Genomic DNA, 143792 nt, shown 5'->3' on the forward strand with positions numbered 1-143792 from the left:
AAAAGATAAAATAAAATAAATAAATGGATTTTTAAAAATATTTTAACAAAACTTTTATGTAGTCAACTTTGTCCCGCAGAGGAGCTGGTCGCGTTATTTGTTTATTTTTACTTCTTTTAAAGTTTTGAGTTGAAAGGAAGCCCAACAAAACGCGACTCTGGTGGGACTCGAACCCACAACCTTTGAATGACTTCACCCAGTCATTAGTCTAGAAGTCCAATGCGCTATCCATTGCGCCACAGAGCCTGCTAGATAGCGAGGGATGATCCTGCCCGTCCTCTTTTTGCCCTCCCTCCCTCCCTCCACCAGTTGCGGCTCGGCTGAGCTCTTGATCTGATTACAGAGCCGTACTTTTTCCTGTCGCCAGTTGTCCCTTTGCAAAGGCGTCTTAAGGCCACCGACTTTGCAAGGCGCGCGCGGGGACACCGCGAGCCTCTTCGCTTCTCCTTTGAAACTTCTTTTGCAAACTCCCAGCTCTAGCTTTGCTGGGTGAAGCTTTTTCTCAAAAAAATAAAATAAATATGTGAAACTGCTTGAGATCGTTTTAACGTGGGGTGGGAGGGCCATTGCCATAGGACCAGGGGCTGGGACAGGAGGAAACCGAGCTAGGTAGTGGGAGAGAAAGAGAGAATGAAAAAGCAGCACAAAAGTAAAGAAAGGAGTAAAGTCTAAGCACACAGCCCTTCCCCACCCACGTGTAAGGCTGCGGAGCGCAAGAAAGACTACAAATCCCGCGGTGCATTGCGGCAGAGCGCTGCTCTCTCTCGCCCCCTGCAGGACGCCCTTTTGCCAGAGCGCCTGCAGCATCAGTGACTGGCTGCTGTTTGCTGCCGTTTGGTTTCTTCCTTTTCTCCTCCCGCTTGCAATTCTCATGCGGGAGGGAGGGCAGTGCAGGTGGAAAAGGGAGGAGGAAGGAAGTGCCAAAGCCAGGAGGAGCCGCAGCCGCTGGGCTGATCAGGAGAGCCTTTGCAAGAGGAGGAGGAGAAGGAGGAGGAGGAGGAGGAGGAGGCAGGAGAAGACAAGATCCTGCCCTTCTGACAGCTGCCGAACCAGCTGTTACTGCTGGACCCGCATGCTCTGCCCCGCGAGGAGGATGCGGTGTTGTGACACTCAGTAGCCACAGAGCTCCGTAGGATAGCAGAGAGAGGTGGGTTGCTGTGTCAGTGTCTATAGCGCTGCAGCATCACAGAGCGCTACATCGGGGGTGGGGGCTGGAAAGAGAGGGGAGCCTTTTGTCAGGGGGTACGTCCCAGGATGATGCTGCTGCTCATTCTAAAGCCGGGTGGATACAAACCCCCGCAACTTGTGTGTGTGTGTGTTAAGGAAAGGGGGCTATTGTGCAATGATGCCTATAAAAAAAGCTGCATCTCCCCCCACTTTCTGTTTGGGGAGTGGGTGTAGAAGCGGGGCCATTGACCTTATTTTCTCCTTTGTGTGTGCGTAATAATATATAATATCCTTCGTTTCCTAGCTGCCAGGCCCCAGCTATGCTTTCGTTTGGTTTAATACTGCGGACGCCCTAATTCAGCCTGCAGTCCTACCTCCACTTACCTGTGAGCAAGCGCCATTAGATTCAACGGGTCTTGCTTCTGAGTAGACCTTGCTAGGAGTGCATTCTTCACAGCCTCATCTTGTGTCTGGTTTATGTCTAACGAGGCTTATAATAGCAGGCTTGCCTATTATCGCTGCTCCCTTTCTTCCTTTCCCATTATTTTTCGTAATAGCATCAGTGGGCTGCTGTGAATCTGGGAGGACTTTAAGCTTGGCTCCTCCTGGGTGAAGCTAGTACTCTATTATTCCTTTGCAGATAGTGAGAGTGGAGTAAAATGGAGTAGAGGGGTGAGGGAGCTACCATTTGGGATGTTTAATTGTATGTTGGTTTGATATCACTGAAAAGGACTTCTCAGAATTTAAGGCTCATATTTCAGGAATGAGTGTGGTGGATATTTTTAAGTCTTAGGAGCTGGTGTTTTAATGTTTCTTTGGGTGGTGAGGGAATTAAGGCTGGCTCTAAACATAAGATGAATAGATAATACTAAGGCTTTGTCGTCTTCTTCTAAAAAAGATAATTTGATATATGTGAGAATCCTCCCCGATCCCAGAGTTCCCTGCTGCAATCACCTGTTTTCTCAAGCAACCAAGGCAGCATGTGTGTAATATTTCTTATTGAAAGGGGTGGGGAATAAATTGCAGTTTTTGCTTTGCTAACCTGCAGAGAGTTCCTCCAGGATACTATAGGATTCACTCTCCGCAGCATGACCACAAAACCTGCCAGAAATTGAAAGCCCAACAGTTTTACTGAGTGTGTCATGTGTGCTTCTCCTGTGGCACAGAAATTACCTTAAAGAGATCAGGACATTGCCTCATTCAGACCTAGGTCTGGGGGTGGGTGAAGATTTTGAGGAGGCCCCTCCACGTTCCTGACCCTGTTCTGATCTCTGAGGCCCAGATCTTCTACTCACCTGGCCTCCAGGTAAATGCTTTTTGAGCATTAAGGTGCCTTTTAAGCATCACCACACCTTTCCAAGCATAAGGTGTCCTTTTCACTCCAGTGTGTGTGTGTGTGTGTGTGTGTGTGTATTTCCTGGTTGGTGGTGGACTGGGAAAGATAAGTTTATCTGTGTTGTTGTTGTTATTTTCAAAGCCATGTACAGTGATGCCTTGGTACTCAAACGCCTTGGTTCCCAAATGCGGAAAACCCAGAAGTAAGTGTTCGGTTTTTTAATGTTTTTCGGAAGCCGAACGTCTGATGCGGCTGTCAGTTATTGTTTCTGGGGTACCAATCAGAAGCTGCACCTTGGTTTTCGAACATTTCGGAAGTCAAACTAACTTCTGGAACAGATTAAGTTTGGTGCTTTTGTTTTTACTATTTGTTTTTGTTTTTGAGGCTTTCTCGGTTAATTTGTTTTTATGACTGTGTGGAACCCAGTTCAGCTACTGATTGATTGATTGTGTGACTGCAGAAATGCATAAAAGCCCCCCCCCCCATCCAAACAATGACTATCATCAGTGTAGGTAAGAATTATTATTGTTATTTTAATTTTTATCATCTACAATACTGTCTTATTTATTTTATTGTACAGTACATTGATTATTGCTTTCACTTTATGGATCAATGGTCTTGTTAGATAGCAAAATTAATGTTAAATTGCTGTTTTAGGGGTTGCTTTTAGAAGTCTAGAATGGATTAATCCATTTTGCATTACTTTCTATGGGAAAGCGCACCTTGGTTTTGGAACGCTTTGGTTTTGGAATCGACTTCCAGAACAGATTATTAAGTTTGAAAAGCAAGGTACCACTGCAATACTGGAAGAAGAAGAATACTGGAAGAAGGAGAGTGCTTCTTAGCAAGCAGTGGTGAAATACCCCACCACCTCTGCTAGTCAGGGGAGACCAGTCTTCCCCAACGCAGTGCCCTGCAGAGGTTTTGTACTAGAACTGCTGTCAGCCCCAGTCAGCGGTGGCACCAATTTGGCTGGGTGAGGGCGCTGAACCCTCCTGGTCTGACTTGGCACAAAGCAGCTTTCTCTGCCCATATTTCACCCTGGCAACCAGTATCGGTTATTTAAATGATATACATGCATCAAAAGAACATACAGTATTTGAGGAAAAAAGGAAGCACAGCTAAAAGGCCAAAGGGAGGCTGTGTTTGTGAGTGACTGTTGTGCAAAGCTATTACACACACAGGAAGCTGCCTTATACAGAGCCAGGCCATTGGTCCATCTCTGTATCGCCTACACTGACTGGCAGTAGCTCTCCAAGGCTTTAGACAGGGTTCTCTCCCAGGCTCACCTGGAGATGCCAGGGACTGTGTGCAAAGCACATGATGGCCCTTTCCCATTTTGTTGGAATGTTCAGCCTACATATTTGTAAATAAACATTAATGTTACGAAATGGCACTAAGCCTCCAGCAACAACCTTCTGAGGGGAGCCAAGCCTGAAAAGTGCTGTGCCCCTGGAATTTTTCACTGCTTAGAAATGTGGAGTGAGCATAACATGCTAGTGTGGCAACAGGGCAGTGCTAGGACAGGGGTGGTGATTTTGTGGTCCAGCAATATCTGGAGAAGGGACGTGGGTGGCGCTGTGGGTTAAACCACAAAGCCTAGGACTTGCCGATCAGAAGGTTGGTGATTCAAATCCCCGTGACAGGGTAAGCTCCCGCTGCTCGGTCCCTGCTCCTGCCAACCTAGCATTTCGAAAGCACGTCAAAGTACAAGTAGATAAATAGGCACTGCTCCGGCAAGAAGGTAAACGGCGTTTCCGTGCGCTGCTCTGGTTTGCCACAAGCGGCTTAGTCATGCTGGCCACATGACCTGGAAGCTGTACGCCGGCTCCCTCGGCCAATAAAGCAAGATGAGCGTCGCAACCCCAGAGTCGGTCACGACTGGACCTAATGGTCAGGGGTCCCTTTACTTTTAACATCTGGAGGGCCACAGTTTCCAACTCTGCACTGGTGCAGACAACACTGGGAAGTTACCTGTGTTCATAGTGTGTCTCTCATTTACAAATGTACAAGTCTAACAGGTAGCAAAACCACTAAACCTGCCTCAGATGCTCAAAGCACGTGCACATTTCACACCACATGCCTTTCATCCAGCTTGACTCCTGATCAACAATTCCCAGAAATCCGTCTGTCTCCCAAATGAAACCTGATACTCTCCTGCTCTAAAGGAAAATATCATTTGGGGGGCATGAACATTCTTTTTGCCAAGTCCATGCTTGCTCATTGGTTGCTTGGTGACAGGTCCAGTCAAAGGAATCAAGACTGTCAGGTTTGTAACAGTGAGTAGGAAGCAGCCGTGTTACATCACAATAATAAGCCATGGTGAACTCAAATGTTGAGTAATAGGAGCTCTGCTTTCCAGTTCCTGGGTTCCCACTTTGACGGCTTAATAAACTTATTTCCCTTTATCAAATGGCTCAAAGGGTAGTTGAATAGCGGATTGAACCCTTCCTGTTGTGGAAGAGCCATAGCTCAGTGTAAGAGCACCTGCCTTCCGTGCAAACAGTCCCAAGTTCAATCCCTGGCACGTCCAGGTAGGGCTGGGAATTTTGACAGTCTGAAACCCTGGAGAGCCTCTGCTGGTCAGTGTGGACAATACGGAGATAGATGCATCCTCTGAGGCCAGAGGGGGAGAGTGCAACTGGTGTGCCGTTTACATGGCGAGGGAGAAGCTGCTGCACCTGTTTTGGGAGGTTTGATTGAAGCCCAGATAGCTGCTAAGCGTAGGTGGGGATGACTCTGCCCTCTGGGAGGGAGGGAAGGAAGGCTAGATAAGGGTGGAACTGTGAAGAGGTGGAGAAACAGAGACTGGAGGCTGGAGGAGAGGAAGGCAGGAGGGAGCTCAAGAACTGCTTAGAGTGACCTGGGGATGTAAGTGATTCATCTACAGTGCTGTATATTTTGGAAAGTAGTTTGTCCGTTGATTTATAGTGTATAGATGTAGATTTCGGCTGGCAAATTTCGGCTGATGAGCACAGGTTAAATCCTGATTGGTTGGATGGGATCTATGCAAACCTCTTCTTATTTCAGGAAGGTGTTTTGGACTGCGAAAACAGAGGTTTTCCCTATTGTATTAGCAGAAGTTTCCGAGTGAACCTGCATGGGAATCCCTGCTCAAAATGATGGGGAAAACCCTCCCCACTTTTAGTGAGGGATTCTGAAGAGCACACCCCTTCCTGCTCTTTACGCTGAATAAGCCACTCACACAACTGCAAATTGTGAAAGAAGCACCTAGCTTAATTTGGCCCAAAGTGTGATCAGCTTCTGAAGGAAATCAAACTAGATGCCTCTCCAAATTGTATAATTCTGAACAATTACAATAGCACTGCCAATGTACAAATTCTGTGGTCGTCTTTAAAAACACACACAGAATTTTTTGGCAGGATTTTAAAAATTGTTCTTTTTCTGAGCAAAATGGGGCTAATCGACTTGCCCACTGTGTTTCGAATCCCCAAGACACAATGAATGAACTCTGCAGGGTTCCCTTGAGTCCAGTCCAGTGGGCTGGATTTTTTGGGGGGTGGTCCCTGCTGCAGGATGGCATTAAGAACCCAACCAGGGAGTTGTATTTAACCTTCTGCCCAGGCTTCAGCAAAAACCAGGATCCATTTTGTTGACTTGCCACCCAAAAGCAACAAACGAAGAGCATAGGGGGTCAGATTCGTCTACCCCCATCCTCCTCATTGGCCAGCTTTTTAGCTGAATAACCCTTGGCTTGAGGACAGCCTGCAAACTGCAGTGTCATCTCAGGGCTTGCAAACCCCACCGGCATAGCTTATGCGTTTCCTGTTGCCTGCCTAACGTCCTGTTTCTCCCTGTCACATCAAAAGGGAGCGTGATGTGCACAAATAGGTTGAAGGCCAGGGAGGGTTTGTCTGGAGTTCAGGGTTGGAGCCTGTGCCTGCAGAGAAGAATCAAGTCCTTCAGAAGCTGAGGTGCTTTACGGACATCTATAAGAGTTGCTCCTGTTTCCTGTGGCGCCTCAGGCATGCCCTTCTAGATGCACACATGCAAAGGGGCATTGGACACTATCGGAGCTGAAAATAGGGGCATGCTTGTCATGCCAGAGGCATAGCTGTCAACTGTTCCATTTTTTTAAGGGAAATTCCCTTATTCTGAATAGGATTCCTCGCAAGAAAAGGGAAAAGTTGACAGCTATGACCAGAGGCAAATGTGGTTGGATGCGGAAAGGGGAAGAATATGTGATTATTTCAGTTACTCATACTTTCACTTAGTTAATACCACCTTGTTATAAGAGAACCACCTCCTTTATTTTCTGTAAGCCCTTCCCCAGAACTCACTTTTTGGCCAAGGTCATTGGATCATGGCCCTGACCGTAGGGCAGACTTCCCTATCCTTCCAGATGTTGTTGCAGTCACCAGTCCCACCAGCCCCAGCTAGCATGTCAGGGGCTGTGGGAGTCCAGAACACATGGAATACAGCTGTGGTACTGCCAGAATAATCTGTTCATTCAGCATTTGTTCAGAGCATAGAATCGTAGAATCTTGAATTTGGAAGGGGACCCTGAGGGTCATCTAGCCCAACCCCAACCCCCCACAATGCAGGAATTTTATTTATCTATTTATTAATCTGTAAACTAAACTAAAACGTCTGTGACAAATGGCCACCCAACTTCTGCTCAAAAACTTCCAATGAAGGAAAGCCCACCGCCTTCTGCGGGAGTCCGTTCCACTGTTGAACCGTGCTTATTTTCAGAAAGTTTAGTCGTAGTTAGTTAGTAGTTAGTTTAGTTAGTTCAGAAAGTCATGTAACTTGAAGCCATTGGTTTGGATATGTTGGTACTTATTATTTATTTATTTAATAAGATTTATACTCCGCTTGACGATTAAAATCAAAAACAAAAAACCCTTTCAAAGTGGTTTTTAAGAAGATAATAACATCAAGATAAATTCACAACCATACTTTAAAACATACAGAAGTTGAAATACTACACAATCACCCTCAACTTTCTAAGCACCTGGGTAGGTTTGTCTAAACAAAAATGTTTTTAGGAGGTGCCGAAAAGAGCACAGTGAAGGCGCCTGCTTGATCTCAGTAGGCAGGGGCGTGTAGACGGCACTGGCTGTTTAATGACATTTCATTCCAATTACACACTTTGGAAAGAATATAAAGGTAAAGGTAAAGGGACCCCTGACCATTAGGTCCAGTCGTGACCGACTCTGGGGTTGCAGCGCTCATCTCACTTTATTGGTCGAGGGAGCCAGCGTACAGCTTCCGGGTCATGTGGCCATCATGACTAAGCCTCTTCTGGCGAACCAGAGCAGCGCACGGAAACGCCGTTTACCTTCTGACTGGAGCGGTACCTACCATATTTATCTACTTGCACTTTGAAGTGCTTTCGAACTGCTAGGTTTGCAGAAGCAGGGACCGAGCAACGGGAGCTCACCCCATCGTGGGGATTCGAACCACCGACCTTCTGATCGGCAAGTCCTAGGCTCTGTGGTTTAACCCACAGCACCACCTGCATCCTTTGGAAAGAATATACAGTGTAGATACCGGTAAATGCCAAACTTTGCAGACTTGCAAAGTTAAGTACAACCTTCTTTAAACACTTGGCAGGAGTCATTGACATGATATATAAATAAAGAAAATCCAGAATATCAAGGTAAAATTCAGGATAACAGGATATAACCTCTCCAATAAGAAAAGTAAGCAGAAGTTTCTTCTGGTGGTGAATTAATGGAAGAAATGCAGGGAGACTAGTTATTTCTGGTAATGTTGCCTCTGACTACTTTGCAGTGTTGTGTTAGTTCACCTACAAGAGCAAACTTCCAAACACGTTTTGCAGAGTTAACTAACGATCATTTCTCCATCCAGGCTGCTACCAGGAAAAATCAATTATTATTGTTATCCTGCATTTTCCTGTCACTTACCTCACCTAAAAGAGGTCTAATCTTTTGGGAAAGTGGGTTTGTTGCAATTGCACTAAACCTCCCAATCAACTATAATTGCCCACACTGAATTTGTCGGCATGTTACAGAAGTCCCCCAGGTTAGGGAAACACTGTCCTTGTGGGCGGATGTCCAGATGCCAGATACCATAGTGGGCAGAGCCAAAACCAAAAGTTGGGAAAGCATCAGATGTAATTGTTACCCTTGTGAAGTAGGCTAGTTTCTGCACACACCCCTCTCTATCTTCCATCCAGCCATTATCAGAATTCAATGGCACGTTTAGCTCTACCTCTCTTTTAAATCAGAACCAGTGAAGGCGGTGAAGGTCCTGTGTGAGTGTCTGGAGGCGGTTGGAGGATGGATGGCCCCTAAGAGATTGAGGCTGAATCCTGACAAGACAGAAGTACTGTTTTTGGGGGACAGGAGGCGGGCAGGTGTGGAGGATTCCCTGGTCCTGAATGAGGTAACTGTGCCCCTGAAGGACCAGGTGCGCAGCCTGGGAGTCATTTTGGACTCACAGCTGTCCATGGAGGCACAGGTCAAATCTGTGTCTAGGGCAGCTGTCTACCAGCTCCATCTGGTTCGTAGGCTGAGACCCTACCTGCCCGCGGACTGTCTCGCCAGAGTGGTGCATGCTCTAGTTATCTCCCGCTTGGACTACTGCAATGTGCTCTACGTGGGGCTACCTTTGAAGGTGACTCGGAAACTACAACTAATCCAGAATGCGGCAGCTAGACTGGTGACTGGGGGCGGCCGCCGAGACCATATAACACCGGTCTTGAAAGACCTACATTGGCTCCCAGTACGTTTCTGAGCACAATTCAAAGTGTTGGTGCTGACCTTTAAAGCCCTAAACGGCCTCGGTCCAGTATACCTGAAGGAGCGTCTCCACCCCCATCGTTCTGCCCAGACGCTGAGGTCCAGCGCCGAGGGCCTTCTGGCGGTTCCCTCATTGCGAGAAGCAAAGCTACAGGGAACCAGGCAGAGGGCCTTCTTGGTAGTGGCGCCCGCCCTGTGGAACGCCCTCCCACGAGATGTCAAAGCAATAAACAACTACCTGACATTCAGAAGACATCTTAAGGCAGCCCTGTTCAGGGAAGTTTTTAACGTGTGATATTTTAGTGTATTTTTGGTTTCTATGGAAGCCGCCCAGAGTGGCTGAGGAGGCCCAGCCAGATGGGCGGGATATAAATAATAAATTATTATTATTATTATTATTATTAGTGAAGCAGATCCAGTCAAGGGGGTGGCCTGGGGAGAGGTTCTGGCATTGTAAATGTCCCAAGGGCCAGGTGGAGAGGTTTCAAGGGCCACATTTGGCCCCCAGACCTGAGGTTCCACACCCCTGAAGTATGCACTGCATGAAGAAGTGTTTTTTTCGGCTTGTCCTACACCTCCACCCATTCAATGTCACTGGATGATCTCCACGTTCTAGTTTTGTAAGAGAGGAAGCAGGACTGAGGTGGTTTTCAAACTTGTATGGTAGAACCGTCTCCTGAACAATCATACCAAATAGCTCAGCTTGGTGCCCTCTAGAGTTGTTTTGGAGTACTTCTCCCATCAGCCCCAGCCAGCATGGCCAGTTATCAGAAATGGCTGAAATGGTAGTCCAAACCATCTGGAGGGCATCCGGCTGGTAAAGGCTGCTGTTGGTGGATGTTTCAAAGAAATATCGTGGTACTTGTTAAGTTGTGGGTGAACATATCAGACGACACAGCGATTCTTCAAACAGCTCTTGTTTATTCACAGGCCAGCACAGAACTGAACTGAAGGGTTCAGTCAGCCTGCTTATATATAGAACTCCAGTACAACGTTACTGTAACAACTTTCTGTAACTATCCAATCACTGAACGTCACTTTCGATCCCTTATTTGCATAACTATCTACAGTATCCCCCTGCTGGCCCAGGGTGAGAACTTCAGTACATAACAGTACTGATGAACAGAGAATGCCAAGCAGGCAAGTTAAACCATGTTAAGTGACCTGAACTTGTACCTTTCACAATACCAGAGTCTCACCCTAACTGTGGCCAGAGTCAATAGCAGCATTGATCTCATTTGGGTGGAGGAGCGCTTACTTTGCAGAAGTTTGAGGGGAGCAACCAGGAAAGGCTTGCCGGAAACCTGACTTTTATAACGAATGAATGGATTTCTTTATCATCGTCACAGACCAGAAATTGACTTTTATGACATTCCCTTCCACGTTCCCAGGTCATTTGGTATAGATAAATCAGCAAAGCACAACAGGCCAGGAAAATAATCAATAACCTTGGACTTCTGTACATGTTTATCCTGTTGCTCATTAGGTTATGGTCCAAATAGCATTGTCTCTGTTGGGAGAAGGTGCAGAAAAGAGGCAGAGAGACGTCGCTGAAGCAAAAGGCTGCCTTGTGCAGGAGAAGAATTAGCTAGGATTGCAAGCCCAGATTTCCCTTGGTGAGTTGGGCCTCGACTTTTTAAAAATAAATGTTATTATTTAAAGTCTTTGTTCACAGTTTAGCAAAGGTAGACAGATGTGGCCATTTAGGGCGAGCTGTTTGGAAAGCAAGGGGTCATCCAAGTTAGGTGTTGGGTTGTTGTTGGTTTGGGGTGAGGAATAGTCTGCAAAATGTCATTGGTGCAATAATAGTGTATTAGTTAAAGAATTATATTGGACTGTCCAAACATCATTCCACTTTATTAGTTGTTCTGCAGTGCTTTCCCAAACATGATTACTATATTGCTGCCTGGAGGAGCCCTTTCGTTATAAAAACGGGACAACTCTGGAACATTTGCTGCGTGAAAAGTTGCAGGGTTTCAGCGGGGTTATGGGGCACACACTGATTGGAAGGGCAGCTGTAAGTCTACCCCACAGCGCTTGCTGCATTGAAAACATGATGTTACAGCCCTCTTATCATCATCACCATCATTTATTATTTGTACCCTAGCCATCTGGCTGGGTCTCCCCAGCCACTCTGGGCGGCTTCCAACCAAGATTAAAAATACATTAGAATGTCACACTTTAAAAACTTCCCTGATACCTTCAGGTGTCTTTAATAATAATAATAATAATAATAATAATAATAATAATAATTTATTGAGCACAAATAGTCCTGAATGTGCAATAAGAAGGGGGCCTGCAAGGGCTCTTCATCTCACCAAAGGGAATTTCCCTCTCTCCTCTCCCCAGGCCAGCATGTTACGTTCGGCGGCTCTGCTTCTCCTCTTTGTGGTCTTTCGGCTGTTCCTGGACCTGCCATGGATCCAGGTGGTCCCGGCTCTCTTAATATTCTACTTGGGATCTGGAGGATGGAATTTCCTTCGCATCGTCATCTTGACAGCCAGACGGGATATTTCGTAAGTTTTGCAAACTGGGGGACCTCCCCCTCCGAGCCTCCTTCGCGTGGCTTCATCTGAGTTATATGTTTCTTGCTAACATGCCTTTTACAGCAATCATTTTGATGTAGCCGTAGGTCCAGAATTTATGTGGGTTTCTCAGAAGCACATGAGAAATGCAAGCTTTGGCACTAGCACTCGGGATCTTGAAGCAAAGGGTATCTGTTGGTTACATGGAGGGCCCATTGCTCAGTGGAAGAGTACACAATGCTTGGTTTTAAGAAGGGCCCAGTTTCTATCCCTGGTAAATCCAGTTGGAAGGACCAGCAGGAAGTAATAGGCGCCCTGGAATGCCACTGCCCGTCAGAACAGATTAGGGGGATCCAGGCATGGTACCATGAAGATGTACTTGGACTACAATTCCCATCAGCCCCATCCAGCATGACCAGTGGTCAGGGCCCTGGGACAGATAATACAGGGTTAGATGAACACACAGTCACACAGCCTGTTAAGAGTGATGCTTCCTACTTTAAATGTGTGGTCGCAACAAAAACAGGCAACTGCTCAGCCAATTCTGCTCCCTCTTCGTGGTGTCCCAGGGCAACTTGCCTGTGTCTGAATGTCCCAGGCTTGTGCCTTTCCCTGCTCTCTGCCGTGGCATCAGCAGCTGCTTATGTAGGGCCCTCCAGATGTTGTGGGGCTTCAGCTCCTATAATCTCCAGCCATTCACCATTGGCTGAGGTTGATGCGAGTTGGAGTCAAACAGCATCTAGAAGACACCTGGTTAGGGAAGACTTTTTCAGCAGGGGGACAGTCCACTGTCCCTCAGACCTTGTGGGGGGCCGGACTATATTTTTTTTGGGGGGGGGGACGAATACATTCCTATGCCCCACAAATAACCCAGAGATGCATTTTAAATAAAAGGACACATTCTACTCATGTAAAAACATGCTGATTCCCGGACTGTCTGCGGGCCAGATTTAGAAGGTGATTGGGCCAGATCCGGCCCCCGGGCCTTAGGTTGCCTACCCATGATCCACACTGATGGGCCAATACACACTTTGGAATTAAGCTTCTCACACCCCTCGGAGCAGCAGAAGCAGTGGTGTCAGGGAGAAGGAGCGGGTGAAAGAGGTTTTCCCAGCACTGGTGAAACTGACAAGGCTCTCTAAGGTATTTTCAGATTCACTAAAAAGCAGAGACCTGTGTCACTTTCACAGAGAGCCTAGAAGGAACTGAAAAGGCTTTCTTTCACTCAAATGTGCCCACTGATGTGTTCCAGGGAGGGGGAGGGGGAGGGGGAGGGAATCATTAAGATCCATGCCTTGGATCAATACTATTGTGCTACTGGCAAGCACCAGATCTGTTATTATTTTTCTGTGCAGCCTACCACTGTAAGCCTTATTTGATGGTAGTTTGGCTGGGACCCAAAGCAAAAAGATGACAATTCAAGAGACTCCATTGTTTTAATCTTCTGGATGTAACTTTTACACAGACCCCATGGAAAGGCTGTGTGTGCATTCATGTGTGTGTGCGCGCCCTTCTTCTGTTTGTGCTGGGGCCAGGGATTGACCAAAGGGCAGGGGCAGTGTGCACAGCACTCTCAGAATTCCAAAGGTTCCCACAGGCCCCCCAAAATTGGCAGCCCTGGTGTAATGTGAGGAACGATGTTGAAAGATTCTCTGCTTGGAATAAAATGTTTCTGCTCGTTTGTGATAAAATTGCTAAATCTCCTTTGAAGTACTGTTCTATGTCAGACTGCACTTTGGACTTCAAACGTGCCTAAGAAATTACCAACAGCCAAGCTTTCTAGTCTATGACTTTGCCTGGTCTGATGCCAAGAAACTGCTTTTGTTCAGGCAAAACTGGTTTCTGAAGGGAACACACACACACACACACACACACACACACACACAGCATAATCAAGCATGGCTCCTTTCAGGGTGTGGCAGTGTTGCAATCATCTCTCACCATCCCTGGTCTAAGACACCCTACAAGAGAGCGGGGAAAGGTCCTTGAAACTCAATAAGAGAAAACCTCCTTTTTGTTAGATGAACATAAGAACATCAGAAGGGCCTACTGGGTCAGACCAGTGGACCTTCAAGTACAGCATCCTGTTCTCACAGACAGTGGACAACCAGATATCTGTGGGAAACCTGCAATCACAAGAGCACGCTTCCTTCCTGAGGTTTCCTTGACAGATGGTCATCCAGCCTCTGCTCAAATATCTCCATGAAAGGAGAGCCCACCACTTTCCAAGATAGCCATTTCCAAAGCCAAACAGCCCTTGTGTCAATAAGTTTCTCCTGAAGTTTAGCCAGAATCTGCTCCCTGCCATTTCCACCACAGGGTTCTTCTATTCCTGTCCTCTGAAGTAACACAGAGTGAGTCTGCTCCGTCATTTGCAGGACAGCCTTCAGGTATTATAAGATGGCTATCATGTCTCCACTGCGTATTTTCTTCTCTGGGCTAAACATTCCGAGCTTTTTCAACAGTAGGGCTTAGTTTCCGGACACCTCACCAGCTTGGTTGCTCACCTGTGGGAACACTCCAGTTTATCAATGTCCTTCTTAAAATGTGGCATCCAGAACTAGATGCAGAACTGCAGATAGTCTTCTAGTGCTGGTGGTATATTAGGGGTCCCACTCACCAGATCCTTGCTTAGAGCCAGTGTAGGGTAATTGTTAAAATGTTGGAATTTGACCTGGGAGACCAGGGTTCATATCCCCACTCAGCCATAAAACTCATTGGGTATCCTTGGGCCACCCACTGCATCTCAGGCTAACCTACCTCACAGGTTTGTTGAGAAGATAAAAATTGGAAGCTGAGAACCATGTACACCACCTTGAGCTCCTTGGAGGAAAAGGTGGTATACAAATATAGGTAAAGGGTAAAGGGACCCTGACTACTAGGTCCAGTCGTGACCGACTCTGGGGTTGCGGTGCTCATCTTGCTTTACTGGCCAAGGGAGCCGGCGTACAGCTTCCAGGTCGCTTCTGGCAAACTAAACCGCTTCTGGCAAACCAGAGCAGCACATGGAAACACCATTTACCTTCCCGCCAGAGTGGTACCTATTTATCTACTTGCACTTTGACGTGCTTTCGAACTGCTAGGTTGGCAGGAGCAGGGACTGAGCAACGGGAGCTCACCCCGTGGCGGGGATTCGAACCTCCGACCTTCTGATCGGCAAGTCCTAGGCTCTGTGGTTTAACCCACAGCGCCACCTGCATCCCTGGTATACAAATATAATATAAGATAAATAAAAAATACAAGCAGGCTGGCTTCATAGTATTGGCCGGCAGCTAGGGAGATAGAGTTCAATTTGCCAGTGGGGAGCACTAATATATTAATGGCAAGAGACCTTAGCTCTGTGGCAGAGCATCTGCTTTGCAAGTGGAATGTCCCAGGTTCAGTTCCCTGATGGCATTTCCACGTAGGCCTGGCAGAGAACCCTGCCTGAAACCTTGAAGAGCCACTGCCGGTCTGTGTAGACCATACTGAACTAGGTGGGCCAATATTTTGACTTGTACCTAGCAGTTTCCTGTGTTCCTGTTTAGGGAGGGCTGTAGCTCAGCAGTGGAGCACCTGCTTTGTGTGCAGAAGGTCCCAGGTTCAGTCCCCTGTGCCATCACCATGTCGCAGGTGATGAGAGAGCCCCCACCTCCAGCCCTGGAGCTCGGCTGGATGGTGTCACCTGGTATAAGGCATATTCCCTGTGCCTACAGTTAGCCCCATGTGAAAATTCTGTGACTGAGTGCTGAGGAGGCAGCAGGCTGGGTGTGTAGGTGGGGCTTTGCAATAAGGGCGAGTTTAGGAGGGTTTCTGAGCCTGGGATGCTTGCGAAACACTCTTCCATGAAATGTATCCTGGTTCTTGTTCAGCTGAACACACCTACAGGCTTGAAGGAGATGCAGCGGCATGAGATTGCCATACTGTTAAGAGTGTTTCAATGAAGATGAGTGGGTGGGTAGTTCCTTTCCATTCCCTTGGGATGAGCTGGCCAATTGGAATTATGGCATCTCTGCCCTGGCCAGGCCCCACCTGGAGTCCTATGTCCAGCTCTGGGCACCACAGTTGAAGAAGGATATTGACAAGCTGGAAGGTGTGCAGAGGACGGCAAACAAGATTACAGTGGTACCTCGGGTTAAGAACTTAATTCGTTCTGGAGGGACGTTCTTAACCTGAAACCGTTCTTAACCTGAGGTACCACTTTAGCTAATGGGGCCTCCTGCTGCCGCTGCCGCGTGATTTCTGTCCTCATCCTGAAGCAAAGTTCTTAACTCAAGGTACTATTTCTGGGTTAGCGGAGTTTGTAACCTGAAGCGTCTGTAACCTGAGGTACCACTGTATTGATAAACGGCTTGAAATCCTAGCCTTATGAGGAGCGGTTGAGGGAGCTGGGTATGTTTAGCTTGGAGGAGCCTGAAAGGAGATATGAAAGCCATCTTCAAATATATGAAAGGCTGCTTTTTGCTGCTCCAGAGGCTAGGGCCCAAACTAATGAATTCCAGTTACAAGGAAGGAGAACTTTCTGAGGGTGAGAGCCATTCAATTGTGGAACAGACTCCCTCAGAAGGTGATAGACTCTATTTCGTTGTATATTTTATAAAGCGTAGGTTGGATGGCCACCTGTCCGGGATTCTTTAGCTATGATTCCCATCCAACTCTACACCTCTATGATTCTGTCTCCTGGAGGGAACCTTACCTGTGCCTTCTTCTCCTTGCCAGGACTGGATACGTTGTCCTCTTGACTCGGTTGAAGGTTTGGTGGTACGTGAAGCACAAGTACACAGTCCCAAAGCTCTTCCAGCAGGCAGCACGCAAGTATCCAGAAAAAGCAGCCCTGATTTTCCAGGGGACAGGCGAGACGTGGACCTTCCAAGACCTGGATAACTATTCCAACCAGGTGGCCAACTTCCTGTATGAAAGAGGCTTCCGCTCTGGGGATGTCATCGCCCTGTTCATGGAATCCCGCAACCAGTATGTTGGTCTCTGGCTCGGCATGGCCAAGATCGGTGTGGAGGCTGCCCTCCTCAACTCTCACGTGCGGCAGGAGTCGCTCCTTCACTGCATCAACATCTCGCACTCAAAGGCCGTCGTGTTTGGAAGCGAGTTGGCTGATGGTGAGAGGCGGTGGGAGGGAATCCAGGGGTAAGAAGCAGAGCAGAAAGCAGGCAGAAGAGCAGGTGTATTTATTTGAAAAAGAGACTAAGGGCCTATGCCTCTCCAGCTTTTGTTGGACTCCAACACCCATCAGCCCCAGGCCAGCATTACCAGTGTTCAGGGATAATGGAGTCCAGCTCCTCTATTTCTGGTTCATGTCAAAGCCACATGTGTCTATTCATAAGCCCATTCTGTCCCGTTTCTGCATTAATCTTAGATATATTTTTTAAAGAGTCTGCACAGAAATATTCATTCTGTATTGATGTACACATTTCTAAACATAGCTATACAACCCACCAGTCATTTATTATATGGTCACAAACCTGGTAAAGGTAAAGGGACGCCTGACCATTAGGTCCAGTCATGACCAACTCTGGGGTTGCGGCGCTCATCTCGCATTACTGGCCGAGGGAGCTCGCATTTGTCCACAGACAGTTTTTCCGGGTCATGTGGCCAGCATGACTAAGCCGCTTCTGGCGAACCAGAGCAGCGCACGGAAACGCCGTTTACTTTCCCGCTGGAGCGGTACCTATTTATCTACTTGCACTTTGACGCGCTTTCTAACTGCTAGGTTGGCAGGAGCAGGGACGGAGCAATGGGAGCTCACCCCGTCGCGGGGATTCGAACCGCTGACCTTCTGATTGGCAAGCCCTAGGTTCTGTGGTTTAACCCACAGTGCCACACCTATAAAGGACAGATGAGGATTCAAACATATGATTGCACATACTTGAAATACTCTTTGATGCACTTATTTGTCCTAAAATATTCACACTGCAGATTTTTTTGAGCCAAGACCTCCAGATGTTGCTGGACTCATGCCTTCCACCAGCAACAACTGGAGGGCCACAGTTTCCCCATCCCTGGTGCAGAATATGAACCATTGTGAAGACCTGCAGCTGTAGATGTATGCGCCACTGTGACAGAGAAGGGATGTTCTCTGTGCTTTTGCTTCTAACACCTGTTCTCTCTTTCTAGCCTTGCGGGAAGTGCAGCCTTCTCTTGGGAAGTCCATCCACCTCTTCTGTTCTGGCGACTGGAAAGCGGAAAGCACGCTGCCAGGCTCAGAACATCTGGACCCTTTGATTGAAAAAGCATCTCGCCAGTCACCAACTCCCCCAGACAAGGGATTCCTAGGTAGGCACAGGCAGTGGGTAGGAACCGTTTTTCATTGCATGTTTCTATGAAATTGCTACCGCCTTTTCGTTCTCTTTTACTTACACTTTTGCCTTAACAGGCAGCCCTGTTTAGGGAAGTTTTTAATATTTAAAGCTGTATTGTGTTTTTAATATTCAGTTGGGAGCCACCCAGAGTGGATGGGGAAACCCAGCCAGATGGGTGTGGAATAAATTTATTATTATTATTATACTCAGGAGCTAACTCTGAAAAAGAAAGACCAATCCCCAAATCACTGTTGCAGGATGTGTCTGAAGTCACATGCGTGTTCAGCACTGTGTATTCATACTAACACACCAACAAGAAGTCTGGAATATTTTGCTAGAGTTATGGCATTTGCCCATTCATGAATATATGCTTGTCTCTATTCTTGCCCGGATAAAACTCCTGACACCCAATAATTTTATTCTGGACAAGCTATCCTAAAGACCAGATGGGCAGCCCAGTAATTCTTAGAGGCAAACAAACAGCTTTACATTAGGATTCTTGAGAGACACATTAACAAAGAAAGCTCGGTTTATTATAATAAATGAAAATGACGGAATGTATGAATTCTGATTCAGACAGTAAAATTACAATTTAAGCAGGCAGCAAATCCTACCATACACAAACACCTAAAGAGTGGAAGAATCTCTACCTACTCTCAAAAGCCTACAGAAGTGAGCACGGCAATTTTGCTAGCAGGGCTTACACTAATAACATAAGCAGCTAGATTTATTGTGCTTTTAAATTTATCCCAGGATTTCCTGCCTGCATCTCACCTCCCCATCTTGCAAAACGTGTTTGAATAAACCCTAGTGAGTTATGACTGAACTGGCTATCTTTTGTCTGCTGCCTGCCTTTCCATTACCAGGAGTTTGAGTAGACTTTGCTGGCAGCTAGATTTACATGTGTTGACCTTTGCAAGGTGTGAGGAAGTCAGGAAATGCCTGAATGGCATCAGGACACTTTTTGAATTGAGGCTAGTATCAGGCTTATAGTGAGGTCAAGCAAGGTTCATGATGGAGAATCTCATGTCATATTTAAGTTAGTATGTCACACTTGTGCTGTGATCTACAGAGATAATAAGTTCAGACTGACACACACAGCTGTTCACATCAGTGTTCAGTTTAAGTCGCCACACCAAAACAGCTTATTATTCATATGGGGAAACCCAACCAGACGGGTGGGGTATAAATAATAAATTATTATTATTATTATTAGGGTTGGTGAAGCAGGTTTCATCTCTATCACTTCCAGGCAGGGCTGGGGGAGGTAGTACTGAGTTGGATGGACCTATGTTTTGCAAATTTATAAACTGCTTTACAGCAGTTTATTTCATGAATGACAGTGTCACAACTCAGGGAAAGACTTCTTAAACAGAAACATCTTCAGTAGGCAGGCACCTAAAGATCATAACACTGAGTGCCTGTCTAATTTTGGCTAGCAATTAGGCTCTTTAAAAACAGGGCTGGGGAACGTGTAGCCTACAAATTTCATGTGGGTGGTGAGGAGAAGCAAATGGCGGGAAAGAGGATGGCAGAAATACAGTAAAGGGGTGCTCTGTCCACTTTATGGCTGGCCTGCCCATCACTGGCACCAGTCCTGCCCACAGCTGGCCTGCGGCCCCTGGCAGACCATCCCCAAGGGAATGTGGCCTCTGACAGGAAAAAGGGTTCCCTGCCAAGGAATAAAGTCAGGTGCTGGCACTGAAGTTCTGCTTTTTCACGGAACACCAATGCCACTAGATAGCAAAGGTGACCCTGAATTTTTCAACATCCTTTTGCCTTGCAGATAGATTGTTCTACATCTACACTTCAGGCACAACTGGGCTGCCCAAAGCTGCAATCATTGTCCATTGCAGGTGAGCAAAATCATGAGGGATCGCTCTATGTGGTGGGGGTGAGGAGGCTCCCAGTCAATTCTGTTTTGTGTTACTCCTCGAAAAAAACAAGACTAAGTTTATTATAAACCCAAATCCAAAACAGCAGGTTGAAAGCATAGAAGCCCCATACTGTGCATATTTACTCAGAAGTAAGCTTAGGGTGCACAGGGCAGGCTGTGTGGTGCCCATACCTCACGGTCCTACCCCCCAAAAGCTCCTGAAACCTGAGGCAATTGAAAGTAGCTATCCTATCTCCTCTTCTGCAGGCTAAACATACTCATCTCCCTTAGCTGTTCCTCATAAGGCTTGGTTTCCAGACAAATACTGATCTCTCTCTCTCTGGTCTCCCAATTCAGGTATTTCCGAATGGCAGCCCTGGTTTTCAACGGCTTCCGCATGCGGCAGGACGATGTGGTCTATGACTGCCTCCCCTTATACCATGCAGCAGGTAACACCAGCGCCTTTAACCTTTTGGTCTTTTCCAGTGACTTACCTTTGACCCATCTGCTTCACTTTTGTGATGGCTATGTTGTTGCTGAACTGTGAACAAAACGTCCGGCTGAAATGAAGGGAATTGATAGAAACACAGGATGCTGCGTCACACCGAGTCAAACTGTTGGTCCATCAAGAGCAGCAACAGCAGCATTTCAGATAAGAGCCTTTGCCAGCCCCACCCAAAGGTGCTGAGGACTGAACTTGGGACCTTCTGTGTCCTACCCACTATTCTGTACACTTGTTATTATTTAGAGGAAGGAAGTTCCAGGGTTCTGGAGGGACCCACTGAACATGATTCTCTGCGTGCCATTCCCAGGTGATTTCTCCCACCCAGGCACTGACTTGGCATGCTGGATTCTTCCCAAGATCATGCCCTGGGGTCTTGTGTAGATTGGGTCTGAGCCAAACCGGGAACAGCAAAGTCTTGCTTCTCATAAGCTAGTCACCATTTTTAGTTCCAGATTTCCTGCTGGCTAAAATGGGTTTCCCTCTCACTCTTCCCTTCTAGGTAACATTGTTGGGGTTGGCCAATGCGTCCTGCATGGGATGACGGTTGTGATCAGGAAGAAATTCTCAGCTTCTAACTTCTGGGAAGACTGTGTGAAATACAACTGTACGGTGAGGCAGGGCTGAGACCACAGCTGTGCGGGTGGGGCAAAGAGGAGATCCATAGTATTGTAGAGTTGGAAAGGACCCCGAAGGTCCTACCCCCTGCAATGCAGGTTTCACAACTGAAGAATGCCTGACAGATGTGTGTGTATTTTTATATAACAAACAACAAAGCACCAGACAAAGCAACAAATTCCTCCCAAAGGCAAACACATAGCAGCACATTTTCAAAGCATCTTAAGAGTCAGGGGGTTGGCTCAGTAGCTGGAACACCAAGAACCTGTAAGGTGGCTGTTGAGTTGGAGATTTTTCATCTCATGCAGACAAAGAATGCCAAGGCTGGAAGGTGGCAGCATGAGAACAGGGCCCTTTTTGTGGTGGCTTCCTGTTTGTGGAACACTCTCCCCAAGGAGGCTCCCCAGGCACCTTCATTACATATCTATAGGCTCCAGATGAAAACACTGCTCTTAAGCTAGGCTCTCTGCTGATTAAATGATCTATGGGCTTTTAAGGGGTTGCCTTCTCCAAGCCTTATTTCGAGAGCCGAATGCATTCCATTTAACATCCTGTGCCTAAAAAGGTGGGAGAGACATGAACTAAAACATTAACTCTTTGAGAGGAGGGGCAGGGTACAGATTTGTCAGGGGCCCATCATTTCAAAGGTAGAAGACTGCATAGCTGCCACATGTAGGTCACCTCGTGCCATTCATCTCATTTTGTCCCTGACTACTTCTTCCTCTGCTGCTGCCATCAGATCGTACAATACATTGGGGAGATATGTCGGTACCTGTTGAACCAGCCATCTCAAGAGGTGGAGAGGAAGCATCGGGTCCGGATGGCTTTGGGCAATGGCCTGCGGGCTTCCATCTGGAAGGAGTTCACTGAGCGCTTTGGCATCCCCCAGATAGCCGAGTTTTACGGAGCCACCGAGTGCAACTGCAGTGTGGGCAACTTTGACAACAAGGTAAGGGCTGCCTTCTTGCTGAAGGCATTGCTTGGTGTTTGCCCAGAGTGCCTGAGCCCTGGCTTTTGGCCCTGGGCCCCAGACCTCCTGCCCTTCATCCCTTTGCTTCCGTGGTGACCTCCAAAATTTTCTCCTCTGCAGCTGGGGGCTTGTGGCTTCAATAGCAGGATCCTTCCCAACATTTACCCCATCAACCTAGTCCGAGTGAATGAGGAAACTATGGAGCTGATCCGGGGACCTGACGGGCTCTGTATACGGTGCAAACCAGGTGAGGCTGGATGGGTGGAAAGCAGCTGGGTAATCCTTGAATGAGAATAGGAGGGAGAGAACAGTAGGGCTGGGGCACTGTGTTCCTGACTTCCATGTTGTAGTGTTCCCAAAGCAAGGAAGGATTGGACTCTGATTAATAGATTACACTTGAGGCTTGACCAGCAAGACTCTGGGTGCCAATAATAATCCTCTCCACCCCTCGGCCCAGGTCGTTTTATTCACAAAAGAACTTTTTACACAGTGTTCGTAAGAACCAATCAGATTTCCTCTGAGCATTTAAAAAAACCACACGTGGGACCAAGTCAGATCAGAAGAAATTCTTTTAACTACAAAGAAACTATTTCCTACTTGAGCATGCATATGTAGTTCAGAGTAAATAAAATAGGAAGCCAGGAGGAATGCTTTTAGGAAAACCCCGGAGGTCATAAACAGGAATATTATTATGGCTGGGGAGGGTGGGGTATAAATAAAATTTATTATTATTATTATTGTTAATTATTATTATTAATTGAAGACTAGTGTGGAAATTGGGGACGCGGGTGGCGCTGTGGGTAAAAGCCTCAGCGCCTAGGGCTTGCCGATCGAAAGGTCGGCGGTTCGAATCCCCGCGGTGGGGTGAGCTCCCGTCTTTCGGTCCCAGCGCCTGCCAACCTAGCAGTTCGAAAGCACCCCCGGGTGCAAGTAGATAAATAGGGACCGCTTACTGGCGGGAAGGTAAATGGTGTTTCCGTGTGCGGCTCTGGCTCACCAGATGAAGCCTTGTCACACCTGCCATGTGACGCGGAAGTATCTGCGGACAGCGCTGGCTCCCAGCCTCTAGAGTGAGATGAGCGCACAACCCTAGAGTCTGTCAAGACTGGCCCGTACGGGCAGGGTACCTTAAAGTGTGGAAATGTAGAGAACTGAACTTAAGTTTGGAAAAAAATAGAAACTGAGAAAAGCCCATCTTTAGGTCACAGTAGACCAGGGGTCAGCAACCTTTTTCAGCTGTGGGCCAGTCCACTGTCCCTCAGACCATGTGGGGAGCTGGACTATATATTTTTTTGGGGGGGGGGGATGAAGGAATTCCTATGCCCCACAAATAACCCAGAGATGTATTTTAAATAAAAGGACACATTCTACTCATGTAAAAACACATTGATTCCCGGACCATCCAGAGGCCAGATTGAGAAGGCGATTGGGCCACATCCGGCCCCTGGGCCTTAGGTTGCCTACCCTTGCAGTAGGCCCTCCAAGTGTCCCTATTTTCCAGGAACATTTTCATTGGTAAATGAATCCCTGAGCCACCTGTAGGAAATCCTGTATAGGGAAGTTATTTTCTTAATGTTTAGTTATGTTTTTATATATGTTGGAAGCTGCCCAGAGTGGCTGGGGCAACCCAGTAAGATGTGCAGGGTATAAATAGTAAAATTATCATTATGGAATGGAATATTCCTATTTTCATTGGAGAAATGTCACAGAGGGTTTTGATGAGTGGAGGTGGCAGGTGATTCATCCCTGAAGTGGAGCACATCAATCAACTTTTGGACTACTGTGGGTTCCTGCAGGTCTTTAGATGGAGCAGTGGCCCCCAGGAGCTAAGATAAGACTGAGGACAGATGGGACCCTGTCAGAGAGACAGAGATCTGTCCTCCTCTGTCCATTGTCCTCCTTCTGGGCTGATGACCATGATTCTTAAGCTACAGCCAACTCAAGCTCTCCCCTAAGAGAGAGAGCACCTTGAATGACACTTCACTTAAAATTCCTGGGATTCAGGGGCCTCGTTCACACACAATTAAGCTAAGCCTAGGTTTAGTATTACAATATGAGTGACCATGAGCATGGCCACAAAGAGAAGACTGGAAGCTTCTGCTTCTATTCGAGATTAACCACAGTTTAGTGATATATCCATTAATCTTAGCTATGGCCTACTGAAAAGCAGCCAGCTTCATAAATGTTACCGTCTTTTACTTTTCTGTGTATAAGACGAAGATTATTTACTGTAAAATAATGTTATAAAACGGGGTGTGTCTTATACACGGATAGTGCATGGGGGACGATGACGGGTGATTGGTTTCATCTGCGAGCAGGAGCTTGTCAGCAGCGATTTTGTTGGTGATTGGTGGCTGTGTCAAGTGCTGCTTTGGACTGGCTGCTGCGGAAATTGGGTGGGAGATCGGTTGCTGCGACAAGGATTGTTTAAGATTGGCTGCTGCTTCGGCAAGCGGGCGTGCAATTGCTGCCTGCTGTTTGTGAGAGGGCAGGTGCCTTTTGGCTTCGGTGACGCGAGTGATTGTCAGTATTCGTAATTCGTGCAATTCCCCCCCCCCACACACAAAAAGCTCAACAACTTTGGGCAATCCCCCCATTTTTTATACACAGGGGCGTGTTATACACAGGAAAATACAGTACAGTCATACCTCATGTTACGTTTGCTTCATGTTATGTTCCTTCAGGTTACATCCTGCAGCGACCTGGAAGTACTGGAAAGGGTTACTTCTGGGTTTCGCCACTCGCACATGCGCAGACGCACAAAATGACATCATGCGCATGCGCAGATACAGCGCTTCTGGTTGAGCTCTTTTCATGTTGGGAACGGGCCTCCGGAACGGATCCCGTTCGCAACCAGAGGTACCACTGTATATAGACAGACAATTTAGTCTGAGGTTTGTCGCTGTGGGTGAACCACAGAGCCTAGGACTTGCTGATCAGAAGGTCGGCGGTTCGAATCCCCGCGACGGGGTGAGCTCCCGTTGCTTGGTCCCTGCTCCTGCTAACCTAGCAGTTCGAAAGCACGTCAAAGTGCAAGTAGATAAATAGGTACAGCTTCGGCAGGAAGGTAAACGGCATTTCCGTGCGCTGCTCTGGTTTGCCAGAAGCGGCTCAGTCATGCTGACTACATGACCCAGAAGCTGTACGCCGGCTCCCTCGGCCAATAAAGCGAGATGAGCGTCGCAACCGCAGAGTCGGCCACGAAGGGACCTAATGGTCAGGGGTCCCTTTACCTTTACCGTTGTACACTTTTACACTAGAGGGCACTCTAGCACCACACAGGAAGAGGGAAACCTGTTTTTCTCCTGCCACATTAGCTCTTGAGTGCCTTGTGGTTAGCCAGGCACTGATAAACTTTATAAATGAAGATCCTACAATCTAGGCACTAGATTCTTTCTGGGGAACAACGAGTGATTATCAGCAAAGTACTTTTATCCTTAAGCAGCTGAAAGTTTAACAGCTTTATTATTATTTTTAAAGCGTTTATTAATTTTCCAATAAAAACATCCAATTAACATATCAAATCAGATCCAATAAAAATAAAAAAATAAAATAAAGAAAAGGTCCAATTGTCTTCCAAATTGTAATAATTTTGTTTTGACTTCCCACGGTCTGAATTTCGAAGCGCATTCAACATCATAGTCCTGCCTCTCATCATCCTCAGTGTTATTCATAATTCCATGTCCGATTTTTCCCTTCCACATTTTGACTCTGGTTCCACGATCCTCATTCATGTCAGAAAACCGATACTTTTTTTTTTTCTATGGAGTGCAGATTTGTCCTGTATATTGTACTCCTTCAGCTGTTTTTTCATCGCACCACTTCATTTAATTGCATCCAATTTCAAAGTTCTGTCCAGCTCTTTGAGAGTTGTTATTTTGGCAGCTCCCAGATCGTTAATCTTTCCCATCCAGGTGTTATCAAAGAAACAGAGAGATATTTCCTTCTGTACCCTCCTTGTTGATTTATCTTAAACAGACTGTTTGCAATGTAGTCATATATCAGACAGTTAGCAATTGGCCTTTGGAATCTTCCCTGTCCCCCCTCCGGGCCCTAGAGGGGGGCTGCCAGACATCCATTTAGCCCTCTCTCTCGCTCGTAATAAAAAAAACACATCTTTTTGCAAACAGTTGTATATGTAATATTGTTTCCAGTCTTTATAACCAACCATCCATTAGCTCCTGTTTCTCTTAATCAGGGAAGTATTTCAGATATTCAATAACGACGTGGTGGGAGACGCCATTTTGTCCTTTGTCCTTTGTTTTCGTCTTTAACAGACATTTCTGGTCTTAGAAGAGAAGTGGCTGCGATTAGATCCCAATTATATATGAAAGTCCATCTGATCTCACTTTTTGAAGAGCAATTTAAGTTCTTAATGAGACTTGGCATGCATTACGGATTGTTGATGTTAAGGATAAAAGAAAGTTTTTTTTACATACCAAGCCCCTCCATATTCCAAACGTCATGATGAGGATCTCTTTGAAGTTCGATCTTTTGCACCAGAGACTGTACATACTGCAGGTTTTTTCCAGCTTCTTCAATTCAGAGCGTGTCTGTTTGTTTTCCAAATCTTTATATTTTCCCAAACAGATGCGTCCGGCTATGGGGTGGCGTCACAGAAGTGTCAGCCGTCCATAGCTCCGTGACCCAGTGCCCCTGCCGTCTGCCACATCGGCAATCTGGGGCAGACCGCGGGTCATTGAGACAGTCCTCCCCTGCCCTGGGGAGGCTGCCAGGGCTAATTACCCCCATACCAGCCCTGAATTATTGGAACGGCTGAAGTCCAATTGTGTGGGATCAGCCATTTTCCACCGCTGGAAACAGCAAGTGAACTTTAGCAGCTTTAAGGCTGTTTTAATCCGTCATGATTTTATGTCTTAATTCTGAGTGAACATACAGAGGATTTTGCTGTTAGTTGAGTCATCTACTCATCAACTGATCTAATTCAAAGCTTGGAAATCCTTTTAAAGAAAGATGTTTCCAGCACTTCTGATGACTGTGTGTTTGTGTTTGTGTATGAGCACACATGCCCAGTTCAGATCTTTGTGGCTCTAATCGAAATAATGTTCTGTAGCCAGATAGGTTGTCCCTCTCTTCCCAGCTCCCAATGTGGTGATGTAATCATTTTAATTTGTACCAAAGTATGAGGGAAAGTATCAAATACAACCTCTTCCCCTTTCATAGAATCATAGAATTGTAGAGTTGGAAGGGAGAGCAAGGGTCATCTAGTCCAACCCCCCCCCCACCATGCAGTAATCTTTTTGCCCAATCTTAACCCTGAGATTAAGAGTCTCATGCTTTACCCACTGAGCTATGCCATGGTCTTTTATTTTTGCTGCATTTCCAGTTATGATTGCCTCCCTAATGCAATTTAGGGGTGGGGGTGGGAGAGAAAATAAATGGATATTAAAGCAACACTATACTAACTTGTAAAGGGTGAGGTTAAACTGATAAGAGTTGATTCCTAGAGAGTGGACGCAGACCATAGAGAAGGAAATGGCTAGAGTAATCTGTAGAAGTCAGGGGTCCCCAAACTAAGCCCTGCGGGCCAGATAAGGCCCAAGGGGCTCATACATCTGGCCTACGGCGACCCCCGCCTCCCACTGCCACCGCCTGCTCTTACCAGCACTGCACTGCGCAGCTTCCCACTTCCAGGTCGGAGGAGCACCAGAAATAGCTGGTGCGCATGCGCAAGCTTTATTTCTGGTGCACATCCGGGTTGGAGGAGGCCCATGCACATGCGCACAAGCTATTTCCAGGGCTCCTCTGACCCGGAAGTGCGTCGGAAATAGTGTGTGTGCATGCGTATGGGCATGCGCTCCCCCGCCTTCCGGTGCACCACGCAATTGGCGCTGGAGACACCAGCCCGAGGCGTGGTAAGTTTGCTGACCCCTGGCATAAGGCATAGCCAGCCCCAAAATCCACTGAACAGCAATGGGTCATCTGTACCTGGGGAAATTGCAGTTCATCAAGTTAAAAAGTAAAAGTTGGATTTTCTGAGCTGTGTGAAGGCAGAAGTTCTTCAGGGAAAATATGAGATGGGGATATTGTGCTCAGAGAGTTTTGCCAAGTGATGTTAATCCTTAATGCATGAAAACTTCTGTTAATCTTTAAGGTGAAACAAGACACTTAGTTGTCCTTATTATAAATGGAAGGAAAATCTATTTTTTCATGAGGCCACTACCAGCTGGGATCTGGTCAGTGCATGGATGGATGACTGCCTGGGATCCATGGGATCCAGAATGGAAGAAATGTTGGATATGGGAGCTTATTTTGCCTACACTTGCAGCTTAATCATTTGTCCCTGTCATCTGGGTCCAATGCTTTGGAGTGCAGTTGGGAGATACTGTGGAGCAAAAGAAGACCAAGTGTCAGGAGGCTCCTGGCCTGTACGTCCAGGTGGAGAGCAATTCTCCTTTTAACTCAGAGAACGCATGTGCCCTTTCCCATGACATTGCTGCTCTGCCAAATCCCTCTTCTGCCTCCTCTTGCATTGCTATTATGTGGTGGCCATGTAAAGTGTCCTTCTCTGCCCACAGGAGAGCCAGGCCAGCTGGTTGGGCGCATTGTCCAGAGCGATCCTTTGCAGCGCTTTGATGGCTACTTGAACAATGAGGCCAACAATAAGAAGGTTGCCCGTGATGTCTTCACCAAAGGCGACTGCGCCTATCTCACAGGTGAGGCCCTCCTTCTCCGATATATATCCTGCTGCCTCTGTGCAAAGCTGCCTTCTTCCAGGTAGCAAGGCCATTTGCCTGCCTAATGCCTAATGTCAAACCAGCGTGCCACATCGTGATGCAGTATGAAAGGACACTTTCTATTGTGGACCGGTAGAAGGAGATCATCAAATGTTGATTGACATCCTGGACTGGGGAAAAGCCAGGATATAAACAACTTCTTCTTCATATTATTATTATTATTATTATTATTATTATTATTATTATTATTATTTATTTGCTAGTCGCACAGGGCAACCCAAAGCGACTTACAACCAAATAATAACTGCTGGGTGCTGTAGTGATAAAGGCGTAGGTAGCGAAGGACCACACTTTCATCTTACTGTGAGTTCTTTCTCTCTCTCCCAAACCCCACCCCGCAATGTCTCCCTTTAGGTGATGTTCTGATCATGGACGAGTTGGGCTACATGTTCTTCCGAGACCGCACAGGAGACACTTTCCGCTGGAAGGGTGAGAACGTCTCCACGACGGAGGTGGAGGGGATGCTCAGTCGCATCCTAAACATGACAGATGTCGTGGTCTACGGGGTGGAAGTTCCAGGTAATAGGTGGCAAGAGTTTCTGGGTTGTCCCCCAATGTTGCCCTTCTCTTTTCCTGCAGGGCAGAAAGTTGATTACTATATATACTGGTAGTTCATTGGACTGTTTGAGGCAGCTCACCAAGAGTTTCTGACTCCAAACTGTTTAAAATAGCACCAAGTAAAAACTCCACACACTGGTCTTGGGGCTGTGAGGATCACAGTCCTGTTTGTTTCCAGGCACAGCTATTCAATGTGGTGTTTTGTTTATAATCTTTACAGCTCCAAACCAGGGACAAGGAACACGCAGCCCTCCCAGGTGCTGTTGGGCTCTCATCATCTCTGACCGGCATGGCTAATAGTCAAGGATGATGGGATTTGTAGTCTAACAACATCTGGAGAGCCAGAAGAGTTCCATCGCTCTGCTAAATGTTCTGGGCCCAATATACTTCAGGGAATGCCTTCAACCTCGTGAATTTCATGGGAATGTATTCAGCCTACCCCTGGCAAGTGGTAAAATAATTTGTGGATGAATCAAACTCCTGCAGTCACTTGTCAACTAGAAGATTTCATTCTGTGATATTTTGGCATGATGGCACAACACGGCTTAGGAAAAGGGGGAATGGCGGTGCGGTCCTTGCTCAAGTAGAGGTCTGTGGTCCCTACTTTTAAATTTATTTGGAAGTGCTGGTGCAAACCTTTAAAGCCCTTCCTAGCCTATGAGCAGACTACCTCAGGGATCACCTCTTCTCCATTTGCTCTGGCTTATAGATCGGCTTCTGAGTCTTCGGCTTTACATCCCATCACCATTTGCAGTACAATGGGCAGCTATGAGAGATGGAGCCTTTTCGCTGGTGGTGCTGTAGTTCAGCCCTTATGGTCCCTGGCCTAAAAAGGTCCTGATAGTCACTATGGACACATCCACACCATATATTTACAGCAGTATCATACCACTTTAAAGAGTTGTGGCTTTCCCCAAAGCTGGGGTGAAACTGGACTTTATTTCACCCAGGTCAAAGACCTAGCTTGGCATCCCCAAATATGCATTTGTACACACACACACACACACACACACACACACACAGGCTTGGAGGCCCAATGGTGTCCCTCTGGAAGCTTCACCCGGGGCAAAAGCCCTGACTAGTCTTCACCCCAACCCCATAGCTGCAAAAAAGTATCCTAGTGAAGCAACGAACGTAAGCTGGTACCCTCTTGGAGTCAATAAGGATCAGGCAGACTCAGCAAATGGAGAATTAGAAGGTGAAGTTTATTGCCAGGCAATAAGGACCCAGTTTGGAATCTCTTCCAAAAGAAACTGGGACCCCGATTGACAGAAATCCAGAGGTCTTTATACCTGAACAGATCACAGCAAATCATAGATCATGAGACAACCATGAGGCAGTCACGATATCGCCAGCGAAATTAGCCAATTAGCAAGCTCCTTGCCATGCTTCCAGCTCCTGGTCAAGCACAGAGTTCTAGTTCTGCTTTCCGTTGCTTGCAGTCATGCTCTGTCTAACCTTTCCCCTAGTTATGACAGGACAGGGAGTTTGGAGATTTTGTGGTTTTGCTCTTCCTGTTCTGTGGATTAATTTAGCCTGTATCTGCGGGGATTTTGTACCAGAATCTCTGATTCACGTCTCCCCCTTGTCCAGGGTACACGGATGTTTGTAGGGGAAAGGTCGGCTCCTAATTTTGCTGTTTCAAGCAGTTTGCAGTTAGCTAAGGCACAGCTTCCCTTTGATTCAAAATGGATTATAAAATACTGTAAGCCCTGATTATGTGTGACCATATATGAATATATTGATAACTGATAACTGATTATATGGATAGCATAGGGGTAGCCCTTCTTCCTTGCCTCACTGGGAACTCCTGAATGTTGTTAGGCAACCCCTATTCTCCTCTGTGTGGAATTTCTAGAGTGCTGTTACCATTGATCCCTCTTCCCAGGATGCTCTGGGAACTGTAGCAACGTGAAGGGGAATAAGGGTCTCTTAACAAACTATAGCTTCCAGGATTCTTTGGGAGAAGCCATGACTGTTTAAACTGGTGCGGTAGTGCTTTAATTAGATGGTGCAGGTGTAGTTGTTCAGAGTCATCTTCAAACAGTTGTGGAAAGAACCATTTTGAAGGAGTTGCTTTTATTTAGTGCCCAATATCGGAAGGTTGGCGGTTCTAATCCCTGCGACGGGGTGAGCTCCCGTTGTTTGGTCCCAGCTCCTGCCCACCTAGCAGTTTGAAAGTACGTCAAAGTGCAGGTTGATAAATAGTTACCACTCCAGCGGGAAGGCAAACAGCGTTTCCGTGCACTGCTCTGGTTCTCCAGAAGCGGCTTAGTCATGCTGGCTACATGACCTGGAAGCTGTCTGCGGACAAACGCCGGCTCCCTCGGCCTGTAGAGTGAGATGAGTGTGCAACCCTGGAGTCGTCCACGACTGGACCTAACAGTCAGGGGTACCTTTACCTTTATTGACAATTAAAATAGTTTTTTCCCCTTGTTCAGGACAGAATGGGGTAGCAGGCAGCAAGGTATGTGTGAGGAGAATTGAGGCAGATAGGGAACCAGTTGTGAGCTATGCCCGCCTTGATTCTTCTCACAAGAACTCCAGCAAAGTGGGGGGGGGGGCATGCATTACTACCATATTTTTTGCTCTATAAGACTCACTTTTTCCCTCCTAAAAAGTAAGGGGAAATGTGTGCGCATCTTATGGAGCGAATGCAGGCTGCGCAGCTATCCCAGAAGCCAGAACAGCAAGAGGGATCGCTGCTTTCACTGCGTAGCGATCCCTCTTGTTGTTCTGGCTTCTGGGATTCAGAATATTTTTTTCTTGTTTTCCTCCTCCAAAAACTAGGTGCGTCTTGTAGTCTGGTGCGTCTTATAGAGCGAAAAATACGGTACTCAAATTCTCACACCACCTTTACATTCTACTTGAATTGTTACCTTTATTGCATAAGCATGGATTTCAGAGTGTGCCTTCATGTTTTAACTGATTTATTACTTAAAATTAAAGTTCATGTTTTAACTGATTTATTACTTAAAATTAAAGTTATAAGCAATGGGGATGGGAAAGGGATTTAATGTTGTGCAAAGTATGAGATTTCAGCTTCTTCCTCTGCAAGCAGAATAATGCAGCGTGGAATGTGATTCCTCAGTAGACTTGTGTTCCTTGCAGCAATGCAGAATTTTGTATGCATTCAGTTTTCATGATGCCATTGCATTCAGGAGTCAACTATAAGGCAGAGCTTTGCAGTTCAGTTATGACAGAAGTTTATTTGCATACAGTACTTCTGCTGTGGTTACTGAGTTACTTTTGCCTTTTGCGCACTCAGGACAGATAAAGGATTTTGGATAACTTTTTATTTATTTCTTGTTTTAACTTTGTAAAAAATAAAATAAAAAAGCATATTAGATAAAATGGAAGGTGAAACATGAGCAGAGTACCAGGAATTAAATATATGTATCTGCTTCCATGCGAAATAGCTTTAAGCTGCGCTGGATTTAGGGTGGTGCAGGCAGTTACCCCACACAGGGTGCTGAGCCGAGGGAGCAAAAATTTTTGACCTCACTCAGGGTGCCATACTACCAAAGATTACCAAAGTCCACCTCTGGTATTAAGGTGTGTATCTGTGTGTGGCTGTGGCCCCAGCCTCTTTTGGCTGTGCCTCTGCCCACTAGTGGAACTCTAACAGTTTTCCCCAGGATAACAGCTAACAGCTTTCCAACGTGAACAGCCAATGAAGCTGAACACCAAAATATTGAGGGTGGATAAAAGAAAGTACTTCTTTACACAGCACAAAATTAAACTCTGGCACTTGCTCCCCAGGAGGCAGAGATGCCACCAACTTTGGTAGCTTTAGAAGAGATGAGGAGAGGGCTATCCATGGCAGCTAACCACAATGGCTCTGCTTTGCCTCCACGGTCAGAGGCAGCAATGGTTCTGAATACCAGTTGCTGGAAACCACAGGAGAGGAGAGGGCTGTAGAAACTGAAGGAGCGTCTCCACCCCCATCGTTCAGCCAGGACACTGAGGTCCAGTGCCAAGGGCCTTCTGGCGGTTCCCTCACTGCGAGAAGCAAAGCTACATTGAACCAGGCAGAGGGCCTTCTCGGTGGTGGCGCCCGCCCTGTGGAATGCCCTTCCACTAGATGCCAAAGAGAACAACAACTACCAGATTTTTAGAAGACATCTGAAGGCAGCCCTCTTTAGGGAAGCTTTTAATGTTTAATAGACTATTGTATTTTAATATTCTGTTGGAAGCCACCTAGAGTGGCTGGGGAAGCCCAGCAGAATAGCTCTAGAAACCTCAGAGTGTGTTTTTTGTGTTCTAGGAACTGAAGGGAAGGCTGGGATGGCAGCAGTTGTGGATCCAGACCATTCCTGTGACTTGGAGAGCTTTGCAGAGGAAATGAAGAAGGCGCTGCCTGCTTATGCCCGACCTGTTTTCCTGCGTCTGCTTTTGGAAGTGCACAAGACAAGTGAGTCTCCTTGACAGAGATACGCAAGACGCTTTAATCTGACTGCGAAACATGGAGGTTTTCTTGGAATGTTTTTCAGAAGCCACATGGGTGTAAAATCAGTCTGTAAACAAATGGCACCTACAGAAAAGGAGACTCTTGTCTGCTCCACATGTGAGCTGCTAATACTTTTCTGGAATGTAGTTCAGCACAAATGCATTTATTTAATACGATTTCTAACAAATAAGCCACAATATGGCTTGCGTCAGCTGAACCTGGGTCATGGTTTGAAGGAAGAAAATTGAACCTAGCAGTTTGAAAGCACCGCGGAGTGCAAGTAGATAAATAGGTACCGCTCCGGTGGGAAGGTAAACGGCATTTCCGTGCGCTGCTCTGGTTCACCAGAAGCGGCTTAGTCATGCTGGTCACATGACCCGGAAGCTGTATGCCGGCTCCCTCGGCCAGGAAAGCGAGATGAGCACCGCAACCCCAGAGTCGGCCACGACTGGACCTAATGGTCAGGGGTCCCTTTACCTTTACTTTAAGAACATAAGAACATTCTGCTGAGTCAGAACAAAGGTCCATGCAGTCCAGCATCCTGTTCTCACGGTGGCCACCCAAATGCCTGTGGGAAACCTGCAAGAATGATCCAGCCACAAGACACCTTCCCCACCCCATGGCTTCCTCCATGTGCTGCATATTATATAGTTTCTCCATGCCTTTGCTTCTGCAAAGAAAACCTCCACTGTCCTTTCCACTGCTGTTCTCAGTCAAATCCTATTTGCGTCTTGTTTACACTGTGTTTTAAAATCATCTATACACACTGTTTTAAAATAATCTATACACACTGGAGAGCCAGTGTGGTGTAGTGGTTAAGAGCAGTAGTCGCGTAATCTGGGTAACCGGGTTCGCTTCCCCGCTCCTCCGCATGCAGCTGCTGAGTCACACTTCTCTGAAGTCTCTCAGCCCCACTCACCTCACAGAGTGTTTGTTGTGGGGGAGGAAGGGAAAGGAGAATGTTAGCCCCTTTGAGACTCCTTCGGGTACTGATAAAGCGGGATATCAAATCCAAACTCTTCTCTTCTTCTTCTTCTTCTTCTTCTTCTTCTTCTTCTTCTTCTATAAACATGTTCCAATCCTCGTTAAAGTCAGTCTCTTTTTTATGTCTAATTTTACAAGTCAAACTAGCCAATTCTACGTATTCTGTCCATTTCAACTGCCATTCTTCTTTAGTAAGATACTGCTTCTTCATGGCATTTTTGTGTATATAATATTTACGTGGCTGTTGTTGCATAAAGAAATAGATTTACCTGTGTTTTTTTTGGGGGGGGGGGGACACCTGTTCCCATTATCCCTAATAAAAAGACTTCTGGTCTTATGGGGAGAGTTGCCTTAAATATCTTTTTTATCTCATTATAGATCATCTCCCAAAAGTCTTTAGCCACTTTACCCATTCACCACATGTGATAAAATGAACATTCTGCCTCTTAACATTTCCAACAGATGTTTGGTGCAAATTTATACATCTTTGCCAACTTACTTGGTATCAGATACCACCTGTGTATCATTTTCATAAACTTTCCCCTCAAAGTATAACACCAATGGATCATGGCAGATTTAACCATTTCATCTTTGGCTTCCCATTCTAACCATATCTTATCCATCCTCAAAATCAGTTTTTCTCTATTGCATCACAGAACAACTAATAAAGGGAAAGGATGTGTGGACACTACCACTAATAATACACTAGTATTCCCCCCCCCCCCGCAAAAGCACCAATCTGGAGGGGCACAGAATGTCCTTCAAAACTTCACACCTGCTCTCCACACACCTACACCCATCACCTCTACACCTAGAGATTGCTGTTTCAGCAGGGCTGGTCCTAATGTCAGATAATAATAATAATAATTTTTATTTATACCCTCCCCTCTCCATCCAGAGCCGGGCTTAAGGTGGCTAACACCAGTAAAATTACAATAAAAACATAAAAGGAAAAAAAAACACAATTTAAAATGCAGGTTAAAATGCAATTTAAAATGCAGCCTCATTTTAAAAGTAGCCCATAGGCTCAAAACCATAAGGGGAGGGAAACATAAGGGTCAGACTGAGTCCAAACCAAAGGCCAGGCGGAACAGCTCTGTCTTGCAGGCCCTGTGGAAAGATGTCAAGTCCTGCAGAGCCGTGGTCTCTTGTGACAGATCATTCCACCAAGTCGGGGCCAGTACTGAAAAGGCCCTGGCCCTAGTTGAGACCGATCTAACCACCTTGAGACTTGGAACCTCCAAAATGCTCTGTAACTGGTGAACATATAACATGGCAGCAAGTGTACTGATCCTGGCTCAGTGGCAGAGCATTTGCATCCCAGCCAGAAGCCCCAGAAAGCCACTGCGAATCAGTGTGGACAATGCTGAGCTGGTTCAGTAAAAGGCAGTTTCCTTCCTGCGCCCCTAGGCATACATTTCATTACCGTACTTTTCGCTTTCCCTTTACAATGAATAACTGAGGAGAAAACACAAGGACAGCATCCCGTAACCGCTTTTTCTTTTTCTTCTTCTTCTTCCCACCTCCCTTCATCTTCTCTGCTCTCAGGTACCTTCAAGTTCCAGAAAATGGACCTGCGTAAGGAGGGATATGATCCCAATGTGGTGAAGGACAAGCTTTATTTCCTTGAGCCCAGGCAGTGCCGCTACCTCCCGTTGAACGAGGACATCTTCAAGAGAATCCAGTCAGGACAAATGAAGCTGTGAAACAGCCCCTGATCTTCTCCGTGACTTCTGCCCCTCTGTCTAGGGTAGGGTGGTGGGACTGGAGCTTGCAAAGGAAAGGAAAAGCCAGTGATGGTTAGAGATTTAACAAAATGGCGGCGGGGGAGGGGGGAGGGAGGCGCAGCAAGTTGTCTTTTGGTTTAGTTTTTGATTTGACCTGTTTTTGTAGAAGATGATGGCCAATGGCAGCCTCCCCCGACCTGGTGCCCTCCAGGAGTTCTGGACTATAACTCCCATCGTGAGGGAAGCTTGCCATATGGTTTGCAGGGGGACAGCTGGGGACAGGGGGGCAGGTTGATGCATACCAAAGCATAGAAGCACTATGGCTTTATTTTCTACTTGGTTGGAACAGTGGCCATGCTGTTTCCTGTTCCTCTGGGTTGAGCATGCTAGGTCAGTGTGTCAGTTTCAAAGGCTCTGCCCTCCGGTTCCCTAGGCCCCATCCACCGCTCTACATTTAAAACAATACCACACCATTTTGAACAGCCATGGCCCCCCCCCCCAATAATTCTAGGAACTAAAGGTGCTGAGGTGTTTAGCTCCGTGAGGGGGTGGGCCTCCTAACAACTTTCGGGACCCTTAGCAAACTAGAACTCCCAGGATTCTTGGGAGGGGAAGCAATGACAGTTAAAAGTGGAACGGTACTGTTTTAAATCTATAGTGCGGACGAGGCCCTGATCTCCCTTTGCCCCTTTTCTGTGTTTCCCCATAGGACCCACAAGGGCTGCACTGCTTCATTACGCCTCTGGGTGGTGCCATTGTGCTTCGTTTCTCTGGGGTCCACCTTTGATCCTTCTCCCTTGCCATGGTTGTGATTATAACTTTTTATGGGGAGAGATTGTCTCTCTCTTGCGACTGCACTGTCCCAAGTTTGCGGAGCGGGCAGGAAGGGCACAGTGACTCAACTTATTCCAGGGATATGGGTGGTGTGTTTGGTTTGGTTTTATTTTCACAAATGGATGAGTGGGTTTTCATATTATTATTTTTTTGCAATTTATTGCAAGTTCCATTTTGTTTTTTAAGAAGCAGGAAAGGGTTAACGGCAAGCAATTCTGCCCACAGTGCAAGCTGGTTGGCTTTTCATCCCCCCCCCTTTCCCCCCCCTGTACAGTAGTTTGGCCAACAGCATCTCATTCTGTGTCTCATGTATGAACACAGATGTCTTCATTCCACTTCTCCTATAGGGGTGGGGGAGCTTTAAAAGGGTCAGAGGCAAAAATTCTCCTTTGGTCAGTTTCTTCATCTGTTTGCCCAGCAGTTGTGTCTCAGTGTGAATCCCACCTGTTTCTTAAGTTTTGCTAGGTGGCTTTTCCACCTCCTGCATTTTCAGAAAGGCGTGTGTGTGCGCGCGCGCTTGCGCTTCAAATTGCTCTTAAGTGATTTTCACGAACAAAGATACAGGGGCATGTTGGTTGCTTGGCTTCCTCAAACCCACCACTGACAATGGCATAGTGTACTGTCACGATGGCACTAGGGTGCATGTGCAAATAAGACCCCATGAATGCATCCCTGTTGCAGAGGAGCAGGTGCATGGCACTTGTGGGTTGTTCATTTTATATGCATGGGGACAAGGGGGCCTTGTGACAGCTGCCCAAGGCAGTCCAGAAGGCTCAGGGCCACCACAGGTTCCATTTAATTCCTTGCATCACAGAGTGGAGCCTTGCCTGAGATGAAGGCTGTTTGGGTGTGAGCCAGGTGGTCCCATTCATGCTATGATTCTGTCTCTCTACTTAGCCATAGAACTGAATGGCAGGACCCTTGCTGGGGAAAAGGAAGCCTGGCCTCATCTCACTAGCACCTATCGGAAGTGTCAGTCCAAACAATTGATGAGTGCTTCGATTCTTCTGCTATGTGCAATGTTTGCATACGTGCTGTGAGTTTACTGCGCACCTGTTTGGGAGAGCCCAGCTGTAGAGCATGTGCTTTTGCATATAGAGACAACGGTTGCTGCTTCAGTCTGTGGCAGGGCTGGGGAGAATCTCTGCCTGAGACCGTGGAGGAGTTTGCAGGCCACACTGGACTTGGATGGAGCAATGCTTTGACTTCACACAAGACAGCTCCTTGTCTCTTAGTACTTTGCACAAGGGTGTGCATTGGTGCCATCCAGCATAGCTGTCAACTTTCAGATCTGAAAATAAGGGATCAGCAGCCTCACCTGTCCCAGGGACAGTCTACGGGATATCTAACAATCCGGAATAGCGGCGGGAAACGGCGCTGGAATAAGGGAATTTCCCACAAAAAAAGGGAAGGTCGACAGCTATGGCCATCCAGGCAGGACTCTGGGGCAGGGATCTAAGGATCCGCTCAGCAGGGCTGGCTTACCATATTTTGAAGTAAGTCTAAAATGACCTAAATGTAGAAGGATGGGAGAATAATCTCAGAGTTTGTAGCAACCCGGGAGTTCTTGGATCTAGTGCTATCCTGCAAGGCATAAGGCGTCTGCTCAGCTTCCTTTCAGCAACCTCCAAGGCAGGGGGTGGGGAGCCTGTGGCCTGTCAGGTGTCTTCCACCTATGGCTCCCTTCACCCCTCGGCTATGTTGATGGAGCTGCGTTGCCACAGGACCCCTGACCCCACTCAGAGGAAGTCAGGGGCCCTTTGCTCTCTTGCTGCAGGCTGCTTTTGGGACTTCAGCTAGCCATTTGCCAGTTTTCATGCCAAAGTCCTTGCCCAGAATTTTTTTAGGTAGAAAAAAACACCTCTGTTGTTTGTGAGTAGGGTAATTGCCTTGGGAGTCGTAAATCAGAAAGGGGAGGGCTGTAACCAAAGGCATGCAGAAGGCATGCAACCCCGGCCATTGCCAGGTAGAGCTGGGAGAGACTCTTGTCCAAAAACCCTGAGGGCCACTGCCAGTCAGTGTCACCAATACTGAACTAGATGGACCAATTGTCCGAATCTGCATAAGGCAGCTTCTTGTGTTCCCACTGCCATCAGCCCAGGGTGGTATCCAAGTGGGTTCTACTCAGAGTAGTCCGATGGAAATTAATGAACCTGAGTTAGTCATGTCCATGAATTTCAGCAGGACTGCTTTCACAAGGGCAGAAATCCAGTTTCTCTTGAGATACCAGCGTCACTTCCAGCCAGGTGACCTGTTCATTCAGCACTCATTCTGATCTGTTTACAGAAAATCTGCACAAAAATGAGAGTGACTTTTTCCGATAGGCTTGGTCTGCACTTCTTTTCAGTGCATTTCCCCCTCAATTTCCTTATTGCAAAAGTTAGGGCAGGGGGTTAGGAGCGGACAGCAGATTTGTTGCACAAGGGCATGAATGAAATTTTAATTTGCTGCCTGAATTTGCCCACATGTGTTTGGCTCCCCCCTTAAGAATAGCAACAGCCTGGGAAGCACTGGCGGTTATTGAGGCAGACTAAACCTTGTCTGCTGGTCCTACAAAATAGGAACAATCAAGCATAGAGGGGCAGTGCTTGAATTACTGGACTAGCGAGCACCTATGTCAGAAGAACTTTAGGTGATTCAAAAGCAGTGTAACTACGCCAGCTGAAGATATTTGGGAGCTCCAGTAATGATGTTGCCCTTCTTTGCTTTGTGCTCATGAGAAGAAGACTTTGCTGCGGTTGCTTTGAGGGCTCTTTTGTGCCTCTAGATTCCTCTCTCTCTCTCTCTCTCTCTCTCTCTCTCTCTCTCTCTCTCTCTGTGTGTGTGTGTGTGTATGTAAACTCTAATGTATTGATATGGATTGGGAAGCAAATCACAGACCTACCTTCTGGATCTCCCCTGGTGTCAGGGCTTGACCTGAGATTTCAGGGTTTTAGCCTCCTTTATAGGGTCTTCACATGGGTGAAAGGAAAAAAATCAAGATGAGAAGGGCAGAAGAGCAAAGAGTAAGGTTACCACAACTTCCGTCATAGAGCTTCGGTATGCTGATGACAACGTAGTATGCGCATGTTCAGAGGATGACCTCCAAACCATCCTAAATGTCTTCGCAGAAGCTTACGAAAAGCTTGGCCTATCACCCAACATTAAAAAACCCAAAGTGCTGCACCAACAAGTACAAAACAACCCCTTTGCAGCGCCACAAATCCAACTCAATGGTGTAACGCTGGAAAATGTCAATCACTTCTCCTACCTGGGCAGTTACCTTCCCACAAGGGCTAACATTGATGCCGAAATCCAGCATCGCCTGAGCTCTGCGAGTGCGGCTTTCTCCCGATTGATGTGCAGAGTGTTTGAGGACCATGACAGTTGCAGGGAAACCAAAATGCTTGTTTACAAAGATATTGTACTAGCAACCTTGCTGTATGCTCGTGAAACATAGACCACATAAACTCCATCTCCAACTCCTCGAAAGATTCCATCAACAGTGTCTCTGAAAATTTTTACATGTCACTTGGGAAGACAGGCGAACTAATACCAGTGTACTGGAAGAAGCAAAGATCACCAGTGTTGAAGCAATGATTCTTCAACATCAACTTTGTTGGGCTGGTCATGTTGTGTGGATGTCTTCCAAAGCAACTACTCTATTCCGAACATAAAAATGGAAAGCGTAATGCTGGTGGTCAACAAAAGAGGTTTAAAGACTTTCTCAAGGCAAATCTAAAAAAATGTAGTATAAACACTAAAAATTGGAAAACACTTGGCTGCGAGTGCTCCAGTTGGACAACAGCCTTTACCAAAGTTGTCATGGGCTTTGAAGACTCTCGAACTCAGAACGCAAAGGAGAAATGTGCAAAGAGGAAGGCACACCTGGCAAATCCACACCGTGATCAGCTCCTGCCTGGGAACCAATGTCCCCACTGTGGAAGGACGTGTAGATCCAGAATTGGCCTCCACAGTCACTTACGGACTCATTGTTAAGACCGTGTTTATGGAAGACAGTCTTACTCAGCTATGAGTGACTGCCAGAGATGAAGAAGAAGAGGCAACTACTTTCCATGTACCTGAGAGCTTTTGCTCTTCACTCTGCTCCTCCCACCTCACCAGTCAGGGACTTGCTCTGCCCTTGCTCCCCAAGCTGCACCCCTTCATAGTTTAAGACTCAGGACACCTGATGGCTCTGCTCCATCCCCACTACTGACCACAGACACCTGAGTGCAGTTAGGTGGTGGTCCAAAATAAAGAGCACCTATATACTGAGTCCTGTGGCTCTAGGAGGTTTTTTTTTGGGGGGGGGGTTGCCCAGTATGGGCAAGATTCCCACAATGGGCATTTCACCTTCCCAGGGACCTACTGCTTACTCACTTTCCCACTCTGGGCCCAATACATGTAACTGCCGCAAAGAGGGCAAGCTAAGAGGCAGTTGTATTCATTCCACTTTGAGAAGCAGCTCCCACCACTTTGAGATGGGATGGTTGGGGGCTTCTTTTAAAACCACTGTGCATGATTCATTGGGAAAACTTCATGCACATGTTGCTTTCCCCCTCCCCTCCCCTCCTCCCCAATGTGCTGTGTTTTTAATGTGCTCAATCGGGTGGACTATTGAAGGCAGCAAAGAACAAGCTTTTCCTAGCCAACCTTGTGTCTTAACTGTAGCCCAAATACCAGATGATGCAGCCTGAGAGGTATGCTTGCATTCCTCTTTATTGCAGCCTCCCCCAACCTGGTGTCCTCTGTACATTTTGGAATCCAGTTCCTATCAGCCCCGGCCAGCATGACCCAATGGCCAATGGTGATGGAAGTGGTAGAGTGTTGGGTGGGGGAAAGGCTATTGTAGCGCATATGACTCTGGTGCAGGGAGGAAGACCCAAGAGTTCTGTGCTGGTGACATTGAAATCCAGGCTGTGTTCCTGAAGACAGAGTTAGTTCCGGGCATGTCTTACATGAGTGGGTCATACACATTTTTGAAGTAGGCATGGAGAACATTTGCGGTTCTCCAGATGTTGGTCTTCCCAACTCCTGCTGCAACCAGCATGGCCAATACTTAGGGGTGATAGGAGTTGTGTCTGGCAGGCTCCTGATGCTTACCATCTCTGTTTCTTAGAACAGGACTACATAAGGATATTCTCCCCATGCCTCTAGCGTACTGGTTAACTGAAGCTTCCTTTGCAATCATATGGTGCAAGTAGCCAAAATGCACCATGGTGGAACGAAGCATCCACAAGAGTGCTGTGAAGGTTCTTCTTGCCCCAGGTACTGAATGGGCTCCAGCTAGAGACATTTTGGTGGCGGGAGTACAGACAATTAAAATGGGTCTTTTTACTAATTATCATGGGGCACAGGGTCTGCCATGCTCTTTGGTGAACCTCAATCAGTTGGTCCCAATGGGAGCTTCTCTCTTTCTCTGGATTTAACAGCGGTTGTGAATTGTGTTTGACTGGGCGAGGGTTGCTTGTACTTTGGTGCAGGAGGAAAGAATACATGCTGTGATCCAGATAGCACTGGGCCCATTCCCGTACCTGATATCAACTTCTCTCTCTCTATTTTAAAGAAGGCACAACAGCAAGTTTAGTATCCGGCTTGGCCGGCCCTACCATTGGACACCCAAAACCTGATGCCTGAGGTGGCTGCTTCTGGAACTGCCCAAAGAACACAGTTGATTAGGCAGTACCAAAATGTCTAAATAACTAAATACATTGCCTCATAGTAGAGCCGATTCTGGAACAAATGGTGCAAGAGTTAACGGCAGCTCCCATCAGCCCCAGCCAGAGTGAGTAATGGCCAATGATGATGAGAGTTGGGGTCCAGCAACATCTGGAGGGCTGCAGGACCCCCAGTCCAGAGTCAGGCTGCTGTGCCTTCTTGCTGCTTCCTTGATTAAGCTGCTCCCTTCAGGTTGATCCACAAACAAGCAGTATTTCATGTGTGCGCACAGTTGTGCACATGACCATGTGGAGAACTTGTGGATGGACTGACTGTTTACAGAGGGGCAGCTGTTTAGAGCACACACTTTTTAGGCAGAATATTGGATCCTAGATGCTTCCAGTTGAAAGGATCTGGAAGCATTTCTGCCTTGCACCCTGGAGAGCTGCTGCTAATGACATAGATCCTCCAGGAATAAGAGAACACATAGCCTTGACCATGAATGAAGCAGCATCCTATGTTCTCTGAATGCTGCTTGTGTGTATGTGTGTAAACAGTAGAGGTGTGCAACTGTGCTCTGCTGGGACCAAATAAAAAGGTGAGCCGGTGGTTTTACCCAATCCTGAGTCAAACTGCAATATCAACAAAGTACCCTGAGTCAGGTCAGCGCCTGCCAAAGCTTTGGCATATTCTGCTGCTGTTTGTCTGGACTCTATACCTTTCCGCACGTTGTATCTCTATGTTTTCCTATGTCTCTATGTTTGTGTACTCTAGGTCCATGCCCTTGGGAGCGTGAGGAAGGCTCTGCTTCCTTTGCCAGGGTGGGGTGGAAACCCCGAAGAATCTGGCGGCTGGGGGCACCTGGTTGTGCCCCTTCAGAATTTTTTTTGGGGGGGGGGCGCTACGCTATTGGCACCGAAGAGTTGTGGACTTTCTTTTTATGAGTTGAAAACTTCATTAACTCTTTTTATAAGTCATCCAAGGAAAAGTCCTTACCACCTGCTTTTTGTTCAATATTTACAGAGAGAGGCTGGAACATAGTCTCTTGGAATAATTGCATTTTTCCAAGTGACCTACGGGTGGCACTGAGGGCCCTTTGCTTCTGAGTCCTTTTTTTTTTTATAAATAATTTTTATTCACTTTCCAATAAACATTTTTTCCAAATTTAACATTTGTTTTGACATATTGCTTCAAAAAAAATGTCAAAACAAATGTTAAATTTGAGTCCTTTGCTCAACTACTTTCAAGGCTCGCTAGGTTCTGGGAGAAGAGGGGTCTGGAATGCTTTCTAAAGACACTGTGTCCATCAGCTGTTGTCCCCCTTCCTCCTCTCCCATTATTTCCCCACTTTCCCCCTCATTTGCCTCTGAGCTATGATCTCCCTCAAACCCCTGTTGTAATTCTGAACAACTTCTTCTTCCCTGGAAGGGTTAGGCTGGAGAGGGGTCTCCACCATTCCTCCTCTGCCTAGTCCCTGACAGGTCTATATAGGCAAACCACAGTCATGACTCTATGCCATGAATGGCGAAAGCAAGCAAGCTAGACCATGGATTGCCCACCATATCTTTGGAAGCGCAAACCACGGTTTGCGTTCCAAACCATTATTTAGAAAGATATCTGAATTAAGCCGGTGTCTTCAAGACAAGGAGGTAAAATCATCTGATGTTGCAGCTGCTCCTGTTTCAGTGGTAGGGAAATGGAGACGCTTTAATTAAATTTCCCCCTCCTGTTTACAACTCTAAATTGCCTTCCACGTGAGAAGCTTTCCACATCAATGGGAAACTCCCTTCAATTCAGCACTGACTAAGCTCTGCAAAAGATAGTCCTGGGAAGGAGATACACAGGGAAGAGGGAGATATGTGCTCCATATTGAAGATGGTAAAAAAGAAATAAAGCAGAAGCCCTGCTCCTCACTTAGCTTGGTGGGTGTTTGGCTAGAATGGCTGTTCATGGCTGCCTCGCCTTGAAGCTTAGGAAGTTCAGCTTCCATTTTCTCACTGCTATCCATCACAGTTTACTAAGCTTCCTTGAAAATGTGCCCCCTTTCCTAAGGTGTCTCCGTGTGTAATTCCAGCAGCTGACATCCTTTGGGCACTTGTCTGCTGTGCGGACTCCCTTTGTTTTCCTCGTTTCGTTTTCTGACCTGGTACTCTGAGCATTACCAGGTGGTAAGTTCTCAGCTACCCACTTTTGATTTACCCTGGTGCCCCCAGGTTAGTGTCATTCCGGGGCAGCTTTCACCAGTGTTGTACCTTCTGGGTGTTTGGGCCTGCAACTCCTACCTGCAACATCTGGAGGGCAACAGATGCACAAAGGCTGTTCCTGGGGTATTGTGGGAAACTGAAAGAATAGCTAGACTTAACTGTCCTGTGCTTCTCAGAACGCTGCCAATGTAGCCAGGTCAATCTGCCAGGGCCCCCTGGCCATGGAGGGTGCCCTACAAGAGGACCATTTTCCCAGGCCTTCCTCAAAACTTTCTGACAGACATGTTCAGCAGTGGAGCACACTCCTTTGGGAGGTGGTTGACTTTTCTTCCTTGGAGGGTTTTAAGCAGAGGCTGGGTGGCCATTTGTCAGGGATGCTTGAGTTGAGATTTCTGCTTTGCAGCGGGTTGGACTAGATGACCGTTGGGGTCCCTTCCAACTCTATGATTCTGTTATCCTAAACCTGAATCTGAACTTGGGCATCTCATTTGTGGTTGCAGGAACAGGTCCTCCTAATGCCAGTTTGCATATTTTAAAATAAATCCATTGTTTTCTTTGTGGGGCTGTGTATTTGCTTTTATTGTTTTTTGGGGGTTTTGTTTTTTTTTAAATCAATGCTGTTTCAACATTTACTCAGGGAACATGGTGCAGCAAGAGGTGTCAATGTCTCTGTGTGTCTGTTTTGGGAGGCCGTGGAGAAGAAAGGGGGTACTTTACCTACCATATGTGTGTGTGTTTTTCCCTGAATTGTAAAGTAGGGAAAATTGTGTTTTACCTCTGATGCTTGCTCATGATCATCACACGACATCTTCTGCTATCTCGAGGCACCATGGCTTGTGATTCCTGCAGCGGAACTAGGGAAGAAAATGGAATCTTCATGTCTAATAAAAGAGGATTTCAAATTTACTTGCCATTGTTTTGTTGTTTCCTTCTTTTGCTATGGGTAGGGGATGATTTGCCCTTCAGCTAGATCCCAACTTTACAGGTGGTATTTTATTCAATGTGAAATATGTTTGCCTTGGCTTCCAACATGTACCCCTTCCAAGGCCACGTGCAAAGCAATTCGTAAGATCGCATAAAACCAAACAAACCACTTATTAAACATAAATATTTATAAATTACTTAATCAAAGAGCTCTCTAAGTGGTGTGCATAATAAAATGCAGATAAAACCCTGCTAAATTTCACAGAACTGGAGTGTGGGTGGGTGTATACACACATACACAGAGACACATATTAATATTACAAACAACAACAATTTTTAAGTTGGATTTCTCAAAGGCAGCCTAAGGCTGAAATATAAAACATAGATAGCTTCAAGCCGAAAACAACAATCAATCTCTATGGTACTAAAAGTATAGAACTGTGTCCCTAATAGAGCAATTGGTTAGATTGAAAAATGTTAAATAGATCGAAGAATTGCCTTCAATTTTATGTATACATCTTTTATTACAAGTGCATATTTTTAAAATGCCATTGATAAGGTGCTGTAGCTCAGTGAAAGAGCAGAAGGTACCAGATTCAGTCTCCAGTAAACGGCACTGAGCACGAAAGGCAAGCAGCAGTAGGAAGTGATGTCTCGTCTTCTTTAAAAGCCCACCAATGGAGTGTAATAACTATAGGCTGGTCACCAACACCCCTGTCTTGGCAAAGGTGGTGGAGAGGGTGGTTGTGAAGCAGCTGAAGGTATTCTTGGAGGAGGCTGATTATCTAGATCTGCTACAATCTAGGTTCAAACCCGACTTTGGAACTGAATCAGCCTTGGTGGCCCTGATGAGTGACCATTGCTGTGACCATTGCTCCATCTTTCAGCGGCTTCTGGTACTATTTGTTTACCATTGTATCCTTCTGGACTGACTCAGAGGGATGGGCATCATAGGCACTGCATTATGGTGGTTCTTTCCGTATCTTCAGGGTGAGTGCTCCTCAGCACCTTGGCACTTAACACTATGAGGCAGATAACTACTCTCTCTCCAGTGCTATTTAACATCTGTTGGGAGCGGCCGTTAGGCACTTTGGAACAAGCTGTCACTAGGATGCTGATGACAAGCAGCTCTGCTTCTCTAGATAGGTGTCTGAGCATAGTGGTGGACTGTATGAGGACCAATAAACTGCCTGAATCCTGGGGAGATTCTTTGGGGGAGTGGTTCCCATATCCAGGAAGGTGAGCTACCTGTTCTGCATGGGGTTGCACGCCCTCAGAAGAAACAAGTGTGTTGCTTATGGGTGCTCCTGGTTACACCTTTGTCACTTAGAGGCCCAGGGGTCCTCTGTGGCTAGGCTTTGTCTGGTTCGCCAGCTACAGCCATTCCTGGACAGGGATAGCCAGGCCACTGTAGTCCACGCATTGTAATGTGCTCTATATGGGACCACCTTTGGGCCGTGTTTGGAACCATTTTGATTTTTTAAAACTGAATTAGTTGTAGAGGCAACCCTCCATTTATGTGTTTTCAATATGTGTGCAACTCTGCGCATTGTGCCAAACCTGTAAGTGACCCCAAAACATCACAAAAAGGGGGCAGGGCAGGGATGAAAGTTTGCGGCTTTTTCAATGGTGTTTCAAATGTAAGCAATTTCACTTAAACGCGTGGTGCTTTGGAATGTAACCCGCGAGTAAGAGGGGGCGGGTTGCCTGTATATAAATATTTTAGTAAATAGGTAAAATAAGAGGCTGCCTCCCTTGCTTCAGCCACAGCAGTGTCTGTGTATTATCTTAAAAATGGGGGAGGGGCCTTAGCTCATGGACAGATCATTTACTCTACATGCAGAAGGTCTTAAGTTTGATCTCCAGCATCTGCAGATAGGACAGAGAGGGGGCCCTCTCTGGAATCATGGACAGCTGCTGCTAGTTGGTGGAGACCACCTTTGGTGGTGCCCTCCAGATGTGCTGACAGAAGTGGACCTTGGTAATCTTTCGTAATAAGGCACCATGGGTGAGGCCAAAAATTGGCGCCCCCAAATGGATCTCCTCAGTTATGGATTTTCTCAATCTTGTGCCCTGTGTGAGGGAACTGCCCACACTATGCTAAATCTGGGGCTGGGGCTCACTGCAGCCGATGGGAGCCATTGTCCAAAATGCCTGGAAAGTACGAGGTTGGCAAAGACTGGTATAGACAAAACCAAGCAAGAAGAGCCAATGGTCAGACTCAGTGTAAGACAGTCTCCCAGGTTCCTGTGTTCCTAAAACAAAATAAAGTCTGCTTCTTTCATCAGAAAATAAGATTTTACCCATGTAAATATGTAATTAATAATTAATAACCAACCCATCAACATAGGTAAAAACCCCAACAGTATTATTTATGTGTATCTAAATTTTAGGCACATGTAAATTCAGGAACGTATTATAAATGAGAGATGGCGGGGAGAGAGTCCTAGGTTGGCATCCACCTGTCTTGAGAGACAATGGAGTGAGCCTCCAGGGATGAAGTCAAGCTGCTGTGCTAGCAACACCAAAGTGACCTCCCTGGGGCGCAAGCCTGGGTAGTGTGTAGGGAGGTCCTGGGCTACCCAGATGGCAAGACCCCTCTCTCAGCCTCACTGATGTGGTCCAAAGGAAAGCAGAGCAAGATGTTTGGCACCAGTTGGCTGCAGAAGTTGCCAGAAGGAAGTATACAAGGCTCCACCCAACTGCCTTAGGGACTCTCCATTCCACACTTGTAGTGTTAGCCTTTTCTTCTCCCAAAGATATCCCACAAGGAAGTAGAAGTTTTAGATCAGAATTTCCCTTCTTCTAGATGGGTTGCCTTCCCTGGTTGATGAGCCCCATCTACTCCTTGCTTTCCCACAACAGCACATGCAAAACCTGCCTTCTTGACCACTGGACCTGCTGTTGGTCTCATCCATGATGGGGCTATTTTCCTCAACTTCTTCTTTTTTTTAATGTAAACTTCTGCAGAGGGCATGAAAAGCCAAAGTATATTGGTCTTCTGTGTTCATGCACACAAATTTACAGACTTGTGCACCAGAGTTAAGATGCAACTTCTAAAGCATTAGGGAGTGGTTAAATTTGTGGACACCCATTTGCCATGAGACAACTCTGCATCTCCACCAAACAAAGGCAATACAGTGGTACCTCGGGTTAAGTACTTAATTCGTACTTAACCCGAGGTCCGTACTTAACCTGAAACTGTTCTTAACCTGAAGCACCACTTTAGCTAATGGGGCCTCCTGCTGCCGCTGCACCGCCGGAGCACGATTTCTGTTCTCATCCTGAAGCAAAGTTCTTAACCTGAAGCACTATTTATGGGTTAGCGGAGTCTGTAACCTGAAGCGTCTGTAACCTGAAGCATATGTAACCTGAGGTACCACTGTAAAGGAAAGCAAAATAGGGATAGAGTTACCCAGGACAACTACCACCCTCCCTTGAGAAAGTTTGCATTTATAGAATCATAGAAATGTAGAGTTGGGAGGGGCCACGAGGGTCATGTAGTCAAACCCCCTGCAATGCAAGAATATTTCGCCCAAGGTGGGGCTCAAACCACACAACCCTTAGATTAAAAATCTCATGCACTCTGGCTGGCCTTGTTGAAGAAACCACGTTATTAGCAAGATAACCAAGGGATGCAGGGCCAAGGCGAGGGCAGCGAGCTGCCTGCTTCCTGGCGGAGGGGAACCTCCAAGTGGCCTCTGGTTCATCTATAAAAGGGGAGGGGATGGATGGCAAGCCGCTTTTGAGTATCACTTTCAGCCATTCTGAAGGTTAAATGGCTGTTTAGAGCCCCCTATTGAAGGGCGGAGGTGGGGTTTCTCCCATTGTTTGAACACCCTCCAAGCTTTGTTTAGCTGCTTTCAAGGAGCCTGTGAATTGGGGGGTGGGGTGGGGGAAATCGCAGCATCCACTCCCCAAGCGGCTCCCCCTGGGCTGGAATAGAAGGGCAGGAGAGGCTGGCTGTTTCCTGTGAGGCCTCAGTAGGCTGGGGCTGCCCTGCTTTCTTTGAGCAGCAGTTTAACCCAAGCTCAGAGGCCGGCCTCCACCTTACTGATCTCTGCTTGACACCCAATTACCACATGAATGAGACAGAAAAAGGTTTTAACTCCCCCTGACCTTCCTTCCCCCTCCCCCTCCCCGCCATATCATTTCTCCCTCCCATCCCCCTACCCCCAGACCCCTTTTCTCCGATGCAGAAGGGAGTTCAACACAGAGACTGGGAGAAACCAAACAAAAGCCCAGAGCCAGGAACCCTTCATTGTCATGGCCTGCAGCAGCGGCTCCAAGCGCTCTCGTCTGTTATTCAAAGGCTTCGAAGTTCGACTTGCTGCTGGCTGTTTGAGGGTTCCTCATAATGCTTCATTGAGAAATAACCGGCTCCTTTTGCAGGCGGAAAAACGTGGTCCATCAGCGTGGCCTGCTAAGTCACGCTGCATGAAATGTCACTGTCCTCCCTCTCTTAATTAAAAATGAAATATACGCCACTGTTATATTTGTTGCAGGTCGTCTGCTGGAAAGAACGGTGTTGGGTTAAAGGGGAGCCTAAACGCACCACAGTGCAGGGTCAGGCCCTAGCAGTGGGGCACTAGGTGGGGTTGCCAAGAACAGGCGCCCTGTGAGTTTCTACCAACAAAAATAGGGCCATAGAGTCATAGTCAAAGAATTGTATAGTTGGAAGGGACCCTATCTAGGCCAACCGCCTGCAATGCAGGAATTCATATACAGTGGTACCTTGGGTTACAGACGCTTCAGGTTACAGACGCTTCAGGTTACAGACTCCGCTAACCCAGAAATATTACCTTGGATTAAGAACTTTGCTTCAGGATGAGAACAGTGCGGCGGCAGCGGGAGGCCCCATTAGCTAAAGCGGTGCTTCAGGTTAAGAACAGTTTCAGTTTAAGAATTAAATTTCAGTTTCAGGTTCCAGAACAAATTATAACCACTGTATATTGTACCACTGTACAATATTCCTGACCAGCATTCTTCCATGCAAAGCAGTGCTGACGGCTTTGCCATTCTATGTTGCATTCCTGTGTTTGGCAGTGGCCTTTGTGGCACTACTTTCTGAAACGGAGTGCTACTGTCGGAGAACATTTCATCTCAAATTGGATATTGTTACAAACGTTGGGTGTCCCCCTCTCTCTGCCAAGCGGTAGCAAGAGTCCATGGACACTCCAGGCACTCTTGCAGGGTCTGCGTTCCTTTGGAGGACTGAGACATGGCAGAGACTGTCGTAGCTTTGAGAAATATGGTTTATTCACCTATTTGCACCTTCAGTCTGCATGGAGGGGGTCCAGATCATGGGTAGGCAAACTGAGGCCCAGGGATCGGATCCGGCCCAATCGCCTTCTAAATCCGGCCTGGTCCAGGAATCAGCGTGTTTTTACATGAGTAGAATGTGTTCTTTTATTTAAATGCTTCCATCTGCAGTACTGAAGGGTAGATACAACAATGTACCATACAGTGAACACTTATATACCCTTGTGAAGCAGAGAATGTAGAAATGGTGAGGCATTTTTTTTTTGTATTGTTCCTTTTACTGTGATATCCACTGTCAATTTATTAATCCAATTTTACAAAGTATACCAGGAAGATCTGAAGTGTTTTATACCGATTACCTCTTGGCTGACCAGTTTCCTGAGATTACTGCCAAGGCAGTTCATTTTTATGTGGCAGCAATAGCTTGTTGACACAGGATCTTAATTTTAAAATGATCAGCACTTTATGGCGCTTTTCATCATTTTAGTATATAATTTTATATTTTTCACTGTTTTATATTCTACATTGTTTTTAATTTTATATTTAATATTGTATTTAATTGTACATTATATTGTCTTTTATGTATGCATAATATTGCATTATATTGTGTCTTTTTTGTATTCTGTTTTCTTCCTACCTTCTTACTGGTCCTTGACCGAACCAAATATACTAGTACTACTATGCAATGCTCAAATAGATACAATAGAAACACAGGGCTGTTCTCTGAGCTCATTCAGCACCTGCAAAGTGGGAGAGAAAGTCTCCATCTCAAACCCCCAAAAGATACCTTCCATATTTCTTGCACTCCCAACTCAGTCAGCCTCAACCAGCATAGCCAATGAACACCTAGGAATTTGGGAGCTGCCGTTCAGCAACATCTGTAAGGTCACAAATTCCAATTCCCCAACCTATATTTTTTCAAAGCCTTTAATACAGTGGTGCCACACCATACTGGTGTGGCAGGAGAGGATGGCAAGTGTGGCGGGAAGATTCAAGGACAATCAAAAAAACATTTAAACATTACAGTGTAGTGTGGTATAGTAAAGTAAATAAGAAAGATCGGAAAAGAGAAAGGCTTGTGGTGATGAGTTTTTCTCAGATTAGACCTAATATAAATGGTATTGGTACAAAAGCAAGCCCATACCTCTCATTGAGTTTGTAGACATACATAAGGTACACACAGGAGGTTTGTTTATAATTACATCTTGGGAATGATTCATGTTCTCATGTAGCTGCCTTGTTTTTTTAAATTTCTGGGTGTCCCCATGATCATATTATAAAGCAGTTGTGCTCCATGCTACAAATCAAGCCCTGCTAGTTTTTGTTTCTGTTTGTTTTCCAATGTATTTCTTATCAATGAAAAAAATGGTGTGGCACAATAAAATTGTATTCTGAAAGTGTGGCCCATAGAAAAATGTCCCAGAACGACTGCTTTAATATGTAACAGGCAGCTAAGTAGGTGTAGGCTAGGGGGTTGAATTATGGTGCTGGAGGAGACTCTTGAGAGTCCCATGGACTGCAAGAAGATCAGACCTATCCATTCTGAAGGAAATCAGTCCTGAGTGCTCAGTTGGAAGGACAGATCCTGAAGCTGAGGCTCCAAGACTTTGGTTTCCTCATGAGAAGAGAAGACTCCCTGGAAAAGACCCTGATGTTGGGAAAGAAGAAGGGCACAAGGAGAAGGGGACGACAGAGGACGAGATGGTGGGACAGTGTTCTCAAAGCCACAAACATGAGTCTGACCAAACTGCGGGAGGCAGTGGAAGACAGGAGTGCCTGGTCCATGGGTCACAAAGAGTCGGACACAACTAAACAACAAGGTGGTTGTGGGAAGAATGAGAACTACCAGACATTTAGAAGCCATCTGAAGGCAGCCCTGTTTAGGGAAGCCTTTAATGTTTGATGCATTACTGTATTTTAATATTTTGTTGGAAGCTGCCCAGAATGGCTAGAGAAACCCAGCCAGATGGGCGGGGTATAAATAATAAATTATCATCATCATCATCATCATCATGGTCCAAGATAACAACCTGTGTTTGCAGCCATGATTTCCAGGGTATAGAAACTGCGGGACCTAAAACTGATCAGCAAGTCTGATACTTCTCAGTTACGGCTGGCCACCTTTTCGGACACCCTGGCTACCAGCCAGAGCAGGCAACACTGATCTGGCCGGGCCATCCAGGGCAGAAGGCGGCTGCTCCGAGCGTTTTCAAAACGGGCGGGCGGGGCCAGGCCTTTTCCGGCGCGCCGTTGCTCGGCAACCTCCGCCGCCCACGGAAGTAGACGCGGCTTCGCGCTTCCGCTGCGGGCAACGCCGTTCCCTCACAAAAGATGGCGGCGCCCTTGTCTCTTCAGCTGGAGTTCGGGTAAGGGAGGCGCCATCGGGGCGGCGGAGGGTTTCCTCGCCGAGATCCCGCGTGGGGAGCTCAGCCGGTGAAGGGGATGCTTGGTCTGGGGGTGGAGGGTCTGGGTTTGGGGTGAGAGTGTTCTTTTTGGGCGGGTGGAGGGAAACGGGGGTGCCATTGTTTCCCATTTGGTTTCTAAAGCTTCCTTTCTTCGCCCTCACAGGCTACTCTTCCCCCCCATAGGAATCTTTCTTTCCCTACCTCGCCCCGCCCCCCACGCCCCGCACTCCCCAACAGCAGGGACTCAGGACAGTCGCTTGTCCCCGCCTCCCACAGCAATGCAGGAATCGCATCTAAACACAGGGATCACACAATGACTCCTCTCAACAAGGGGAGGTGACAAATCATGGCTTTTAGCTTAGGAAAAAGGAAGCCAACGGGGAACACAGAGGAGGGGCGCAAAGTTATGCACGGTGCGGAGAAAATGGAGAGGCATACACTTTCCTCCCTCATAAATACATACAATATCTTCTCATTATTTGTTTAAAAGCAGCATAGATTAAAAGAGGGTCCTGTGTGTGTGTATACTTCTTGATTCCCAGTGGTTTGTGGGGGGTGGAGTTCATACTGGGGCAACCTGGTGGTGATGGGGACTAAGAATGGGGTGCCTGGAGACTTAACAGGCAAGGTAGATTTCCTCCAATCAACTTAAAGTTACTTGTGGACTTTAAAAGGGTTGGGAGGCAGAGAACTGAAAATGAGACTGACTGTCATTGGTGCTTGTGACTATGCCAAGGTGGCAGATTCACAGGTTTCATGAGAAGGAAAGCTTGCATGAAGATAGCCCTGTACAGTTTTGGCTCACAAATGAGGCTTCCTATTCTAGGAGTGAAGTGAAGTGGGTAAGAATTTGGTTATACTAAAGAAAGGTATATAAATAATAAAATTTGTGTCAGATTAAAGGAACTTGATGAAGAGAAAGGAAACTACAGGGCATCATATACCAGTATTGTGTCATTTAACTGTTCTCTGTACATTCAAAGAGTTGTTCCTTAAACTCCCCCTCCCCACAAAGAATCCATTTTCTTTTAAAGTCAACGCTGGTATGTGTGAAGTAACAATAAAGAATGATTTTGAGCATATGCAGAATGGCCATTTTCTCAGTAGGCATAGGCAGAACCAGTTCCTACATACGTGCCTTTAGGATGGGGACCTTGCAGCCCAGTGGTCTAATTAGGGCAGCCAAATGGCAAGGTCCTATCAGCCAAGTCATTCTCACCTCCCACTTACTTAATGTTAGGTGTGGGGCAGGTAAAGTAAACAGGAGGTTGCAGGCACCACCAATCAGTTGACTGCTGGGTCATGAGAAGCCCTTTTCAGAGCACTAGCTTGCAGTGGAAGGTATGAGTTCCAACACCTTTTGTTTTAGAAATGCAGAAATTTAGCACCTGAAGGAACATAGTCTGCCACTATCCTTTAAATCATGTTGCTAACCTGTAGCCCCCCCAGGTTTTTCTGGACTTCAATCTCCCATCAGCTGCTGCCAGCACAGCCAGTGGCCTGGAATGATGAGAGGTGTAGGGTAGCAAAATTTAGAGCAGTGTTTCCCAAACTTGGGACTCCAGCTGTTTTTGGACTACAACTCCCATCATCCCTTGCCAGCAAGACCAGTGGTCAGAGATGATGAGAACTGTAGTCCCAAAGCAGCTGGAGATCCAAGTTTGGAAAATACTGATCTAGTGGGTCACATGTTAGCCTCTCCTGATTTTAAATGGTTCATCAGGTTTGACCTGCGTATGGGATGGCTGCATATTCCTGCATTGCAGGGGGTTGAACTAGATGATCCTCAGTGTCCCTTCCAGTTCTATGTCTATGATTCTATTTGTTGAATAAAGAGCTAGACATTTTAAGGACCACAAAATAATTACATTGTAAACAACCCTGTGATCCTCAGACGAAGAACGGCAAAGAAAATGAATGAATGAATGAATGAATGCACAAAGTGGTATGAAACAATATTACGTCATTAGTGCCATGAGGTGGCTCAGTCTTGAATGTATTTCCTTGCTCGGTAATGTTGAAAGGGAGATAAAAATCCAGCTAGGCATCAGACATCAAGGTGCTTGATGTTTAGTTTTCAAATGCTGCTTTCTGCATTGAATAGTCTGAAGTCATTCTGTAGTTAAGTGTTTATTATAAGGTCCATGAAAATAGGTCTCAGAGGAAAGTGATGAATGAGTCTGTCAAGCAGTCTTCCTCGCCCTGGTGCTACAAATGTTGTAATCCAACTCCCAGTATTCCTGACCATTGGCCATGTTGACCAGGGCTGATGAGTTGTAGTCCAAAGCATTTGGAGATCACCAGACTGAGGACATCTGCTGTAAAAGTTTACAAAAAGGCACTCTTGTTAAAGAGGGGGTTTGAACATCACTTAGCCTGGCGTGCTCTGGTCCATGGGGTCACGAAGAGTCGGACACGACTAAACAACAACAATAGCAAAGCATACATGTGAAGTACAGGACTCCTTCCAGAAGGGGAATAGACTGGATTGCAACTTTTGACTGTAATCAAGAAAAGAAGGGAATCAAGCATGCAACATTGGCATCAAACAAAAGGGAAGCAACACAACTATGAAAAAGAGAAATGCCAGTATCTCTAGTCCCTAAAAGTTTGTGCTACAGTGAATATGTTGAGTTTTTGAAATATCACAGATATAGAAAGGAAACAAATGATCCTTCTTTAAACAAACAAGCCCACCTGTGACTTTGCAAATGTTTCCCTCAGTTTCTGATGGTGTCCCCTCTCTCCTGCAGTTGGCTATAACAGTCTCTGTCTAGGGGTAGTGCATTAACTAGAATGGTGGGTCTTGATGGGGGGAAACCGGGGGGAAATTGCATTCTCAGTGAGCTAGGATATGAATTCACACTTATCAGAACCAAACCTGCTATGATAATGTAGATGAAGTGCCTTAGATACTGTTTACATATGTTAATTTCCAGAGGGGCTGCCGTGTTTTTCATAACAAAAAGAGCAAAAGGGTTTGTAGCACATTGAAGACTGGCAAATTTATTATGGCATAAATGTTTGTGGCCTGCAATGGAGAAAGCTGTGGCCCTCCCAGTTGTTGCTGGACTTCCAGCTCCTATCAGCCACATCCAGCATGGTCAGTGGTTGGGGATGATGAGAGTTGTGTGTCCAGCAGCATCTGGAGGACCTTAGGGTCCACATCCCTGATTTACATCCTAGAGGGGTACACTATTAAACTTAAATTCAGCCTTCACCAACAAATGCTTTGCTTCAGAACTTCCATTGTGCTGCCTGGAGCCACTTACAGTCCAGAGCATCTGGAGAACATTAGGCTGGTGGAAGCTACTTCTGAAGAGATTTTAAGATGTGCCCCATTTTACTATGTAAACGTGTGGAGAACATTTAGTTGAAATATGGTATATAAACATTCTAAATAAACTCCCCATCAGTTCTGGTACATACCTTTCTCCAAACCTTGAAGGGTTTCTTCGACTTAAATAAATAATGTCCTTTCTCCATGCTCGCACCATCTAGTACATCATTTTGAGATAACTACTCCGCCCATGCTAGCCACTGTAGAACTGATTTCCAGAAAAGCAGTGCTTATTTGGTCCCCCCCACACTTTTCTTGGAAGTGCCTAAAAGAGTGCTCTATGTGTTCACATTGCAGCTGAGTTCTCCCCCCAGCTAGTATGCTACAGAAGGACCTTATCTCCCATCCCAGTATCTGCGATTAACACAAAGTGTGAGCTTGTTTTCACAGCAAGCAGAAAGATGCCTCTTTCCTATCATTGGTAGGGATTGTTCTCGCTCATGAATCTCCAGATTTGTCTAACATTAATAACTGCTACTTCAGTTTTCAGTTAACCGTTTTTCTTTTTTGTTGAGCCTAGATAGCACTAACAGAGCAATCCTTGGGGAGTGTGGCTTTGTATAAGTAATAGCATTGCAGTGAGCATTACAAAGGCACTGTTGTGCTGTTCCATAGTACAGCCAAAAATCTCCCTCCACGTAACTAGATTTAAAGGGACTGGGTCTAATGCTAATATTTCACCGTAAGTATTTCGATAATTCCTTTTCCATATCTCTCTGTTAACATGGCAATCATGAAGCATGTGGATGCCAAGAAGCCAGTACCAATTAACTGCTGGAGTAGATTTTGATGATGGCTCATTCCCTCATGGCTCCATGGTTAGATGTTGCCTGCTCTCCATCAATCTCAGCTGTGTGTCTTAAGTAGTATTCCTGTGCACCAGCCTTTCCCAACCTGGTGTCCTCTAGCTCTTGTTGGACTACGACTCATCATCAGTTCTAGCTAGCATGGCCAAGGTCAAGTATGATGGAAGTTATAGTTGAGCAACACCTGAAGGGTGCCAGGTTGGTATGTGCTTTTCTGGAACTAAGTGAGGTTTTTCCTTGAGCAGGTATACCCTATTTTTTGCTCTATAAGACTCACTTTTTCCCTCCTAAAAAGTAAGGGGAAATGTGTGTGCATCTTATGGTGCGAATGCAGGCTGCGCAGCTATCCCAGAAGCCAGAACAGCAAGAGGGATTGCTGCTTTCACTGCGTAGCGATCCCTCTTGCTGTTCTGGCTTCTGAGATTCAGAATTTTTTTCTTCTTGTTTTCCTCCTCCCAAAACTAGGTGTATCTTGTGGTCTGGTGCATCTTATAGAGCGAAAAATACGGTATATAGAATTGATGATGGTTCAGGCCTGTGCTGAACAGATTCCTCAATTGAAACTTTCTCTATATGTTTCTTCTCGTCCTTCAGAAACGCTAGAAGATGCTTTATTTACATTGTAGTTCTCTCTCCTGTGCCTCTTTCCCTAATACATCCTCTTCCCCTTATATATGTATTTTTCTTTTAATACTGATGTGGATTGGTTTTCAATGGGGCTATAAGATAAGTTGCAGAGCCAACTCTACTGGTAGGCAAAGTGAGGCAGCCAACCTGGATGGCAAATGGGGCAGCAGCTACAGAACAGTGGTGGCAGCCTCCTGCAGTTGATCTTTCTGAACCCCGTTAAGAAGACAGAGCTCGGTTTATCACACAGCCTGCCATGTGCCCCCTAGGCTGCCCCTTCTCCCCTCTGTTAAGAAGGAAGGAGGACAACCATTGAGGAATAAGATTCAGTTGCCAATTGAGTAGGCTTCTCTGTGTGAAATGAGAGGGTGTAGGTTGTATCTTGTCCTTTTCCTCAGGCATCTAATTGTCTTGGATCAACCCTGTATGCTAAGTCAATGAGTTAATTTATTGCATTTGCACATGAAGTAATGCACATGAAGTGAGGGATATGTAGAGGGGAAACACCTTAGTTTGTTCTTAATTATGCATGCACTATAAAAGGCTGGTGCCTCTATGATTTTTGTCTTTCAGAATGTTGCTGATTATGTGTTTCTTGTCTTAAATTTTCAGAGGTGGAGCAGAGCTCTTGTTTGATGGGATAAGAAAACATCAGGTGACTCTGCCCAGCCAGAAAAAACCTTGTGAGTATTTTGACTGTTCTGTCTTCTTCTGGCCCAGACTTGGTTCTTCTTGATGGACCAAGATGAAAATGAAAACCTGTTCTATTTGTGAAGCTTTTATACTCGAGGTCCAGTGGCACATGGGAAACTGCCTTATGGTAGATCAGACTATTTGTCCACTTCCTAGGCTTGATGTCTCCTTGATTTTGGGCAGAGAAAGCCCTCTCCAGTTGCCTGCAACTCAACATTGCTGTGATGTCAGGGGGTGATGCATTTTGAAGCCCTGATTGCTGGAACTTCAAAGCACAGCATGGTTTGTTTGAAACCGTTCCATTCTGTTACTTGAATCTCCAAAAACCAGAGGTTCAAGTAGCAGCGCTGGGAGGGAAAAGGAGAAGCCATGCCTTGGAAACAGCTTTTCTTTCATGGAGCAAGAAGTGATGATGGATGATGGGAACATGTTAAGGAACAATTGGGAGCTCCTTTCAAACCATTATTTGCTCCACATTGGACATTTTTATGTCGAGTGTAGGGTGGTGGGCATGATTTACCCAAAACAGCCTCATGGGCCAAATGGGGAGGTCTGGCAGGCCAAGTTTGGCCTAGAGGTTCCACACCCCTGCTTTAACTGGAGGAGCCAAGGACCTTCTTCAGGGAAATCAGGTGCTCAGCTGCTGCTTCATTGATCCAGGTAGCTTCTGGTCCCTATTCATGCATGTTTCTGGGCAAGAATATAGTGAAGTGCTTTTGGTCTGCAAAATGAAGGCTACTGCAAAGAACAAAGGGTGACTTCTCACACCAACCCCTGGGATTAGACAGCTTCCTAGAGGTTAGGTCTATCAGTGACTATTGCCTATTATAATAGGGCTTCCCAATACAGAGGCAGTATTCCTCTGAAACACCAGCTGTAGGGGACTGAAGGCAGGAAGTGCCATGGGAGTCTCTCAGAGATATTTAGTTGGCTGCTCTTAGAAACAGGCAGTGTTTGTTCTGACTCACCCAGCTAGTTCTGCTGCTCATCTGTAGGGGGATGGTGGTACCCTGAAATTCAGGTCCCAGAGAACAGTCTGAAGGCATGTGATGTATGCAACCTCTCTGCAACTAAGCCTAATCTGAGTCTAATCTGCACTTGGATGGCAGGAGGCTTAGGGATCCCCACCTTGTGTTCCACAATGGAAGAAATGCAGCAATAAATCATTGCATATGGGAGAAAATGAGAAATGAGATGCTGATGCTGCCCCCTATACCTTTGCAATAATGTATAAACAATAGTGCATCAAGAAGAAACTTGACACAACCAGGGTATGCTAGGGTCATGTAACAGCCATGTAAGGTAGGTTAGGCAGAGAAGTGGTGACTGGTCCAGGATCTCCTGTTTCTACTCATTCCTGTGAAGTGGGATTCCTTAACAGTGGGATTAACAGGGAGAAATGTAAAGTATTGCACTTGGGCAAAAAAAATGAGAGGCACAAATACAAGATGGGTGACACCTGGCTTGAGAGCAGTACATGTGAAAAGGATCTAGGAGTCTTGGTTGACCACAAACTTGACATGAGCCAACAGTGTGACGCGGCAGCTAAAAAAGCCAATGCAATTCTGGGCTGCATCAATAGGAGTATAGCATCTAGATCAAGGGAAGTTATAGTGCCACTGTATTCTGCTCTGGTCAGACCTCACCTGGAGTACTGTGTCCAGTTCTGGGCACCACAGTTCAAGAAGGACACTGACAAACTGGAACGTGTCCAGAGGAGGGCAACCAAAATGGTCAAAGGCCTGGAAACGATGCCTTATGAGGAACGGCTAAGGGAGCTGGGCATGTTTAGCCTGGAGAGGTTAAGGGGTGATATGATAGCCATGTTCAAATATATAAAAGGATGTCACATAGAGGAGGGAGAAAGGTTGTTTTCTTCTGCTCCAGAGAAGCAGACACAGAGCAATGGATCCAAACTACAAGAAAGAAGATTCCACCTAAACATTAGGAAGAATTTCCTGACAGTAAGAGCTGTTCGACAGTGGAATTTGCTGCCAAGGAGTGTGGTGGAGTCTCCTTCTTTGGAGGTCTTTAAGCAGAGGCTTGACAACCATATGTCAGGAGTGCTCTGATGGTGTTTCCTGCTTGGCAGGGGGTTGGACTCGATGGCCCTTGTGGTCTCTTCCAACTCTATGATTCTATGATTCTATGATTCCTGACTCAAGGAACAAGTGAATGGCAGAAGCAATCCGCCACTGTGCTTCCCATTTGCAGCTGAGGATGTTTTTTGCCTTTACCAAGTTATGTGCTTTTGAATATGTGTGAGAATATCTGGTCACCTGCCACAGTCTTGGGAGTAAGCATTAGATTCAAACATCTAGGGTCATTCAGTGAAGCTGAGTGGTGAGAGCTTCAAGACAGACTAAGGGAAATACTGCTTTGCACATCCCATGGTCAAACTATGGAAATTGCTGCCACAGGTACAGGTTGCCAACTTGAACTGGCCTGGATTACTGCAAACTCCTTATGGTTGCTGCATATTGCCTCCAGGGTCAGAAATGGTATATTTCTTAATATCAGTTCCTGGGGAGCAGTGATGGGAAATGGCCATCACACTTGTGTCCTGCTTTGCCAGTGGAAAACAAAACTGGACTGGGCATGATTTCGGACTGATCCAGTGAGGCTGTTCTTACATTCTTAATGCAAACTTAAAACTCGTATTACTGTAAATTGTTTTAGTTTTAGAATTTAATCAAAATTTGATTGAAGCCTAAACTAAGGAGATGCGAGCCTTTGACCAAAGTAACTCCCAGTCCCTAAAGCTGGCTCTGACAGATTCAGCAGGCACCTTCTGCTCCAGCTTTTAAACACCTTTCTGAAACTTTCCTTTGTGGATAATTAATACAACTTTCTGCAACAGTTACTCCAATCTCTGATTTTAACTTTATATAATTTTTTATTGTATGGTTTTACATTCAGTTGTTGTGAACTGCTTTAATTTTTTTTTTAATTGAATGGGGCACACAACTATTTGCTGTAAATAAATAAATAAGAATAAATCTTATGGGCATACTCAGCTGCCTCACACCAAGTCAGGCCGCTGGTCTATCAAGCTCAGTCTTGCTGCCAGTTCTTGGACAGAAGCCTCGTCAAGTCCTGCTCCACAGTGGGATTTCTTAATTAGTGGAGCCATCTGATTGAACAACTTAAGTAGACGTGGGGAACCACATATTTACCTGCCCCAAACCTGACATCCTATATATTGGGCATATGGACATGGCTTGGAAAGGTGGCCTTTCAGGCCAAATTGGGACCCCGAATTGGGGCCCATGAGCCAGAGGTGTCTTCTCACCTCACCTTGCTCCTGGCTGAACTGAGGTTTTCATTAGTTAAGGCTGCAGTCCTATACACACTTACCCGGGAACTCTGTTTAAACATAGTGGGGCTTTCTTCTGAGTAAACTTCCAAAGGATGTTTCCCAGTACCCACCCATATGCCCTTTTTTATTGGGACAAAATCCATACAACTGTCCAGAGACAGGGAGCACAAGGCAAGTGAAGGATGCTGGTCTGCTTCTGTGTATTATTTTTGTAATCAATGTAGAATAATAGAATTGTAGAGTTGGAAGGGAGCTTGAGGATCATATAGTCTAGCCCCTGCAATGAATCATGGCAATCTGTGAACTGAGATAGCTCTTTCCACTTTGACTTTTATTTTGTTCTCTTGACAACCCCATTTTACTGTACCTCCTGTCCCATATGGTTCTTTTATTGCCATTGTATTGTTGATGGTTTCTCCATTTGTTTGAAACCCAACAAAAACGTCTTTAAAGGGGGATGCTGCTGCCCTAGCTCCCTTGCTCCTGCATACCAGCTCAGGAAGGACAGGTGAACTGTCCTGGCTCAAGAGGGTGAGGCAGGCAGCAGTGCCCCCTTTGCAGAGGTGTCATGCTACCCTGCAGCGCCTACCTCTGGTGCAGACAATTGCAGACAATGGTGAATAAACTGGAAACCCTCAATCATGAAAGATAAGAATTCTATTTATTGGTGTCCTCCTGGATGTGAGTGCTGTGAACTCCACTAACACTCAGTAGTGAAGCGGGTCATTGTATGGCTGCAGCAACCAGAGATGTCGGAGCGACTGCCTCCTTCTCCTGTAGCCATACAGTGCAGCATTTGTCTGTCGTCAAAAGAAGCATCACTTTCTCCTCTGTGTGTGTGTCTAAACAACAATCCAGGAATAATTTTAACTCTTTCAATGGTGAGCTCTGATAGATGGCAGCTTCTAAGTCAGGCTTTGCTCTCCTTGTGACATCTATTTAGTCCCATGTGTGGGCTTGCTTAGCTGCTGCTGCTGCTGCTGTAACATCTAATAGCTTATAAATGGTGATACCTGCAGGGTAACTTCAATGTCATGTCAACAGCTTTCCTCTACCCAGATGGGTTATAGGGCCCCAAAAGGAGCAGATTTCGAAACAGTGGGAGAGCAAAGAAGTCTCATGTCAGTGCAGGTAAATATGTTCGGGAAAATGACATTCTATCCAACTATATTCCTGGTTTGGAGGACCTGAAAGAGGCACTCCAGATCCCATCACAATCTTTCTCGCTAAAATAATTAACATAGAAGAAAACTTGGATATTTGCCCTCCCTTGACAAATTCTCAAAGGGCTAAAAGGATGATAAGGCAAAGCTATCTTAGCGATTTGCCAAGATGAGTCATGGATGAAATAAGGTCTTGCCAAGTTCTTCAAAAGAACCAGATAATGCTGAGATTCACCGCAGGTGGATGAATCTTATCCCGGCTTTTGAACTGCCATTATTAAAAAGTAGATCTGGAAAATTTCCATTTCTTGCCCAGCACAAGAAATACCAAACATTTACTTATGACTTTTAGTAAACTGGCCTTCCCGTCTTGACTTAGGGAGATGAAAAGCATCCTATGGTGGTCTCTTTTTCTTCACCCGATAAGGGTTTTCAAAGATGAAACAGTGAGAAAGTTGGTCCCTGGCAGAAATCAAAGCAAATGCCGATAAGGGAAACTAAATTAAACAATAGAAACATTACGAGTCCGAAGGAGGAAGAGAAATCCGTGAGTTCAGAAATACAAGAACTGAAGAGGAGATTATTAAGTATAAAGTCTGAGATTTCAATTCAAAATATAAGGACACTAGAGCCTGGAACACAATATTTAAATATGCCCAACAGCTCTCCATCCTGAAGAAGGACATTGGTGCAACTCTCTGATCTCTTCCTAAGCGATAGCGATGAAGAGTAGGAGTCTGGCGACCCTGACATTCCTATTTTAATAACTCCCAAAGAACCTCAGGTCGCTGATAGACTCTTGAAACTAAGCACCCAGGTTATATCCGGACCTTTGCTTAACACTCCCAAAATCTACAAGGGCGACCGTTCTTCCCTATTGCATTACTGGCAAGATAGGACTGGTGGAGTTCCTGAGCATGAAGCTGGCTCTTTGCTGGCTAGTGATCCCCATTTTACAGCATATGCCTTTTTAATACTCCCAGAGGCTCAGAAAGAGTTAATAGCCCCATGGCCATCCCATGAAGGAGGGAGGGATTGACAGCTAGTGGGCCACTGTGGGGCCGCCCTCCTTGCTGGGGTGCGGCGGGATGGGCTACACCTATTGGGGATTTTGTCCTGCTGATTTTATATCTCAACATTATACCTTTCTGGTTCAGAAGACCTGGCCCAGGGACGACTTGTTAGTGGAGGGGATATCACTCCTTTATAGAGGAGGCCAACACGGGGTTTGGGATCACCACCACTGAAGGGCGAGGGAGGTTTGGCGATGGGGGTAGATATTATAGGCGAAGGGTTTTGAGATGTGGTGATGCCCAAACCCCTTCCAATCTACACCCCATCGCGAGCAGGGATTACCCACCTCCGTCACTGGTGTTGTCTATAGGCAATAAAACCACCACCATGTGATACTTTTTTATCTCGTTGCGGGTTGGCCTGGCTTGTGTGACGGAGACCAGGGTGCGTGAAGGGGAAGTAGTCACCCTGCATGAGATAGCACCCCCGGGTTTCTCCGTCCTCCACCAGTCACAGACTGTGGGTCGGGGGGGGGGGAGCAGTAGCGTTAATCCGGGAGGATTACTCTTTCAGTGCTCTGCCACCACCATCAGTCTCCAGCATTGAATGTGTTGGCCTAGTGTGGGGCACCAATGAGAGCTTGGCTGTCTGGCTGGTGTACCGACCACCTAGTGCACCAGCAGCCACCCTGTCAGGCCTGTTGGATGTGGTGGCAGGCTGGGCCTTGGAGTTCCCTAACCTACTGGTTTTGGGGGATTTCAACGTCCATTCTGATGCCACCCCCTCCTCACGGGCTGTGGACGTTGTGTCTTCCATGGCTACATTTGGGCTCTCCCAGTTTGTTTTGGGTCCCACACACCAAGCAGGCCACACGCTGGATTTGATTTTTGGTGCGGGTATAGATGTGATCATGTCCTCACTTGTGGAAGTGCCATGGTTTGATCACTACGCTCTGAAAGCCAGGATTCCTGCCTCCACCGCACTTGGGTGGTGAGCCTATTTGGGCTTGCCTGCGATGGATCCTGATGGATTTCGTCAGGGCTTGTGGGACCCTGCTCCCCCTGGTGGCTCACTAGATGAGCTTGTTGAGAACTGGGATAGCTGGTTCTTGGTGGCCATCAATGAGATCACACCTAAGCGCCCTCTGCGACCTCGCTGATACTGGGCCCCCTGGTTTACCGAGGAGCTCTGGAAAATGAAGTGGGACCTCAGATGGCTAGAGCGAGTATGGCGGCGTGCTCGCGACAGAGCCTCAAGAACATCTTATAAGACGCTTATGAAAGCCTATGAGATGGCAGTGAAAGCTGCAAAGAAGTTTTACTTCTCAGCTTCCATTGCATCCGCTAGCTCTCGCCCAGCGCAACTTTTTGAATAATTAGGTCTCTAACAACCCTAGAGGAACAGCTAAATTTAAATACGAATTTGACCCACAGCTGTGAGGCATTTGTGAGCTTTTTTGCGGAGAAAGTCTTGCTGCTCCGCCATGACCTCCCTGCCGGTTTGGAGACAGTAACAGAACTGGAGGCCCCTCAACTGTCCTCAGGTCTGGTATTGGACCACTTTGATTGGATACTCCCTGCTGATATAGACAGATTCCTCCGAGCTGGAAGGCCCACCACTTGCCCCCTTGACCCGTGCCCGTCTTGGCTGATTAGAGTGTGTCCAGGCAAGGTGCAGGCCCCCCTGGGTGAGATCATCAATCAGTCCCTTGGCACAAAGACTTTCCCAGGGGAGTTGAAGAAAGCAGTGGTGTGTCTGCTCTTAAAGAAAACATCTCTAGATCCTTTAGATCTATCCAATAACTGCCCGGTTTCGAATCTTCCGTACCTGGGTAAGGTAATTGAGAGAGCAGTTGCTGAACAGCTTGGTAGATTTCTGGATGAAACATCAGCTCTGGACCCATTTCAGTCCGGCTTCCGCCCTGGTTACGGGACTGAGACGGCTTTGGTCACCCTGACAGATGATATCTGTAGACAGCTGGATCGAGGCGGGTCGGGACTGCTGATTCTTTTAGATTTGTCAGCAGCCTTTGATATGGCCAATCATGAACTTTTGGACCACTGCTTTGCTGACGTGGGGATTCAGGGCATTCCGACAATGGTTGTGCTCCTTTATCTCAGGTTGGGGACAGAGGGTGGTGCTAGGGAGGGAGTTGTCACCACGACATTCCTTGGTGTGTGGAGTCCCACAGGGCGCAATCCTTTCCGCTATGGTTTTCAATATCTTTATGCACACCCTTGCCCAGATCGTCCGAAGCTTTGGGCTGGGTTGTCATCAATATGCTGATTACATCCAGCTTTATCTGTTGATGGACGGCCGCCCTGACTCGGCCCTGGACACACTGACCAGATGCTTGGAAGCTGTGGCTAGATGGCTGTGTGGGAGCCGGTTGAAGTTAAATCCTTTGAAGACAGAGGTCCTCTGGCTGGGTCAGGACAACATGGGGTTGGGGGCCAACTCCCATTTCTTGCAGGGTCTCAATTAGTGCCAGCGCCTTCTATCAAGAGCTTGGGTGTAACCTTCAATGCCTCCCTTTCCATGGAGGCGCAGGTTGCAGCCACAGCAAAGGTGGTATTTTTCCATCTCCGCCGTATCAAGCCATTGGTCCCTTACCTGTCTCGCCCCAATCTGGCCACCGTGATCCATGCAACGGTCACCTCCAGGCTTGATTATTGTAACTCGCTCTATGCGGGGCTGCCCTTGAAGCTGACCCAGAAAGTCCAGTGGGTGCAGAATGCCACGGCGAGGCTCCTTATGGGGTCCTTGCCATGGGATCACATTCATCCAGTGCTTTACCAGCTGCACTGGGTCCCAGTGGAGAACAGGGTCAGGTTTAAGGTGCTGGCTTTGACCTTTAAAGCCCTATGCGGCCTAGGACCCACGTACCTACGGGACCACCTCTCCTGGTACGCCCCACGAAGGACCTTAAGGTCCACAAATAACAACACTTTGGAGGTCCCAAGCAGCAAGGAGGTTAGATTGGGCTCAGCTAGGGCCAGGACCTTTTCAGTACTGGCCCTGACTTGGTGGAACGCTCTGTCACAAGAGACTAGGGCCCTGCGGGACTTGACATCTTTCCACAGGGCCTGCAAGACAGAGCTGTTCCGCCTGGCCTTTGGTTTGGACTCAGTCTGACCCTTATGTTTCCCACCCCTTATGGTTTTGATTTATGGGCTACTATTAAAATGAGGCAGCATTTTAAATTGTATTTTAACCCGTATTTTAATAAACTGGTCCCCCCCCCCCCAATTATGTTTTATTATAGTTTTATTGGTGTTAGTCACCCTGAGCCCGGCTCTGGCCAAGGAGGGCGGGGTTAAATAATAATAATAGTAATAATAATAATAATAATAATAATAATAATAATTTTTTATTTATACCCCACCCTCCCCAGCCAAGGCCGGGCTCAGAGCGGCTTACAAGCAATAATAAAAACAAGTTGAATGATTACAACTTAAAAACAAAATTAAAATACAACATCAAAATATTAAAATGTAGCCTCAACGCAGGAGGAGAAGGAAAGGAAAAAAGTAAGAGGGGGGGGAAATCAAATTGGCTCCAAGCCAAAGGCCAGGCGGAACAACTCTGTCTTACAGGCCCTGCGGAAAGAAATCAGATCCTGCAGGGCCCTGGTCTCATGAGGCAGAGCGTTCCACCAGGCCGGAGCCAGAGTTGAAAAGGCCCTGGCTCTGGTTGAAGCCAATCTAACTTCCTTAGGGCCCAGGACCGCTAGGGTGTTGCTATTTATGGACCTTGAGGCTCTCCGTGGGGCATACCGGGAGAGGCGGTCTCGTAGGTACGAGGGTCCTAGGCCGTGAAGGGCTTTAAAGGTCAAAAGCAGCACCTTAAATCTGACCCTGTACTTTACCGGGAGCCAGTGCAGTTTGAAAAGCACTGGGTGAATATGCTCCCATGGCAGAGACCCCGTGAGGAGCCTCGCTGCAGCATTCTGCACCCGCTGGAGTTTCTGGGACAGCTTCAAGGGCAGCCCTGCGTAGAGCGAATTACAGTAGTCAAGCCTGGAGATGACCGTTGCATGGATCACTGTTGCCAGGTCAGGGCGGGAAAGGTAAGGGACCAGCTGCTTGATGTGGCGAAGGTGGAAAAATGTCACCTTGGCTGTTGCTGTAACTTGCGCCTCCATGGAAAGGGAGGCGTCAAGGATTAAACCCAAACTCTTAACGGAAGGCAATGGCACTAATTGGGCCACCGCAAGAGAAGGGAGTTGGTCCCTCATCCCCATGCCATCCCGACCCAGCCATAGGACCTCTGTCTTCAAAGGATTTAGTTTCAATCGGCTCCCACGAAACCATCCAGCCACAGCTTCCAAGCATCTGGTCAGTGTGTTCAGGGCCGAGTCAGTGTGGCCATCCATCAGCAGATAGAGCTGAGTGTCATCAGCATATTGGTGACAGCCCAGCCCAAAGCTCCGGATAATCTGGGCAAGGGGACGCATAAAGATGTTAAAAAGCATCGGGGAGAGAATTGCGCTCTGCGGCACTCCACACACCAAGGAATGGCACGACGACATTTCCCTCCCTAGTGACACCCTCTGTCCCCGACCAGAGGTAAAAGAGCACAGCCAGTTACGGGCTATGCCCTGTATCCCCACGTCTGCGAGGCGGTGGTCCAGAAGATCATGATCGACCATGTCAAAGGCTGCTGACAAATCTAAAAGGATCAGCAGTCCTGACCCGCCTCGATCCAGTTGTCTACGGAGATCATCTGTTAGGGCAACCAGAGCCGTCTCGGTCCCAAAGCCAGGACGGAAACCGGACTGAAATGGATCGAAAGCCGATGTTTCCTTCAGAAACCTACCAAGCTGTTCAGCAACCGCTCTCTCAATTACCTTACTCAGATATGGAAGATTTGAAACTGGGCGGTAATTGGATAGGTCTAAGGGATCTAATGGAGTTTTCTTTAAGAGTGGACACACTACTGCTTCCTTCAGTTCCCCTGGGAATGTCCCTGTGTCAAGGGACAAATTGATAATTTCAACCAGGGGGGTCCGCGCAACATCTGGACACTCCCTAATCAGCCAAGTTGGGCACGGATCAAGGAGGCAGGTGGTGGGCCTACCAACTTGGAGGAATCTATCCACATCAGCAGGGAGTATCCAATCGAAATGGTCCAACACTGGACCTGAAGTCAGTCGAGGGGCCTCCAGTTCAGTCACTGTATCTAAATTGGCAGGGAGGTCACGGCGGAGCAACAGGACTTTCTCCGCAAAAAAGCTCGCGAATGCCTCACAGCTGTGGGTCGAATTTGTGCTTAAATTTGGTTGTCCTCCTAAGGACGTTATTGACCTAATTATTCTAAAAAGTTGTGCCGGGCGAGAGCTAGCAGATGCAATGGAAGCTGCAAAGTAAGATTTCTTAGCAGCTTTCAAAGCCATCTCATAGACTTTCATAAGCGTCCTATAAGATGTTCTTGAGGCTCCGTCACGAGTCCGTCACCATACTCGCTCCAGCCGTCTGAGATCCCGCTTCATTTTCCGGAGCTCCTCAGTAAACCAGGGGGCCTGGTTTCGACGGGGTCGCTGAGGGCGCTTAGGCGCGATCTCATCAATGGCTGCCAAGAGCCGGTTATTCCAGTCTTCAACAAGGTCATCTAATGAGTCGCCAGGAGGAGCAGGGTCCCGCAAGCCCTGTTGGAATCTATCAGGATCCATCTGTTTTCGCGAACGAGCCCAAATAGGTTCGCCACCCGAGCAGGGGAGGAGCGGGAAGTCAATCTTGGCTTTCAGAGCGTAGTGATCAGACCATGGCACTTCCACAGGGGGAAGCATGATCACATCTATGCCAGCCCCAAGGATCAGATCCAGCGTGTGGCCTGCTTGATGGGTGGGGCCCAAAACAAACTGGGAGAGCCCTAGTGTTGCCATGGAAGTCACTAGGTCCAGAGCCTGTGAGGAGGGAGCGGCATCGGCATGGACGTTAAAATCTCCCAAAATCTTGGTTAGGGAACTCCAAGGCCCAGCCCACCACCACCTCCAGCAGGTCTGACAGGATGGCTGCCGGTGTGCTGGGTGGTCGGTACACCAGCCAGACAGCCAAGCTCTCCTTGTTGCCCCACACGAGACCAACACATTCAATGCCGAAGATCGCCGGTGATGGCAGAGCTCTGAAAGAGCAATCCTCCCGGATTAACAACGCTACTCCTCCCCCCCCCCCGACCCACAGTCCGCAATTGATGGAGGACAGAGAAACCTGGGGGTGTTATCTCATGTAGGGAGACGACTTCGCCTTCCCGTACCCAGGTCTCCGTCACGCAAGCCAGGTCAATCCCCTGCGAGACAAAAAATTCACTCATGGTGACGGTTTTGTTGCCTATGGACCTGGCATTGCACAGCACCAATGACGGAGGTGGGTAATCCTTGCTCTCCCTACCCTCATCCCTTGGGATGGGGCGTAGATTGGAAGGGGTTCGAGGATCACTGCATCTCGAAACCCTTTGCCGATAGAGATATTTAGCTCCACCGCCATTCCTCCCTAGCCCTTCAATAGTGGAAATCCCAGACCCCATACTAGCCTCCCCAATAGAGGGATAACATCCCCTCAATAACAAGTCATCCTTGGGCTAGGACTCCTGGGTCAAAATGGTATGGGGAAGAGGTGGAGGTTTGATAGGGTAAGTATCCCTAGAAGATAAAACCCAACCATGAGGTATGCGCTATAAAATGTGGATCCCTGGTCAACAAAGAGCCAGCTTCGGAAGATCTGTCCATCCTGTCTCGCCAGGAGTACAGTAGAGAAGGTTGATCATTCTGATAGGTTTTTGGAACATTAGACAAAGGTCCAGATGTAGATTTGGTGCTGGATATCTCCAGATTGTCAGCAACATAGAGTTCTTTAGGTGTTGTTGCCATAGAAATGTTGGAGGTGCCAAATTCCTCTTCTAATTCGGTGTCGTTTTTAAAAGGAACAGGGAGTTGCACTGATGTCTTTCTACAGGATAAAGAGCTGTTGGACGTCTTTAAATAGTGTGCTCTAGGCTCTACTAGCCTTATATTTTGGGTAGAAATCTCAGTATTTATACTCATTAGCCTCTTCTTCAGGTCTTATAATTCTAGGCTTACAGAGTTCTTTTTTTCCTTTGGGCAATTAGTGTTTCTAGTGTTGAGCTTGGTTTTCCTTATCTGCATTAGCTTTGACTCTATGCAAGGGACCAATTGCCTCCTTGTTTTGTCCTTAAATACCCTCACTGGGCAGAGAGAATGGAACCACCATAGAGTATTCTTTATCTCCATGAGTCGAGATGGGATGGCTGATGACCTAAAGGTCATAAATAGGCGCGTGGTGTTTCTCACGGTAGGCAGGAAGTGGAAATTTTCTAGATCTACATTTCGGTAATGGTAATTCAGGAGCTGAGACAAAGCGTAGTAATTTGTCTGCGGTTCATCCACCTATGAGTGTATCGGTGAATCTCAAGCATTATCTGGTTCGTTTGCAAGACTTGACAGGACCTCACTTCATCTATAGATTGAGTTGGTGAGTTGGTAACAAAGTCATTTCTTATCATCCTTTTAAGCCCTTGGGCATTGAAAGGGGAGGAGCTAGTATCCAATTGTTTCTCAATGTTAACTATTTTAGTGAGGATTTCATCCAGTCTTTGGAGAACCAGAACCATAGTTTCTGCAGACAACATGCAAATCTCTTGGTAGGGGTGCGTATCCAGAATCGGTTGAAAGCAGGCGCCTCTGATATCTTGTTCTAGAGGCATGGGTGGGTCAGCATTAGGAGTGGGAGGAATCCCTCCTGCTCCTGCTCTTGCCCTCTTGGACGGATTAGCTTTTTCTGGGAGGAGGGGGGTCGAGTCATTGTCATCCTCCTTAAGGGGGGGTAAGGTTCCCCCAATTTATTTATTATTTATCATTGTTATTATTATTATTGTAATAATTTCACAAGCTTCCTTTGCATTTGTGGGCTCAAAGCCAAAGCACCTGTTTCAACATATGGCTCATATCATGTGTGGGGCTCCCTTTGTGTCTCAAGGGCGGGCTGCCTCCTTGCCCATTCAGGGAGACATAGATTTGGGTGTGCCCACCTGCTGATGTTAGGCAGGTGATCAGAGCTGGCCCTACCATGAGACAAGCTGCCTCAGGTGGCAAATATCGAAGGGCAGCAAGTGGAGAGAGCTGTGTGTGTGTGCTATGCAACCTACCTGCATCCACTAAATAAGCCACTCCCCTCAGGGTACAGTGAAGTATGTTGAAATAAGATCCAGCAGTCTGCCGAGCTTTCGTACATGGCATGGGACTGGGAGGAGGCAACTGCTTGCCATTTGCTTCAGGCAACAAAATGTCTTGGGCTTTCCATTCAGGTGATAACCATTGATTGTGCCTTCTCGGTAGCAGCTCCCTAGCACTGGACTTGGTACTCCATAGAAATTGTTTTATTCACACATGCCTTTGGAGAACAGCAGGTGGTGTAGTTTTACACTGCTGGCTGATTCAATTGCTTTGTTGCTCTTCTGTTCATTATTTATAATTATTATTTTCTTTCAGTTACTGGTATGTTTGATAGGAGCATATAGGAAGCTCTTTTATTCCACATTGGGCAGTTGGTCCATACTTCATGGGGCTAATGGGAACTGGAGTGCAGGCTTTTCCACTGGACTGTGGGCCTTCTGTGCTGTTGTTTAACAAGCTGCCTCAAAAGCCATGGGGGGAATGTATGTGGTGTTGGTTTTTAACATTTCCCCCTTCTGCATAGTTCCCTTCTGAATCTTAGAATTCCCCCGGATTTTCTTGTAGTAACAAATTCAGGTTTTAATGCTGAACTGCAACTGCCAGTGTGCAACTGGTTGAAGACAGAGAGATCATTCCAAGCATAAACTTGAAATGTAGGACAACTTTGCCCTTGGTGTCCCAAATAGGCTCACCTTTCCCTCTCCTCCTCTTCTCCCTCCATCGTGCCTGACAAGGAATGAGAGGGCTTTTCGTAGGTTCTTAATGGCTGTCTTAATGGCCTTCTTAATGATAGTGCCCTTCACTTCACCAGGGGACAGCAGGTTAGTTTAGGACTACATGGCAGGTTGTGTGGCATGTATAGATCCATCCTCCAAGAGAGGAGCAGCTGTTGAGTGCAAGGCTAAAAGAGGGTGGTGGCCAAGATGGGACATTATGCCAATGACCTTGCAGGGTTGATCTTACAGAAACCTCACATCCATAAGTGGAATGGCCTTCTCTAGGCCACACAAGGAATTTCCCCATTACCAGAGGGTGTCCCGCCCCACATGCACGCTTCGATTATTTGGTAATAATCAACTGACACTCTTTCTCAGCCTTTTCCTGCAAGGCCTTTTGGAGAACAGTAGTTGAACTATGACTCAGGGGCTCTTACAAGGCGTGTCAGCTATTCAAATCAAGCTTCTCTCTCTCTTCTGCACAAGAAAGAAAATGGCCTAAGACAGATTGTCTTGGCTGTCCCCTGCTCCCAGCCACATACTTGATGAGAGGGTGGGAGGCAAAGGGTGAGGCCATCAGGAGCCAATCCCTAGGAGGGCTTTGGCCAAGCTGTGAAAAGGGTAAGAAGAGGGTCAGGGAGGGGACACCCAGGGCCAACTCTAAGCTTCTTCTGGGGGCTACTGTGCAAGGTGCCTTCAGTGGGCCCACCCGCCTTCATCCAGCCTGCTTCCTCGCGGTCACTGTTGCCAGCTGCTGCTGCTCCTCTGCCACACAGTTGCTGCCACTGCTGAGCAAGCAGGTGGGCGGACAGCTCTTCTTTCTTCTCCTCACCTCTGGCACTTGTTTGCCAGCTTTCCCCATCTGGACCAGAGCAAGGGGCAGGTGGGCAAGCGGGTTGCCGTAGCAAGTAGGAGGAGCTGGTCCTGCTGGTGTGGTCCAACCATGCCATTCCTTGGAAGGGAGCTGTGTTGAATGAAGGCATCCTGGAAGAAAAAGCCACTGCCTTGAGCTCAGTACAGTAATCAATCAGGGTTACCTCTCTATCCCCACCATCCTGGTATGACACCTAAAGGTGGTAGGAGGGTGAATTGGTGGTGGTGCGAGTGGGATGGATGGAGGAGGGGATGGTGGTGTGTCTGTGTATTTGTGTGCAAGTTTGTAGGAGGTCCACAAGCCCTTTAAGTTGCTCGGGTTTAGTTCACACGGTTCGTGGTGCCAGCTGTTCCTCGCCCCCCTTCCCCTGCCCTCCCTCCCAGGGACTGTTTGCTGAGCTGGGGGCTCCTGTGCAAAATTGCTTTTCAAAAGAGCCACTTTCTGCTTAATTAAACAATGAGCCGCCCCTCCCCTGCACATCTGTAAAGCCCCTTCTGCAGTCTCTTTATCCCACAAACTGCTCCATTCTCAATCCCTTTCACTTGTAAATCTCCCTTGCTCCCCCCCACCCATCCCTCTCACTGGCTATCCGCAACCCACCCCAACTTTCCCCTTTCAAATGAAGCTGAGAAGTCTGATTTGGTGGGTCTTGTGGGGTGGAGAAGACCATCAGAGATGGCCACCACTTCCGTGCACAGGCCCAGTGGGTCAGCTAGTCAAGCTGCTTGCCCTTGAGGAGAATGTCCTAAAGGGAGTATTGGTAGATGCCTCTCCCCTGCCCACCTGCCAGAGCCTGTTGGGACTTTAAATTCAACTTGACTGTATGCCTCTTTCCCACCCACCAAGTTGGTTCAGCCCACAGCAGTGAATGAAGCACCAGAAATAAGCACATAACTAGCTTTACCATCAGTCCTAAGTAAAAGACCAACAACAACAACAATGTGGCAGTAAGCAAACAAAGAAAAAATTCAATTAAAGCAATGAACGCACTTCACTGCGAAGACCTAAGAATTCATAAATAAAAGTTCTCTTGAATGGGGGATAAACTATGCAGCTAGTTTAGGTTTATCACCCAAAATGTTAGTTAATAAACTGAAATATTTTGATTATAGTTGTAAAAGGGTGGCCCCAGCTGGGCAGCAGTTTTTAATTTTCATTTCAATTGAGTACTCACAAATCTATCCACGGAGGTTGCCATCTGAAGAGAAACACAAGGCATCCTCTTAAGAACCAAAGTTATTGAAACCCAAGATCACTTTTTAAAATTCATCTAGCCCACCAAGCCATGGAAAGTGGTGCACCAGCCTGATTGAGAAGTGATCTTCAGAGATGCTCTCTCCAAAGCCAAAAGAAGGACCATTTGTTTCCATGCCCTGCAGGCCCATAGCTCTTGGAGGGGCGTCTGATCCAGGGACTGAAAAAGCCAACCCTGGTGCAGTGGTTAGAGCAGCCCTCCTCATCCTGGTGCTCTCCAGATGTTTTGGACTGTAATACTCAAGTTCCCAGACTTTTAGACATCTGGAGGACATCTAGAGTTTAGGAAAAGCTGTGTAGGAATGTTTGTTTGTTTATATTTATTTTAGTAGGGTTTATATACTGCTTCCATCCAAATCAGTTTGCATATCATGTTGGAATAAGACCAGGGAGAGCCGGGTTCAAAACCCCACTCAGCCATGAAGCTTACTGGGGGACTATGGGCCAGTCATTGTCTCTTAACCATTCCTACCTCCCTGTTGTCATTTAAAGCTGAACCCTATGGTCCATGTGGAAAGAAAGCCCTGCATCATGTTTCTTCTGCTGGTCATGTGCACAAAGCAATGCAGGCCACTGAGCCCCCTTCCTGCCCCCCAGAAGTTCTGCCTGCTCCCAACTCCCAACAGCCAATTATTCCTCCTCTCAACAGGCCTTTCCTATGTATGCATATACAGTGGTGCCTCGCAAGACGAAAAGAATCCGTTCTGCGAGTCTCTTCGTCTAGCGGTTTTTTCGTCTTGCGAAGCAACCCTATTAGCGGATTAGCGCTATTAGCGGTTTAGCGGCTATTAGCGGCTATTAAAGGTTTAAGGGATTAGCGGATTAGCTGCTAAAAGGCTATTAGCGGTTTAGCAGCTTAGAAAAAGGGGGTGGGGAGCGGAAAAAAATCTCAAGACTCGCAAGACATTTTCGTCTTGCAAAGCAAGCCCATAGGGAAATTCGTCCTGCGAAGCGCATCAAAAAATGGAAAACCCTTTCGTCTAGCGGGTTTTCCGTCTTGCGAGGCATTCGTCTTGCGGGGTACCACTGTACTTCCCAATGTATCTTCTTAGCCTTAAAGACTAGGAACATTGGGGCCAGGAACAAAAGCCGAATAATCTTTCCGGATAGTAAATCTGTACATTGTATGAATCAGAAATCCACACACTTTTTAATGTGTTACAATTTGTTGTTATTGTAGCAGCATCTTACAGACTACAAGGGGACAGGTCCCTGCTTCAGGCGGTTTGCATCTTGAAATAGTGACCTTGGGTTTTTGAAAAGACTTTTGCCCTGTGTCACATGTTGCGATTTCCCCCCATTCTTGAAACAGCCCTTTGGAGGAGTCGGTCCCTCTTCCCATTTTACAGAACGGGGAATTAAAACTGGGAGAGAAGCCCTGACCAAGGTGGGGTTATAATTTGGGTTCGGATCAAACAGGCCACCCAATGAATCGCACCACTGAATGTAATATGTGGAGCTGGCAGTGTGAGAAACGAAGATAGATAAGCTAATTGCCAAATGGCACCTTAAACCTTGGTTATGGTCGCCACCACAGAATATCTAGGCGCCATACTTTTTTAAATAGAATTTATTGTTGTTATTATTGTTAATTCATTTCATTTCTATGCTGCTTTATCTTGGAAAATAATCTCAAAGTGGTTTAAAGGTAAAGGGACCCCTGACAATTAGGTCCAGTCATGTCCGACTCTAGGGTTGTGGCGCTCATTTTGCTTTATTGGCTGAGGGAGCCGGCGTACAGCTTCCGGGTCATGTGGCCAGCATGACTAAGCTGCTTCTGGCGAACCAGAGCAGCGCACGGAAACACCATTTACCTTCCCGCCAGAGAGGTACCTATTTATCTACTTGCACTTTGACGTGCTTTTGAACTGCTAGGTTGGCAGGAGCAGGGACCGAGCAACGGGAGCTCACCCCTTCGTGGGGATTCGAACCACCGACCTTCTGATTGGCAAGTCCTAGGCTCTGTGGTTTAGACCACAGTGCCACCCGTGTCCCTCAGAGTGGTTTGCAACACATTTAAAATTCCAACAAAACAATCCAGAAGTAAACAAATTCAAGCTTCAAGGAAAATGCTTCAGATCCTTCTCTAAGGGACATTCTGCTTTCCCCATATTTATTTAGCTGCTTAATTTATATAGCAGAAGTACTCTGGGAAGCCCATGTGGTGTGACTTAGGTGATCAGGGTTCGGATCCCCACTCAGCCATCAAGCACGCTGGGTGACCTTGGAGTGGATCACAGCCTCTTCACCTACCTCGGAGGGTCATTGTAGGGATTAACTGAAGGGGGGGGGGGACTCATGGACTCCTTGGAGAAAAAAGTGGGAAGCAAAGGCAAAAAATAAGTTCTTCTGCTTACCTGCTTAAGAAAGCTGGAGGGTCCAGCCAATTCACCAGAAGTGAATGATGATGGTCATCCCAAATGCAGAAGGTTCAGCTTAACATATTTTGAAGTAATATCATCTAAAGCAGTGGTTTTCAAAGGGTGTGGCAGGAGAGGGTGGCAAGTTGTCCTGATCCACTGACTCAAAGGTGGGCTCAAGGGAGCGGTTTGGTGCAGGTATATGAAAGAAGGATTCAAAGGGATTGCTAGAGTGATCAGTTCTAGTGCTGTATTAATTGAAAGACTTACCAGTAAATCAGCCTGCCAGGCCTTGCTGCTACTATGGATGTAGGATGGACACAGCAGCAGTGAGAGTTTGCCATGACTTGTCCACACCCAAGTAAGCGTTCATAAAGCCTCAGTGTATAAAGCAGCGCATATCAGTTTGCCCAGAACCTCCCATCATGCCTGGTTGCTGGGACCATAGGTGGCCAGTTCTCTAAAGCTTCTCTCCTTCCTGGGCCCAGAGCCCAGCATCCCACTGTCCACAGAATAAGCACAACATCAAGCGAGCCAATTAGCATACAGTGGTGCCTCGCAAGACGAAAATAATCCGTTCCGTGAGTCTCTTCATCTAGCAGTTTTTTTCGTCTTGCGAAGCAAGCCCATTAGCGTATTAGCGGTTTAGCGGCTATTGGCGGCTATTAAAGGCTTAAGGGATTAGCGGATTAGCTGCTAAAAGGCTATTAGCAGCTTAGTGCCTTAGATAAAGGGGGTGGGGAACGAAAAAAAACACCCCAGGAATCGCAAGACATTTTCGTCTTGCGAAGCAAGCCCATAGCAAATTCGTCCTGCGAAGCACCTCCAAAATGGAAAACCCTTTCGTCTAGCGGGTTTTCCGTCTTGCGAGGCATTCGTCTTGCGGGGCACCACTGTATATCAAAGCAAGGAAATATAAACATATGTGAGCTTATTCTCACAACAACCACAAATTATTTCTGCGGTTATCTTGACTATCAAGACAGTGTTTGCAGGCCTTTGGGAACATTTCACTTAGGTTCAACACTCAAGTGTAGCAGGAAGATTAAAGGACCATCATAGAAACATTTAAGCATTTCAGTGTATTATAGTACAATGATGCTTTTTTTTCTGTGGGGACGCAGGGGGACTCATACCCCTAAACATTTTGTGAATTGAACGGGAGAAGAAATTCACTGTACTTATTTTCCCCGATTTGAACTGTATATATTTCCCCCCGGTGGTGATTTTCTTGAGTCAAAATGAGAGTACCCCTAAACATTTTTTAAGAAAAAAAGCACTGAGTTATACCATAAAATTATATATCAATGGAAAGATAATTTAATGAAGAATGTAATACAATAACTTTTATGAAGGATTAATCATTACAACAGCAGTCATAAAGAAGAAACGTGAAACAATCCGAAAAAATGAGATATACAGGTTAAATTGCCATGTTGGCACTTTGCGATAAATAAGTGGGTTTTGGGTTGAAGTTTGGGCCCTCAGTCTCTAAAAGGTTCTCCATCACTAGTATAGTATAGTATAGTATAGTATAGTATAGTATAGTATAGTATAGTATAGTATCAAGATCAGAAGAGAGAAAGGCTTCTTTGTGTTTGTGAGGAGATGAGAGTGTGTTTAACTCAAATTAGACATAATATAAATGAGATTGCCTGGCCAAAGCCTCTTCACTGAGTTTGTAGACATACTTAAGGTACATACCGTATTTTTCGCTCTATAAGACGCACCAGACCACAAGACGCACCTAGTTTTTGGAGGAGGAAAACAAGAAAAAAAATATTCTGAATCTCAGAAGCCAAAACAGCAAGAGGGATCGCTGCGCAATGAAAGCAGCAATCCCTCTTGCTGTTCTGGCTTCTGGGACAGCTGCGCAGCCTGCATTCGCTCCATAAGACGCACACACATTTCCCCTTACTTTTTAGGAGGGAAAAGGTGAGTATTATAGAGCAAAAAATACGGTATTTAAGAGGCTTGTTTACTTTCTTTTGGGAATTATTCATGTTCTTATCTAGCTGCATTGTTTTATACTTTCTGGATATAGTATGATCTATGATCATATAAAGTAGTTGTGTTCTGTGTTATAAATCAGGCACTGCTAGGAGTTATTTCTTTTTGTTTCCCAATGAATTTCTTATCAAAAAATTTGGTGTGACATGAGTAAATTTTTATTCTGAAAGTGTGGCCCAGAGTAAACAGTTTGAGAACCACCGATCTAAAGAGTTCTATTTAAGTCCAGAGTCTAAAATTACTTAAGTCCACCCCTGGCCTGGCCTGCAATAAGGTGGCTTCTGATAGCATATCCACCCAGATAGCACCCCCCACCCAGAAAGCCCCAGCTCTGTTCTGCTTTGCTTATGGAACTCAACCATCTGGGTATTTTTTTCAGGGAGGAGGGAATCAAAATGTGAAGACGCACTGGATTATTTTGTGAGTAATCTGGTTTGGTAATGCTCCTGCCTTAATAGTGCCCTTAATTCAGCCTCTTGGGCAAAGGGCCCATCTCTTGCAGAGCAATGCATTGGTGTGGGGGTGGGGAGGTGCTTGGCTTCCTGTCCTCCCTGCCCCCTCCCTCGGTATTGAAAGAATAGTAAGTCATCTGTCAGTTGCTGGAGGTTGTAAGTGCTCTTCCCATCCATGCAACCCGGAATAAAGGAAGAGGCTCGCAGAGGCAAGTGGCGGGGGTGAGGGTGGGAGAGCTTTGTCATGACTACGGTGGCTGAGAATGCAGGCAAGGTGACGCTTGGCCGGAGTTAGTGACCTCAGCAAATTGGAGCTTGGCCGTGGTCACTATGATAAATGATCTCATTCTTACGAGTGGAGTGGGGAGCGGAGAGGGAGGAAAGGAAGAAGATAGGAGGGTGATGTCAGGGTGAAAGCGGTAGTCCATGGGGAGGGGGTCAGAGGAGGCAGTTGAAGGATAGGTGCAGCACCTGCTCAGCCACCTCCTTAGCGACCAGCTTGACCATCATGATGGTGCCTCTTTCATAGCATCATAGAGTTGGAAAGAGGCCACATGGGTCAACTGGTCCAGCCCCCTGTAATGGAAGAATCTTTTGCCCAACATAGTAATAACAACAACAACAACAACAACAACAACAACAATTTATTATTTATACCCCGCCCATCTGGCTGGGTTTCCCTAGCCACTCTGGGCGGCTTTTAACAAAACACTAAAATACAATAACCTATTAAACCCATTAAACCTATTAAAAAGCTTCCCTAAATAGGGCTGCCTTCAGGTGTCTTCTAAAAGTTCGGTAGTTATATTTCTCTTTGACATCTGATGGGAGGGCCTTCCACAGGGCCGGCGCCACTACCGAGAAAGCCCTCTGCCTGGTTCCCTGTAACTTGGCTTCTCGCAGTGAGGGAACTGCCAGAAGGCCCTCAGAGCTGGACCTCATGGGACTGAGATTAAGAGTCTCGTGCTCTTCTGACTGAGCTACCAAGACAGCAGTACTTCCATTTTGTCTTTACTTCTGTGGCTTTTGTCTGAATTGTCTCACCCTTCTTCTACACACTTCTTCCACCCACTTTGAAGACTTTGGCAGGTATCCGATCAGGTCCACTGGCTTTGTTGTTTTTCATTTGTTTAATAGCTGTACACAACTCTCCCAGATTTGGAGATACTGCAAGCTCATCTCTATATTTGTTTTTGTGGAATTTGTGAGAGGACCTTGGCAGCTACGGGGGAGTTGCGGTTAAGGAGATGCTCGTAATGTGGTACCGTCTGTTGAGCGTAGGGGGCATATGCCATGATTTTTTGGCGCAAAGAGGGTCTTTGTGGCTTTAAAGAAACCGTGCATCATGAGTGTCAGCTAAGTACTGGATCCCTTGAGCTTTTTTTATCCACCAGGTGTTCTTTAGTTCTCTGCTTCTTCTTCGAACCTCAACCTTAGCATTGGCATAGATTTTTTTCTTAGTGGCGTAGTTTATATCTTTTTGCCAGATCTGAAAGGCCTTCCTTTTCTTGTCAGTTGTTATTGGTTCAGTCTCTCTGTCATTCTCATCAAACCAGTCCTGGTGTTTCTTGGTTTGGTATCCAATAGTTTGTTCACAGGCTGCAGTAATGGATGAAAATGTGTGTGTGTGTGTGTGTGTGTGTGTGCGCGCACACACACACACACACACTTTAACTCTATCAATGTTTAATTATTTTTAATGGGGTTTTTTCTGTGTTTTTAGCTGTTCTTAGTTTTATCTGTAAACCTCCTTGACTCCCTGTCAGGGAAAAGGGTGGAGTATTAATATTAATAATAATATTTATACTCCGCCCATCCAGCTGGGTTTCCCCAGCCACTCTGGGCAGCTCCCAACAGCAACCCTTAGAGCGATGGGGGTGGAGACACTCCTTCACGTACACTTCAGGCATATAATAATAATAATAATAATAATAATAATAATAATAATAAAGGAACATTGTTGCTTGTGGATGAGCATCTTTAAAAACAGGGAAAGTTGTGAAAATATGAAGGCAAGACTCCAAGACAAAAAAACATTCCACATTGGCAACTTGTCACCTTCTTAAAATCCTTTTAACAAATTATTTTCTCTCTCTTTCTTCTGTTGCCTCTCACCTGTCCAGTAGGAAATGAACTGATGCTATCACCATCTAAAATAAATTGTTCTTTGGCTGTCTCAGTCAAATTGATAGTATGAAAAGAAAAACAGCCTGCCACCCATTTCTTCTCTCTTTCCCACCCTTAATGCTACCGCAACCCACAGTCCCCATCTTCCTTGTCAGCTTTCTAAATAGAAAGATAAAGGATGGATTTTAATAAGGAATGGGGCAAAGACAAAGGGCTGTTGTTGATTTTTCAAAGAATGAGAGAGGAAACTGGCTAAGTAGTCTTCCTTGCTGGAAATCCCCTCCTGTGGTTTCCAGCAGCATTCAGAAGCATTCAGAAGCGTGGCTGCCTTCAGGTGTGGATCATGGGTAGTAGCCCTGAAAGCCCTCTCCAGTGATGATGGTGGTCATCACTGCCTTCCCATGGGACCCAGTTCCATAGTTGTAACTATATGTTGCATGAAGAAGTACTTTCCTTTAAACTAGCAACTAAGAAGTCCCCCCCCCCCCCCGAAAAAATAGGTTATTTTTTAAAATGGGGAACAGGAGCGTATTTTGGGGGGAAAGGAATTGGTGAGCTTGGTTCTGGCATTGATCACAAATTCCTGGTTTGAGCCGTTCTCAGAGGCATGTAAAGTTCCTTAATTCTTAGTGTACAGTGGTGCCTCGCAAGATGAAATTAATTCGTTCTGCGAGTTTTTTCGTCTTGTGAATTTTTTCGTCTTGTAAAGCACCACTGTGTATTGACGGTTTCCCGTAGGAATGCATTGACAGCTTTAAAAAAAAGGCGCAAGACGTTTTCATCTTGCAAAGCAAGCCCATAGGGAAATTCGTCTTGCGAAGCAACTCAGAAAACGAAAAACTCTTTCGTCCTGCGAGTTTTTCGTCTTGCTTGCGAGGTACCACTGTATGTCCATTTGCCTGAGCTGCCATATTATATTTCAGGGGTTCTCGTAAGAATAAAGGGTGGTATTTCAACCATGTTTTACTCAAGAGGAGACCTCTTGAAATTAATGAGCATGAGAGTGGAGAACTTAAATTAAAAGAGTTTAAGGATTTATCAGGGATGTTAACAACATGGTTACAGTATCATCATTTGAATTAATTTTTTAAAAAAGGATATGAAGCTGGGGTTTGGGGAATCACAACTAGAGAGAGAGAGACCTGTTAAACTATAATGTTAAAGTGATGTCTAAAATGTATGAGATGTTATCGGAATAGGACACAAAAGATGAAAGAGTGAAATCTTCAATGATACAATGGGCAATTGATATTGGTCATAATATAGAAATGGAAGCATGGGAATGATTATGGAATATGGGTATAAAATTTACAGCATGTTATGGTTTAAGAGAAAATTATATGAAAATGTTATGTAGATGGTACCTAACATCCAGTAGATTGGCAAAAGTATAAATAAATAAATAAAAGTGTTGGAAATGTAAAGAAAAAGAAAGTACCTTTTTCCATATGTGGTGGTCTTGTAATAAGGTCAAAGCTTACTGGGAAATTATATATAATGAATTGGAAAAGATGTTTAAGATAACATTTGTTTTAAAAAAAACCTCAAAAGCTTTTCTTTTGGAAATTATGGGATCAGAACTGCCTAAACAGTATAGAAATTTATTTATGTATGTGACCACAAATAGAATGCCCAAAAATGGAAGGATGAAGAGGTCCTGATGAGAGAAGAATAGTTACAGAAACCATTCTTACTGGAAGAATAAGAAATCAAGATAACAAACTTTTTAGAAATGAATAGAAATGGTTTATTGAGTATTTAGAAACAAAGTGTAAACAGATTATAAAAACCTGCAGTTTCAAATATATATATATATGAGCTGTATGTCAGAATAGATAAATAAAAGAATAAGTTATGATAATTTGGAGCACGCAGGAAAGGTCAAAAATAAATGTAAAGAACCACAGAAAGAGGGGGAAGGGAGTTGGAGTCAAAAATGTTAAAAATTATGATTGTATAATTCTTGTAATGCATATAAATGAAAAATATTTTTTTTATTAAAAAAAAACAAATTAATGAACATGACTAAGTCAGTCCCATTGATTTCAGTGGGTCTACTCTGAAGAAAACTTCATTGAATACTGCCAAAAGTAGATCCCACAAACCTGAACCAAAAGCCACCCTGCCATTGCAACAGAATCCATCATTGAGAAGAATGAAACATGAACAAATGTTGTGTATACTATGCATGGTCAAAAGGCAGGACAACATGTCCATGGACTGCTTGCATTTGGAAATCCCAGCCGCTACCTTTCCCCCCAGGGATGCGGGTGGCGCTGTGGTCTAAACCACTGAGCCTCTTGGGCTTGCTGATCAGAAGGTCGGCGGTTCGAATCCCTGAGATGGGGTGAGCTCCCGTTGCTCGGTCCCTGCTCCTGCCAACCTTGCAGTTCGAAAGCATGTCAAAGTGCAAGTAGATAAACAGGTACCGCTCTGGCGGGAAGGTAAACGGCGTTTCCGTGTGCTGCTCTGGTTTGCCAGAAGCGGCTTGGTCATGCTGGCCACATGACCCGGAAGCTGTATGCCGGCTCCCTTGACCAGTAAAGCAAGATGAGCGTCGCAACCCCAGAGTCGTCTGCGACTGGACTTAACTGTCAGGGGTCCTTTATCGTTCCCCCACCCCCCACCGTGGCATTTGAGTAGTGTGCTTTGCAGAGGAGAAGTGGGTTGGAAGTGGGTGCTTTACCCCTTCCACAGCTGCCTCTTCACTTTCCCTTTCTATTTTTATTTCTAGTTCCCCTTCCCCACCTCCTCAGGCCAGGGTTCTGGATGTGTGCATGGGGTGCTTATAAAATGAGGCTGGAGTTGGTGTGAGATGATGGGGTGCCCCTGCAAATACTTGAAAGCAATGAGGGGGCATCAACCTGGTCGTCCAGCGTCCTTTTGCAGGTAGCTCCTTCCGCTCACTGGCATTACTGCAGTGACAACTTTCCTTTCTTAATCAGCTTTTATCTGGGTAGGAAGAAATGTTAGCAATACCGTGTTCTGATTTCATATGGGCAGAAAATGTTACTGGGCACTGCTGCTAAAGCACAATCCAAATTAATTCTTTCTTTTCTTTTTCTCCCCCACCCCACCCCTCAAAAAAAATTATTGCAGGGGATGTTCGAAACCTGCTGGTGTGGATTAAAGAGAACCTGTTGAAAGAGAGGCCGGAACTGTTTGTGCAGGGAGATTCTGTGTAAGTAGCTCTGATTGCCCAGATATCGCCCTGTTCTGGATGTCCCCAGGAAGGCCGGACATGAAGGCAGCTGTCCCCTCCACTTGTTTGCCTCTCCCACCTTAAAAATCAACCAGTATTTAGAGCAGGGACAGCCAGATGTTGTTGGACTACAATCCCCATAGCCCTTTACCATTGGCTGATGGGAGTTGGAGTCGCAGCAACTTCTGCAAGACACCATGTTGGCTGTTCCTGATTTAGAGGGATGCTGTGACTCCATTTAGCTGTTGGTGGATTCCTTGTGCTCCATGAAATTGCCTTACTCCATAGTCCTAGGCATGCCTACTCCCACGTAAGGCCCTCTGCATTCACTGGGGTTTGTTCTCATTTACAAGGGGGTACAGCAAGGGTGGGGAACCTCTAGCGCAGGGCCCAAATGGAGCCCCACAAGCTCCTACCCAGCCAACGCCAACCCCTCTCCCCAGGGTGCACACACTCCCAGAGTGTATTTTGCTTGGCTAAGATTTGTCCTTTAATTCTGAGGGTGCATTCTGCTTCCCTGGATAGAGAGGGGAGAGAGTGGTGAGGGTTGGGATATAGCCTACTGTACACAGCTGAAAAATGCATTTGTTTCTCCACCCACTTTTGCCTCTGGCCCCACCCACCACTGGCATATGGCCCTTGGAACATTGCTCTAAAGGGAATGCGGCCCTCGGACTAAAAAAAAAAAAAGCCCCCAACCCCTGGGATATCGCATTGCAGCATTTAGTCACCTTTTCTAAAGCCGTCTAGATGGGTGGCCTTTAGCAAATCCTGAGCCAGCAAATGCCTTGTGTGCAGGCTGTGGGATTTCTGCAGGTAGCCCTGCTCCCACAGCAGTTCTAGTACGGCAGAAAAAGGAAAATAAACCCCTCATATTATTCTTATGGGCTCGGTCAACCAGCACCCCACTTTAGCATCACATGACGTCCTGTGCTTTCTGCCACCTATGTTCACACAGGCGCCGCCTCTGTCTTTTCAAGACGGAAGCGCTGACTAGCAGAGCCTTCCTGGGAGTCCTCCCCCACCCCCTGCCATCCTCTAGGAGCAGGGAAGAGCCCTCCTCTGCAGCGAGTGGGGGCGGCTGCGTACTTAACATTCGTCACTGCTCTGTGGTGAGCTGGAGCGTGCGCCAAGTCCCCTGGCAGCGACAATTGTTGGCAGTCAGAAGAGGGGGAATCCCTCTGTCTCTGATCCAAGGCTTCACAGTTGATCCTGGCTGTTCACAGCCATTTAGCGAAGTGGCTGCAGTTGCTCACTCTAGCCGCATTAACCTGCCCCTGTGCTCGATTTGCAGGGAACAGATTTCAATTACGGGACTGGGCTGCGTGGTGTTGAGAAAAAGCTGCTGCTGGTTCACAGCCATCTTAGGGGCAATTTGCCTCTGCATTTGGTCTTCCTCTCCAAGTGCCCATCACCTCCATTTTGCAGTTTCTTCCATTTATTTTAATTCATTGCACCCCCCTCCCCTTCAGAACACTTTGTAGAACAGAAGGGATTATTTTGTGGGAGAGGGGAAAGTGCCATTTCAGTCAGCCCCCCCCCCCCCGCCTCACATCCACACAATCCCAAGAGGGTGTTGTAGAGCCAGCAAAAAGACCACTGAAATGGCAAAGAAGCTGGATCACCTTTCCTATGAAGCAATGCAGGGTTTTTTGGGGGGGGGGTTAATTTGTAGAGATTCAGTATTTTGTGGTGGATCATGAGTGTCTGTAAACTGCTTAGGGAACCTATCTTGGCTGAGAAGTGGTGGCATAAATAAATAAACCTTGAGCCATTTGATGAATTGGGGAAATGATGTATATTTAGCACACAAGCTATACACAAGCATAGGAGCAAGTAATGGACATTGTTGGATGTATTCTGTGATTACACCATGCCAGCGTGAAATTTGGTATTGAATGCAGATTTCAAGATCCGTAATCTCTGCAGTTGTTTTAAAGACGGAATAGAGCTAGTCTGTGGAACATATGATGTCAAAAAAGCAGGGCATTCTCTGTTTGTGTATCTCTCAAACATTTGTATTGTTATATGCATACTACTAGTAGTAGTGCTAATAATAATAATAATAATAATAATAATAATAATAATAATAGGGAGGTGAAGATAACCTAAGCTCGAAAAATGCTAAGGCAACATCTAGTGATATCTCATTTGCTGAGCAGGTACTGAGTTTTCAGCAGTAAGCAGATGAGTACATGGCAGAAGAAGGGGAAGGGCCACAGCTCAGTGGCCGAGCATCAACCTTGCATGTAGAAAGTCCCAACTTCAATCTCCAATGGTATCTCTATTTGACAGTAACAGATCATTCCCATCAGTAAGTAGAATTTGTCTTGATGGAGAAATAGTCTGACCAGGTGTAAGGCAGCTTTTCAGATGCTGTACATTTTCAGTCACAACTCTGCAAGCATGAGATCCAGAAACTTAAAAAATGAAAGCTTATACAGTGGTACCTCGGGTTACATAAGGTTCAGGTTACAGATGCTTCAGGTTACAGACACTTCAGGTTGCAGACTCCACTAACCCAGAAATAGTACCTCGGGTTAAGAACTTTGCTTCAGGATGAGAACAGAAATCGTGGAGCAGCAGCAGGAGGCCCCACTAGCTAAAGTGGTACCTCAGGTTAAGAACAGTTTCAGGTTAGGAACAGACCTCCAGAATGAATTAAGTTCTTAACCTGAGGTACCACTGTATAGTTCTCAGCTACTTAATTGCCTTTTTCTGCATTGCGTTTCAAATTTTGCTCAAAATAGTGCTTGCATTTTGGCAGGCAGCAGGCAGCATTCATTCTGTGATCATTCCACTCCCTAAGAATTGGCAGGTGTTAATCTGAAGTTTGGAGTTCTTTATCAATCAAAAGGCTTTTCATCATTTCTGGGAAGAGGGGAATGTATGAACCCAAGGTCTGAAAGTCTTTTGCTCAGAGAGCACAATGACCCAGAGCAAAATCTGGCTTAAATAATGAATATAATGGGAGATGTTTGGCTGTGGTACATGTGAAAATGATATCGTATCGGGATGGCTTGGTAGTGTTTTAGTTTACTGTTGTTAGCCATATTAAAGTCATTTTGAAGAAATGGAGGATATTTTTTTCTTTTTAAAATAAGCTTTAACTGCAGTAAATCACAAGCTGAACATGATGCTGAAAAAAGAAAAAGAAAAGTTGAATGTGATTTTAGGCTGCACAGGCAGCTCTCAAGTCACAAGAAGGTAACCAATCTGGTCCTCTCTTTTGGACGCCACACTTTAAGAGGGATCCTTTCAGGAGTTCCAGAGGACTGCAGCAATAGTCCAGTTGCATACTCAGAGTAGACTCAGAGTTGGATACGACCTGTATGAAAAACAAGTCCAGCAAGGAAATGAACTGGGCAGATTTAGCCTAGAGAAGACAAGACTGAGGAGAGATGTGGTGGTGTCATTTCGGCACAAGAGGACTGTTGTACAGAAGAAGGCAAAGACTAGCTCTAATAGACTTAAGTTACAGGGTGACTGATGTGGGCTGAGCATTAGGAGAAGCCTCTTAATTGCAAATTAAGAGTTCAACACTGGAACTAATTTCTTAGAGTTGGACTCTCCCTCACTGGATGTTTCCATGCAGACGCTGGACAGCTGATGACTAGGTCTGCTTTGAATGCTCTAGATCTCTGGATTTCCTGCCTCAAGGAAGGGACTTGACCTACAAGACACCCTCTAGATCAATGGTGTCCAAAGTCCATTTAGGGGGCCTAATCCAGCCCGCCAGTTGGTTTAATCCTGCCCCTGTGGCAATTTATTTACTGGAGTAAAATCCTTAAAAAAGCTGCTCAACAACTGGGGTAAAATCCTAATAAAAACTCAACAACTTTGGGGTAAAATCATAAAAAACTGCTCAACAACTTCAATCCTAAAAAAAAGGTTAACAACTTTGGTTCGCCTTTTGGTTGGCCCTCACAGCCCTTCACTTCATTAAATCTGGCCCTCTTTGAAAAATGTTTTGACACCACTGCTCTAGATCTATGATTAGTACCTTTCCTAATTGGCCCACCTAGCTCAGTGTAGTCTACATAACTGACTTGCCAGGGTTTCAGGTAGGGAGGTGTCAGGGATCGAACTTGGAGCCTTCTGCATGCAAAGCAGGTGCTCTCCCACTGAGCGACAGCCCTTCCTCTCCTCCTCCAGAGACTTATTCCCTGTTCTGTCAACAGCTTCTCTGTTTTGTTGCAGGCGGCCTGGAATCTTGGTGCTGATCAATGATGCAGATTGGGAGTTGATGGTTTGTATGGATTCTGCCATTTGGGGATCTTGTTTATTTGGAACTGTGTTGCAAATTCTTTTGCTGACCATTGCTAGAGTGACCGGCTCCCCCTCAACTTCAGGGTGGGAGGAAATGGTGCCTGGATTTCTGATCTTTTGTGTACGACTACCTCAGTTTTGTAATTGTAATGAGATGGTTTTTAGTAGTGTTTTTATGACCACAAACTTGACATGAGCCAACAGTGTGACGCGGCAGCTAAAAAAGCCAATGCAATTCTGGGCTGCATCAATAGGAGTATAGCATCTAGATCAAGGGAAGTAATAGTGCCACTGTATTCTGCTCTGGTCAGACCTCACCTGGAGTACTGTGTCCAGTTCTGGGCATCACAGTTCAAGAAGGACACTGACAAACTGGAACGTGTCCAGAGGAGGGCAACCAAAATGGTCAAAGGCCTGGAAACGATGCGTTATGAGGAACGGCTAAGGGAGCTGGGCATGTTTAGCCTGGAGAAGAGGAGGTTAAGGGGTGATATGATAGCCATGTTCAAATATATAAAAGGATGTCACATAGAGGAGGGAGAAAGGTTGTTTTCTGCTGCTCCAGAGAAGCGGACACGGAGCAATGGATCCAAACTACAAGAAAGAAGATTCCACCTAAACATTAGGAAGAACTTCCTGACAGTAAGAGCTGTTTGACAGTGGAATTTGCTGCCAAGGAGTGTGGTGGAGTCTCCTCCTTTGGAGGTCTTTAAGCAGAGGCTTGACAACCATATGTCAGGAGTGCTCTGATGGTGTTTTCTGCTTGGCAGGGGGTTGGACTAGATGTCCCTTGTGGTCTCTTCCAACTCTATGATTCTATGATTCTATTTTGTGTATGAATTGCCTCATGCCAAGAAATGTGGTGCATAGACACCAGAACTAAATAAAATATTTTGTGGGATTCCTAGAGGCATTCCTACTACTACTACTACTACTACTAATAATAATAACAATAATAATAATTAATAATAATTTATTAGTGCATCTTGTATTATTATTATTATTAACATTTAAAATTATTAGGACACCTTGAATTTGGCCTGAAAATGAACTGACATCTGACTGGCCGCAGTGCAAAAAAGGTTTCTGGTCTAGTTTTGGCTGCTCTTACTATAAAAGCAACAGAAGCTAAAGCATTAAGATGTCAACATATAGAGCAAGGATGGGGAACATATGTGGCTCTCCAGATCTTGCTAGACTCCAGCTCTCATCATCACTGACTGTTAGCCAGACAGGCTAATAGAGGTTAAAGTCCAACAACACCTGGAAATCTGAACACTTCCCATTTCTCATATAAAGTAAATGATACAGAAATCATTCTCATTTTGCTTTCTTTTTCTTCATTCAGGGGGAGCTGGACTATCTGCTCCAAGACCAAGATAACGTTGTTTTCATCTCCACCTTGCATGGTGGTTAGACTGCTGGGAGTATGAAAAAGAATACTTGTGCTGGTGTGCAAAAGGGATTCCTGGCCCAGGCATAAACATTCCTTGCTCTCTTGGCTGTCACCCCAGATCAGAGTCGGTTTCTCATTAGCTCCTTTTCTTTAATGAAGTCTGCCCTTTTGACACTTGGCTCCTCCCACCCAGTGGTTCAGCTCTCGCCTCTTTTGTCCAAGAAGATCGAAATAATTTCTGCACTTGGTCACCCTCTTCCCTGCTCCAGGAGGCACACACCATGGAACAAATGGCTGAAAATGAGCCGCTTTGCACGTGGAACGGCTGAGCTCACTGTGGCTGTCACACTTGTTTGCTGGCTTCTCCTTGGCAGCAGCAGGGGAAGGTCTGTGATCAAAGAGGGGATCTCCTTCTCCTTCCAATCCAAGCCTTGGATCAGGTTGCAGCCGTTAACAGTCATTAAGGGATATGGGGGGCATTCAAGGAAGATGGCAGATGCAAGACACCCTCAGCCTATCTGCTCTTGATTTACCATGCATGGATTTCAGTTCGGTTTTAAAAAGTTTTTAAAAGTACCCATCTAGAGCCAGCTCACAAATGGTTACTTTGAATTTTGATGCCTATGAAGTGCACTTTTGCCTGCCTTTTTTAAAGAAAAAGAAACTAGATGACCCTCAGAGTCCCTTCCAACTCTACAATTCTATGATGCTCTGGTTTTTTTTAATCTTCTGGGGCCACTGCCTGATCCTGTTCTGCATTAACAATAAACACACAAGACGTAACCGGGTGTGTTCTTAGATAAATAAGGTATATTATTCATGGTATCAATTTGTAAATTTCAACAGAAGTAACTCATAAAGTTCAACAAATGAACAAAGCAGAAGATCCAGTAGATCAGATCATTCTCTAGTCAGTTCATGCATAAGGTCCCTTTGATGTACAGTTGTTTATTGTTTGATACTATTTTTGCTGTAAAATGTGTGAGATCATGATATTGTATTTTTTTGCATTACTTAGTGCTTTAACTACTGATGAAGGCCAATATTCTGGACATCCTTGTCTAGACTCTGTGAAAAGATTTTGTGGAAGTGTAACCACCTTTCATGTGGATTGTTTGGACTTTATGAACGGACAGGTGGAATAGACACCATTACACAGATGGACCTTGTGGATGAACTGACTAGAGAATGATCTGATCCACTGGGTCTTCTGCTTTGTTCATTTGTTGAACTTTATGAGTTACTTCTGTTGAAATTTACAAATTGATACATTGAATAGTATACCATATTTATCTAAGAACACAGCCGGTTACGTCTCATGTGTTTATTGAGGATGCTTTATGTGACCATAGGTTTGTTTGTTGTTGTTTTGATCCTGTTCTGCAGCAGCAGCAGCTGCGTATGCATGCGATTGATTTCCCTTTTCAAATTGTCTGTTCTGCACTGTTCTGTCGCAAAGTTTTGCAATGTGTTTCAGAGACCTGAGTGCTTCATTTGAAGCTGGGTGTTCTGGACTCAGGTTCTGCCTCAGCCATGTACTTACTTCACTGGGTGGCCTTGAGCAAGTTGCTCTCTATGTTAACTTTAGTTCCACATGTGTAAAGTGAGATTTGAAATGATCTACTCTGCAGGATGGTTGTGACAATAAAAGTTGTGAAACGATTCTGAGTATAGGAGTAAATGGTACCAATGCTACAGTTCCTGTGATGATTCACAGTTTGCATTGTGTTGGTTGGCGTTGTCTCTGTTTTAATTCTGGGCCAAGGATCTCCTCTGATCTGCAATGTGCTTTGAGGTGGTCCTTGAGATTCTGTTGGAAACAGGAAAACACTTCAGTTTCTTTTGAGCTCTCTCTCACTGCAGAAGAAGCATGCCACTTTTCTGCTTTTAGAGTCTTAAATAAAAACGCTGCTTGCTTCGTCCACAATTCAAGCAACATCAAAAGGACTTGCAGGAAGACCCACGTTGTTCCTTTCTCCAGTTGGTTATGATCTGGGGAAATATGGCCTCTGAAGTACTAGGAAACCAGACTCTTCATCTCCAGTAAAACAATATGACAACGGTTGGCTTAGGTTTCAGCGTAACAGTTGGGATGACTTGTGTGGATGCTTCACTTGGGAAATAGTTGTCTTATTACCCTTGTCTTGTCCATCCTACAGGGACCCCCCAAGTATGGCACCCTCCAGATGTTAAGACTATTGCTCCCATCACCCATGGCCAGTGGTCAGGGATGATGTGAGTTGTCGTCCAAAACACCTGGAGGGCACTGTGTTGCAGAAAGATAGATTGAGCTGTCAGGGCACTTCTATAGTCCAATCATTCTCTGGGATGCTAGTACTAAATGAAACAACCTGGTTCATGTGTCAAAGTAAACCATAGGTAATGGTTTACCACTTACACCCCCTTTCCACCCACTTTGCCCCTCCACGGTGGCATATGAATGAAAGAAATCATGATGCATGGCTTAATGTTACATGTGAACTGGAGATTGTGGTTAGTTTCACTAAAACAAACCTCGGCTACAGATTGTGGTTTGGTTTGGTGTAAAAAACCACAATTCCCTGTTCAGATGTTACACTAAGCCAATGATTTTACCTTGTGCCCCCACCTGCTCGGGAGGGAGGGGAAGCTGAACAAACCATTTTGCCATGTCCCATATTTCTGTAAGGTACAAACTGGGCAGTTTTCCTTTACAGCACTCTGATGGGCATACACACTGCCCCTTCCCCAGTCATCAAATCCTTGTTTGGTGAGCAGGGAGGTAGCTGTTCTGTGCATGTCAGCTGAGTGCACCTGTGGGAGAGCATGTGCTATAGAGCAGAAGTGATGGCATGTAGGTTTGTGAGAGTGTGGGGTGGCCACTTCCACTGCTGGCATCCCTGGAGGGGAAAGGCTCTCAGCACCTCCTACTTTGACTAACAGATAGGGATTATTCTGCAAAGAAAACTACAGCTAGAATTCAATCTTGGAACCTGTTCTTAATGCCTGGTCTTAGCCCCGGGCCATGCGCAGGGTGCCTCTCTTGCTACTATGTAATCTTAATCAGTTTTGTATTTGAAATTTGAGGTATGAGCTTGCAAACCACTCAGCTGCCCTCTCTTCTCATGCCAAGAACAGCTTCCGTTAAATAGCCTCATGATGGAGCTTCAAATCCCTCTTCAAAACATACCTTTTCCGACGGTGCCTTTGACACAACCCCCTTGGTCCACAACTCCTGCTGGAGGTAACCCCATGGTATACGAAACTGAATGCAAATCCTGCCTCCACCTCCCTCTCCTGTGTGTGATTTGCTTCCCATTGTAAGCTGCTTGCGAGCAAAAGACACTTGTGTCATAAAGTTCCACACACATGGTAAATAAATAGTTCCAGTTGACCTCCGGCACCTCACCCCAAGTAAACAGCTAGCAGAGACATCAGCCTTGAGTTACACATGCTCGTAACAATGGAACAAATTCAGAAATGACAGGCGTTCGAGTGGTTACAGTTATTAATTCTCACTTTATTGTAGTTTTTATAAAGCATTATATACCTCCAGTACAGGGGGAAAAACCAAGCATTGTATTTGCCTAAGAGCAAGAGGGCGAGTTAATGGCACAGGATTTGCAGCCTGGATATTTGTTTTCTATGAGCAAAATAAATAAAACTAAGGATCTCCGTTGTCAAGCCGTTGTGCATAGAAAATTTTAAAGTAAAGGAAATGGCTTTGTATTTTTGGATTGTGGGAATTTTCCCCTCGAGTTGTAATTTTTGCACAGAAAGCAATTCAGTTTTTGCAAACCACTGGGTACGAAAGGGAGGCGTGCAGCTTTGTGGAAGAGCACCTGCTATGCATGCAGAAGGTCCGAGGCTCAATCCTCCAGGTCAGCCTTCCTCAGCCTTGGGTCCCCAGATGCTGGACTACAACTCCCATCATCTGTAGCTAGTGATATAAGAATTAAGAGACCCCAGGTGTATTTTATTTATTTATAATGTTTCAGTGTTTCACTTCAATTGCATTTAACCTTTTCGAATGTATTAGGCTTGATTTTTGTGAGATATGCGTTTGTGAGCCTCTCCTTCTGATGCCGCACTCCATCTCCTTATCCGACCTTGAAAGTGGCACAAATGGCAGAATGAGTTATACCAGGGTGCTAAGCAGAAATCCGTGGAAGTTTCCTGAAAGATAGATGGAGAAATGTCAATAAAGACTGGTCATAGACTAGATTGCCAGGGCAACGTGGGACATCAATACCTAAAATGGGCAAAAGGCCTAGACGCTTCTGGTCAACGCCAAGGGGATAGCAGGGGAAGTAGAGAACAGGAACACACCGTATGTGTTTTCTATCCCATTACCTGTAATATTTCCTGATGTATGTGAATAATATGTCTTGTGACTCTTTGTTAGCTGTGTTTGAACTACTAAACAAGCTTTTGTCCGGAAGTGCCTCAGGGCAGAACTTCTCAACTGGCACATTGAGTTGAACTCTGTCCTATTGAAATAGAATAGCTAAATAAAATAAATAAAAGTGCCAGGTCCCTAAATCTGGATGCTGGACTTGAAATAGTTTCCATGGTTCTGTTGTTTATTTAAAAGGTGGTCACTCACCTGGGTAACGGACAGAGGTAGTATAGAGGTAAATTCTTACCACACTAGCAGGACCAGTGGTCAGGGGTTATGGGAGTTGTAGTCCAGCAACATCTGGGGACCCAAGGCTGAGAAAGGCTGTTCCAGGTAGTACTAGGACTGCCCCATTTCTGATAGCCTGGAGAGCTGCTGCCAGCCAGTGTAGACAATAATGAGCTGGAAGAGCCAGTGGTCTGATGGCAGCTTATTATGGTCACAGGAAAGGAGGACAGTAGTGTTTAAAGGGGCTGGAGTAGCCCATGCAACAGCTAACCTCAGACTCGTGTGTTTTGCCGAAAAAGAGGTAAGGGGCTTAAAGTGTCTGGAATATGCAGCTGCTGTCATCTGTAGCCCTCTGACCGAAGGATGAGGAACCTGTGGCTTTCCAAATGATGCTGAACTATAACCTGCATCATCCCTGGCTCTTGCTGGGGGGTGTAGTCCCACCTTGGTTCAGCCTTGACTAGGGTTCAACAGTTGAGCTTGGGTCTCCTTTAAATGTTACATTCTCTACAAGCTTGTGATGGGTTGCTGCTGTTGAAGAAGAAGAAGAAGAAGAAGAAGAAGAAGAAGCACAAGAACAAGCACAAGCACAAGAACAAGAACAAGAACAAGAACAGCAAAATTCTGAATGGAAAACGGTTTAATGTTTAAGCATCTCAGCCTAGGAATGCTGATACCTGGCTTCAAATTGTGTATTATTTATTATTGAAGTGAGCTGCTGCTGTTGTGTGTGTTTTTTAAAAAAAGATGAGCCGTTTGATAATAAATGTGGGACAGTGGGATAAAAATATTTTAAATCAAAAAGCAACTGCCTACTTGCCCTTGAAGCTTTCTGGGTAACTTTCAACTAGTCACTGCATCTTTGAGCCAAGCCTAACACACAAGGTTATTGTGAAGACACAGAAGAGCACATCCTTCACCTAGAGCGCCATGGAAAATGGGGTGGGGGAACATGAATACACTGGTGCAGAACAAGACAAAACCAGATTAATTTTGTGGGTCTCTAGGAAACTTGTAAAGGTAAAGGACATTCCTCTCAATTACACCAAGCTGTCTATCACTTTTCAAGCAGAGAGAAACAGATTGTTTCAGCTTTTGCTTAGTTTTTGCTCTTCAGGGTGTACCTACCATCTGAAGAGTAATTTAGCTTGTGACAAAACACTCGAGTTATCTGGGGGAAGAGATAAGTTTAGCATATAAAACCAATTTCCCATGGGGTTATAATACAACCACCAAGGTCTCTATTCTATATGAGCCTTAGTCCGCATGTATTGCAGAATGAGACTGTGGATTTCTGAGTGTCAACTGTACCACAGCAGGTGGGCAGGTTCCCTATTTAAACATGTAAAAACAACAACACACACCTCTCACTGCAAGTAGAAGACTAGCATTTCCGGGAGCTGGATGGACCTCAAAGCTGTCTAAACCGTATATTGTGGCAGGGAGTTCCATAAATTAATAGGTGCTATGAAGGGTGAGGACGCAAATAAGATTAAGAAGTCCCGTATTTTTCACTCTATAAGACGCACCAGACCACAAGACGCACCTAGTTTTTGGAGGAGGAAAACAAGAAGGGAAAAAAATCTGAATCTCAGAAGCCAGAACAGCAAGAGGGATCGCTGCGCGGTGAAAGCAGCAATCCCTCTTGCTGTTCTGGCTTCTGGGATAGCTACACAGCCTACATTCGCTCCATAAGACGCACACACATTTCCCCTTACTTTTTAGGAGGGAAAAAGTGAGTCATATAGAGCAAAAAATACGGTAATTAAATTATTGCTGGGTTTGGACACAGAGTAAGAGAGGACTTCACTTCATTTAACATACAAAAGAAGAGATCCTGATGATAGTGAATTGTGTTACTGCACTTTTTTCAATGGGTGTGGTTTCCCGATAATACTCCCCCCCCCCCCAATGAACTGGATTCTTAAGAGCCATAAAACTGTTGTGGGTACAATGGGGATATCTGCAACTACTTATTGGCATAGAACTGTTTGTTTGCTGTGCTGCCCATGACATCGGGGGGAAGAGAGCATTTATAATCTGCCTACATGTACATGTTTGGAAATACATGAGCCACAGTTGTGGATGTGTGTTGGCAACTCTAACTCAGATAATTATAACACACACACACACACACACACACACGTGCATACAGACCCCAGGATCAAGCTTTACCCTGCACTGTGAGGCTTCAGTCAGCCCTGAGCAAGAATGTATATTTGTAAGTTTCAGGTACTGATTCTCTCTCTCTCTCTCTCTCTCTCTCTCTCTCTCTCACACACACACACACACACACACACAAACACATACACAAAGACACACACCATGTTCCTCTAGGGTGATTTAAATCAAGGTATGTGTGTCCATGTGTCACAGAGAAAAGATAAATCTAGGGTTTATGAGGCTTTTTTTAGTCCTGACAGAGCACAGGGGTAGCTACATTGGTTGGAAATTCCCACTTCTGAACTACATCAAAGGGACCAGAATATTGTGTGTGTGTCCTCCCAACATTGCAGCACAATATAATCACCCTAATTTTGTTAACTTCTCCCTTCTGCATCCTACCCCGGTTTTCACTGGTTGCAAAAGATGGCTAGATTGCAATGTTAAAAAAACAAAGGCATGTGCAACAAAGGGATTTGATGGGAGAGGGGACACGGACACACGGACGCGCGCGCACACACACACACACAGCATCTGTTCTGTGGCCTAGGACTGCTCCCCGTTCTCCTGTGGGGTTTTATGGGACTGTGAGGCAACCTGACTTTTCATAAGTGACACAGGCACAGGTACAGGACTAATGGTTATACTGGGTGACCTGCTCTATGGGCTCTTGGGTTTGGGGGAGATAAGTGTTGAATGGGGAGGGTTTGGGGGCAGAGGCTATAACAGAAATTCTATAATATATTTGTCCTGTGCTGCTCAGGTGATGGAGGTGCATGGTTTCTCATTTCTCCCTTTATTCCTGCTCTGAGACTTTGGCATGGCGGGAAAGGACTGATAAAAACTCCAAGTAACTTAAAGCAACAGGATGATAACAGAGGGCCCTAAAATCTGAGGGCTAAAGGAATGTTATGAGGCTAGGATGGCATGGGTTTATAAGGAGGCTAAGCCTCTCTTATGGGGTTCCAGGAGAGAATGGAGACTTTGTCCTATAAATTAAGTCACCCCACAAAACACCCTTAGGCTTCAGTCCTCTGCCCACTCACCTGGAAGTAAATCCCACTGATATACACATGGACAGGATTTCCCTGTTAGAGGCTGTATTGGTAGATGTTTTACTTCTTCTTGCACTGAAGCCTTGTCTGTTTCGTGGGTTTAGCAGCTGGAAGACTGATGTGTCTCATCTGTGAAATGGCTGCATCAAACCTGGAGGCAGTCTTCAGTAAAAGACTATTATCTTAAAAGCAGACACATTCTTGGACTTTTTCTAACTCACCACCACCTCCTTGCACAAATGCACGACACAAAATGTGTGTCTTAGGCTCCCACGCCAACACTACCCTCCACCTCCAACCTGGTTTTCATCACAGAATGACTCCCCAACCCTTCTCAGGGTCCCCAGCCCCATTTATTCACTGTGAGGTGAAGTCTGACTTCTACAAAACCTGCACAGTTAAAATGTAAGCAGTTAATAGCTCCGGGGAGAGAGGAGCATTTCTAGAAGCTGGACGCTCTAGAAAATGGAGACAAGGAGGAGGTTATATGGTGGGGAGATCCAGATGCGTTGCTTTCGGAAGGGCCAGGGACCGCTGCAAAGCCTTCCCCTCCCTTGTATGTGCGACTCTTTCTAGTTCCCAGAGTGTGGACCTTTTGAAACCACGTGGCGACACCTTCTTCCTCATCCCTTCCAGGTACTGCCAGCCAGCAACTGTCTCGGTTTTTCCCCTCAGTCATCACATCAACATTACATCACTAAGGGGAGAGGATCCGCGGGTCCTGGCTGGCCCCTAGCACCTTGGTGGCCGGCACCAGATAAAACTGCAACAGAACACCTAAATAGGCGCTCCAGAACAAAACAATTTCCAAAAGGCGTTCGTCCCTGGCAATGACGGAAGGAGACCTCATTTCGATTGCTGTCAGAATATTATCTCTCTCTCTCTCCACCTCTACACAGGAAGGAAGAATCAAAGATGGGAGAATTTGGGGGTATGGAGCGATGTTTTGTTCCTTCTAATCTACGTGGGGCGCCAACCACGTTCATGTTTATATTACATTTTTAAGCACCTCAAACTCATCTTCCAAAAAAAGATAAAATAAAATCGAAACAATCCGGGCGCTGCTCTCTGCTCCAATTTGCATGACTTCACACACGCGCTTAATCCGGGAGTTACTCAAATTCATCCACGGAGGGAAATTTCAAGATGCACCGTACTCAGCCTGGCTGCCGTTTCTCCTATCTGAACGTTGCGCCCAGTTCATTCTGCCCATCTCTTTCTTTCTTTCTTTCCTTCCTTCCCTTCTTAAAATAATAATAATTTTAAAATCCCATTGAGTTTCAAACCAATGGATTCATTTATTTTTTTAAATCGACTTTCAAAAAATCCGGTACCTTATTTCTTTTAACAGAGAAAAGAATAAAAAAAAATCAATGGGAAATTAGTCTAAATTCTTTATTCAGGTTCAGAACAATTAAATGAAAATTAAGCAAAGAATGAAAACATACGAATACACACACACGGAAACGATATCTAAATTCTGCTTCAATGTCTTTTTTTTCCCCAACAAGGGAAAATCTCTTGCTATAAAGCAGATATTTTAACCGCTCAAACTGTCGGGCTTTTCGGGGGCATCCTGTAGTCAGCTGAAGAACAAGCGATCATAAAATAACTCCACACCTATTTCATTGCGAAATCGCTGGCCCCAACTTTTGAGACATTCCAGTTCCACAGAAGAGAGCAGTTTAAGAGGCAAATATTACCTTGCTCGCCGTAGACCCGAAGGAGCTCAATCGGACGCCGTTCTGCCTCTCGGAAGGCCGACGCGAGCGAGTTGACGATGAAGTTGAAGACTCGGCCACAGATGTCCAGACACAATTCTTGGTTAGTATTCCTGAACAAGAATTGCGTTTGGACAATCAGAAGCAAAGGTTCCAGAATCTCTCCGTGTTTTGTGTTGGCATCTCTCTTGCGAGGGGAGAAATAAACCAACCCAAGCAGCAGCAACAAGCAAACCAAAATAGTTCTTTTCCTAAGGAAAAATGCAGTGTGCCCAAACTGCCCTCTCGGCCACAGCTGCTCTCCTCCTCGGTCGGTCCTCTCTCTTTATCTCCTTCTCTCCCTCCCTCCCTCTCCCACTTCTCTCCTCCTACTTTCTGCCTCTCGCGTCGTTTCCTCCTTTCTCACTTTTCATCTAATTCGCCAGATCGTTTTGCTGGGGGGGGGGGGGATGAAAACGCATTTTAGGGGATCCACCCCTTCTAAGCTTCTGCTGTTCTGCTGTTTAGCAGTAAAACCGACTAGGCTTTTAAAATAAGAACGCCCAAGTTGTGTGCTTAAGTGATAAAATAAAAGGGACTGCGTGTGAGTGGGGGAGTGGGTCTCGCACTCCCTTCCACACATAAACCCCACAGAAGATTTGAAGAGATCACTGTGGACCCCCTTCCTCGTGGGTGCAGTGAAAGATATCACCTTCGGGATAAAACTCTTTCTTTTTTTTAATGGGATCTCGGAACAGGTTGCCAGGCTCCGAGATGCCCAACATCCTCCGGAGAACACATTTTCCATCTCCAACCACCACCACCTTGTCACAATAATTCAAAATGATTGTTTTAAAAAAAGAAAATTCGTGTGTGTGAAATAAATATAGTGGCTCTGCATTTTGGACCATTTCATTCCCAGCTTGGTCTAACAGGACCAGAAATAAGGAAATGCAATTAGGATTCTCTTCCAGAATCCTCACTCTTTTTCCAAATCCAGTTTTTCTCCGTAAAAATTAGATGCAGTTTTCCTGCTTCTAGCAGCAAAGGCCAGGCATCCAATTTTCAGAATGAAACCCCCCTCCCTTCATAACATCGTCGTGCAGGCTCTCTTGCACTATCGAATCCTGACCACATTATTTCATTTCTCTGTTCCAACTGCATGATCAAAAATGGGATTCAAAAGATGAGCAGCAAATGGTCCATCACGTCGCCTGTCTCTTTCTCCCTCCTGGTACCAAGCCTAAAGGTTTATCTTTGCAGTGGTCCGGTGTTTTATTTTTTATTGCTGTAATAAACACCCTGGACTTGAATCTACCGGTATCCGAATTAGAAAAGCCTCACTTCTTTTGTAAAGAAGTAGCTAAGCGCTCATTTGCCTATCTTTCCCCTTGAAATAGTTAGACCTCTCATCTGAGACTCAGCTTGCCCTCTAGAAAACTGCAGAAAGGGTCCAAACGGAGATTGAAATTTCATCTCAGCTGATTCTAAGGAGACGGGCCACACAGAACTGGTCTAGTAAACCTAAAGTGGAGTCGCTAGCGGAGAGGAAAATATTACAAACCCCCCCTCCCCACGCAGGCACACATACGCACACACGTGTGAAAATTAAAATCTCACTAGTCAGATTATATAAGAGTCAATCCAGATGACAAAAGAAAGAGGGGAAGCCTTAATATTTTTGAAACCCTCACACACCACTGATGACGATTATAATGATAATTACTTGAAAGCAAAACAAAACACAGGCGCGGCAGTTTGAAGCAGGAGCGACTGGATCCCAACAGACACAGCTGTTGATCCGTTAGTTTGGTATGCGCACTCAATTACTCTCTATCTATCTCTCTCCCTTAACCCCCTGGAATGCCTTAGATTTTTTCATCCAGATACCGGTGAGACTATCAATCGCCTACCGATAGGAAAGGAAGTGGGGGGCAAGTATCAAGAAACAAAACACTAAAACAAGAACGAGAGCAGCATAATAGATAGTAACAACAACAACAACAATAATAATAATAATAATAGTATACAGTATTTCTTAACACTGGTCTACAAAAGTTACTGCCGAAGCAATATCTAAGCACGATTCCATTCCCCCGCATTGCCAATCCATGCAACGTGGAGAACCCGCAATTGCCAGCCGAGTTCCTTCCATCCTTACACCTGTTACCCCTTTCCTTCCGAGCCAGGCAGCGTGCACGTGGATCTTGGCCAAGACCTTTCTGCAGCAGCTCGCAGACATCCCCAAGTGACTTTTTCTTTTTTGAGCGGGGCGCGAGGGGGGAAGCGAGCCGGAATATCAAGACGCTGGGTGTTTTCCTTCCAAATTTCCCCCTTCCCAAATCTCCTGCGCGGGTTGTTTTGCCTCTGGATAGGTTTCTATTTTATTTATTTTACCCGCTCCTCCCCTCTGCTCCCTTCGCTTCCCCCCCATCGTTTCCCTCCCTCCTTCTCTGCCTTGTATCCTTTGATGCTTCCCGCAAATCCGTCCGAGCGAGCAGCATCCACTGCCGGCTTCCCATTCGCTGCCGGGGATGCAGGAGACGAGCGCGCGCCGGCGAGGCAGAGCATCCTCTGGCTTGGTCCAGAAAAGGCCTCCGGAGCTGCGATGCACGAAGTCGCTCAGGAAGCAGCTAACTGGAGGCTGGGTCTGGCTGGAGCAGGGTTTTTACTGGAGCCCGGCAACAATAAGTGTGTTGCAGAGGAGGGCTAGCAAAGAATGGGGATGGTCTGCAATTGGTACTGGATTTGAATAACACCACAGGGTGATAAATGTCCATTGTGTTTTAGGGGGTAATGAATCTCCCGCTCTCTTCAGAGCTCAGAAACAGCAGCTGCAACCTGGAGCCGGCCATCTCTTAAAGACACAGCAACCCAAAGCCTGGGCCCAAAGTTAAGGAAGCCAAGCTGTTTAGTCAGCTAATGATGGGTGTGTGTAAGAGAGAAAGAGAGAGAGAGAGAGATAATATTTCTATTCATTCTTTAAAAATAAAAATAAAAGTTGGACAAGGATATTATCCTAAACAATCAGGCATCCATTCTCTCTGTCTTTTAAAAATGAAGGAGCCTTGATGAAGCACACAATTTTAAAGGTTTGTTTGTTGTGAACTGTATTTTACAAAGCACCTATCATCCTTGTGTTTCTTTTCTTGCTATAAGATTTTGTGAAAGTGAACAGAGAGAAAGTGTTAGGAAGGGATACCGATTTCTGCAGGTCTGATATACAATATTTCACAGATCATATGGTGCCTTTTTAATTATGTCCGCATATTTAAAGGAGTAATTGATTCCCAGCATGCAGGAAACATATGCTCACATAGAATCCAAGTAAATCCGTAGCTGAAGTTGATTAAAACACACACACCCCAACACACACACCTCACATGTCTACTCAGCAGTAAGCCCCAAAAAGGATAACATTTTTACTTCAAATTGCAGCCGTAGCTTTTTAAAACATGCACACACTCTGCACTGCAGGCCTTCAAAGCAGAGGCATATGTTATATGTTTGGAACCATTTTACAACTTTTAAAATACAACCTTTGAGGGGTGTATACACAGCCGCTCCAAAGATGGTTGGAGTAGTGGTGCTAGGTGGTAACAGATGAAGACTTGCGTCTTTGTATAGGGACGCTGCAGGAAAATGTTGCTACTTAAATTCACTTTAAATAGCAGGTGCACACACAAACATAGCCTTTCAACAGTAGGGGCCTTGGCTTCTTAAAGTGGTTGTTTAAGAGCCCAACATCTTGGGCCTTTGCCTTCCGCTGCAAGCAGAAATGGGAGCCACAAAATAATACTCATTGTTTTCCACTCATGAATACTATAGTACTTGACACCCATTGGATTGCAGCTGCAGCAGATGAATCCTAGATCAGCAGTGCTCACTTAGATGCTGGGTGCTGGGAGGCAGAGAGCCTATCAAAGGAGGGAGGACAGAAAGTGTGTGTGGGGGGGGGGGGGAAGAGTGCAGAGACTGAGGTCGCAGCCTGTAAATACATAAATAAATGAAACCAGCAAACAAAACAGCCAGATGAGCAAAGGGTCCAGATTAACCTCTTGGAATGCAGAAAGGCCAATGAATGGGGATGGAGAATGGGGAACTCTTGACTATTGCAATGATGGGTGGCCAGGGAAGTGAACTTCCCCTCCAAGAAGGTGATGAAGAGCTGTTGAGGATCCCCCCCCCCTTTAAAAAAAGAACTCTGCAAAGGAGCAGGATCAGATCTTGCTCATTCCCCCATCCCCAATGCAAGATGCTCTTTAGGTAAACCGGTAACTTAGGCTAGCTTAGGTGGTGGTGCCCAGGAGTCAAATCTGCCTGAAAGCTGGTCAGGATGTCCATCTCTTTGTCCCAAGGTTGTGAGATGTGGGCTGTGTTTGCTCTAGTGTTGAAGGAGAGGCACTCTGTGTGTGCTCCAAGGCACTGTTGCCATTAAAATGGCTTCAAATAGTCTGAGGCCTCACATCCAAAAGAGGTTGAAGGGCCACATTCCAATGGCTAAGGTATCAGATGTGCAAAATTTTAGGGTTATGGATAAAAAGGAGACATAGATTGACCACAAGCAAATTTAGAGCCCTGAAGTATTGTGCTGACATGTGATAGGGGATATAACAAATGTTTTATACCCTCCCCTTTTGTTCCACTCTCCCCCACATCTGTCCACCACACTGGCCTTTGGAGCGGGTAGCTGACTCCATTTGCAAACAGTGTAAAATCCCATAGTAAACAGGCCAGGAAAAACCCACACAGCCTAAAACCATATAAGCATCTAAAACGGCTCAGCTAGGCAACCATTAAAAATAAAAAGCTGGTTGATGTGTTTGATCATCAGAGAAGTTTGACAGAAGAAGACTGTTTTTTTCAACATGTTACCAAAAGGGCAGCAGTGTTGGTGGCAGGCTAATGCATCTCGGGAGGGAGTTCCTGAGATCGGGGCACCCAGAGCGGAGCTCCAAACAGTTATTTCTAGTCTTTTTTATTAAAAAGATATTGTGGAGTGGTTTTTAACAGCAGTGAATATAACCCAATAAGCCATGCAATAACAGCAAAGCAATAAATAAGAATAAATTAGCAGGAAAAGAGCATTAACAGAACAGCACCAGAGATTAAAATAGCTGATCAGTGATCTGCAATGCTCTGGGGAAAGAGAAAGGCCTTTTCCTGGTGTCCCAAACAAGGGCCAGGCAAGCTTCCTAGGAGAGCATGATGAAGAGCCAGGATGCAACAACAGAAAACAATTCTCTCCACATGCTTCAACTCCAGAGGTGATGGAGGTACCTGCCTGAAGATCACAGTGGATTAGGCAACTTGAACTTTAATGAGCGTTGCAACCAAAGTTTGTTCTGAATTGACAAGGAGTCATTGCTTTGTGTGGCAATACCTATGCTGTGCTTTTTTCCCTGGGGGGACGTAAGGGTATGCACAGTGGCGTAGCGTGGGTTGTCAGCACCCAGGGCAAGGCAAGTAATTTGCGCCCCCTAACCCGGGGCAAGGCAAGTAATTTGCGCCCTCCCCCGCTGCGCTGTCCCTCCCCCAAATAGTCCCTCGCTCTCTCTACACACTGCGCCGCACGCCTGGCACCCTCCCCTCCACAGTGGGCGGCGACCCGGCGGCTCGGATCGGATTAACACAGCCAGCACTGCAGTGAGAGAGAGTGAGTGAGCCAGGTAGGGGCAGAGAGCTGCGAGTGCGAGCGCCCCCCCAGATGTTGCGCCCGGTGCGGCCGGCCCCCACTGCACCCCCCACGCTACGCCACTGGGTATGCATACCCCTAAACATTTTGTGAATCTAAGTTTGGCCTCATTGAGGGGCAGTATTTCAATATGAGTAGGGAAATGAGAGTACCCCTACACATTTTCTTTTTTAAGGGGGAAAAAAAAACTGTGCGGAACTCCCTGTCTATTGACACGAGGGAGGCACCTCCATCGTACTCTTTTAGGTGCTTGCTGAAAACTCTTCTGTTTCAGCAAATCTACCCAGGCACATAATCTAAGTTACAGCTGCTTTAAATGTTTTACTGATTATTTTTATCCTTGTTTCTAATAATTTTCTTGATTTATTTCATAAAATATATATACCACTTGATTGCAAAAAACAAACACAAAACAAACAAACAAACCTTAAAGTGATTTACAAAGAGAAAACAACAGTTAAAAACAACTGTTTAAAATATTTTATAAAATTAAAACCAGCAGTAAACTAAAAGCAGATTACAACACAGCTGAATCACGATTTGAACATGCTGAAGATAACATGGAATCTCCCCCATGAGAGACAGAAGGGAGCTTGAGAAAAGAATTTGCTCAACAACAACAACAACAGGCTGAACAACATTAGGTTTTAAAAACTTATTAAAACATGGAACTCTGTATAGCAAGAGAAATACCATTTGAATGCAGGTGCCCACCAGGAAGATCAGTCACACATAGAGAACAGCTGTGGCTCTTTGTTGCAAGTGTGGATGCTGAGGCTTGGAAAAGGGAGGTGGGCAAGTCCATCTTCTCCAACAGTCCGGGCCCCATGCCCAACACCTGCAGCCTGAAAGGGCTCTTCAAGCTCAAGGAGCAGCAGCATGAGAGCCTTTCCACTTTCTATCCAAGGGACAAGTTCAATCTCCCCAGCCAGCCTGACGTTGTCCTGAACTAGGCACTGCCCAAGGATATACCTTGCACAAAGAATTGTGAGACAAGCTGGCTGTGTATCTGGAGGTGCTGGAAAAAGTGCACCAGTTTTGATGGGGTTGTGAAAGGCTGAGGTTCAAATAAGAACCAGAGTACCAAAGACTACCTGGTGGATTAAAAAAGCTCAAGAAATCCAGCACTTAGCCAACACTCATGATGCACAGAGTTTCTTTACAGCCACAAAGACCCTCTTTGGGCCAATAAATCATGGCATATGCCCCCTATACTCGACAGTACCACACTTTTAAATGGTAAAGAAGCTATTGCACTGCGCTGGAAAGAACATTGTGAGCATCTCCCTAATTGCAACTCCCCTGTACTGCCAAGGTCCTTTCACAAATTCCACAAAAACAAATTAGAAATGCGCTTGCAGTATCTCCAGATTTGGTTAACCAAATAAAAAAACAAACAAAGCCAGCGGACCTGATGGGATACCTGCCAAAGTCACCAAAGTGGGCAGAATTGAACACAACAACTTCACAAGCTCATCGAAAAAATCTGGGAGAGGACTTCCTATTTCCTGCTGGGGAAAATGACTGCCTCCCACATGAACGGACCCCAGCCATGCCAGTAATTCAGGGTTGATATGGGGGTAATGGAGGACTGCCTCACAAACCCGCAGATCGTCCATGATCTGACAGCTCGCATCAAGGTGTGAGCGGTAGGGACGCTGGGTCTAAGAGCACAGCACGGCTGGCACTCTCCAGAGCCACTCCTACACGCAGGAGACACCTGTTTTTTAAAATAACAAGATTTTGACAAAAAATAGGCATGTTCCAGATGGAGGAGAAAAAAGAAGAAAACTACCAAATTATACAGTCGTTGGATGCTGAATTTTGGACTTTAAATTGACTCTCATCTTGAAACGTGGATTAAGGAGGTGAGCAACCACTATCTTTCCATACTTGTTATATTACATCATGATTTGGCGAAGCTCAGCCAGAAACAATTTAATTACTTAAACAAAACACAAGAGGCGAAAATTATAATTGAATGTATGATACACAGCCCTCAAAGGAGAACTTTAATGAGAATTAGAGCTGGCAAAACAAGATCAGATATGGCAGCTTGGGCTGAAGACGGAAACAAAATGGCGATCATTATTGAACAGTTACAAAAAGAAAGGAATTCTTATGGGAAAGAACTCCTTTGGACTTGGGGTGTACTTTGTTCTAAAATACATCTGCTTGTATGGATTATTTTATACATGATTGTGGACAGAAATTGTGTACAGAAGGACAGAGAGTGCTGGATCCCTCTTCTAGGGCCTGGAGGAGCTGGGGGGGGGTCCTTTTATTCTTGGAGGAATTTAAATAATTCTCACATAATATACAGCTGGGAAACATGCCCCACAATACAGCATTATATACAGACATATACGGACATCAACTCATTAAGAGACATCAGAGAGAACTTGTTGACTTGCCATTTATAAACTCTATTTTTGGAACGAAGCCCAGTGTCTTTAATGAGAACTTGACGAACAAAGGAGATATAAGAGAACTGAACACCAATATAATTGGACAGAGAATAAGATGGGGGGAATGCCTCCTGTGTGTTAACATTGTAAAAACTTTGCTACAGAATATGTGAGCCACAGAAATGACAACTGATCAGACTGAGAATAAGGATGGATAATATTAGTTTTGAATTTGAAAAATACCCGAAAATGCAGAGACATGAATGAGGACGATTATCTCTAGACATCTGGAACATGGGAAGTCCTGCCCAAAATCTTTATAATTGGAATATATAATTGGTGGTATTACTGTAATTTGGACTGATTTGATTTAATTTGTCATTAATTGGAAGATTGTTATTGAAAATGAATAAAATTTTAACAACAAAAACAAAATCTGGGAGAGAGAGGAGATTCCAGCAGACTTTAGGGGTGCCAAAAACATCAATCTTTTTTAAAAAAGATGACAGAATGGACTGCGGAAATTATCAAAGAATCTTTTTATTAGCTGCAACCAGCAAAATTATTTGTAAGGATCTTGGCAAACCATCTCCTAACTATATCCAAGGATACACTTCCTGAATCCCAAAATAGTTTTCAACCTTCTAGGGGGACAGCAGATATGATTTTCACTGCTTGACAGCTTCAAGAAAAATGCAGAGAGCAAAACCAATATCTGTATATGGCATTTATTGACCTGACTAAGGCCTTTGACACTGTAAATTGCACTCCCCTATGGATTGTGCTTCTGAAAATCAGCTGCCCAGATAAATTTGTGAACATCCTTTAGCTCCTCCATAATGATATGATGGTGGGTGATCCTTCACATTGTTGAAGGGAAACTCCCCACCAGGGTAGAAATCATATATTGAACAGATGGAAAGCTATTTAATCTGAGCAGGCTGAAAGCAAAGAGTAAGGTTACCGCAACTTCCGTCATAGAGCTTCAGTATGCTGATGACAACGTAGTGTGTGCACGCTCAGAGGATGACCTTCAAACCATTCTAAATATCTTCACAGAAGCTACCAAAAAGCTTGGCATGTCGCTCAACATCCAAAAAACCAAAGTGCTGCACCAACAAGCACAAAACAACCCCTCTGCAGTGCCAGAAATCGAACTTAATAGTGTAACATTGGAAAATATCAATCATTTCTCCTACCTAGGCAGTTATCTTTCCACAAGGGCCAACATTGATGCCGGAAATCCAGCATCACCTGAGCTCTGCAAGTGCAGGTTTCTCCTGATTGAAGAGTGTTTGAGGTTTCTCCTGATTGAAGAGTGTTTGAGGACCACGACATTCGCAGGAAAACCAAAATGCTTGTTTACATAAACTCCATCTCCAACTCCTAAAAGATTCCATCAACGGTGGTTCTAAACAATTTTACACATCACTTGAGAAGACAAAGTGAACTAATATCACTGTGCTGGAAGAAGCAAAGATCACCATTGTCAAAGCAATGATTCTTCAATGATTCTTCGTTGGACTGGTCATGTTGTTTGGATGCCTAATTATCATTTTCCAAAGCAACTTAAGAATTGAAAGTGAAATACCAGTGAATAATAAGAGGTTTAAAGATGCTCTCAAGGCAAATAAAAAAAAAAATTTAGTATTGAAGGGGACAGGTTAGGTTACCCAAAAACCTGTGTAGTCACCCCCCAACCAGGCCTCAAGACTTTTAAATTACAGCAAAGCTAATGCTAGCTAATGCTTTTTTAGCTACTGAATCCTCAGAGAAAGTAATTTAAAAGTCTTGAGACCTGGGGGGGGGGGTGACTACACAGGTTTTTGGGTAACCTAACCTGTCCGCTTCAGTATAAGCACTGATAATTGGGAAACACTGGCCTGTGAGTGTCATGTGACAAAGACACACGAGAGCAGAAGCAGCAAAGCAGGCTGGGAAGTGCTGGGACTGCACAATCATTTGGGCCTACTAAAGTTATTCAGGCCTAACTGCTAACTGCTGAGTCACTCTGACATGTGACTCATAAGCGGCGGCCATTTTCTCTCTGTGTTCTCAGTAAGATATCAGTCAGAGTCAGTATGTAATCTCAGTCAAACGGTTTGGAACCATGTTGTTTATGAAGAAGCTTACTTTAACTCAATAAAGCTCTTATTCTTTCACTTTAAAACTCTGCATTATTAATTTACGCTGCGCGTCAGTGAGTGCTCCAATTGGAGAACAGCCTTTTTACCAATGGTGCTGTGGACTTTGAAGAAGCATGAACTCAGGGGGGAAAGGAGAAATAAGCTAAGAGGAAGGCATGCTTGGCAAACCCTCACCTTGATCAACTCCCACACGGAAACCTATGTCCCCACTGTGGAAGGAAGTGTGGCTCCAGAATTGGCCTCCACAGTCACTTACAGTTAAGGCCATGTTAATGGAAGACAATATTACAGTGGTACCTCTGGTTACAAACTTAATTCGTTCTGGAGGTCCGTTCTTCACCTGAAACCGTTCTTAACCTGAGGCACCACTTTAGCTAATGGGGCCTCCTGCTGCCACTTCATCCTGAAGCAAAGTTCTTAACCCAAGATACTACTTCCAAGTTAGCAGAGTCTGTTACCGAAAGTGTTTGTAACCCGAGGTACCACTGTGATCGCCAAAGAAGAATAAATTGTTTTATTTTTATTTTTCTATTTTTAATAGTTTAACTATGTAATCTGTTTTTAAGGGAAGAGGGGCAGGGCTGTCCCAGGAGTGAGTCCTAGCCAATACAACGACTGGTAAACAGAAATGGTAGGAGTGGTAAGTCACTATCAATGATCACTAAAATGGAGGCAGAATGCCTTTCCACAGTCAATATCCTCCAAATGTGAGATAATGGGTACTCTGAACATTGCAATAGGGTGCTCCAAGCACAGCAGCAGACAGAACAGTTCTTCCAGGATAATGAACTGTTTCAATGATAATTCTTCACCAGCTAGCAATAATATACAATGAAATCCATTACATTCCAATACAAAACAGAAATTGAAAAGACAGGCCTGCAATAAACAACCAATAATAAATACATACCAAATAAACTGTCCCCAAAGGTACATCAAATGGCTATGGATCAGCAATCACTTAAAAGTGTAGCAAGCTGATACTGTTGGCAAACCCCTAGTAGCATTATAAAGGCTACCCACAGGTGCAATCAATCACATCAAATTTCAGGAAATTTAAAGATACAGTATCCAAAATCTAGCAAAGAGAATACAAACAGTACCCACCTTGTCAGAAAACTTAAATAAAACGATTGAAATCTAATTCAGTATTCAACCCCCCCTCCCCGGGTGCAAGGATTTAAATAGGTATATCTGTCTGGTTTCTTGTTGGTGCAGTAATTTGACATGGTCTCCCCTCACCTCAAATTTTCTCTGATTAACCCATCGGACCGTGTAAAGTAGGTCTGTATCTGCATGATGGTGTTTGTGACTCCATGCACATATTATATGTCTTCTGTTTATGAATTTTGAAATAGTATAATGTCATAAAAACATTGTCAGTATTTTATTAGCCGATGTGTTGTTTGTTGTTTAGAGTGTTCTGTTTTGGAACATGGGATTTTCTTTGGTGTATAACACAATGTCTGGGGGAAGTTCCACAGGGGGGATGCATTGGAATACCCAGTCTCAGTGATTGGGGCAGGAGGAGGAGTTACTCAAGGGCCAGACCATGTCATTACCAAGGAGGCAGGTTTAGTCATTGCCTGAAGGTCTGGTCCTGACCAGAAGGATGCAGGTATCAACCAGGGTGTCCCACATGACCTTAAGGTGCTGCTGTGCAATGCCAGGTCAAAGATTCATAAGACCACTGCCATCCATAATTTGAACATGGATGGAGGAGTTGACCCGGCATGTGTAACAGAAAATTGGTTAGACATGGCAGATGTTCTTGCTCCTGCTTGTCTACCAGGTTTCTCTTATGCACAGCAACCCAGGGCATGTGAGTGGGAAGGGGGGTGGCAGTGATTTTTAGGAAGTTATTAGTTATCACCAGGTGTCCCATTAGGGAGAGAGACCCAGTTTTCTGAGTGCATGTTCTAGAACTTGGGCAATAGGAGCAGTACAGCATTCCTGTTGTGGACCTATCTTCTTGCTGCCCCAAGGATTCCCTGCCAGAGCTGCTTCGGGTCATGACACATGTTCTCCTGGAGACGCCTAGTTTGGTTGTCCTGGGGGATTTTAACATCCATGTCGACATAACCTTACAAGGAGCCTCTTGGGACTTCGTGTAAAGCATGACCTCCATGGGGATGTTCCTGAATAAGTTTGGCCTGACTCATAGCCATGGACATGAATTAGATCAGGTGTTTTTACTTCTGTGGATGTGGGTGATCTGACACTAAGTTCCAGTGGAACCAAAGAAGTGCCATGGTATATGTGATACAACAGGTAACTTTTATAAGAAATTTTCTGAAACACTGATCCACCATATCAGCAGGTTGTTTAACAGCACTCTAACGGGGGCAAGGCTCCCAAGATCCTGGAAAGAGTTTAGAATAATGGTAATATTGAAATGAGGCAAAGATGAAGAGACTCCAGAATCATATATGGACCCATTTCATTCATTGGGCAGGATCCTAAAATATTCACTGGCACTTTAACTAATAGATTGGTAAATGCAGATGAAGTAGGTTTTGCTAAACATAGATATATAGCAGAACCCATACATAGGTGCCAAATGCAGTATATTGTGGAAAACTGTCGAGGAATCAAGGTGTGATTTCTTCGTTAGATGCACTTTCGAATTATTTGTATCTACTCCTCTCTGAAATGAACTTTGATTATAGTTTCATATCAGCATTACATTATCTGTATACTAACAGCAAGGCAGCAGTTAAGAGTTAATGGGCAGAACTCCTTCCACATTTGATGCACCTAAAGGTAATCAAGTCTGCCCTCCATCACTGTTCCTTTTATTGCTAGCACCTGAACCACTTGCAAACACTATTCAAAATAAGAACAAAATCAGCTGCATTTTTATTTTACAGAATGACTCAGATTTACTAGAAAAGTAGAGGCAAGTTCCACCAGCATACTGATAACACTGTGGCCCAGTCCTCCTGATCATTGCTCCCAGCAGTTTCATTTAGGTGTTAAATAGCATTGGGGACAAAGCAGTGCCTTGTGGCACCCCTAAGATATTTAGTGGTCTTCCAATGCTTTTCTCTTCTACCATTCATGCGGGTAGCAGTGGAACTACTGTAAAACAATGCCTCCAGCTCGCAGCTCATGGAGATGGTCCTGGAAGTTGCCAAGTTGCTAAGAGATTCAAAGTCAGGATGCACCCCTTCTGTCTCTTGCAAGGAGGCCAACTGCCAAGTATAAGGTTGCCAGGTCAGGAGCATCCTAGACCCTGATGTTTTTGTCATGAGACAAAGGTTATTGAGAGCGGAAGAAGCAGTAAGGCCTGGAAGGCCTACACAGTCATTCAAGCCTAGGCCTGCTAACTGTTAACTTTTAACAGCAAACTGCTAAGTCACTGTGACTCGTGACTCATCTTGGGTGCTGAGTCATTATCCCTATAAAAAGTAGCCAGCCTCTCTATGGGTTTCAGTCCTTCTTCAGTTCGGTTCATAGTGTCAGTATGTGTCTGTGTATAATTATTGCAGACAAGAGTGGCTCCAGGACTCCAGTTAATCACTAACTAAGACTGTGCCTCTGTGAAGAGTCAGATAGCTGCTATGAGCACTCTGTGTATGCTCTTTGACTATGCTGTTTCTGAACAACTTTATTTTCTTCAGTAAAGTTTTATTCTGTTTATGAAGAGGACTCTGCGTGATTAATTTACCGCTGAAAGACAGTTTTCAGGGTCCAGACCCGAGACCTAGGGGAGCCCCCTGGTGATGTTTTAGGGTGGAGGCCTTGGGGACAGAGATTAATTGGAAGAGGGGAGCGGAGGAGAGCAGTGCTCTCACCCACTTTGAAGATTCAGGCCCTCCACCTACCACCAGAAGGAAGCTAGGCAAATATGGAGACTTCAGGACAGATCTGCGGTTCTGGCAACCGTAGTCAGGATGACTGGCACCAATTCAGTGCCAAAACCCAGCCTGAACCCAGACTGGCATGAGTCCAGATAATCTGCTTTTTGGAAATGTGCTTGTAACTGAGAGACTGTCACCCTCTCAAGTGCCGTAAGCAAAAAGCAGTTATTAGGGACTGGGTGGTAGTTGTCAAACACCTCAGAACCTATGGGCACTCAGTGTTTTAATTGAGAGAGGGAATGGAGCAGATGACTTTGCCCAAATGACTTTGCCCAATTTTAGCCAAATTGTGCCCTACCATAGCTTTCTAAACACAACGGCTTGGGGGGTCAGAGCAAAAGGCTGCCCTCAGCCAGGCCTCTCTGTAAATCCAGATCTAGCAAGCTCTTACTACAAAGAAAACAGATATCATATTTTGGCTGAAACAACTTTGCAAAATCTCTTCTGGTATATATATTTGTTATTATTCCGACGGATATCTTATTTATCTGAGAGTTACTTATCTCAAGGCTTAGCAGGTAGGATCATGAAAAATACAATTTTATAAAGCTAATTAAAAATACTCCCACAATTTCCTGAACCCACCATGATGCCTTATAAAACAGAAGGGCTCTTTAAAAATATTTTGTATATTATATATATGATGGCATTCTATTCAAGGAGCTGAGCACAGCTCAAGCTGAAGCTCTGGTGAACCTTTGCGGGAAGCATGCTCCATCAACGTGGAGGAGCAAATTCACAGGTAACAGGAGATTCTGTGAAAGGTTGTAGGAAAGGTTGTGGACCCTCTAACCCATAGGCAAAATGTGGCATCACTCACTTACTGTCCTGGCTCTTTTACCCAGCTGGAGTGTTGCTGAGCTGGGGTAATGCCTCCTGTTTGCCTAGACAGGAGTGTATATGTGAATAAATCTCTGGCTTTGCATGGCTACAATGTACCCTACCAGGGCCTGCCCAAGACATTTTGGCACCTGAGGTGGTCCACAAAAGGTGTGCCCCTCCCCACCTGAGAAGAAGGGGTGCGTGAAGATCAGGTGAAGTCAGGAACAGGTATGCAAACGGGTCAGGAGGTCAGGCAGGAAAGCAGGACAGGGTTCAGGCAGGAACTAGCAACCAACAATGTTGCTCCCGCAACTTGGGACTGGGGCTGGCCGGCTTTTATCTGCCCCAAGGCATAGGGCAGCCCCGATCCTCTGGTGACTCGCCTCTCCTGGCCTGGAGGCGAGCACTCCTCCTGCGGGAACTTAGTTCCCTCTGCCTCTCTGCCCTGAGCCTCTGCAGCTCAGGAGAGGCTGAAGGGTTACTGGACCCAGAGGCAACCTCAGCCTCCCCTGACGGGGCTGGGAGTGGAGCACCTGCAGGCAATGGGTCCTCCATCACCTCAGGAGCCAGAGCAATTTGCTAATGCCTGCAGCTGAGGATCCAACACAGGTGAGGACCCTTCAGGCTCATGCCCCAGCCCTAGCTCAGCTGGTTCTAGAGATGGGGAATCCTGTGCAGGCTGGGATCCCTCAGGTTCAGCATCCAAGCCCGAATCCCAGGTCATCACACCATGTATGGTGTGTGTTATTAACTTGGTCACCTTTGTCATGAATGGCTACTATGGTTGTGCTATATATGTGTAAAGCTTTTAATATTTATTTATTTACTTATTTACACTTACCTACCACCTTTTTCTCTAAGGAGCTCTAAGTGGCATCCATCGTTCTCCCTTCCAACATTTTATCCTCACAACAACCCTGTGAGGTAGGTTAGGCTGAGTGAGGGTGACGGGCCCAAGGTCACCAGGTGAGCTTCATGACGGAGTGGGGATTTGAACCGAGGCCATGATTCTGACGGATTCAAGTTGGGTACACAATGGACAGCTTGGTCTGATTCTGTGGGATCATTTCCAGCTTTAGTGACCTGTGTGTGTGTGTGTGTGTGTGTGTGTGCAGTTGTTTGCCCAACCACATGCCTTCTTAGCTGAAGGAGCTGACCAGGTGGGTTGTGGGTATGGTGCCTGCCTCCCTTAAAAGAAAATCCAACTTGGATCATTTCCCTTCTCAGTAAGTCAATTGGCAAGGGCCTCCTTTTCTTCCTACCTTTGAAAAGAAAGCACACCAGAAGATGTGGAAACAACTTAAAATTCTCCTTTCTGTCACTGGCTACTTCTGTGGTGCTGGGAACATGATTGTGATATCTTTTCAATCAGAGCAGAGGGGTAAGCCATCAAGCCATGGCTTGCAGCAGAAACAAAACAATAGTCATGCATCCCATTGGAAGCTAGGAGATACATCATGAAAGCTTGCAGAATAATGTATCTGTAAAAATGATGTATCTGATGAAGGAGACTTTAACACACATACACCACCACCCTGATTTGGGTCTTCCTGAGTAAACTTGCACATAATTGGGCTGTAAATTAACCAATGTAATGCTAAAGGGAAATGAATGTTCATCTGTGACTTTTTAAATGCTGCTTGTGTAACATCTGGGGAAAGCCTTTGCTTCTGATTTTTTTCCTTATTGTCCATTTTAAGCAACAACAAGGAACAAACACACAAAAATCTATCAAGAAATACTCTTGTACAATCTACACTGCAATGACTAACCAAGCTTTTGCACACTTCTTCCTCGCTTCACTTGGGCCATGAGTTGGGATGGGGATACAGTCTGAGAATAAATTTTGTTTCAGTTCATGCTTAAGGACAAACTTGGCTAATTTACACTTTTGGAAGCAGCATGCAGACTGAAACACAGCCATCCTTCAAAATTTGCACTTCTTTGAATTCTGCAGTTCTCCAGCCAAGTAATGTGTACAAATATGCACATACTAGGATAAAGTATAAATAATAATAATAATAATAATAATAAATTTTATTTATACCCCGCCCTCCCCAGCCAAAGCCGGGCTCAGGGCGGCTAACAACAATAAAATGCATATATTAGCAAAAATAACATACAGAAATGCATTATATTTAGGAAGAATGTGCTCCAAAAACATGTATATTTGTAGAAACCCACACTAAAATGCTGGTGATTTTTTTGAGGACTTTTTTTTAAAAAAAGAAGAAGAAGATGCAAACTGATGTGGAAATGAGAATTGAACTTAATATTGGAAACATGAGAAACTGAGAGAAATTGAAAGTGATATATTTGCCCATGCGTAAAGCTGAGCTTCTAAAGTAGTAAAAATAGTAGTAGTAGTAATAATAATAATAATAATAGGTGATGCTAGTTGATGACAACTTTTTAAAGGTCATGGGGGAAATATCTCTGTGTCCCTCTATGAACTTTATTTCTTAATGGTTGTCATCTTCTCTTTTTCCAGATTTTCTGCTTCCCTCAAAATCAGTGTCAGAATTAATTAAGTTATGTGATCTTATACATATTAATTGTCTAAAATGTCTCTTCCTTTAAAAAAGCAGCAGCAGCAGAAGCAGCAGCAGAAGCTGTCCTTTCCTTGATGCTTTTCTGCTTCACTTGTAATAAAGAAAATATCTTAGCTAGTCTTTTCTAGTTGCTTGGCAACCCCGATTGAAACACACACATACATACGCGCGCGCACACACAGTCTGGACAAAATGTAACCAATTCAAAGACAAAGCTAAAGATTTTGGTGACATGTGACCCTTGTATGAAAAAGGGCAGTCTTAAAAACGTCCCTTCTGTCTTTTGCTCCTGACCAGTGTGGGGTGAGAGGGCCCCCCCCCCTTCACTCTCTTACACCAATAAATATGGATTAGTGAAATACTTTTTTCCCACAGTGCTGAAAAGATTGGATTGATCTTTGCACCCCATTTATGTACCATCCTGACAAGCGGCTAAACAAAATTAACAGGGAAAAGTCAAAAGGAGGGAACCTGAAGATTCTGGAGCCCCTTGCCAGGACAGGAGGAACAGGGAGAAATTTCGCTTGACTAAATTTGAACCTCCCATTTGAACCTTTGGGGACGGTAGAAAGGGGAGGAGGAAAATGCCTCCGGTAAGGAGAAACTTTTGGATTCCACATTATTTCATCCAAATCAGGGTAGTGGGAAGGTTGCTAAGAATCTCAATGTCATTGTTCCATGGGAGAATCTATAACTCTGGGCACAAATTCCAGAGGATAAGATGTTTTCCTTCCATTATAGTAAAGCCCACGTAGAATCATCGAGTAAGTCGAAACTTCTGCAGGTGCCAAAGAGTTGATTAGGCCATGATCCAGCTAAAGTGAGCTGCAAAGCCTTCTTGAAGATTTTGGAGCAGCCTTGGAAAACAACATTAAATGCTTTCATCCATTCATCCAAAAGAGATCACGGAGAATTTGGTGAGTATTACTTAGGAATGTTCCCCTAGAGGCCTCTGTGGCCTTTCTGGTTGCCTTCATACTGCCAGTATTAGGCAGGAGGGATGCAAGTGCACACCAGAAACCAATACAAGCTGATTAAAGCACTCTGTTGCCCAGGTGCCGTAAATCCACTTTAAAGCCATCACCACCTCCCCAAAGAAAAAAGCAGACTTTTGCGGTTAGGAATGTGGTGGGGAAAGGCATGGGAAAGCATGGAGTGAAGAAGTGATTAATGGGAAGACCTATAAGTGATCAGTGAGAACAGGACAAATGATCATTGTCATATAACACTGCCCCACGAACAAATCAGGACGGATGCTCTGTGAAGACTGACCTCTGTGCAGGCTTTGTGCAAGCATGTCAGAGCACCTGGAGGAGGCCTGTGTCACACACTAGCTTGCTCTTAGCTAGTTCCAGACTCAACACTCCTTTCATGCAGGCCCTGAAACTCCTCAGGCTTCCCTGTTCTTCCAATCCATCAGAGTTGCTTTCTTCCTGCTCACACCCTCCTGCTTTTCATCTTTCTTTTTTTTTAAAGTGTTGTTTCCCTTCTTTCTAATGTAGTTTTAGCATAATTGTAAGGGGCAGTATTTTATTATATATGTTATTCCAGAAAACATTCTCAGCACCCTGAACAAACTACAGCTTCCAGAATTCTTTGAGGGAAGCCATGGGTGCTGAAAGTGGTGTCATGAGGCTTTAAATGTGTGTTGTGAATGTGGCCCAAGTCCAGGAGGACACATGGATGAGAAATGTGAACATATTGGGGACAGTTTTTGACCAGAATAGCCCCATAACATGAACTCTCTCCACTTCCCCAATCAGGGCAATATTTGGTTGGCTTGTGAATATTTGGTTTGGGGAATAGGAGGAGGGGTCTTGTAAGAACTCTCAGCACCCTGAACAAACTACAGCACCCAGGATTCTTTGGGGGGGGGGAACCACGACTGTTTAAAGTGGTATCATGTATGGTAAGAACGCCCTCCAAGTCTCCCGATTTTCCAAGGACAGTTCTGGAATCACAAAGCCATCCCATCTTCTGATTTCTTCCTGGAATGTCCCTATTGCCCCTGCCTGTGCCACCTCTGCTGAGCTCGGGGAAGAGGGTGAGCTGCCACTTGTCCTGAGCGATGTCGATGGCGGTCCCATTGCCTCACCATGGCTGCTGCCACTGCTCTCCTCCCTTGGGCAGCTCGTGGCAGCTGCTGGGGAGCAGGTGAGGAGGAGAAGGGGCTGCTGCCACCGAGGCCCCGCCCTGTGGGACACACCAGCTCTGAGGGGCTGGCAGAGGGCAGGGCCGCCCTGGCGGGAAGAAAGGGGGAAAAGAGAGTCGCACAAGGAGTCTTGATTGTTTTAAAAAATGCTTTGTGCGTCCACATCTAATCTTGCCCCTTTCTAAAAATTTATTTTCAGTGGTACCTCGGGTTAAGTAATTTGTTCCAGAGGTCCGTTCTTAACCTGAAACTGTTCTTCACCTGAGGTACCACTTTAGCTAATGGGGCCTCCCGCTGCTGCTGCACCACCTCATCCTGAGGTAAAGTTCTTAACCAGAGGTACTATTTCTGGGTTAGCGGAGTCTGTAACCTGAAGCGTCTGTAGCCCGAGGTACCACTGTATTGGTGGGGATTTTTCTTTTAGTAAATCTACCAAAGAATAAACATAAATTTGGGATTAAAGGGTTTTCTCAAGACTTTGAAGGGCATGCGTTCTGTGTCCTCTTGGTGTCGTGGTGGGGGCACTTGCCCTTCTTCTGAAAGGAAATGCTCGGGGGAGGGGACATACAAAAAAAAATGGGGGTTTATAGGATGGTCACTTGTGGGGAGAGTGAGAAATGTCCCTGTGTTCATCTGAGGAACATTGGAAGGTAAGTGAGAATGTCGCCTAGATGGGCCTTTGGTCTGATCCAGCAGGTTCTTTTTATATTTCCTTTGCAGCCTGAAGCATAAAGGCATCCTTTCTGCAGATGTAATTTCTGCAAATGAAATTTCAACCTGGAAAAAACCATATATGACATATGAGAGCAAAGTAAATAGAGTGCTGTAACCCGCCCTTCCACCTGCCTTTTAGGTTCCAAGTTGCTGGTGTGGCAGGAGAGGAAACCAAAATACTGGTCACCTGGGCCCCTGGCACCCAAACCACTTTCTTTAGCCGTTGGTTGCTGTTGTCTTTTAAATCATTTCTCTTCTGGCACAAGTCTCATTTTGGAGATCCACTGAAAACAATAATCAGTTTATTCCAAAATCCCCAAACAGAGGCAAATTCTTTTGGCAAGGTAAATAAAATAAATCCCACATGTGCCAACTTTCCCGCTTTCCTTCCTGACTTTGCCAGGAAAGAAAATAGGTCAAGAGGGAGGGGCCAGTCTGAAAACGCAACACAGTGAAGTTATTTCCAGTCCCGTCCCCCCCTTCTACTGATCCTTCCAAAAAAGCAGGACAAATATTTCTGCTCTAGAAGCAAATAACTGTTTTAGCAGAATGCCTTCAGTGCTGGCGTAATGGGGATGGCAGCAGAGACCAGTGAAAACCCTGTAAGTTGGAGATTTTTTTCAAACTGCTTTTCTATATTTGCAGACATGTTAGAAGTTCAATTTTTCTCCATTTATTATCGGGGGTATCAAGAAGGGTTTCCTCAAGAGTACAGATATCGTTTGCATCTTTCACGAAGGAGAGTAGAAGGGCTGGAAGGGAAAGTGGTGGTCGGAGTTAATTTAATAAGGATCAAAGGAACATAAGAAGACCCCTCTCAATCAGGCCAATGGCTTATCTAGTCCAGCAACCCTTTCTCACAGGGTCCACCTGGAAACTCTCAGGTAGGAACCAAGCACAAGAGCACTCTCCTCTCATGTGGCTTCCGGCAACTGGTATTCATAAATTTTCCCAATCCTCTTCTAAAGCCATCCAAGTTGATGGCCATCCCTGGAGGGAGTTCCATGGTTTAACTACGCCACGTGTGAATCTTTCAGCATTCTGCTCATGGGATGTCTATGAGTTCTGGGGTTGTGAGAGAGGGAGGAAACTTTCCTGTATACGGCTTTCTCCCTGCCATGCTTCATTTTATCTTCTATCATGCCACCTCGTTTTTAGTTGACAAGAAATAAGCAGAGCTTGAAATATATAGCAGAACAGCCACAAAGCCAGGTTTTGTGAGGTTGTGGAAATAGCGACAGACTGAACTTTCAATTCAGGTCCCTGCTTGTATGTGAATCTTTAACCAATCACTCTGTCTATGAACCTGACCTACCCCACAGATGATGATGATGATTTGTTTGTTTGTTTGTTTGTTTGTAAACTCATCCCCCCAGCTGGGTTTCCCCAGCCACTCTGGGCGGCTTCCAACAAAGATTAAAAATACATTAAAATGTCACACGTTATAAACTTCCCTAAACAGGGCTGCCTTCAGATGCCTTCTAAATGTCTTTGACATCTGATGGGAGGATGTTCCACAGGGCGGGCGCCACTACCGAGAAGGCCCTCTTCCTGGTTCCCTGTAACTTCGCTTCTCACAGTGAGAGCTGATTGCAGGGTGGGGACCAAAGGGGGATGAACTACCCCAGAAGGAGCACTGCATGCCCCCCACCAGAGATACTACCCCTCCCATAACACCCTATGCACTCCAGAATATGCATAATTAATTAATTAATAATATTATTTAGGCCATGTGACATAATTCTTATTTACGTTTTTCTTCTGGTGTAGAAAGAAAGACACATTGTGGCTTGAATCAAAGTCAAACTGTTTTGTCTGCTCATTGGAACAATTTCACTTGAAATGGCTTGGTGGGATTGATATGTACTTTGGTTGTGTGCAGCCATGTTCTACTTGGAAATGAATAGAGCCACCTTTGAGTAAAGTTTACTTGAATACCACCTTTCTTGTGTCCTTTCTGCCTCTCTCTTCATCAGTAATCTCAGTCTCTGTTGTGCTATAAGTCCGGTGGTGCAGCGGAGAGAGACCCAGTGTCGCTGGTGTGTCTGGTGGTGCAGATTACAAACATCTCCAAGGCTTGCCAAAGGGTTAAGGGCCTTAACAAAGGACTTTTGACTGAGCCTTAAGATGAATTATCCATTCTCTTCCTAGGCCAGTGGACTTCCTCGTACTGTGCGTGTGCGTACCGTATATGTCACTTTTGTCTCCCCTGCAATCTCTCTCTCTCTCTCTCTCTCTCTCTCTCTCTCTCTCTCTCTCACACACACACACACACACACGGAAGAGAACTCTTGGGTCTTTCATCTCCTCTTCTGTCCCATGAAAGAAAAAGAGTGTGGAACAAATAAAGTTACGGGCTGTGGACCAGAAGTGGGTTAGTTAGATGTTTTTTAGTGGGGTTGCTATGTCAGAAGCTATGTTATTGAAATTGGTTTAGGCAGCTACTTTTAACTCTCCACTTCTTTCAGAAAAATGCTGTTTCCTCTTAGTTTTTACATCTTGTTGTTTCAATTTGATCGTTGTTAGCTGTCCTGAGATGTACGGACATAGGAGTCGGACTTCTGGCTCACAATGACTAGCCGCAGCTCTGCAGGGCTTCGGACTGATGTTCCTCCAAGCACTGATGTGGAGATGCCAGGGACTGAACCGGGGGAGTTCCTGTATTGCAGGGGGTTGGACTAGATGGCCCTCGGGGCCCCTTCCAACTCCACAATTCTACGATTCTATGGAAAATGTGATGTTGGCGCTCCACCGCTGAGCTGCTGTCCTTCACCTAAAAATAAGGGTGGGTCCAGTTAAAAAGCACAGGAAGTGGCCATATGGTATGTTGGAATGCTGGTGTATCCACCCTAATACCGTCTACACTGGCAGAGGCTCTTCTGGGTTTTGGGCAGAGGCTCTCCCAACCCCACCTGGAGATGACAGGGATTGAATAAGGATTTAGGGCAGATGGATTTAAGGCAGATGCTCTGCTATGGATCTAGATTCAGGTAGGTAGCTGTGTTGGTCTGACGCACTCAAATATATATAAAAAAATAAAAATTGTCCAGTAGCACCTTAGAGATAGGGACGTGGGTGGCGCTGTGGATTAAATCACAGAGCCTAGGACTTGCCGATCAGAAGGTTGGCGGTTCGAATCCTCGTGACAGGGTGAGCGCCCGTTGTTCTGTCCCAGCTCCTGCCTACCTAGCAGTTCAAAAGCACATCAAAGTGCAAGTAGATAAATAGGTACCGCTCTGGTGGGAAGGTAAACGGCATTTCCGTGTGCTGCTCTGGTTCACCAGAAGTGGCTTAGTCATGCTGGCCACATGACCTGGAAGCTGTACGCCGGCTCCCTCGGCCAATAAAGCAAGATGAGCGCCGCAACCCCAGAGTCAGTCACGACTGGACCTAATGGTCAGGGGTCCTTTTACCTTTACCTTACCTTAGAGACCAACTAAGTTGGTTCTTGGTATAAGCTTTTGTGAGCATCTGAAGAAGTGTGCATGCGCACGAAAGCTTATACCAAGAAAAAACTTTAGTTGGCTCTGCTATGGAGTTGCAGCTCTTTCCAATAGCTCTGCTGCAGAAAGCAGGCACTGCAAATGTTTTAAATAAACATATTTAAAAAGTATTTAAGTTAGTGCAAGGTTTTGAGAGGGTGAAGTCATGCAAGGGGTGGATGTGTGCTTTCCTCTGATGAAGGCCCTACATTTCTTGCAAAATCTTCTCCACCCGTTTTTCCCTTTTTCATCTCTCTCCCCCCTGCCCCAGCTCCCATTAGGCCACTTTTAAAGCACTATGATGCCACTTAGGATAATCGTGGTCTCCCCCAAAGAATTCTGGGAGCTACAGTTTAGCAGGGAACTCTGTGAAAGGAATAGAAGTAGGGAGTCTCTGAAGTATTGTCAAAAGAGAATAGAAAGGGAAAGGATTAAAGAATGACAATACAAACTTAAGGAATGTGTAACTTAAATAAAGACTATGGATGATTTACGGAAAAGCTGAAGGAAGTCCAGAAAAGAAACATTTTGTGAAAAATTGGATGTGAAACTGTTGTATGTTTTTGTTGTAAATTAATAAAAATTATACTTTAAAAAAAATTAAAAAAGAAGACGTAGGGAGTCTCCTAACTAATTCTCAGCACCCTGAACAAACTACAGCTTCCAGAATTCTTTGAGGGAAGCAATGGCTGCTAAAAGTGGTGATGCATTTTGCTTGCCTGGATGGAGGAGGGTGGGGGTGGGGTGTAGAAACCAGACTACAAGTGAAATTTACATTTGTTGCTCTGCCCCATTTTTTTGTTCTCCGGCCACGCCCACCCAATATGTGGCCCTTGGAAGCTTGTTCAGAACAGAACGTGGCCCTCAGGCTAAGAAAGGTTTCCCACCCCTGGACCAAGTTACTGGGCACCAATGTTAACACATGGTCTCTGGGAAGCATCTCTGCCCTGAGTTTATAATTCTGCAACTCCATTTGCGTACATTGCTGGATTGAAGCTGCCTTATACAGCCCAGACTGTTTTTTCACTTAGCCCAGCAAGTGGCTCCCAAGCATCTCGCCAGATCTTCTTGCTGGAGATGGCAGAGGTTGAACCTGGTACTTTATCCTTATAAAGCAAATGTTCCATCACTGAGCTATGGCATTAACTGGGCCCTTGATTGGCTGTCTCTTTTTCATTAGTTTAAGACATCTGGTGCTGTTAGAATTTCCAGCTGAGCATCTACGGGTATGGTTGACTCAGAAAGCTCAGAAATGATATTGTAGTGTACCTTTGTACCTAAGCATTACTTGCATGAGTCCTTGCTTTCAAAAGCTGTGGGGAAGAGGTGCCTGTGCCAAAAAACAGCAGATACATCATAATGGTAATTGCTCACTTAACTGCTGTGTATATGGCGTTATGTCAGATCATGCTACAAAAGGAATTCTGCTAAGCTCTGCTCCCCTATAAACAAGCAAGGTTAATACACTGCCCAACCAATAAGGTCTTGCAAGCAGTCCTGTCTAGTCTTCCAGGTGTGCCTGTATGATAATGATGCACATAGAGATCTGTAAGCTCAGCTAACTAGCCAGGCTAGAATCCTTTGTTGTTCCTGCATGTAGTGTCTCATTTGGCCTGTGCTTCACATTTTTCTATGCAAATCTTCAGGTGTGCACTAGCTGAACAAACATAATGTGTGAGCAGGCCTTTTGGCACCAGCTTTAGCATGCTTTTGTTTTGTTTTAGCAACATAGAAAGCTGCCTTAGACTCCGTGAGACCATTCGTCCATCTAACACACTATTGCTTGCACTAACTGGCAGCAGGTCTCCAGGGTTTCAGATTATTTTTTTATTGGGAATGTATTTTGAAACACATTCTTGACACAGTAATAGCGTATTAGTGGTGGATTTACAGTGGTGCCCCGCAAGACGAATGCCTCGCAAGACGGAAAACCCGCTAGACGAAAGGGTTTTCCGTTTTTCAATGTGCTTCGCAGGACGAATTTCCCTATGGGCTTGCTTCGCAAGACGAAAATGTCTTGCATTTTTTTCCGCTCCCCACCCCCTTTTTCTAAGCCGCTAAACCTCTAATAGCCTTTTAGCAGCTAATCCGCTAATCCTTTAAGCCTTTAATAGCCGCTAATAGCCGCTAAACCGCTAATAGCGCTAATCCGCTAATAGGGTTGCTTCGCAAGACGAAAAAACCGCTAGACGAAGAGACTTGCGGAACGAATTAATTTCGTCTTGCGGGGCACCATTGTATTCTGCTTTAGTTTGTTCTGTGATGCTTCCCCAAGGCTACCACCAGGACATTTTTTTCCAGCTGGAACTAGCCAGAACCCAGTTCTGAGGAGAAAACTGTGCTCCAAAACCAGAGACACCTCCGTCTCCTTTGATCAGCAAAGTAGCAGACACATGGTCCACAGTTTGTTGCTAGCTCCCTACCAATGTAAATTTAGCTCATTTAGAGCAAATCTGGCTTCCAGCAGTAAAAAATACACCATACAATATAATGCAAAAATGAAAGTTTTTATTAAAAAAATACAGTCCAGGGGGGGGGGGGGGGATAGAAGAAGGAGAATAACAGTAGACTGTAGATATAGGCTATCTCCAGAGCAAGTGTTGTAAGCAGTTTTGTAAACAGCAGCTGTGCTGTTTTGGTAGCTCCTGCAATCAGAAAAATTCTTCCCTGACAAGCTCTCAGGTGGGCACGATTGACATTCTAAGAGAACAAGGGAGGTTCATGGTGAGTTCATGGTGAGTTCCTGCACCTCTTTTTCTAGAAAAATAGCACTGGCTGCCACATTATTGTTGCTGATCAACTAAGGTTTCAGCACAGCAAAGGTGGGACAAGAATAAAATGGACCGTTTTTGCTCAGGATGGAAGGTTCTGTTAGTTCTGGTTTTCTCAGTTTCTCAATTTTCCAATCTTAAATTTGCTATTCCACATTTCTGCATAAATTTGTGGTTTTCTTTTTTAAAAAATACCCTTATGAAAATTAATGAGCATTTTAATGCAAATTTGTCTCCTTAGGCACATTTTTGTATGCAGTTTTGACTTATGTACACATTTTTTTTTTGCAAGTAATTACCCTGAAGATTTGTATGTTAATTTTACCATTATATTTATTTTTATGCACGATTTCACCTCATGTAATCACTTTTGTAAACATCGCTTGGTTGGAGAACTGGATCACAAAGTTCAGAGAGTGTGAGTTCTAAAGGACAGCTGTGTTTCAGTTCACGTGAGTGTGAATTTGGTAGATTTGGCTTTAAATGTAAGATAAAAAGTAAGCTCTGCCATCCCAATGGAATTTCAACAGGAGGTTACAGGTGTCCTTTTTATTGTGCATTCACGATGATTTGTGCTCATGATGGTATTGGTGAAGTTACATGCTACGCTGCTTTCAACACCGTTTGCATCTGTGAAAGTTTCAGGGCAGACACGGTTCCTTGGTTTCCAATCTGTCTGTGCTTTGTAGCTTCCTCCTGAAATCCTGTTCCAGGGTTGTTGGGGATTTTTGGTCTCAGTTTCATTGCGCTGTAGTGCAAGAGTGCCCCTCTGAACAATAGCAGTGTGGTGACATCAGGGAAGCAATGCAGAACAAGGAAAAAAGTAGAATGATGTGTGGACAGTCTAGTATACATCCACTACCAACACACTATTACTGTTTCAATCGCATCAGAAGAAAACAGAGCAGAAAACCAGCCTGGAGGGGCCCATAGGATGATTTTCTCTGCTTTCCCTCCTGTCTGCCCTTTCCCCCCCACTTCAGAGTGGCTGTGGGTGGGGAAATGGGATTCCTCTGGGAGTTAAAGGTGGCAATACAGAACATGGAGATTTGACTCCATACCAGATTAAAATGTAATACAACTTGGAGGTGCCCCCGAAATCTGGGTGAGTTGCCGACGACAGTTGGGGCGGGGGGGGGGGGAGAAGACTGTGTGGATAACAGGTGAAATCCACCCTACCCCCACTGTCAGTCCATCAAAAGATGGTTGCTCTATCTACATTGGGTTTCCTTCCAGAGATTTGCGAGAGGGCTCTCCCCCCCCCCCACTCTAAGTCCTTTTGTCCATCCTTTGTAATGGAAAGAGTCCCCTCCTAAATCAATTCCATGACACTGTTATTGTTTCTCCACTAAAAGTTTTTAAACTTTCCCCCCTCCCGAGGTCAGGAATGTGGACAGTTGCTATTGGGGCGGTGGAGCCTGGGTGGTTGGGGGGGGTGTTGAAGGGTCAGCCTGTCTCTGTGGGTCATATGACAACAAATCCTTTTGAGAATATCTACCCTTCATCACTGCCAATATTGTCTTTTGCCAGCAGGGTCCTGGCACGGACCTTGAATGGCTCTAGCTTCGGCCTCTGTCCACTGCATCGGTCAGCATCTGGGAATGGACAGAAGGGCATTGTGTGTGAAAATAGCTTTGTTTTTGGTCACAGCTGCCCGGGTTTGGACTAGGACTGACCGAAGTCCTGGTGGGTGGGAGAGAAAGGAGGGAGAGGGGGGATTGGGAAAGTATGGGTCAGTGCTTCCTAGAGGGTTTTCCCACCCCTCCAGGCCAAACACTTCTGTGTCCAGACTTTAGAGAGCCTAGCTGAAGAATTTGGAAGGGGTCCTTCTCCCCTCCCCCCTCCTTTCCCCTCTTTCTTTTAAAGTGATGGAATTTATTAGGGGCGGGAAGAGGATATAAAGAAAACTCCTCCCATTATTATTATTTTTTAAAAAAAACATTCAAAGAATTAGGCCAGATGTATAGAGGATCTGCAGAATTTAGAAACTTATGCTGCGAGTTAAATGAGGGATAAAACACCTTGAGCCACAAAGTACAATGGAGATATCAAACTGTCTTCTTCTTTTTAATTGAAGCAGTATTTTATGGAGAGCAGAGGGGTTTTGCATCAGATGGCGCAAGTCACTGTGAGAGTTTTCTGTGGGCCTGTAAGAAACCAGAAGAGTCTATCCTAAAGAAATGGAATGTATAAAAAGACTAAAGGATGGAAGTATTTACCCATCTTTCATACTTTCTTTTATCCTTTCTGAATCTTCTTACATTTAGCTCCATTGGATGCCCACAAGTTCCAGAGTGATGAACTGTGTGCCTTGTCACCTGTATGACTGCCTTGCTGTCCTCAGGTGTAGTGGAGGATGCTACCCAATTAAGGACACACTGCCCTGTTGCTGCTCTTTGAATTATAAATCAGCCACCACTCCAGGTGGTGGAATTGGGGTGGGAGCACAATACAGTCCTTTGCCATAAGGGGCAAAATAGTTGAGCTGGCCCTGTTTTTAGTGTGGTTATTTCCATGCTACAGCCATGCCCCACTTTCCAGAGACTTATCAGGATGGCATTGACCCAACAGGTTTTAAACTGTCAATATAATCATGTTAAATTGAATTCTAGATGTTGTAACTGCGCAGAGATTGTGAAAAATTGACTCTGCTCTTTGTTGTCCTGTTTACAATATAATATGGAGATATCTGGAACAGTATCTTGCCGTCACTGTTTTTCTTTTATTTGTAATCAAATCAACCAACAATTGTTTTTAGCCAATAGCAATGGATATGTAGTAGAAAAGGCATCTTCAAAGGTATGCCACAGGTTTCCCCCTGCAATATGTTGGCTTGTTTGCTGGCCCATAATATGTTAGCACAGATCATGGGCCAGCCCTGTTGCATCCATAAATGCTCATGTGTCCGCAGGGGCCTTCCCTGGCACTCCCTCAGGGGTCCCCTCCTGACAACTAAAATTAGGGGGTTGTATCCATTGTTAGTTCTACTCAAAGTAGACTCATTAAATTAATGAACTTGGCTAATTGTTGTTGTTTAGTCGTTTAGTCATGTCCAACTCTTCGTGACCCCATGGACCAGAGCATGCCAGGCACTCCTGTCTTCCACTGCCTCCCGCAGTTTGGTCAGACTCATGCTGATAGCTTCGAGAACACTGTCCAACCATCTTGTCCTCTGTCGTCCCCTTCTTCTTGTGCCCTCCATCTTTCCCAACATCAGGGTCTTTTCCAGGGAGTCTTCTCTTCTCATGAGGTGGCCAAAGTATTGGAGCCTCAGCTTCACGATCTGTCCTTCCAGTGAGCACTCAGGGCTGATTTCCTTAAGAATGGATAGGTTTGATCTTCTTGCAGTCCATGGGACTCTCCAGAGTCTCCTCCAGCACCATAATTCAAAAGCATCAATTCTTCGGCGATCAGCCTTCTTTATGGTCCAGCTCTCACTTCCATACATCACTACTGGGAAAACCATAGCTTTTACTATACGGACCTTTGGTACGGACTTTGCTAATTAGGGTTCATTAATTTCAGTGAAGGGACGCGGGTGGCGCTGTGGGTAAAAGCCTCAGCGCCTAGGGCTTGCCGATCGAAAGGTCGGCAGTTTGAATCCCCGCGGCGGGGTGCGCTCCCGTTGTTCAGTCCCAGCGCCTGCCAACCTAGCAGTTCGAAAGCACCCCCGGGTGCAAGTAGATAAATAGGGACCGCTTACTAGCAGGAAGGTAAACGGCGTTTCCGTGTGCAGCTCTGGCTCGCCAGAGCAGCGATGTCACACTGGCCACGTGACCTGGAAGTGTCTCCGGACAGCGCTGGCCCCCGGCCTCTTGAGTGAGATGGGCGCACAACCCTAGAATCTGTCAAGACTGGCCCGTACGGGCAGGGGTACCTTTACCTTAATTTCAGTGAGTCTACTCTGATTACAAATTCTTTCAACCCTAAGCTTGAAAGAAACATTCTATTATAGCCAACAGAATAGGTTGTGGTTTCCTATGGTGTTTATTTACCTTTGTGTATTTAGAAATTTGGTTTCCCCTCCACTTTTGTATTTGTTAATAATTTGGAAAAAATTTTGTTTTTTGTTTTTGTTTTTAAAAAGAATAGCTTCTGGTTTATGCTTAGCTATGGTATGTGTATGTCATGCCCATGATAGTTTCTCTAGTTTACAAATCTTTTCAAAGACTCAAAATGGGTTGGCAACCCCTCATATAGATTTTGATATCCTTTACCCCGTTGATCAAATTAATAATGTGTTGGGTCCCCCTTCGAATAATCTCTACTCCAAACAAGCCTGGGTGCTTCCAGATTGGAGCTTAACGTTTAAAATGGGTCTGGAAGGGTAAATCAGGATTAAATGTTGGGGCAGAGGAGAGATACAAGCTGGTATTTGGATACCAATGACATTGTGCAGATAATAATAATAAACCCTGCTCATCCGGCTGGGTTTCCCCAGCCACTCTGGACGGCTCCCAAACGAATATTAAAAACACAATACAGCATTAAACATAAAAAACTTCCCGAAACAGGGCTGCCTTCGGATGTCTTTTAAAAGTAGGATTGTTGCTTATTTCCTTGACATCTGATGGGAGGGCATTCCACAGGGTGGGTGCCACTACCAAGAAGGCCTTCTGCCTGGTTACCTGTAACTTCACTTCTCGCAGTGAGGGAACCACCAGAAGGACCTCGGTGTCCAGGCTGAATGATGGGGGTGGAGATGCTCCTTCAGGTATACTGGACCGAGGCCATTTAGGGCTTTAAAGACGCATGAGCAGCACTACCCATCCCACTTTGAAGCACCCTCTGTATATTTGATGGGGCTTTTCCAACTGATGTGTCTGTGTTCGGGTCTGTTGTGCAACATGCCACTGATGCAATAATAGTGCATTAGTGGCAGAATTGTCCTGGACCACACACACAACATTTTCCAGTTGTTCTGTGATGCTTCCTCGGTGTTGCTGCATTGTTGCCTTCTGAGAGATGGGCACTCTTGCACTTCAGCACAACAAAGGCAGGACCAATAATAATAATCTGGGACATCTGGCATGTGGAAAGTTACAGAATTTCAGGAGAAAGTTATGGGATGTGTTCCAATGCAGCTGTATGTTTACCCTGAAACTTTTGCAGGTGCAAATAGTATTGAAGGTAGGATTTTATATAAATGCACAGTAAAAAGGACACGTGGAAGGAGGCAGAAACTTTCTTCCAACTAAGTCGGGACCAGCATTGTTTGGACGTGCTTCGATGCTTGGCATTTACTTAGAAATTTTGTTCCCCGAATTGTCATAATAGAACATCTTGACAATGTCATCCTCCTCAGATCATTATTCTCTTGTGTTCTCCTCTGGCTTCTTCCTGGAATCACCATCGTTTTTTGGAGATGAGAGATCAGCAGAATTTACGCAACTGTAGGTTGCCTTGGTGCTTCTTTTCTGCTTATTTGAAGAGGCATTTCTGGTCCACCTCTATTTGCGCAACATATTTATTATTTGAAGCTGCTCTTAAATGTACACAAAAAAGTGCACTGAGCATGATGGGAAAGGCGTGGGCTGTAACCTTTTTCCATCTTCAGCCAACAAATCATACCAATTACCATTAGAGTTTGCAACAGATGAGCCCCATGCCTGGTCCAGCTGGGCTCTTTGTATCTTGGATGCTTTGACCTCTTGAAATATGTCATATAAATTGATGGTGTGCTACAAAACATGATGTCCAGAACACAAGAAGCAGTACAGTGGTACCTTGGGTTACATATGCTTCAGATTACAGACTCTGCTAACCCAGAAATATTACTTTGGGTTAAGAACTTTGTTTGAGAACAGAAATCGTGCTCCGGCGGTGTGGAGTGTTTCTAGACTACGGTGATCAGATGGTGATGTACCTTCTTACATCCTCTGAGGAACAGTTTATTTATTTATTTATTTTTTCAAATAATATTTATTAAGTTTCCAACAAATTAAACACAACACTGCAAAAGACCAAAAAAGAAAAAACATACAATACAATACATAATAAAAACAAACAAACATAATGAAAGAAACAAACAAAACAAAGCAAAACAAAAAACAAGAACCATTTAAAATTTCAATTTCAACATCTTATCTTTCTTTCCCTTATTTCCTCGACCTCCTCACACCTCCCTTTTTGTATTCCACTTCTATTAATTGTTTCAGCAATTCCTTTCCATCTTCCTCTGTTTTCTAGCCCTATAATTGTCTTAACACATTCTAACCATATTTTTACCTTTAATGCTCAGTTAATCTATTTACAGTGGTGCCTCGCAAGATGAAATTAATTCATTCTGCGAGTTTTTTCGTTCTACGAGTTTTTTCGTCTTGCGAAGCACCACTGTGTATTGACGGTTTCCCATAGGAATGCATTGGCGGTTTTAAAAAAAAGGCGCAAGACGTTTTGTCTTGCGAAGCAAGCCCATAGGGAAATCCGACTTGCGAAGCAACTCAGAAAACGAAAAACTCTTTCGTCTTGCGAGTTTTTCGTCTTCCGAGGCATTCGTCTTGCGAGGTACCACTGTATACTTAATTCCACTTCCTGTCCATCTTCCCCTATTTTCTATCTTATAATTATCTTAACACATTTTAACCTTATTTTCCTTTAATACTCTATTAATCTATTTATACTTAATTCCTTATAACATTTCTACTGAAGCCATATAACTTCATTCCAGTGTTCTTCTAACATTCATTAATTTTACAATACTTCTAAAAATATTCTTTAAACTTTTCCCAGTCCTCTTCCACCGACTCTTCTCCCTGGTCTCGGATCTTGCCAGTCTTTTCCACCAATTCATCTAGTCCATCAACTTCATCTGCCATTATCCAACACTTCTGTGCTTCCAGGAGACAACCATTCTCTCAGCCAGCAAAAAGCAGATGGTTCACAACAGAATTTAGGGGTCTGACAGGGCAGGTCCACCTCCTTCTTTAGCATCCTTCAATATCTTAAGTTTTACTCGAGGCTTGCTGCCCTGCCAAACAACTCCAAAAACATCCCTCTGCCACCTCCTGATACAATTCATCCCATCCAAAACTTGCACTATTTGGAACAAAAGCAACATCCCCGGCATCACTGCAACCCTCATCCCCACCACAACAACTCGGCCCAACAATAGCAACTTCAGATTTGACCATGTTTCCCAATCCCCCTTCTCTTCAAACCAACGTCCTTCACAGTTACCCTTAAATAAATTCACATTTTTGGCAGTCATAATGGCCCCCAAAAGCCTCTCTTTCTCAACCGATGTTAGTCCAGTCTCCTCCTGAAGCTCTGTCAAGCTTTCCTTTCCCAATTCAGATATGGCTCTGGTCCTCAAATTCTTCTGTTTTTCCATCATATCAGATGTCACATTGAATTGCTTCTGAATGGATGGGGCTCTTTCACACTCCAGTTGTATTGTTTTACATTCAACAGCAAGGGTTTTCTCCCTGACTTCATCCGCAGTTTGCCATGTCAAAATAGATTCCTGTATCAATCTCTGAATGGTTTCTGTGTTAGTGTCCAGCTTTTTTTGGTCCCAAATTGTCAATTTTCCTGTGAAGCTGTTCCAACAAATCGTTTATTTTCACTAATACAACCACTAAGGCCTCTTCTGTCGACATTTCACCTGTTTTTTTCCTTTCCATTTACCAAAACACTTGAGAAATTCAAGGTCAATCTCAAATTCTCACAGTTCTTATCTTGCAGCTGGAAGTCCCCTAGCCCAGCTCTTATAAAGTAACCAATTTCAGAGGCATCCACTAGAGGGAAACAATGTCCCCTTTAAACAAAACTCATACCATCCAAAGTTAATTTCAGATTCCAGTTACTTTTTACTCCTTTTTCGAAGCAGCCAGCGACAATAGAAACAATGTATTTCTCTTCCTTCGCTAGCTGTCAAGGAATGTTCTACGTACTGTCAATGAACATTCCAAAACGTCAGTCCTACTGGCGGCCCGTTTCCAGGGTCAGAGTGGCTTTATTTTAACTCCTTTCACTCTCTCCTGCAGGCATACTCAGTCCAGAACTCCCCCCCTTCTCCTGCCTCCAAGGGGGGTTTTACGCTCTTTACCGATAGAAATTTAGACTTTTACGAAAGGCTTTCCAAGACTTCAGCCTACAGCCTCCTTGCCTCAGTCTGTTTACAAATAGGGAAGGCGGACTTCCTGTTTTGAACCTCCCCGTTTTGATGCCAAATTAAACTTTTAAAATCCAATTTTCCCATCTCAGCTCTACTCACCGGTGATTACTTTGGAGTCAAATTGTCCACAGGAAAAAGTCAATGCTCTCCGGCAACAGCTATGTGGCTTCGCTCTGTGGAAGAAGCAGACGATTTGAAGCACCGCGCCGCTCACCCCATGTCGCTCCGGATCCCCGAAACCGGGTTTCCCTGCGAGTAGGGGAGGCGCAAAAGGTGCCCGCCGAATCCCACGTTCACAGGCTTCTCCCGCCTGTGATTTTTACGGGTCTCCGCCTTCGCCGCGGCGGTACAGACACAAATTCCCACGGGGCAAGTTCCTCCCGATCAGAGGAACTCCGCCATTGCTGGAGGCACCAACCCGGAAGTCCCCTCTGAGGAACAGTTTAAAGAACCGAGTATGTTTAGCCTGGAGAAGAAAATATTAATATCAAAATGCCTGAAGGACAGTGGGCTAGTAGGTCCCATCCACAACAGTCATGCCATCCCTTTATCACGCCCAGGGTTCCTTCTTCCCTTTAGGGTTCCCCAGCTGGTTCCTTGCACGATTTATCTGCATCTAACCAGTCCATGACAGTTACTTAAATTCCAGCCATTTACAGTTAGGGGAAGTCTAGCTTAACCCTGAATAGGTGACTATTTACCACATTTTTCGCCCTATAGGATGCACTTTTCCCCCTCCAAAAATGAAGGGGAAACCTGGGTGCGTCCTATGGGGCGAATGCAGGCTTTCGCTGAAGCTTGGAGAGCGAGAGGGGTCGGTGCGCACCGACACCTCTCGCTCTCCAGGCTTCAGGAACACATCCGCAGCCTACTTCCTGGAGCACCGGGCGCGCTGAAAGCACAGCGCCCGGCGCTTCAGGAACACATCCGCAGCCTAGGCAGCCCTGTGAGAGTTCCCGCAGGGCTGTTTAGGCTGTGGATAGCAGCCTGCTTCCTGGAGCGCCGGGCGCGCTGAAAGCACAGCGCCCGGCACTTTGGGAACACATCTGCAGCCTAGGCAGCCCTGCGGGAGTTCCCGCAGGGCTCCCCACGCTGCGGATAGCAGCCTGCCACCCGGCGTGAAAGACGCCCTAAAGCAGAGCGCCCCTCGCGCCAGACAGACATCCGCAGCATGTTGGAGCCCTAGGGAGTTCCCCACAGGGCTCCCCACGCTGCGGATAACAGCCTGCCACCCGGCGCGAGGGGCACCCTGAAGCAGAGCACCCCGCCCGCCGGACAGACCGGCCAGCCCCACAAGCTCGGGGGAGAGCAAGGAGGTGCAGCGCCACCATCCTGCTGTTCCTCAACCTGGTTCGGTTTCCCCGACCTGGTTTTGGGGGGGAAATAAGGGGAAAATTTTTTTCCTTTATTTCCCCCTCAAAAAACTAGGTGCGTCCTATGGGACGGAGCGTCCTATGGGACAAAAAATACAGTATATGGCAAATAGCTATGGGCAGGTGGGAGAGCTTAGATATTTGAAAGGGATTATATTTGTAACACGGGACGCGGGTGGCGCTGTGGGTAAAACCTCAGTGCCTAGGACTTGCTGATCATAAGGTCGGCGGTTCGAATCCCCGCGGCAGGGTGAGCTCCTGTCGTTCGGTCCCAGCTCCTGCCCACCTAGCAGTTCGAAAGCACCCCTAAGTGCAAGTAGATAAATAGGTACCGCTTTGTAGCGGGAAGGTAAACGGCGTTTCTGTGTGCGGCACTGGTGCTGGCTCGCCAGTTGCAGCTTCGTCACGCTGGCCACGTGACCCGGAAGTGTCTTTGGACGGCGCCGGCTCCCGGCCTCTTGAGCGAGATGAGCGTGCAACCCTAGAGTCGGTCACAACTAGCCCGTACTGGCAGGGGTACCTTTACCTTTACCTTTATATTTGTAACAGGGATCACTCTCTGATGATCCAGATGGAGAAGAGAATAAAACTCACCTAAAAATAACCTGATTATGACATGGCGCCATTATCTTGACATCTCCAAAAGAATATCCTTTGCCCAAGCCAGAGAGAAGGAACAGGTGGGTGCTCAGCCAAAACTGAACAGATTTTCCAGAAATCTGGAGCAAGTTACAGTGGTACCTCGGGTTACATACGCTTCAGGTTACATACGCTTCAGGCTACACACTCCTCTAACCCAGAAATAATGCTTCAAGTTAAGAACTTTGCTTCAGGATAAGAACAGAAATCGGGCTCTGGCGGCGTGGCAACAGCAGGAGGCCCCATTAGCTAAAGTGGTGCTTCAGGTTAAGAACAGTTTCAGGTTAAGAATGGACCTCCAGAACGAATTAAGTACTTAACCTGAGGCATCACTGTATTATATTTTGATTACCGCAGCTCGCTCCTGCCTTCTGATCTTAGGAACGGTTGGACAGCAAGAAAGAACAGCTGAGGTGGGCACTGTTGTGTTAGGATAACCAAGTGAATCCTTAGCAAATGGGGGGGGGGTTCCACTTGGTAAAGCTGTCCAAATGTCAAAACTGGTGATGGAAAATAGAGTGTTCCCTCCATACTTGGGTTGCTTCCAGGCTCAGGAGTAATACTGTAAATGGCTCACTGAGATGTTGCAAAGTGGCCTCCCCTCCTTTTTATTTTAGTGTGTTTCTACCAAAAAAAGTAAATCTGAATCTGAATTAAATTGGGGAGGGGCTAGCTTTTTGTTGCCAATGATGTCATACGGACGCTGCAAACAACAACAACAAAAATGAAACAAAACTGCACTGTGGGAAGACTTGATCTCCCACACTAAAAGCACCCTAGATACTTACTATGAAATCACCAGTCTTCCTGCTCCCCTGGTTTCCCTGGGGCATCTCCAGAATGTCATCCTCAGTTTGTTCCCCTGTGTTTCTTCTGGTCTCTTTTTCCTGTGCTTTCCCTGTGGTTTTCCTGTCCTTTTCCTGTTGCTTTTATAGGTTTACAAAACTTTTTTGGGGGTGGAGAGAAGAGACTGGCACCCCAAATTCTGCAGCTGTAAAAATGGAGGCAGACATCTTTCAATAAATTCTGCAATCCTTCTGCTGGCATTGCAGTAAATCTGAATGTTTTGAGAATGACTAGTTATTTTTTTAAAATCTTATACCCTTAAATCCTAATGTCTCAAACCCTTATCATATTTCCACTAAAGTCAAATAAATTCATTCCGCCATCTCCCAACATTCCTTAATTATGCAATATTATACTAAATGCTGTTTTAGAAAATTCCCAATTTCCCCCCACCATCTCTTCCCCCTGGTTTCGGATTTTATCAATCTTTTCTGCTAATTATCAGTCTTTTCTGTCAATTCCATTAATTCCATCAACCTGGTGCTCTTATGTCCGAGGCTCTTAACTCTTCTCCCTGGTCTGTCTGCAGGTTTCTTTCAGTTCCTAAAATTAATTCCCGAAGGGCTTTTTTCTCAGCAGTTCCTTTATTCAATTTCAACATGATTGCCCAAACTCCATGTTCAAAATTATAATCCAGAAGGTATTCCAAAGCATACTCCACAGTCTCTTTGAGGTTACGGAATTCCATTTTTCCAAGCTTTCCCGCAGTGCCACTCTCCAACAAAAAATCCATCCATCTTGCCTTACTCAGTCCAAGTGGGGCACTGCCTCTCCAGTTCTGACTTTCAAAGTCCATAACCTCAAACTTCAATTTATGTCCATCAATTTGAGTCACTGAGACCATGACTTCCACTTGAATTTCATCTTGCAGAGACAAAACAGGCTGTTTTGGTTGTTCCATTCTCTTCTCCAATACTTGCCCTTTCGGATTTGGTTCCACATCCCGAACAGCACCTGTTGAATTACTCACTTTCTGTTCCAAGACAGATACATTCTGTTCCAAGCCAGAGACGCTTTGTTCAAGAGTGCCCACTGTCTTTATCACCTGCTCCTACAGAGTAGTTATTTTATCAGCCATGTTCCCAGGAGCTTCTTGTTTTTCCAGTATTATCTTAAAGTTCTTCAAGGCCACTTATTTCACAGCCTCCATTCTGTAATGGAATTTTCCGCCTCAGAAGTGTAGCAGTCGCAACAGTTTCTGAAGCTCCCTCTATCGGCAACAGTTTCTATTTTTGTTATTTTCAGTTGAGAGTTCAGTTACAAAATTACAAATCAACTCTTCTTCTTTTTAAATACCACGAAATCAATACAAAAGGATATATATCTCTATTCAACCGTCCATCAAGATGTGTTCCATTCCCCGTTATTATTTTTTCAAATTGTAAAGCCTTTTGACAGCCCGATCCCAGGCTCGAGACAGTGGTAAATTAAATCGTCTTCTTCACTGTCCTGCAGGTTTAAATCGTCCATAAAAGAATTCCCCCTCTTCCCCTGCTTCCGAGGGGGTGTTCAATGTCTTAAATGGTGAAAGTTAATACTTTACAAAATACTTCGTAGGCTTCAGCTTACAGCGGCTTTGCTTTAATCTTTGTACAAAACGGAAGGTGGACTTCCTGTTTAGACCTTCACGTTCAAGTGCCAATTCCAAATATTTAGTAATCCGATTCAATTTACTTACGAAAATTTACTTAAAGTCCAAATGTCCACAGGAAAAGTTGGCGCTTTCTGGCAACAGCTATGCGGCTTCACTCCCTGAAAGTAGCGGTTGATTCGATGTACCGCACCACTCACCCCATGTTGCTCCGGAGCCCCGAAACCAGGTCTCCCCACGAGGGGAGGCGCAAAAGGTACGTGCCGAATCCCAAGCCCACAGTCTTCTTCCGACTGTGGTTTTTCGCGGGTCTCCACCTCACCGTAGCGGTCAGACCCTTGTTTCCAGAGAGCGGATTCCTCCGAGACAAAGGAATTCCGCCATTAACCAGAAGCGCCAACCCGGAAGTCCGAGAATGACTAGTTAAACAATATATGCCTTTTAAACTGTGTGTGTTTTGGGAGTGTTGTTTTTGTTGGTTACTATGGAATATGGTTTTGTGCTTTTATATTGTAGACTGCCCTGTCATCCTTGGATGAAGAGTGGCATAGAAATAATAATAATAATAATAATAATAATAGGTGATGATGATAGAAGATGCAAGATGCCTGGGCATGCTTTTGACCTTGATATGCTTTTTTTTGGGGGGGGGGGATGCATTGGGTGGTCTGACATTTCAGTTGAGAAGCAAATAAGTGGAAGGGGATAAGACTAGTGCCTTCTTCCACACCACCACTGCTTTGCTCCCAATGCCACACAAGGCATATGGGGCAGGATTTGTGAGCTCAGTCATCAAAATACAGTGGTACCTCGGGTTACAGACGCTTCAGGTTACAGACTCTGCTAACCCAGAAATAGTACCTCGGGTTAAGAACTTTGCTTCAGGATAAGAACAGAAATCGTGCAGCGGCAGCAGGAGGCCCCATTAGCTAAAGTGGTACCTCAGGTTAAGAACAGTTTCAGGTTAAGAACAGACTTCTGGAACGAATTAAGTTCTTAATCTGAGGTACCGCTGTATGTAAGTCCTTTTGAGTGCCTTTTAGAGAGTGTCTTTCATGGCCTGTGCTACACATAAACATACAACACATGCTTGGCCTAAATTAGTATTGTGAGTTGGGGAGGGGGATCCCCTCAAACCCTAGAAATTAATAAATTGTCGGACTTGGAAGATGTGTCTTCAGCCATCCTGCCCAAGATGGATCTCTGTCTGTTCTCTCCCTTCTTCCCAGCACACCTTGAGAAAGACCTTCTTTTCCTGTCAATTCCCACCCAGTCAGCCCGACAACCTTCTGTCTGCCCAGGCCCAAGATTTCTCTTAGATGGGTCATCAACACCTTTTGTCATGTTAATGCCTCTATCCCAGGTGAGGCCCAGGTTTGGAAAGGAGGCCTATATTTTTCCACTGGCCTCCAATCTTCCCTTTGATACTCCAAATAATAAAAATCTTACTATTTATTAATTTCCAGGGTTTAGGAGGGGTCTCCCAACTCATTAACAATATGTTACTCTATAGTGATTAGTTCAATATGTGCCATTTTTGCAAGCCATCAGACTTGGGGACTTTGAATACAGAACTTTTTCTTTCTTTGCTACTTGCCTTAATTAAAGGGGCACTCTCATGTCCCTTTAATCTGTTATATTAGTACTACATTTCTTTTTTCTAAAAAAGAAAAGAAAAGAATGTTCTTATTATTTGCATTTTTGTGAGCAGTCTTGTGCCTCGTAGTGAAGGTGGAAATTAAATATTGTATAATTAAGGAATGTTGGGAGATGGTGGAATGAACTTATATGACTTTAGTTGAAATATTATAAGGATTTAAGATTTTAGGATTTAAGGGTTTAAGATTTAAAGTTTTTTTTCCTATTAGATTGAAGTATAGATAAATTTTAAGATTTTGATGGGAAGATAAGGTTAAAATAGATTAAGATAATTAAATGATAGTAAGCAGTGAAAGATGGAAAGGATTTGCTGACTTAATTATTAACTGGAATACAAAAAAGGGAGGTGGGAGGAGGTCGAGGAAATAAGTCATTGAAGGATAGAGATGTGAAAAAAGGATGTGTTTTTAAATGTATTTGTTTTTTCTCTGGTTGGGTGGAGTATTGTTTTCTTTTTTGCTTTTTGATGTATTTTTTTCTTTTTTCTTTTTTTATATATATTCTGTGCTTTATCTCTTTTTCTCTTTTTCTTCTGTAACTATAAAACTTTTAATAAATATCATTTAATAATAATAATAATAATTTCAATTAATGAATGGATCCTAGAGGTCACTATGCCTCAGTCGGTAGAGCGTGATACCCTTAATCTCAGGGTTGCGAGTTCATGCCACACGTTGGGCGAAAGATTCCTGCATTGCAGGGGGTTGGACTAGATGACCCTCGTGGGCCCTTCCAACGCTGCAATTCTATGATTCTATGAACAGAGACCAAAGCAGAGCACACACAACACATTGCTGGACCCCTGCTCATCAAGTGTAGAGTTAAGAGAGCAAGAGCAATTAAAAGAAATCGTTATTTAGGGCAATTGAATTTAATTCTAAATTATATTCCGGGACATTACAAGGGGTCAAAAAAAATGGATGTACCGTGCTATATTAGAAGCAAAAAAACCCCTTGTTTTGATGAATTGGAAGAGCCGCAAAAAGATTCCATTGAGCACATGGATTGACAATATGGACAGATTAGCTACATACGAACGAATTGCATGTCGGTGCAAATTAAGAATGGATAAATATGAAGAAATATTTAAGTGATAAGGCAGATAGTGGTGGGAAGTAGGGGGAGGAGAGAGAGGTGGGGAAATATTGTTAAAAAGGTGTAGTCATAGGTATATCAGTGTATTCAAATCTGAATCGTCAAATTGTGTTAGTAGTGTTATTATGGTTTTTATTGTATGTGCCTTTTGTGGTTGTTGTTTGTATTGAAAAAATGATTATTTTTTTCTTTTTAAAAAAAGGGTAGAGTTAAGAGAGAGAATCAGATGCTTCCGATCCCCAATGCCAGAGGCAAGAGTCACTGATAGATATATAAAATCTTAATGGCACGTCTTGCCATTAAGAACTGATGCTTCTTCATGCAACATGTGTGTTGCTGGACCTGGTACATTAGCACCATCTACTGGTCCCAGATAGAAGCACACCTATTTCAAAATTCCTAGAGAAAGAAGAGACAAATGAACTCTTGCCAAATACTTAACTAACTGACCGATCAAATCGGTTCTGCCCCCCCCCCCAACAAAAATCCTGGCTACGCCCATGCTCTGTTGAGCTTCACATTGTTAGAGTCCAATCTTCTATTCAATTGAGATAATGTTGAATTGCATTCCTGTTTTCTGAGGGGATAGCAATTCCTCCCTGTTCACAGAATCATGAAATCATAGAACTGTGGATTTGGAAGAGACCCCAATGGTCATCTGGTCTGATCACCTGTGATGCAGGAATCTCAGCCAAAGCATCCACGAGGCCATCCAACGCCTGCTTAAAAACCTCCCTTGAAAGAGAGTCCCACAGGAAAGCAA

At 45.4% G+C, this 143792-nt stretch overlaps 2 protein-coding genes and 2 long non-coding RNA genes across 5 annotated transcripts; 2 read left to right on the top strand and 2 right to left on the bottom strand.

The window, feature by feature from the left end:
* Positions 1 to 796: 796 nt before the first annotated feature.
* Positions 797 to 36491, top strand: SLC27A4 (solute carrier family 27 member 4). 2 transcript variants are annotated; one of them, XM_083423068.1, is made up of 14 exons: positions 797 to 1147; positions 10721 to 10850; positions 11584 to 11750; positions 16458 to 16852; positions 17868 to 18026; positions 19839 to 19908; positions 20286 to 20377; positions 20933 to 21042; positions 21788 to 21997; positions 22139 to 22265; positions 28558 to 28695; positions 29131 to 29295; positions 33602 to 33748; positions 36317 to 36491. In XM_083423068.1, exons 3-14 carry the CDS (start codon positions 11590 to 11592, stop codon positions 36472 to 36474), a joined length of 1932 nt encoding a protein of 643 aa, XP_083279194.1. In that variant the 5' UTR covers positions 797 to 1147; positions 10721 to 10850; positions 11584 to 11589; the 3' UTR covers positions 36475 to 36491. The 2 variants fall into 2 exon arrangements, with proteins under 2 accessions (XP_083279194.1, XP_083279195.1); XM_083423069.1 differs by lacking the exon at positions 797 to 1147 and adding an exon at positions 5282 to 5374.
* Positions 36492 to 37596: 1105 nt separating this feature from the next.
* On the bottom strand, positions 37597 to 44076 carry LOC310669361. The gene is made up of 2 exons (XR_014507139.1): positions 41032 to 44076; positions 37597 to 40922 (listed from the first exon to the last, which is right to left on the bottom strand). It is a non-coding gene; the product is annotated as an uncharacterized lncRNA (long non-coding RNA).
* A 9556-nt stretch (positions 44077 to 53632) lies between these two features.
* URM1 (ubiquitin related modifier 1) lies at positions 53633 to 93240 on the top strand. Its single transcript, XM_083423218.1, has 5 exons — positions 53633 to 53725; positions 59150 to 59220; positions 85810 to 85891; positions 90113 to 90161; positions 91530 to 93240. Exons 1-5 carry the CDS (start codon positions 53691 to 53693, stop codon positions 91596 to 91598), a joined length of 306 nt encoding a protein of 101 aa, XP_083279344.1. The 5' UTR covers positions 53633 to 53690; the 3' UTR covers positions 91599 to 93240.
* LOC310669360 lies at positions 91944 to 96751 on the bottom strand. Its single transcript, XR_014507138.1, has 2 exons — positions 96163 to 96751; positions 91944 to 95732 (listed from the first exon to the last, which is right to left on the bottom strand). It is a non-coding gene; the product is annotated as an uncharacterized lncRNA (long non-coding RNA).
* Positions 96752 to 143792: the final 47041 nt, after the last annotated feature.

The sequence above is a fragment of the Podarcis tiliguerta genome, assembly GCF_965153285.1.
Source record: "Podarcis tiliguerta genome assembly, chromosome: Z".
NCBI lineage: Eukaryota > Metazoa > Chordata > Lepidosauria > Squamata > Lacertidae > Podarcis > Podarcis tiliguerta.

Coding starts and splice junctions, on each gene's coding strand:
- SLC27A4 (XM_083423068.1), top strand. CDS start 11,590: ATGTTACGTTCGGCGGCTCTGCTTCTCCTCTTTGTGGTCTTTCGGCTG. Junction 18,027..19,838: donor CCCAGACAAGGGATTCCTAG/GTAGGCACAGGC, acceptor TTTGCCTTGCAG/ATAGATTGTTCTACATCTAC. Junction 29,296..33,601: donor CTACGGGGTGGAAGTTCCAG/GTAATAGGTGGC, acceptor TTTGTGTTCTAG/GAACTGAAGGGAAGGCTGGG.
- URM1 (XM_083423218.1), top strand. CDS start 53,691: ATGGCGGCGCCCTTGTCTCTTCAGCTGGAGTTCGG. Junction 59,221..85,809: donor GCCCAGCCAGAAAAAACCTT/GTGAGTATTTTG, acceptor AAATTATTGCAG/GGGATGTTCGAAACCTGCTG. Junction 90,162..91,529: donor ATGCAGATTGGGAGTTGATG/GTTTGTATGGAT, acceptor TTCTTCATTCAG/GGGGAGCTGGACTATCTGCT.